The sequence below is a fragment of the Podarcis gaigeae genome (genome assembly GCF_964106915.1).
Source record: "Podarcis gaigeae genome assembly, chromosome: 5".
NCBI lineage: Eukaryota > Metazoa > Chordata > Lepidosauria > Squamata > Lacertidae > Podarcis > Podarcis gaigeae.
The window spans coordinates 95,037,948-95,182,126 of NC_139681.1; the positions used below are offsets into that span (position 1 = coordinate 95,037,948).

Below are 144,179 nucleotides of genomic sequence, written 5' to 3' on the forward strand. Positions count from 1 at the left end.
AATTCAGAAATAAACATATGAAAAACTTACTGACAGTAAGAGCTGTTTGACAGTGGAATGGTCTCCCTTGGAAGATTGTGGACTCTCCTTCCTTGGAGGATTTTAAGCAGAAGTTGGATGGCCATCTGTCATGGATGCTTTAGCTGAGATTTCTGCATTGCATGGAGCGGGACGTGGTGGTCCCTCAGGGTCCCTTCCAATTCTACAATTCACTGGGACCCAGGTGAATGCCATGACCTAGAACCAAAAGTAGAGACCCACTGGGGTCAGCACAGCATGTAGGCAGTTCGGATCATACATTGCTTTCACAGAGTGATTACAGTACGAATATTTCTGCTCTAAGTCAGTATCTAAGAAGCACAGAAATGTGTCTCTGTTAATTCTCTTTGGCCACTCCTTGACTTTCTAGGTCATCAAGACTGCTTCTTCCACCCTTCCCCTCCACTGCATGAGGAGGAAGAGCCTCAACGCACCCAACTGTTGTCATCATGGGTGGAGAAGGGGGATCGAATATAAGTTGGCACTTATGCTCTTACCCATTGTTTCTCTAGGCTTCTATCTCTCAGCATTTTCTTCCCTGTTTAGAGATAGAAACCTTCACAAATAAAGAAGATTCAGAATCTTTGTGTAAATCAGGATAAAGGGAGAACAAAGATTTATAAGGAGTGAAATTATTCAGGGGTGTTACTCTTCCACTTCAAGCAGTGAATCACCAACTTTTTAAAGCCAATGAGCACATTTGGAATTTTGAATGAGGAGGGAATATATGAATTAGTTAATTTAGTGTGGTGGGAACCATGCATTTGAGTTGGTCCCCACTCTCTCAGATGAGCCACTCTCCCACTCTCCCAGATGAGCCCCCTCCAAGAGAGAGAGAGAGAGAGAGAGAGAGAACCAAAAAGGAATCAGAAATAGAGAATGTACACATGCACACTTTGCTTTTCCTAAGGGTCTGGGTTTCATATTCATTTTTTATTTAATGAACATTTGGTACAAAATTCTTTCCCAAATATTTGTGTCACAAAATTCGTCTTAAGATAGCTTGGATTCTAATTACAATTTATATAGATCAAGCACCCTCTCATTTACGTAACACATAAAAGACTGATTATAGTGTTCAATTTTATTACATGACTTGCAGTCACGTTCCAAGGCTACTTGCAAATGGTGTCACACCCCTTTTTGCTTATTTGTTTTCAATAACTGAGCATATAAAAACAGAGAGTACTGCTGATATCTCTGAGGAAAGCAAAAACTCCTTAGAGAAAAAGAGTTGAACCTGACCAGGCAACCTAGAAAGAATTAAGGAGAAAGAGACAACAAGAGAAGGATGGAGATACGGGGACTTTTGATTGCTCTGCTGGTGGCTCTTCTGATTCTGCACTACCTGAAACTGCTCTGGTCAAACAGGCATTATCCTCCAGGTCCTCTCCAGCTTCCTCTCATTGGAACCATATGGAGGTTTGGATTGAAGATTCATGAAAATACTCTCATTCAGGTACTTATTGCTTAATAATAACTCAGTCTGATGCCAGCAATTGTCTATTTCCCCCAACAATTATGATATTTAAACTTAAATAATAGCATGGGTTAAAATGGTAAATGCCATAAGCCTCTGTTGTCAGAAACTGTAAGCAATACAAATAATAGTAATAATATAAAGGATATTATTATTAATACTGAAAAGCACAAAACCATAAAAAAATTAAAATGTGCATTAAAAACTACTGATCGAAAATATTTATGTATACTGTTAAACTAAGGAAGGAGGAGAGAACACCTTCAAAGGAAGAATGGCTTGTGAAAATCTTGGAATATGCAGAGATGGCAAAAATTGATAAAAGATACAAATGTAGAATCTTTTAAAGAAGATTGGAAAACATTAACGGTCTATATAAAAAGTTATTTCCCATATGCAAAGACCACAGCAGAGTTCGAAGTGTAAGAAAACAGCAGAATATATTAAGAAACATGTTAGAGAGGATGAAATTAGATAAGATTGAACTTTAAAATGCAATTGTATGTAATTCAAGTTATAAACATTGATATTGAGTGAGTGGGAAATCACTTGTTTTGTTGAATTGGAATAAAATTGTTGAGTAACAAATGTAACTTTCTATATGGAAAAAAAGAATAAAATATTATTACAAAAAAAAAGACTGACCACATAGGTCCTCAGCATTCATTCATGACAGCCTCTCAACAGGTACTAACCTGCATTTGCTATTCAATTTCTGAAGCTTGGGGACATTTTCAACTTGTTTACTCCAACTAGAAGCACTTATAAAAAAACAGTTTAAATACCACATTCTTAATGGTTCTATGCAGTAAACTAGGGTTTCCATATTTTAGGAAACCACAAAAATTGTGGAACTTTTTCCATTGTGTTGCTATACATCCGGGTGCTACCTGACATTTTGCCTGAAACCTGACCCAGTGCTCTAGCCCAGCCTATGGCAACCTGTTACCCACCAGATGTTTTCTACTATGATGCCCATCTGCCCCAATGACCATGGCCAACAGTCAACAATGATGGGAGTTGCAGTTCAAAAGCATCTGGTGTGCTACAGTTTCCACATCCCTGCACACAAAATAATTGTGACAAGGTCCTATTCTGGTACAGGAGGACTAATCACTATGAAGTGCCTCTGCTGCTCTGATCCTAGGCCGAGGCAACATAGACGGCAGAGAGTAAAATAAATAAATAAATAAATAAATAAATAAATAAATAAATAAATAAATAGAATTGTATTTATATCCCGCCCTACCCAGCTGAAGCCGGGCTCAGAGCGGCTAACAACAATAAAAGTAACACAGCATTCTAAACTCAATTCATTCTAAAATCAATTCAAAATCTAATAAATGGCAACCATTGGGCTAGAGTTCTGTGAGGGTTGAAATGGAGGGAGGGAGGGGGGAGAGATGAGAGGAAGAGAACTGCACATAGTGAGAAGCTGCAGAGGTGAGGGAGACTGAAGCTCTCGTTTTAAGTTGAAATATCCAACGGTGTTTTTTGAATCCATCATTCCTCTCCTTTCTTTTGACCCAAATGGTAGCTGGGAAAGCAATATGGAAATATTTTCACCCTATGGATAGGACATCTACCCATTGTAGTACTGTCTGGATTCGAAGTAGTGAAAGAAGCGCTCATTGACCACTCTGAAGAATTAGACGAGCGACCACAGACTCCTTTCCTTAGGACCATGGCAAAAGGAAAGGGTAAGTAGTGAAGAATAAGAATTTCTACTGGTATTTTCCCAAGAGAAAACATTTAAAGGGCTGTCCAGAACAAAAGTTCTCTATTATTGTTGCACTGCAGGAAATAGGTTACCTAGGAGTGAACAGCTAGGGGCTGAGGTCTCTTCAGTGCCCCTCTAAAATATGTGAAGGGGCCTGGCTCCGCCAAAGTTCATGGCAATTGACATTCTAATGGTGGGCGTGAGCCACATCATGTAACTGATCATGCAAGGTGGGACTCACTTGCCCCCTTTGAGGCGTTCTCAAAGTAAAGGAAGGATTCAACTCTGATTAATAAGAATACACACAGAGGCTTGAACCAGCAAGATTCTGGGAAGGGTGCGCATAATAATCTCTCCATGCCTCCACTCATCAGACCAGGTCATTTTATTCACAAAGAACTTTTACAGGGTGTTCATATTTCTTCTGAACATGTCAACAAACCCCATGTGGTGAAAAGTTAAAGTACCAAAACTAATTAAGCACACAGAACTACAAAGGAGTACAGTTGGCAACTCCTGGAGGTGATAAACAAGCAATATACATGATAAGAAGGATGGCCAGGAGGACAGCGATCATTATCACCTTTATGTGAAACCTGTTTCCTGGCCCTAAGATTAACATCCTAAGATTAAGATATCAGAAAAGCTACATCAAAGAAGTTTGCCCACTGTCTTTGATGACCCAGGAGCCTGCCTGTCTAAGCAACTGGGCTGTGTATGTGACTTGTGAAGAGAGAGAAATGGGCAGTAGAGGAACAGTAGAGGAAATGGCCAGAGATGCAGGCGGTTGTGGGATTTGATCAGAAATTATTGTCAATGTATCAAACCCAGTCAACACAATGCATTCATTGTGGACACAATGGCTTGATGCATATTTTATAATTCCTCATAGTAATCCCACCTGACCCCACACTCTGGATATTTGCACTCCTACACCCTTCCTGATATTTTATTCAAGTTGGCACCCTGATGGATTGCAACTAGCAGGATAAAACTGCAGGTAGAAGTTAGTTGCCTGTTGTAATGCATTTCCTATCCTGGCCCTCAGTGCTGCATGAAGAACTTGAACACTGAGTTCTTTCTGCTGAAGGTCTTGACGCCTACATCAGATTGGTACCTTGCCAAGACACAGGTTAAAAGAAGTGGCAATTCCATAAGAGGGAAAGATACCCATATTAAATACCAGATGACTTTTGGAGACTGGTGCCTGCATTGGCTGGATGAGGTGGTGGGCTGGATGAGGGCCAATAAAGTGAGTCTGTATCCTGGTAAAATGGAGGTATGGTGGGTGGAGTCTAGATAATTGTTCAGTTTATTGCTATGAAAGGGGTTCAACTCCCCCTGAGAGAACAGGTTCATAGACTAGAGGTGTTCCTGGATCCATCTTAGCTGCTAGAGGCCCAGGTGACCTTAGTGCCTTCTGCCAGCTTCAGCTAGCAAGGCAGCTTTGGCTAATAAGACAGCTAAAGTAGTTTCTGGATCAGGATAGCTTAACTACTGTCATCCATGTGCTGGTTACCTCCAGGCTGATTATAGCAATGTGCTGCATTTGGGGCTGCCCTTGAAACAGTGTCTGGCAAAAAATGCAGTGGCTTGACTGCTCATGGGGGCAGGACATAGCCAGCATGTTATGCCACTGGCTGACAATTAGCTAAATTCAAGGTGCTGGTTGAACAAAGAGCCTATAAAACTTGAGATCAATATGTCCCTTCTAATAAGCTTTTCTGTTGAAATCTTTCTCAGTTTTGCTTCTTTTCAGCCCTCGGTTCCTCTGGGAGGATGAGTGGGATATAATTGTAATAATAAATACAGTCAAACCTCAGATCTCGGATGCCTCAATTTTGGAACTTTTTGGCTCTCAAACGTCAAAAACCTTGGAAGTAAATGCTCATTTCTTTTTAATGTTTTTTGGTAGCCGAATTCGGTAAGCCGAATTTGGTAGTCTAACACAGCCTCCACTTGAGTGCAGGAAGCTCCTGCAACCAATCGGAAGCCATCACTCGGTTGAACAGATTACGTTCAACAACACAGGTTTGACAATTACAATAATAATAATATGGTATTGGCCCGAATATAAACCGCACCCACCATTGATGCACTACAGACTTGTCAAGAATATGGTGCAGAATGCACCCTCAATAAAAGCCCCGTCTGGCGGGACCAGTAGAAGTAGTAACTGGTTGACATCACAGATTACATCCTTAAAAACAGTGTGGCAAAATTGGCTGAATTGAGTTTGTTTGTTTGTTTGTTGAAGCTTTTCAGCATACTAACTAATCTAAATAAATAACAAAAACAAAAAAGAGAGAGAGACAGAGGAATGCCAAGCCCTCTCTCAAAGGTATGTCTTAACTCTTGTCTCACACAGAAGGGAGTGGACCCTCCCAGCTCTCACCTGGGTGCTTCCCTTTCTTGCCCCAGTCTCCCACCCTGGGAGATCTTTCCTTCTCTGCCTCTCACACAGGCCAGCTATCACCTTCATGTGTGTACCCTCATTAACCCAGAGCAGAGGACATCGCAAAACAAAACAAAACATGAGCAAAAGCAAAATAGCTAAAAGAAGATGAAAATAATGATTAAAACGTGAAGAGTGAAAGAGAAAAATAAATAAAGATAACTTCTGATTCTTCGTCTGTAAATTATATTTATTCATAATATTTTAGGTGTTCATTTCAGTGTGATATCCAACTGTTTCCCAGGATAATATCCAGCTGTTCCTTGTTCTGCTAGGTGAACATCATCAGCCCCAGACATCGCTAAGTGTCAAGAATAGTTCTCTTCCAATCTTGTATGATGACTTTATCTCTCTCCCCCCCCCCCAATTCCAACCATTACTCCATGTTTGAAAACAATGAATAATTCATTTTCATTTAAACACGAAACTTTCGGCTATAATCATATATTTAAAAAATAATCTGTTATGTACTGAGTTGAATAGGATCCAAAATGCAGCAGTCTGATTGGTCCTAGAACACTAGGATCCAAAATGCAGCAGTCTGATTGGTCCTAGAACAATAGGATCCAAAATGCAGCAGTCTGATTGGTCCTAGAAAAATAGGATACAGAATGCAGCAGTCTGATTGGTCCTAGAACAATGCAGCAGTATGATTGGTCCACAGGAGCCACCCAATCCAGCTCCAGGTGGAAGTGAATCCACAACCTGATTGGCCTACAGGAGAATCCCGGAATTAGCCAATCACGTGCAGCCCATTGTGTAAATAATGTATATAAAGCACATATTTTGGGGGAACTTTCATTCCTCCTCACCACTATGAGCTGATTAAGGGCATGAAATCCACTCTCGATTCCGAGTATATTTCATAATTCATAGTTATTTACTTGTTGCATATTCATTATTTTACACCCATTTTGATTTTTTGCGATCCCATTTCCTGTAGGAAAATTTAGAAAGGGGGGGGGGGTAGAGAACTTCCGTTTCCACCACTTCCAATTTTCCCAATAGTGTCACTAGAAGCTTGATGGAATTTCCCTCTAAATTCCATCCACTTTGTACCCAGAATCCTTTCTGCATCATCTTGTAATTCTTTGCTGTAGAGAGACTAAGCAGCTCTTACATGCAAAGGCATGAATCATTGTTTGTTCTGAGATGGCAACTTTTTACATTGATATCTGTAAATAATAATTTCTCATTGCTTTGCCAAGGTATTGCATTATCAAATGGTCACACCTGGAGGCAACAGAGACGCTTTGGTGTAATTACTATGCGGAAGCTGGGGCTGGGGAAGAAAGGCATGGAGCAGCAAGTAGCAGAGGAGGCTCATCAGCTCGTGGAGGTTTTTGCACGTTCAAAGGGTATGTGATGCTAAGTGATGGTGCGGAGGTGGCATATGGAGATATATTTGTGTACTACCTCTGTCCATTTTAGAAAGGAATGTGATATGTTTTTCTTGGTTCCTAATGGATATCCCAGCAGTTTCTCTTGGCCACCATGAAATCCCACTCTCAGTATGAACAGGAGCAGCTGAACTAACATAATTTTATTTTGCAGGACAGCCACTTGATCCCTCCATGCCCATCACTAATTCAGTCTCCAATGTGATATGTGCTGTGTCTTTTGGGCACCGGTTTGCTCTTGAGGATGAACAGTTCCAGAAGCTGATAGAAGCCATTGATTTCTCTCTAAAATTTATAGGAAGCTTCTTTCATGCTGTGAGTAGTCATTTTCACACACACACACACACACACACACACACACACACACACACTTTTATTGATTTTTTTAACATATTAGTTTCAACAGTCATACAACATATCTTCTCACCTTATACAATCTTGTAGACTTCTGTCAATACCTCTAATGATTTTACATTCTTTATCACTTATTCTGCATTTCTTAATTTCTATATTTCTTACATTTAATTGTCCTTAACTATATTTCACTTCATAAGGTTTCCTGCAGTATTTCAAATAATCTACTTTACAAAACTTCTTGCAGTCCTACTAGCGTAATCTGTTCATCACAATTACATTTACTCCAGTCTTCTAAGAATCTCTGATCCTGCACGTTTCGAAACCTTCCTGTAAATTTATCTAATTCTGTGTAGTCCATCAACTTCATCTTCTATTCTTCTTTCGTCGGTAGTTCTTCTTGCTTCCATTTTTGTGCCAATAATATTCTTGCTGCTGTCATTGAATATAAAAACAATTTACAATCCTGTCTATTTATATCATCTCCTACAATGCCAAGTAAAAATGCTTCTGGTTTCCTAATAAATGTATATTTCAACATCTTTTTCATCTCATTATATATCATTTCCTGGAAGTTTTTCACTTTTTTACATTCCCACCACATGTGATAAAAAGTTCCTTCCTTTTCTTTACATTTCCAACATGTATTACGTACTTCATACATTTTACCTAATTTTACAGGGGTAATATACCACCTAAACATCATTTTCATCACATTTTCTTTTAAAGCATTGCATGAAGTAAATTTTAACCCTTCTTTCCATAGTTTTTCCCAATCTTTCAATTATATATTATATTCAAAGCCTTTGGCCCAATGTATCATAACCGACTTTACGTCCTCATCTTTCAAGTGCCATTCAAGCAGCAATTTATGTGTTTTAGACAAAATTTTAATACTTATTTTTCAATACTTCTATTTCAAATTTTGATTTATTATCATCAAATACTTTCCCCCTAAAATCCTGTTTAAACATTTCATTAATTTGGCAGTAGTGCAGCCAATCATTCACATATCCTTTAACCTCTTCATAAAGTTTCATTTTCCATTTACTTCCTTTTGTATTAATTTTTCATATGTAACCCGATTTTTACTCATATTTATCTTTTTCACACTCATTGCTTCTAATGGAGACAACCACTGTGGTGTTTTATGTTCTAATAGGTTTTTATACCTATCCCATATTTCGAATAAAGATTTTCGGAATATATGGTTTCCAAATCCTTTATGGACTTTGTCTTATTATACCATAAATATGCATGCTAACCAAATCTATTATCATAACCTTCCACATCCAACAAATCTGTATTTTCTAACAACATCCATTCCTTTAACCAACAGAGGCAAGATGCTTCATAGTACAGTTTCAAGTCTGGCAGGGCGAAACCCCCTCTTTCTTTAACATCTGTTAACAACTTATATTGAATTATTGGTTTCTTCCCCTGCCAGATATATCTTGAAACCGCCTTTTGCCACTCTTAAAAAATTGCTGCCCCCTTGATTACTGGAATTGATTGAAACGAAAATAACATCTTTGGTAGCACATTCATTTTAATAGCAGAAATCCTTCCCCAAAATGATAATTTCATCCTTCCCCATACTTCCAGATCTTTTTTATTCCATTCTGAAAAAGGTCTATATTCTTTGATGTTAACCAAATTCCTAAATATTTAACTTTTTTAACAGCTTCTATATCAGTTTGTTGCTGCAACATATCCACCAAGTCCTGTTTCATATTTTTAACTATCATTTTAGTTTTCTTTTTGTTCAGTTTAAAACCTGCTACATGCCTGAATTGTTCTATCTCTTCTAATACTTCCTTGGCACTAGTTATTGGTTCTTCTATTGTTAGTACCAAGTCATTTGCAAAGGCTTTCACTTTATGCTCCTTCCGACTGACTGAAATTCCTTTTATTTTTTCATTTCTCCTTATTGTCCTTAGAAAGACTTCCAGTACCAATATGAATAATACTGGTAGAAAGCCTGCTTGATCCTTACGTATTATTTCATTCAATACTTTTTTCAATCTTTTTGCCAGTATACTAGCAAACGATTTATATTCATTGTTTAACAATGAAATTGGCCTATATTTCTTTACTTGTGTTAAGTCCAAATCCTGTTTTGGTATTACTGTAATATATGCACCTTTCCATGTTTCTGGAAGTTCTCCTTTTTTAATATATTATTCATCACTTCTTTTAATGGTACAAGTAGGTTGCACTTCATTTCTTTATCATATTTTGCTGTAAATCCATCCGGTCCTGGTGTCTTTCCACTTTTCAATTCTTTTATTGTGTCTTTTATTTCTTCTATTTCAATTAGTTCATTCAGTTGGTCTTTCTTTTCTGTCGGAATTTGTTGCACCCCTTTTTGTTTTAAGAATTCTTCTATCCTCTTTACATCTTCCTTCTCAGCTGTTTTATACAACTGTCTATAAAAGTTCACAAATCCTTTCCTAATTTCTTTTGGATTTTCTATTTCTTTTCCTTCTATAGTAATTTTATTTATTGTATTCTGTTCTTTTCTTTTTTTGATCTGCCAAGCCAACCATTTTCCTGATGTGTTAGCATGTTCAAAGTTTTTTGTCTCATTCTTTTTATATTCCATTCTACTTCTTGATTTATTATCATTGCAAACTGTCTTTGTAACATTTTAATATTTTGATTTATTTTAGCATCATTTGGTTTTTTGATTAATTTCTTCCCATTTTCCATAATCTGATTTAATATTTCTTTCTTTCCTTTTTCTCTAAATTTATTTCTGATGCTGTTTTGTTGTATAAAGAAACCTTGCATCACTGCTTTGCTGGCATCCCACACTACATTCATTTTGGTTTCTTTATTACAGTTATTCAGAAAATATTCTGTTAACATCTTCTTTGCTTTCTCATTTATTTTTTGATCATCCAATACATTTTCATTTAGTCTCCACTGAAAAGGTCTTTTCTTCTTTTTCTTTTATCTTACACTTTATTGCATTATGATCCAAAAGTGTCTTTGGTTGTATTTTAATTTTTGTAACTCTTGGTGTTAGTTCGATGGTTATCCATACAGAATCGATTCTTGACATTGATTGGTTTCTGAAAAATAAGTAAATTGTTTTTCTAATGGGTGTCTCGTCTCCAAACATCTACCAAATTACAATTCTCGATCATAGAGAAGAATGTCTTAGGTAGTTTCCCTTCTTTCAATTTTTCTCTTCTCCTTGATCTATCCATTTCCACTAAGACCACTCCATTCATGTATCCCATTATTTAATCTTTTGGGCCACAAATTCAAATAGATTTCTTCCAAATCTTTGTAAAATTAAGTCTTGCTACTATTTAGTGTGTACACTCTGACAATTATCAGTTTCTCGCCTTGCCACCTGACTTGTACTGCTATTATCCTGCCTTCTTCATCTTTGAAGATTTGCTGAGCTTCAAATTTACTTTTTATATACAAAACCACTCCCCTCTTCTTGCTCTTGTCTAAATTCATTTTCCAGTTTTATATTAATCAGTACTCTTCTATGTTTCCTAGCCACATGTTTCTCTTGTAAACAAATAATATCCAAATTTTTTTCTTTAGGGAATGTTCAATTTTGTTCCTTTTCTTTTTGTCATTTATGCCATTAACAATCCAAGTCCATAATTGCCATTTTAAGTTCTCTTTAAAAGTGAAAGAATAAAAGTCTTTAAACGTCCTCCTCCTTCTTCTTCTTCCTTCAATACAATACTCCTTCAATACTATCTTTATCTTCCTCTTCCGAACCTGCTGGTCCTGCTGCTGCTGCTTCATCTCCTTTTCCCAATTCTTTGTATATCCTCAGGAATTTGTGCGTTTCACCTACATATTTTAATTTAAATTTATTTTCTTTGTAATAAAACGAAATTCCTTCCAGAAATTTCCATTTAAATTCAATTCCATTTTTCCTTAGCATCTGTGTCAGTGGTTTATATTGGTCACATCTTTTCAACAACTGAAGTGGGACGTCTTTAAAAATGATCGTAAATACTCCATCAATGCATAATCTTTTTTCTCTATTTTTCTGCAGAATCAAATTTCTCATCTCTCTATCTTTGAATATAATCAATCAATCTCCTGGAAATTTATTTGCTTTAGTAGTCTTTGTTCTAATCCTAAATGCATTCTGTATCATCTTCTTAACCTCCTCCACTTCCATACTTAACCGTTATGCAATTTCCATTGTTAATTTCTCCAAGATGTTTTCTCCTTGTACTTCTGGGACTGATCTAAACCTCAAGTTCCTTTCTCTTTGCCTCAGTTTATTCATAGCAATCACATCCCACAGATCTTCCTGAGTATTATTAATTTCTGAAACTTCTCCTTTGACTTCTCTTCCTCCTTTTTCATATCTCTTACTTCCTGTTTCGTTCGCTTCCTTCCTTCTTCTAAACTCTGTGTTCTTTAGTTATCTCCCTCATCTGACCTTTCAATTCATTGACAGTCATATCAAAAATTTTATCCATTGATTCCAATCTAGTCTCCATTTTTTCACTTTGTTTGATGTATTTTTTAATTTCTGCAAACATTTTAAAAATATCTCCTGTATATTCACTTTCTTGTTTCGATCCCCTCCTCTCCAGTGGTGTTCCCCCTTCTCCAACTTATTTCTGTGTCTTCTCCATTACACTTCTATTATTTTAGATGTTATTTTATTCCTCACCACTAATCCAATTTTGATCCAAATAATAAAATGATGAAACAGGAAAAACAATAAATATTTCTTCTGCCACTTGCTTAGCCAATCCACCGTAAAGTTTTATGACTGAAATACAGCAACAGGGTTGCCAAACATAAATAAAGGAAGGAAAGAGTACCAAAACAAAAATAACTTAGTCCAGTTCGCAGAACCACCAGTCCATAAAAAATAAAAATAATCAGGAGAGAAGAAGAGTATCAATAATATATATTAAAAAGAAAACCCAAGTCCATTGCCACAAAAAAGAAAAAAGGAGTTAAAACCCTCTCAGTCCCACAATCCAATCTCAGACTGTCACAAAAAGTAAAAAAAAAATAGAAGACATGAAACTAGGTGTGGGGTGTGGGGTGGGTAAAGTAATCCTCTTTCTCCTCTCTGCTCTTCTCCAACAAAATAAGATAAAATAAAAATTACCATTAAAAATATATCCCTCTTTTGTTCAGGCTTAGCAGTTCCCCATTAATGCTACTGTCTGGCACACAAATAGAAACTAAAAAGTAAAAAAAGAGGCTTCTTAATTACAACTACGCAGTTTCCCAAAAGCAAAAGTTTTTCAGAAGTTTCTCCTCCTGCCGTTTCAGAGATCCTCAGACAGACAAACCACCCATGGTAAGGGTTTTCTACCCCATTTTTTGTATTATTATTATATAGTTTTAAGTTAAGCAAAGTGTTTATATAAATTTTAAAAGCTCCACTGTAGGAAGACTCACTGCTTTGTTGCTCCATAGGAACTTTCTGCATATAAGTTGAATCCCAGTCTGGGCTGACCTCCTTTTTTCTATCCCGCTGCTTCTGAATCGCTGTAATTCTTTTAATTTTTATCTTATTTTCACCAATTAAATCTGGATTTTTAATTTTTTAAGAATCGATCGCTGTGCCAGGTAAGCTTGAGGCTGCGCTTCTCGAGAGTAGAAAATGGCATCCCGCACCAGTGTCTTGATCTTGCCAATCTTTCTGCTCCCAAAGGGAGCATTTCAGGCAGCGAGAGACTGCTTCTCAGCTTGCTGGGAAACTGCCTTCTGAGGTTTTGGGGAGCTTGCGGGGCCCTTGCAATACCCCCTTTCCCCCCTCTGAAAAGCTGGATTCTCCCCTAAGGGCTGAATCCCGCTTGCTCCCGGCTTCACGACCAACTGGAAGTCCCATGAGTAGTCATTTTCATTCCAACTAAGCCAAACAGGGGTCCCTTAATACCACAAATCAGGGCCTTAATAACACACATCAGTATTTTGGAATCCATTATGATGAAGGATAGAAGGTTGGAGAAGTGAGATCAGGTTTAAATTGATCTGAGATAAAGGCCACTTACAATCTCACAGCCTGAGCAATTTCTCATGATTATCATTGAGATAAAAAACATGAGTAAGAAGACTTTGTCCACCACAGGAGACTCTTTGGAAGAAAGATGTGTTAAAAATGGAACAATGACCTTCAGAATAGGTCATCGAGAGCCCACCAAGGGGAAGAGAGGGGAACCAAATAATCTTCTCAAGAAGGGAATTACTTAGTTTTGTTGCCATCATGGAAAACTAAATGTGTCTACTCTCTGCAGTGGCAATGATGATGGTGTCCATGGTGAGGCCCTTCCAGCCTTGGCTGGAAATTTTTTAATGAAAGAGAGACCAGCAACTCAAGCACTATCCCTACTGCTAAGGAAAGCAGCTTTCTTCTGTATTTTGGTACACACCACTTGACTGGGAAACTACAGGCAACTTTATATCAGCATACTAGGTGCATTTGGAACAAGGAATTTCATTAGTGTGAGCAGTTTCTGGGCTCTGGGTACAGTACTAAGCCTAAGATTTTAGATTAAAACTGCAGAATGGAAGGAAAGGAGGACTTTATCCTGGCTCCTCACTTCCAACCTCTCTCTGAAGACTGGAAAGGAGACTCTCTTAAGAATATTAGGGGGTCAGGTAGGGGAAGCATGGCTTTGTTTTCTGCAGTCTTCAGATGAGGACTAGACCATGTGAAAAATGAATATAAGATTGTAGCTGTGGTTCATTCATTTTCAGCTTTGTATTCTTTTTATTAAATAGGCACACCTAAACATTCCATTGCTGCACCCATAATCTAGTTTTAAGGTACAATTTAGCTTGGAGCTTTCATATCTCAGTTTCTAACACTGTTTTATATTAGTCCAAGTTTTATTTTCTAGCCCCTTATATATTCAGAAAATGTAAGTAATTGATCATGAAAAAACAAGGTAGGAGACAAACAAGGAAGGAAGAAAAACATATTTCTTCAAGGTTTATTTTTTTGAGATGAAAGATCAGAAATACTTGACTGGTGAACTGGGGGATTTAATAAATAAAATAAAAAATTAAAAAATTGGAGAAATGCACATTTTGAATGATGACTTTCTTTCCATTTCTGTATTAGGCAAATTTCCTTTTAAATGTGAACTTACTTGAATTCCCCCCACACCCTATTCTCCTCCCACCCCCACCTACCTCAAAAGGCCACTAACTTGTTCCAGGAGACTTCCTCTGATTGTGCCCAATTTTGGAATGATGCCTGGGAGCTGGGAAAATATTTTGAAAGATAGTTTTCCCTCACATTTTCAGCTAGGGATAATTCACAGAATCCAATCATTGTGGGATTCCAGAGAAGCTATAGACACCTTCCTTCTTCTTAGTGAGAAACTAATATGCTAGCCCTGAAGAATAATGCAGATCATGTTTTTTAAAGTGCTAATCCAAAGCACAAAAGGTGTGACCAAGCTTCCTCATGGTAATGGCAGCATTTCTGCTATCTTTCCTTTAGCTTTATGAGATGCTCCCATGGCTCATGAAACATCTCCCAGGGCCCCACAAGAAGGCCTTGTCCTGCATGGAGATGGTGCTTTCATATGCAAAAGAGGAGCTAGAGAAGCATAAGGAGAATCAGTCTCTGCATGACCCACAAGATCTCATTGATTTCTATCTGCTTCAGATGGAGAAAGTAAGTATCAGCTTTGAAGCTGAATACTGCTCATCCAAGGAATGTTTATATTCCCTGTTATAAGTGAATACTAATCTCTTGCCTCAAAACCAGTATCTTTTCCCCTGAATCTCAGTCGAAAATGGCATTGAGTCTGCCCCAAATATTTCTCATAGTCAATTTAGTTGCTAAAGTGGGTTGACATCCATCCATTAGCATCTATAGAAACGGCTAGGAAATGTGAACTTAAAGGACTGGAAACTGAAGTGTGTTAAGGGGTCTTGCTTTGGAGCATTCCTTCTGTACATAAATTATTTTGGATTGATGTTCATCTGACGTTCAAATGTGGACTGAAAAAACAGAAAATCCTAAAGAAAATGCTCATAAACTAGAGTATAACTTCAAATCCCTATCTCATATTATCTTCATATACTAGAAAGGACAATATATATATTCATCTTTCACTCTGTGAACAATGTTTATCATAATGACAAACGAATGGTTAAATATGTTTAGTGGTAAGTACCATATTTCAACAAAATTGTCATCTTTTTATGCCAATAATGTGACGATTATTTGGTGAAAAACAAAGGTACGACCCTTATGAGAGGAAACTGTTTTTATTAACAAACATAATTATGTTTCTATTGCTTATTATTCTATTGCTTGAACAATGTTTATCATAATGACAAATGAATGGTTAAATATGTTTAGCGGTAAGTACCATATTTCACCACATAATTGTCACATTTTTATGCCAATTATTCTTTTTTAAAAAGGGGGGTGCAATGATTATTTGGTGAAAAACCAAGGAACGACCCTTAATTGAGGAAACAGTCTTTATGAAGAAACATAACTATGTTTATAATGCTTATTACTTGTTACTAACTGTTTTTGGTGTGATTGGGATGCTCAGAATATGTGTGAACAGGTACAGGAAGGATAATAGGTAGTCCGAATTGGGGCAAGGCAAATTCATGCACGCTTCGAATGCCCGGTGACTATTATGTGGTGAATTCTTTGGAACTGATTTTAGGGCTTGAAAAAAAGGAGCTTGACTATTATATGGTGGTGACCATTAGGCAGTGAAATATGTAGCACACATTTTGAATATCTGCTGCCAGAGTTTCCGTTGGATCCCTCTCTTCATGCCAGTATTGGGTTATTATGCCAACCCACAGATCCTGAAATCTAGCACCAGCAGCTACCACTGTAAATACAGGAAAGTGTGTGTGGGTTTCTTATCATAACCAGCTATGAAGCAGAGGGCCGGCCCATCCATGAGGCAGGCTGTGAGAGCTGCCTTGGGCAGTGGAATGCCAACAGGAGGCATCTCTGGGGATGTGCTGCCTAGCCAGCTGCTAGTGGAGAAGCAAAGGGGGCAGCTTCTGGCAAGATTTCACCAAAATCTGTCAATATCTTACCAAGCTCCCTTTTGTTGTTGCCACTTTGTGGGCACTGCTGTGCAACCCAGGTAAGGCAGGTGGCAGCAACAGTACGGCGATGGTGGCCACACCTTCCCATTATACCTCAGGCAGTGTAAGAGGACACCCCACCCCTCATGGGGCATCTGGGGGTGGTATGCTAATAAGTGGGGGAAATAAAATAAAGTAAGTGCTGAAGGACAAACTGTAATGTGTGTAAATGACTTGTCACTTCCCCCATTTTCAACACCAGAGCAAGAATGACCCGGAGTCCACCTATGATGAAGAAAACTTGGCTCGGTGTATTTCTGAGCTCTTCATAGCAGGGTCAGACACAACCACGGCTTCTCTGAAATGGGCACTTCTCCTCCTGACAAGTCATCCAGATGTCCAAGGTGAGAGAGGAGAGCCAGGGCTTCTCTTGATCACTAGGGTAGACCATAATTCTTTAAAGGTTTCATAATGGAAAGAGTTAAATGTGAGTTTATGATGGAAATTATGGAAGGCAAATTTTATTGACTTTCATGTCTGGAAAGATCAGTTTCCCCCACCAATATTTTCCAACATAGTTTCTGTAACATATAAATTGCAGAAATAAAAATGTAAAATGCCCACAATGCCCTCTTCCCACAGGACATTTCCAGTCTATGATTACTGGGACAGGTAGAGATGGAGGGTCTGAATGTGTAATGGAATTGGGATAGGAGAGGGTTGGTGCAGTGGATGGGCCTCCATTGTGAAACTAAGGTTGGCATTTCGAATCTGCATGACAGGTGAGCTCCCGTTGCTCTGTCCCAGCTTCTGCCAAAGTAATAGTTTGAAAGCATGCCAGTGTAAGTAAACAGGTAGTGCTGCGGTGGGAAGGTAATCAGCATTTCTGTGTGCTCTGGCACTCATCATGCTGTCCAGTTGTGCCAAAAGTGGTTTAGTCATGCTGGCCACATGACCCCGAATGCTGTCTGTGGATAAACACCAGCTCCCTAGGCCTGAAAGTGTAATGAGCACCACACTGCATAGTTTCCTTTGATTGGACTTAACTGTCCAGGGGTCCTTTACCTTTACCTTTATATGAGTGATGCTAGCCAAAGAGGAAATGAGGAAATGAGGATTAATGAAACTAAGTAGGAAATATTGAGGGCAGGGGATTTAGAACCCCCCCACACACACAAACACACACACACACACACACACACACACACAGCCTTTGATCCCAGCCCTTCAGCAAATCCAGCCAGCTTTGGTAACCAGAAACAACTGCGATGAGCTTCACTTTCAGCCTTTTCACACCTGGGATCTAGAGTGGGGAAGAATCATGTACACAGACGAGCTCTTTGGAGGACTAGGTGACCTAAAAATGCAAGAAACCTGGACTCATTCACAGAGGATTATGGAATATGTTCAAGGGAAATAAATGTCCATCTGAAATAAAATGCACTATTCACAATAAAACTTCTGTTTCCATCATTCTCTTCAGATAAAATGCACAAGGAAATAGAAGATGTCATAGGTTCTGCTCACTCAATCTGCTATCAAGATAAGAAGAAACTGCCCTACACCAATGCTGTGATTCATGAAATGCAGCGCTTTAAATACGTCAGTTTTTTGGGGTTCCCTAGGCAATGTACAAAGGATTTGAAGCTGCGTGGTTTTCTCATTCCCAAGGTATAACAGTGTGATAAAGCTGCACTCCTGTAGCCCAAGAGCAAAGAGCAGCAGAAGGTTGCATATCGAGAGATGCAGCCAGCCATACAGGAACTTCATGTCTAGTCAAAAATCTGAAGGGCAAGAGCAGGAGCTCCATCTGCAGACATGTTTCACCATCAGCAAGTGCCATTCCATGGGGCAATTGTGCCAGGGGAGAAGCATGTAGTGGCCAGAGGTCTCAGCCTGGTTGTGAGCTTTCATTTTAAAAGAGGTGGGGGTAGTCCTCTTGTGTTCCTGCCTGTAAAGAAATTTTGTTAGGGTGAAGAATACAAAACCAACCCCCCCCCCCCAAATAATAATAATAATAATAATAAATCACACAGGTCTCTGCAATGATTAGTCTTGGGATAGTGTGGGACAATCCAGAAATGTGTTGATCTGAATGCATTCCAAATCACTTGTTTCAAATCACTTGCAGGGGACTATTATTGTTCCCGATCTGCGCTCTGTTCTTCTTGATCCCACACGATGGGAGACACCTGCAGAGTTCAACCCAAATCATTTCTTGGACAAGGATGGACAATTTGTGAACAGAGAAGAATATCTCCCATTTGGTGCAGGTAAATGCAGAAGACCAAGCTATGTTGTGATCTGTAGATGTGCTTACTGGTCTGCTTCCAGGAAATGACATCAGCAGCAGCACATGAGGGAGTGGGCCAGAGCAGTAGCAGCGTCTTTCTGGCTGGAGTGGCAGCGCTGGTCAGCAGAATGGGGCAAGGCAGTGGCAAGTTAAGGGGATCTCTGGGTTGGTGGCTTGGGGCCACAGCCATAGCTAGGTGATCTTGCGCCCCTGACAGAACTGTCCAGATTATGCACCCTAGCCACAGACAAATTAGCTCTTCTTTCTCCTCTACTCCATGCCCGCCCCCCCGTTCAATTCCTCACACACTTCACCTTGTATTGAATTCTTTCACAGAAAATACAATATGTAATTTATTATTTCTTAATGAAAGGTTTCATCAAAGAAAAAGACATTATGATGGAAGTTGACTGTTTTTTTTATGTACCGTATTTTTCGCTCTATAACACGCACCCGACCATAACACGCACGTAGTTTTTAGAGGATGAAAATCCATAGGCATGCCACCCGTAGGCATTTCCTCCATAACATGCACAGACATTTCCCTTTACTTTCTAGGAGGAAAAAAGTGAGTGTTATGGTGCAAAAAATACGGTAATTAATGTTAAAACAAAGCGTGTTCTCCTTCATGGAGAGCATGTGTTGTGGTGGGGTCTGCTGAGCCACCCCTCTGTTACCAGGCAGGGACTCTAAAGATGGCCTGGGGCAGTGATTGGTTCACTGGGTTCCTGGGTAAAAGTTATGTTGCAGTTTTGGTGGGAGGGGTAAAATGTTTAAATACTCTGCATGCAGCCTGGAGCTTTCTCTTTGCTGTGTGCAACGGATCACCCGCCCACCCGCCCTAAAGTAAGGGGTTGTTGCTTTGACCTTGCTATGCCTGTCATGGGGTCGTCTGCTTTGGAGCAGGGGCCTGGTAGGAATTTTGTCCATCTGGCTGATTGGCTGGGCCATTTGGTTTTTGCCTACTGCGTAGCAAATCGTCACAACTTGTAAGGTTGCGGTTAGGCATTGGTTATAAATTGGTGGAGGAGGGGTTAGGATAGGCTGGGCCTGCGTCAGGTGCGCAGATTAGGAGGGTGAAATGCCTACCAGGTATGCTCAGGAGTTTGCTAACACAGCTGTTGCAGATTTAGCTGTGGTTAGTGGCTCGACGCAGGTCTAGGAATCTGAAGTCTTGAAAGGGGCACAGGGTTTGTCCTCAACGGACGGGAAACCATGCCCAAAGGCTGTAAGGGTAGACACTATTTCCTTGGAGAAGGAAGCTGGACCACGTCCAGAGGCCGTGTGTGCCAACACTGATTCCTCAGAGAGGAACATGGCTAGGGTTCTAGTCCCAACAAAGCCAGGTGTGAGACTTCCTGATAGTCAGAAGGGCTATGACGCCAAGACTAGTCAGAAGTGCAAGATGGTAAGGGCCAAGGCCAATCCAGTTGCAGGTAGTTCCAAGGGTGGAATAGGTGATACAGGGGTATACTGTGTGTATGACATCTGTATGGTTGCTGCAGTTACACTGATGACTGCAATACAGTGCATGAATTGGGGGAGGATGTTAGAATTCCTGATCCATGATTACAGTCATGGGATTGTTGTCTTTCACATGACGGTGTATGTTTTGACTCCAGAGTGGGAAGTGACAGAGACAGGATGTTTGTGTTACTGTGTTCTGTGAAGTGGGACTATTGTCCTTTGTTCATTCTCTTTGCTGTCTGATGCTAGTGAGAGAGGGAGCCATGTTGCAGTGCTCCGTGTGTGTTTATATGTGAATAAACATAGATTAGCCAAATGCTGAGTTGCTGAGGCCTGTTATGCAAGCTGCGAAGACTCTGCAGATCCCTAAGTGTGCCAGTGTCTGCTATGATGTTCGGGCTGAAGAAAGCTTTTGAAGCTCCCAAACGAACGACCAAGAAGGAGAGAACATGCCAGTTGGGCATGTGTCTCTGCCAGGGTCCTACTCGAGCTCCTGACAGGCCCTTCATCTGTATTCTATTCCCTTCCTCATTGTATCTTCCTTGATGTGAGATAGGGAACTTCAAATTACAGAACAAAACATAAGTATAATAAGAAGAAAGAAAGGTTAGCACTGACCAGGCTAGGAAATTGACAGCAGCTTTGATGTTTTCCCTATCCTAACTATTTCTAGTTTCCCAAAGTGTTATGTGGAATGTTTACAGCAACAAAGCAATGAACACTGGAAAGTAAATTATTGCTCACTTACTGCCTTCTTCATATCTCCTCTTCAGGGGCTCGCATTTGTTTGGGATTGCAGCTGGTAAAGATCGAAATATTCATCTTCCTGACCAGCCTGCTGAGGGCATTCAGTTTTCAGCTGCCAGAAGGAGTCAAAGAACTCAATCAAGAGGCTATAATAGGGGTTACAGCACATCCCCATTCTTATAAACTCTGTGCAGTTCCCCGCTTCAACACATAAGAAAATAGGAAAATATTAGGGGCTGCACCCCTGCTTCCTCCACTTAGTGACCCCTTGGCCACTCCTGACACATGAACCCCCTAGCATTTCCCCTTCCCTTCCCATCTCATCCCATGCAACTACTGAGGTCTCTTTTCACCTTCGCAGCTCCATTTCTGAAGCCAATTCTCTCTTATTTTCTGCAGCTCTGCTTTGCATCCATTTTCCCCTTCACCCCATCTCATCCATTTCTTCAGGCCCTTTCATGCCCCTGCTTTCATCTTCATCCCTCTCCCAATGCCTCCTTACTCCCTCCTTTTTGACAACTTCCTTTGTATCCCCATTCTTACTCTTGCTCCCTTTTCTCCTCCCCCTCCCCCTTACTTTTATCAAATCTCCCTAACATACACATTCCCACACTTCCTCCTCTCTCCCTCTTCTGCAGCCTCCTTACAACACCACTCCCCATGCTGAGAAATGTTATTGTATCTTTAAGATGAGTAGACTCCTAAGAGCAAGACTGTCAGCTTCTCCAGTTGAAGAAGACTAAGTTTCTTTGATGGATACTGTACATGTGTGCTTGTTAATAAAATATCTCTTCTAAATCAGTAAGTTGAACCCGGAACTTCATGTTGAGGACCACACAAGGTGTCAGGAGTGAAATACATTGTGTGAAGGCACTATGGAATATTTGAAGGCTTCACATCCTTTATCACAGTTAAAGAACGGGAGAAGTTTAAAACAGATGTTCCCCTGACTTCCACTCTCCTTTCCTTCAATGGCAGAAGTTTGAGTAAAATGGAGATGGAAGTAAGCTGAGATAACTGTGGCTTTAAAATGTAGCAGACCCTAGAATAATGGAGGGATGGAAGAACACTGAGCAAAATAGTAAAGGGTAAAGGGGCCCCTGACCATTAGGTCCAGTCTTGACCGACTCTGGGGTTGTGGCGCTCATCTCATTTTATTGGCCGAGGAAGCCGGCGTACAGCTTCCGGGTTATGTGGCCATCAGGACTAAGCCACTTCTGGCGAACCAGAGCAGCGCACGGAAATGCTATTTACCTTCCTGAGCAGTAGCTACTTATCTACTTGCACTTTGATGTGCTTTGAACTGCTAGGCTGGCAGGAGCTGGGACCAAGCAACGGGAGCTCACCCCGTCACGGGGATTCGAACCGCCGACCTTCTGATGGGCAAGTCCTAGGCTCTGTGGTTTAACCCACAGCACCACCCACGTCCCATACTGAGCAAAATAAGCAGTGCTTATTTTCTTTAAAAAAAATTGTTTAGGGGTACTCTAATTTTGACTCAAGAAAATTGGGAAAAATCAATACAGTAAATGGGCAAAAGTACAAAGATTCAGAAAATGATTAGGAGTATGCATACCCTGAGGGAAAAAATAATAATTTAATATTTCTACCCCGCCCATCTGGCTGTGTTTCCCCAGCCAATCTGGGTGGCTTTCAACAGAACCTTAAAAACATAAAGCTTCAAACATTAAAAACTTGCCTAAACAGGACTGCCTTCAAATTTCTTCTAAAAGTTGGATAGTTGTTTATTTCCTTGACATCTGATGGGAGGGTATTCCACAGGGCGGGCACCACTACCGAGAAGGCCCTCTGCCTGGTTCCCTGTAACCTCACTTCTCGCAGCGTTTTGTGTGTGTGTGTGTAATAACATAGAGAAACAGCAGAGATGGGTTTAAAAGCAACCACTCAAAAGCTAACAAAACAGAAGAAGTGGAAAGTGGAATTAAAGAGGACAAAGATACTTTGGAGAACAATATGGATGAAGGATTGCCAGAACAGAAGGATGAAATGGTGGAGTTGGATGCAACAGATGGTGTAATGAGGAATTCCTTCAGAAATGGTGTCTGGAGGATTGAAACAGTCAAATGGTGGAGTTGTGATGTTGGAGGAGTGGAATAAGTCATGGATCAGGGGTCGGCAATCTTTTTCAGCAGAGGGGCAGTCCACTGTCCCTCAGACCTTGTGGGGGGCAGGACTATATTTTTTTTTGGGGGGGGGGGAATTATGAATGAATTCCTATGCCCCATAAATAACCCAGAGATGCATGTTAAGTAAAAGGACACATTCTACTCATGTAAAAACACGCTGATTCCAGGACCATCCGTGGGCCGGATTAGAACGTGATTGGGCTGGCTCCGGCTCCCGGGCCTTAGTTTGCCTACACATGCCATGGATGAAGAGAAAAAGGAGTCTGCGCACAACTTGGAGTGAATTCAGAGAGGAAAGCTATCAAACCTCTGGAACTTTCCTTGGAAAAAGAATGGAAGAAGTGTAATTGGAAGGGCTATTTCCCCAAAAAAATCATTATGGAAAATCACAGCAAACACAACAGGTTCAGGTTGTACCCCACAGAGCAGGAGAACAACAAGCTTGCTCCCTCTTCCATGGGATATTTCAAGGTGGCTCTCATATCTCCTCTCAGTCTCCTCTTCTCCAGGCTAAGGATGGGCAGATATTTCTATCTTGGCCTGTGACCCTTTAAGCACAAATGCTAGAAAAGGGCCCTGAATTTTTAAGCATGCAAAGACTCTATGCCTCTTTCCTTATGTCCCGCTCCCAATCAGTGTATCATTTCGAACATATGCAGTTGGGTGGGTGGGAGGGAAGAGTGAATTTAGAGTATAAGTTGTCATGCCAGAACCCTCTCTTGGGCTCAGGGGAGAGGAACATTTTGCATTCATGGATTTATATGTAAATAATGCTTGTTGTTTAACTGTTGCCATCCTGAGAAGTAAAGATTTATCTTCAACTATTTGAGTAAGAGGGACGCGGGTGGCGCTGTGGGTAAAAGCCTCAGCGCCTAGGGCTTGCCGATCGAAAGGTTGGCGGTTCGAATCCCCGTGGCGGGGTGCGCTCCCGCTGCTCGGTCTCAGCGCCTGCCAACCTAGCAGTTCGAAAGCACCTCCGGGTGCAAGTAGATAAATAGGGACCGCTTACTGGCGGGAAGGTAAACGGCGTTCTGTGTGCTGCGCTGGCTCGCCAGATGCAGCTTGTCACGCTGGCCACGTGACCCGGAAGTGTCTGCGGACAGCGCTGGCCCCTGGCCTCTTGAGTGAGATGGGCGCACCAACCCCAGAGTCTGTCAAGACTGGCCCGCACGGGCAGGGGTACCTTTACCTTTACCTATTTGAGTAAGGCTTTTTTATTATCACAAATAGCTAACAAAGGTTATGGGCTCAGTCATGCCCCACAAGTGGTGCTAGAAAATGGCAAGGAAATTTTGAAGTCAATTCCAAAACCAGCAACTTAAACTCTGCACAGTACAGGATCCTTATACAGATTTACCCCTTGATCCATGTCTGTTGAACTTCCTGGCACAACTATGTTTCAAAGTTCAGTTCATTAAATTTTACTTTCTTTTTTGTTGTTGTTGTTGTTTAGTCGTTTAGTCGTGTCCGACTCTTCGTGACCCCATGGACCAGAGCATGCCAGGCACTCCTGTCTTCCACTGCCTCCCGCAGTTTGGTCAGACTCATGTTTGTAGATTCAAGAACACTGTCCAACCATCTCATTTTTTTTTTACATTTCATTAAATGTTTACTTTTTCCCAAAAAGGACTTTCATTGGTGAAATTTTCCAAGTCAAAATTCTGAATATGTGGCTTGTAAATGAATTTTTACTTGCAACGCCTTCACTTGATAAGCCTTTTGTTAGTAAGCCAAACGTTTGCTGCTCTTGGAAGTGTTATGAGAATTATAAGGTCTAAGATATAAAATAAATGTACCAAGCAAACACATACATAAATATATAAACCACATGTCTGAAACAGTACAGGAAAAAAGTCCTGGAACCATTTTGTCTCTCCCAAATTGACCTCAAATATTTCTCTGCAAGGAGGGAGGAAATGGGAAAAAACCTCCCTATTGTCTCTTTGCTCCCAAATCCTGCCTCAAGGGCTCATTTAAGATATCGATAGGGTTAGCCTGTTGTGGTTGTGAGCACCCTGTTGCAACAGTTAATAAAGATCAGGCTTACTAGCTGCTTTGTTTCTCAATATTCTCTGGTTTGCCTCTGTTATTTTTCTCTCACTGACAGAGACCCTACAAAAGGACTCTATATATTAGCTCTTAGATACCCCATAAGGGAAAAGGAGCAGTTTTGTTCTTCTAACAGAAGACAGGGAAGTGGAAAAACTGTTGGCTAACAGGCCCCCTCGGGTGAGGCTGGCCCCCCTTGCAGGTTCCTGGAGCTTGTTTACCGGTGATCTTCCTGGCTGGCATCCCCGCTAGTCCAGGGTAGATCTTGATAGGCGACATTTCCCAGCATGGAAAATGTACACCCCCTCCCTTCTTGCATCCCAGCAAGGGAAAAGGAGATAGTCAGAAAGTCTATTTACATCTTGTTTATTTCTGACTTTACAGCACTACAGAAAACATGTCCGATCAGTTCAGACTTCTTCAAGCAAGAGACTCAAACTTCCTTTACATACGCAACAGGAAGGTTTCATATTACGCTCTTCACAAAGCTCTGAGAAGCCTGTGAACTTCCAGGAATATTCTTTCCCACAACTAGTCACATCATTTGATGTAAACAAGCTACTGATTTGCAGCTGCGTTGCTCTCATATACACTGACAAAAACTTCATGCCAAAACACACTAAGTGGTGTCTCAGTGCTTTTCACAAGGAGAACAGTAACTGCTGCTCTTTTAATCCTTTAGTCACAGGAGTCAGTCTTTCAAGAGGTAGGTTGTTGGCCTCCTCTAACTATTCAGTTTCTGGATCAGTACTCCAGAACTCTGGCTTTTCCCCTCCTGTATGCACATGCAGTGATATCTTGGGTTACAGACGCTTCAGGTTACAGATGCTTCAGGTTACAGCCTCCGCTAACCCAGAAATAGTACGGTTAAGAACCTTGCTTCAGGATGAGAACAGAGATCATGCTCTGGCAGCATGGCGGCAGCAGAAGACCCCATTAGCTAAAGTGGTTCTTCAGGTTAAGAACAGTTTCAAGTTAAGAGTGGCCCTCCAGAATAGAGGCGGCGAAGAAAGTCTTCTTTGCTGTCGCTATCGCCCCTTGGTAGGCTCAACGTTGAGCTCTAACCTGTGTCCGGTCAGATTCGGAATGAGTTATCTGCCACCGGCGCTGTAGCCGTCTCAACAATTGTTTCATTGCCCTCTGCCCTCAGATCCATGGAAAACGACGGGGCTGCCCAGGCTCCATGCAATCGGAGAGGGCGCTTCGGACCCAAACAGTCAATAGCCCTGGTTAACTCCACATTCCAGCAGGCCACCAGGGAATCGGCTGAAAGGCCATCAGCATGGGATAAAGCATCCCCTACCACTGTCTGGAAACCATTTGGATCCATTAAGTGGCGGGGGCGGACCATCCGAATCGGTCACACCTCCCTGCAGAGAGGATGGGTCACAGAGAAGTCCAGTTGCACCAGGAAGTGATCTGACCATGGCACTTCTTTCGTTTCGCTTTTACTTAGTGTCAGATCACCAACATCCATAGAGGTAAACACCAGGTCCAAGGCATGTCCGCAGCTATGGGTTGGGCCAGACTTATTCAGGGACAGCCCCATGGAGGCCATGCTTTCCACGAAGTCCCGAGCAGCCCCTTGTAAGGTCGTGTCGGCATGGATGTTAAAATCCCCTAGGACAACCAAGCTAGGTGTCTCCAGGAGAACATCCGCCACAACCTGAAGCAGCTCGGGCAGGGAATTCTTGGTGCAGCAGGGAGGTCGGTACACCAAAAGGAATCCTGTACTGCCCCTATTGCCCAACTTCCAGAACATGCACTCGGAAAACTGGGTCTTCCCAATAGGACGCCTGGTGCAAACTAATGACTTCCTAAAAACCACTGCAACCCCCTCTCCCTGCCCACATGACCTGGGTTGCTGTGCGTAAGAGAAACCTGGTGGACAAGCAGCGGCAAGGACAGGCCCATCTGCTTCATCCAACCAAGTCTCTGTTACACATGCCAGGTCAAGTCCTCCATCCATGATCAAGTCATGGATGGCAGTGGTCTTATGAATCATTAACCTGGCATTGCACAGCAGCACCTTCAGGTCATGTGGGTATCCCTTGCTGATTCTAGTATCCATCCGGTCAGGACCAGACCCGGAGGCAGGGATAGTCCTCAGACAATGACTAAACCTGCCTCCTCTGTAATGACATGGTCTGGTCTTAGCGTAACTCCTCCTCCTACCCGTGATCACTGAGATCGGTTGTCCCGGTGTACCCCCCCCCCCCCCGTGGAACATGCCCCAGCCATTTTGTTGGCTGGGACCTACTCCACGGCAGCCCTGACCCCTCCCCTTAAGAACAAAATAACACCTTAAAAAAACCCCAAGAAAAACAAAACAAAACCAATAAAAAACCAAAAACAAAAAAACAAAAAAAGCAGTAAAAATTACAAAAACATAAAATCAAACAAATTCCCAGGCCCAATAAACATCCATCCCCCCACATACAAAAGATACATTCAGTATCCATCAAAAGAACTTAACCTTTTTCAACTGGACAAACTGACAGTCCTGCTCTTAGTAGTCTACTCATCTTAAAGATACAATAACATAGCATGGAGTGTGTGTTGAAAGGGGGCTACAGAAGCAGGAGAGAGAAGGAGGTGTGGAAATGTGTGTGTAAGGGAGATCTGAGGAAAGCAGAGGGGAGGGGGAAAGGGTGTGAGAGTAAGAATGGGAATGCAAAGGAAGTTGTCAAAAAGGAGGGAGTAAGGAGGCATTGGGAGAGGGATGAAAATAGGGGCATGAAAGGCCTGAAGAAAAGGAGGAAATGGGGTGAAGGGGAAAACGGATGCAAAGCAGAGCTGCAGAAGATAAGAGAGAATTGACTTCAGAAATGGAGCTGCAAAGGTGAAAAGAGACCTCAGTAGTTGCATGGGATGAGATGGGAAGGGAAGGGGAAATGCTAGGGGGTTCATGTGTCAGGAGTGGCTAAGGGGTCGCTAAGTGAAGGAAGCAGGGGTGCAGCCCCATATATTTTCCTATTTTCTTATGTGTTGCAGCGTGGAAGAGCACAGAGTTTATAAGGATAGGGATGTGCTACAGCCCCTACTGTAGCCTCTTTACTGAGTTCTTTGACTCCTTCTGGTAGCTGGAAGCTGAATGCCCTCAGCAGGCTGGTGAGGAAGATGAAGATTTCGATCTTTGCCAGCTGCATTCCCAAACATATGCGAGACCCTGAGAATGGGACAAGTGAAAGACAGCAAGTGAAGCAAGAATTTACTTTCCCGTGTTCATTTCTTTGTAGTTATAAACATTCTCCTTAATACTTTGGAAAACTAGACATAGATAGGATAGCAAAATCATCAAAAAGGTAAAGGTAAAGGTACCCCTGCCCGTACGGGCCAGTCTTGACAGACTCTGGGGTTGTGCGCCCATTTCACTTAAGAGGCCAGGGGCCAGCGCTGTCCGGAGACACTTCCGGGTCACGTGGCCAGCGTGACATCGCTGCTCTGGCGAGCCAGAGCCGCACACGGAAACGCCGTTTACCTTCCCGCTGGTAAGTGGTCCCTATTTATCTACTTGCACCCGGAGGTGCTTTCGAACTGCTAGGTTGGCAGGCGCTGGGACCGAGCAGCGGGAGCGCACCCCGCCGCAGGGATTCGAACCGCCGACCTTTCGATCGGCAAGTCCTAGGCGCTGAGGCTTTAACCCACAGCGCCACCTGCGTCCTGTCAATTTCCCAGCCTGGTCAGTGCTAACCTTTCTTTCTTCTTATTATACTTATGTTTTGTTTGAAGTTCCCTATCTCATATCAAGGAAGATACACTGAGGAAGGGGATGGACTGAAAGTGAAGGGCTAGAAACCGAGGGAAGAGGGTCTAGGTCCCAAGTGGGAGCTAGGAGGGCTCACTTTTCTGTGTGTAGAATAAGGGTGAATATTTAATTTTGATAGAGGTAATTTCCTTTTCTTCTTTTCTTTCTTTTCTTCCTTTCCTCATCTTTTTTCTATTTTCCTTTTTAGATTGGTATGATGTTTATTGTGTCTTATATATAAAACTTGACTTAAAAAAATGAAAGGAAAACTTTTCTCAACTGTCCAAATCAGCAATGCAGAAAGGGGTAAAGAGCATAAAGTAATTTTGCTGTCAGACTTACCTCACATTGGTAGGAACTAGATTTCTGAATGCTGTATGGAAAAGCGCATGAATCTGAACTTTGGAGAATTTGTAAGTTAGTAGTGATGATGTTTGCTGAATTTCTGCAGGAACAATATTCTTTTGAGTAGGAGTAGGAGAAGTAACCCCTTCATGGATCACTGCCTTACCGTGGCGAAGGGGCTTGAATAACTCAAACAAGCTATGAACTATGCCGAGCAGGGCACCCAAGATGGACAGGTCATAGTGGAGAGTTTTGACCAAACGTAATCCACCTGGATGGGACGCAGGTGGCGCTGTGGGTTAAACCACAGAGCCTAGGACCTGCCGATCGAAAGGATGACGGTTCAAATCCCCACGGTGGTGTGAGCTCCTGTTGTTCGGTCCCAGCTCCTGCCTACTTAGCAGTTCAAAAGCACCCCTAAGTGCAAGTAGATAAATAGGGACCGCTTTCAAGCAGGAAGGTAAACGGCGTTTCCGTGTGCGGTGCTGGTGCTGGCTCGCCAGATGCAGCTTAGCCACGCTGGCCACGTGACCCAGAAGTGTCTTCGGACGGCGCCAGCTCCCGGCCTCTTGAGCAAGATGAGCGTGCAACCCTAGAGTTGGGCACGACTGGCCCTGATGGGCAGGGGTACCTTTACCTTTACCTTTAATCCACCTGGAGGAGGAACCAGCAAGCCACTCCAGTATCCCTGCCAAGAAAACTCCATGGACAAAGGCAACAGGCATATAAAAGTTATGACGCTGGAAGATGAGCCCCTCAGTTCGGAAGGCATCCAACATGCTACTGAGGAAGAGCAGAGGACAAGTACAGATAGATTGAGAGCTGATGAAGCACCTGGGCCAAAGGCGAAAGGACTCTCAGTTGCAGATATGCCTGGAAGCGAAAGGAAAGTCCAATGCTTTTTTTTAAAGCATTGCATAGGAATTGCATAGGAACCTGGAATGTAAGAACCATGAACCTGGGTAAGTTGGATGTGGTCAAAAATGAGATGGCAAGAATAAATATTGACATCCTGGGCATCAGTGAACTAAAATGGGCGAGAATGGGCGAATTCAGTTTGGATGACCATCATATCTACTACTGTGGGAAAGAATCCCGTAAAAGAAATGGAGTGGCCCTCATAGTCAACAAAAGAGTGGCGAGAGCTGTACTGGGATGCAATCTCAAAAATGATAGAATGATCTTGATACGAATCCAAGGCAGACCTTTTAACATCACAGTAATCCAAGTTTATGCACCAACCACTGGTGCTGAAGAAACTGAAATTGACCAATTCTATGAAGACTTACAACACATTATAGAAGTGACACCAAACAAGGATGTTCTTCTCATTATAGGGGATTGGAATGCTAAAGTAGGGAATCAAGAGATAAAAGAAACGACTGGCAAGTTTGGCCTTGGAGAACAACACGAAGCAGGGCAAAGGCTAATAGAGTTCTTTGAAGAGAACAAGCTGGTCATCACAAACACGCTTTTCCAACAATACAAGAAACGACTCTACACATGGACATCACCAGATGGGCAGCATGGAAATCAGATAGATTATATTCTCTGCAGCCAAAGATGGAGAAGCTCTATACAATCAGCAAAAACAAGACCTGCAGCTGACTGTGGCTCAGATCATCAGCTTCTTATAGCAAAATTCAAGCTTAAACTGAAGAAAGTAGGAAAAACCACTGGGCCGGTAAGATACAATCTAAATCAAATCTCTTCCACACAGTGGAAGTGAGGAACAGGTTTAAGGACTTAGATTTGGTGGACAGAGTGCCTGAAGAAACTATGGATGGAGGCTCCCAACATTATACACGAGGCAGCAACGAAAACCATCCCAATGAAAAGGAAATACAAGAATGCAAAGTGGCTGTCCAACAAGGCCTTACAAATAGCGGGGCAGAGAAGGCATGCAAAATGCAAGGGAGATAGTGAAAGATACAGGAAATTGAATGCAGATTTCCAAAAAATAGCAAGGAGAGACAAGAAGGACTTCCGGGTTGGTGCCTCCGGCAATGGCGGAGCCCCTCAGATCGGGAGGAACTTGCACCATGAAAACCAGGGTCTGACTGCCACGTCGAAGGCGGGGACCCACTGAAATCACAGGCGGGAGAAGCTTGTGAACTTGGGGTTCGGCTGGCAACTTTTGCGCCTCCCCTACTCGCGGGGAAACCCTGTTTTGGGGATCCGGAGCGACGTGGGGTGAGTGGCGCGGTGCTTCGAATCGACTACTTCTTTCACGGAGTGAAGCCGCATTGCTGTTGCCGGAGAGCGCTGACTTTTTCCTGTGGACAATTGGACTTTAAACAACTACCCGTGAGTAGAACGGAAAATTGGAACTTTAAATATTTCAATTTGGCACCGAAACGGGAAGGTTTTAAACAGGAAGTCCGCCTTCCTCTTTTGTAAATAGATTGAAGCAAAGACGTTACAAGCTAAAGTCTTGGAAAACCTTTGGCAAAGGATTAAATTTCCATCGGTCAAAATCACCAAACACCCCTTGGAAGCAGGAGAAGAGGGGGGAAATTTTTGAACCTAGCGAGCCTGCAGGAGAGAGTGAAAAATCAAATTACCACCGCTCCGAACCTGGAAACGGGCTGCTAGAAAGAGTGATGTTTTGGGAGAGTTCATTGACTGTGAACAGAACGTATTTGACAGTTAACTAAATAAGAGAAGTATACTGTTTCCACTGTCCTCTTCTGCGTTTAAAAAGGAGGAAAAGTAACTGAAAATTGAAACTATTTTTATTGCCTGAGTTGTGTTTGAAAGGATTGATACAAGTGGAGACTGTTTCCCTCTAGAGGGAGCTTTTGAAACTGTTACAGGAGTGGAACTGGGGAATCTCCAGCTGTAAGATAAGAAATTGTGAGAACCAGGATTGACCTTGGACCATTTAAGAATGTTGACAGGAGAAGCCATAGTGACTGTATTATGTAAGATAAGCTATTCGCTGGAACAGCTTCATAACAAGACGGATGACATGACCACTAAAATTGTTAACTTGGGACAAAAACTGATTAATTTGAGGCAAAAAGTGAGCACCAACACAGAAATAATTCAGGACCTGGTACAGAAATCTACTTTGGCAGGACAAATTGTGGAGGAGAAGGAGAAAGCTGTTGTTGTCGAACTTAAAGTAATACAAGCCGGTTCCTCAGTCTTACAGAAGCAAATTGAGGACTATAAGTTGAGGCCTTTCATGATTGAATCTAGAAAAAGTCAGATTCTGAGGATCGGATCCTGGCTTGGACTGAAGAAGGAAAGTTGGAAAGATCCCTCTATGCAGGGATTAATTGACTTTTGGGACATGGACTTGGGTCTGGAGGAGATTGAAGTTCTGGGGGCCTTTGGATTTGGAGGAATCTTGAAACATGTCCTGAAATATTTTATGGATCTTAGCTTCAACTATGGTAATTTGGCTGACCTGTCGAGAAGGAATAAAAGCACTGTTAGGTCGGAGTCTTCCCGAGATCTGCTCTTTAGCATTAAAGAATATGAAGAAGACCTGCAGAAGGGACCTGGAAAAGAGTTAAGAGCCTCGGATATAAGATCTCCAGGTTGATGGACTATATGGAATTGACGGAAAGGACTGGGAGAATCTGAAACCAGGGAGAGGAGATGGTGGAAGAAGATTGGAAAATTTAAAGTTTATATATTGAAATATTGTTAAATTAATGAGTGATAGAAAAATGGTGGAATGAAATTTTATGGCCTTAGTAGAAATGTTATAAGGAGTTAAGCATATATAAATACTTTAGTTTTAATGGAAAATAAGGTTAAATATGTTAAGATATTTATAATATGATAGAAAATAGAGAAAGATGGAAAGGATTTGCTGAAACAATTAATAGAAGTGGAATACAAAAAGGGAGGTGAGAGGAGGTCGAGGAAACAAGGGAATGAAAGATAGAGTATGGAAAAGGTGTGATATATGTTTTTAAATTGTTTTTGTTTAGTTTTGTTTAGGGTTAGGGTTAGGGTTAGGGTTAGGGTTAGGGTTAGGGTTAGGGTTTTGTTTAGTTTAGTTTAATGTGTTTAGTTTAATATGTTAAGGTTGTGTTTTGTATTGTTTATTGTATTGTTTTTTTCTTTTGTTTTTTCCCTTTGTCTTTTTCTCTCTTCTTTTCCTTTTTGTAAGCTTTAAAAGTAATAATTTTTTTTTTAAAAAAAGAAGGACTTCTTTAATGAGCAATGCAAAAAATAGAGGAAAACAACAGTAAGGAAAGAAACAGAGATCTGTTCAAGAAGATAAGGAAAACATCTGAGATACAAGGAATTAGAATTGGGGTGAAAGAATTCAAACTGAAAGCATACGCTGATGACCTGGTAATATCAGTCGAGGACCCGATACAGAGTATTGACAACGTTCTGGTACTTCTAGAGGAATTTGGGAAAGTAGCGGGCTTCAAGTTAAATAAAACTAAAACTAAAATGATGGTTAAGAATATGGGAGAAGATCTAAGGAGGCAGCTAGAACTCCAATCGGGAATCAAAGAAGCAAAAAAGGTAAAATATCTAGGAGTGTGGCCAATGATGAAAAATATAAACTTAGTGGCTGATAACTATACAAACACCTGGAAGGAAATCCAAAAGGAACTAGATACTTGGAATAGGATAAAACTCTCCTGGTCAGGCAGAATGGCTGCAATCAAGATGTGTATACTACCAAAACTTTTATTTTTATTCCAAAATGTCCCAGTGATTAGAGGAAGTGCAATATTTAAACATTGCCAAAAAAATTCTCTCTAAATTTATATGGCAAGGTAAAAGACCGAGAATTAGATTTAAACTGTTAATGGACAGAAAAGACAGAGGAGGATTCTCGGTCCCAAATCTGAGATTGTATTATGAAGCCTCGTGCCTTTGTTGGCTTAGAGAATGGGTCACTTTAAAAAACACAGATCTGCTAGACTTAGAAGGCTTCGATCTAAGATTTGGTTGGCATGCTTATCTCTGGCAGAATAAGGAAAAGGTGCATAAAGGCTTCTCAAACCACATCATCAGAGGAACACTGTTAGAAGCGTGGGAAAAGAATAAAAAACTACTGGAAAAAATACCCCCTGGTGGCTATCCCCTATTGACATATTAACTACTAAAAAAACAAACATGGAAGGTGAGAGATTGACCTATGAAGACCTCCTGGAAAGATCGGAAAGAGGGTGGAAAATTAGATCTTACAAAGAGTTAAAAAGCAAATTAACAGGTTGGCTGCAGTATCATCAAATTAATGCCTTATGGAAGGAAGATAAAAAGATTGGAATGAATGAGAAAAAATCTAAGTTCCAGGTAGAGATAATAGAAAGTAAAACTAAACTGCTATCTAAAATGTATAATCAGCTATTAGATTGGGACACCAAGGACGAAGCAGTTAAAGAGGTTATGGTAAAATGGGCAATAGACATTGGATATAGTTTGGATTTTGAAAAATGGACAAAGTTGTGAACTAAAGGAATGAAATTTACAGCCTATACTGCCCTCAGCGAAAATATGGAAAAGATGATGTATCGTTGGGACATCACCCCTGTGAAATTGCAAAAAATGTATAAGACTGGCGACGAAAGGTGTTGGAAGTGTAAATCTAAAGAGGGAAGCTTGTACCACATGTGGTGGAAATGTGAAGAAGTTAAAAAAAATTGGGATTCCATCTACAATGAACTAAAGAAAATACTTAAATACACCTGTTAAATACATTCTGTTAGCACAAAATTGGAAAACCCCAAATACCCCGCCCGTTAAAGATTGGCAAATTAAATTATTTGAGTATATGGATTTGGCAAAAATGACGCAGAATATTAGAAAGCAAAAAGGTACAAAGTTTATTGACGATTGGTCTAAATTCATGACATATATGGAAACAAATTCTAGAGATATAAAAATCACAGTAGGTTTAATATAACCCTTGTGATGTGTTTACGTTAAAAAATGAAAAACTGCAGAATGGATTTAATATTCACATAACCCAAAACCGAGATGGAGGGAAGTCATTTGTTATTTGTTAATTAATGTTTGTTTTTTGGTTGGTTTAGGTGTTTTGTTTTGGTTGATGTTTTCTTTTTTCTTTGGTATATGTTGGCTATTTTTCTTTTTCTCTTTTTGTTGTTGTTTGGTTATAGAAAATGAATAAAAAGAAGTTAAAAAAAAGAGATCTGTTCAAGAAAATTGGAGATAATGAAGGAACATTTTGTATAATGATTACCATAATAAAGGACAAAAGTGGTAAGCGCCTAACAGAAGCAGAAGAAATCAAGAAGAGGTAGCAAGAATACCCAGAGGAAATATACCAGAAAGATATGGGCAGCTCGTAAACTTGTACTTGTCCTCCGCTCTTCCTCAGTAGCATGTTGGACGCCTTCCGACCTGAGGGGCTCATCTTCCAGTGTCATAACTTTTATATGCCTGTTGCGTTTGTCCATGTAGTTTTCTTGGCAGGGATACTGGAGTGGCTTGCCGGTTCCTGCTGCAGGTGGATCACGTTTGGTCAAAACTCTCCACTATGACCTGTCCATCTTGGGTGGCCCTGCATGGCATAGCTCATAGCTTCTCTGAGTTATTTAAGCCCCTTTGCCATGGCAAGGCAGTGATCCATGAAGGGGGTGGCAAATGTAGGGAGGTCCAGATGGAGGCCACATAACTATGTGCATGTGTGGATCCCCTTAACTTGCTACTCCCTGCCCCATTCTGCTGAGCAGCGCTGCCACTCCAGCCAGAAAGACACTCCTTCTGCTCCGGCCCACTCCCTCCTGTGCTGCTACTGATGTCATTTCCTGGAAGCAGACCAGTAAGCACATCTACAGATCACAACATAGCTTGGTCTTCTGCATTTACCTGCACCAAATGGCAGATATTCTTCTCTGTTCACAAATTGTCCATCCTTGTCCAAAAAATGATTTGGGTTGAACTCTGCAGGTGTCTCCCATCGTGTGGGATCAAGAAGAACAGAGCGCAGATCGGGAACAATAATAGTCCCCTGCAAATAAGAAACAAGTGTTTTGGAATGCATTCAGATCAAAACATTTCTGGATTGTCCCACACTATTCCAAGACTAATCATTGCGGAGATATGTGCAGGAACACAAGAGGACTTTCCCCCACCTCTTTTAAAATGAAAGCTCACAACCAGGCTAAGACCTCTGGCCACTACATGCTTCTCCCCTGCCACAATTGCCCCATGGAATGGCACTTGCCAATGGTGAAACATGTCTGCAGATGGAGCTCCTGCTCTTGCCCTTCAGATTTTTGACTAGACAGGAAGTTCCTGTATGCCTGGCAGCATCTCTCAATATGCAACCTTCTGCTGCTCTTTGCTCTTGGGCTACAGGAATGCAGTTGTATCACACATACCTTGGGAATGAGAAAACCATGCAGCTTCAAATCCTTTGTACATTGCCTAGGTAACCCAAAAAAAAGGACATATTTAAAGCGCTGCATTTCATGAATCACAGCATTTGTGTAGGGCAATTTCTTCTTGTCTTGATAGCAGATTGAGTGAGCAGAACCTATGACATCTTCTATTTCCTTGTGCATTTTATCTGAAGAGAATGATGGAAACAGAATATTTATTGTGAATACTGCATTTTATTTCACATGGACATTTAATTCCCTTGACCATATTCCATAAATCTCTGTGAATGAGTCCCAGTTTCTTGCATTTTTAGGTCACCTGGTCCTCCAAAGAGCTCGTCTGTGTACATGGTTCTTCCCCACTCTAGATCCCAGGTGTGAAATCTTTGGAAGTGAAGCTTATCTCAGATGTTTGTGCTGGCTGGATTTGCTGAAGGGCTGGGATCAAAGGCTGTCTGTAATTTGTGTGTGTGTGTGTGTGTGTGTGTGTGTGTGTGTGTGTGTATTCTCCATCCCTGGCTCTCAATATTTCCTACTTAGTTTCATTAATCCTCATTTCCTCACCTGATCTCTGGCTAATGTTACACATGTAAAGGTAAAAGTAAAGGACCTCTGGACGGTTAAGTCCAGTCAAAGGAAGGAGATGAAGGAGACAGTGTTTGTCCACAGATAGTTTTCTGGGTCATGTTTCCAGTAGCACCTTAGAGACCAACTAAGTTTGTTCTTGGTATTAGCTTCTGTGTATCTGAAGAAGTGTGCATGCACACGAAAGCTCATACCAAGAACAAACTTAATTGGCCTATAAGGTGCTACTGGACACATGACCCAGAAAACAATGCTTTTCCAGCTGCATTGGCTCCCAGAGGAGTACAGGGTCAGATTTAAGGTGCTGGTTTTGACTTTTAAAGCCCTTCACGGCATAGGACCCTTGTACCTACGGGACCGCCTCTCCTGGTATGCCCCATGGAGGACCTTAAGGTCCATATATAGCAACACCCTAGAGGTCCCGGGCCCTAAGGAAGTTAGATTAGCCTCAACCAGAGCCAGGGCCTTCTCAACACTGGCTCCGGTCTGGTGGATTGCTCTGTCTCTTGAGACCAGGGCCATGCAGGATCTGATTTCTTCCTGCAGGGCCTGTAAGACAGAGTTGTTCCACCTGGCCTTTGGCTCAGAATCAGTTTGATTCCCTCCTCCTCTTTCTTTTTCCTTTCTCCTCCTATGAAGAGATTGCTCCCTAATTGTTTTAATGTTGTATCTTAATCTTTCAAATTGTATTTTAATCAACTTGTTTTTATTATTGGTTGTTAGCCGCCCTGAGCCCGGTCTCGGCTGCGGAGGGCAAGGTACAAATAGAAATTATACACACACACACACAGAGAGAGAGAGAGAGAGAGAGAGAGAGAGAGAGATTTCATCTGGTGCAACTGGACACCATGATGAGTGCCAGAGTGCATGGAAATGGTGTTTACCTTCCCGCCGCAGCAGTACTTATTTATCTACTTGCACTGGCATGCATTCAAACTGCTAGGTTGGCAGAAGCTGGGACAGAGCAACGGGAGCTCATCCTGTCACACGGATTTGAACTGCCAACCTTGTAATCAGCAAGCACAAGGGGCTCACTGGTTTAGACCACAGCGCCACCCATGTCCCTCATGTAGTGGAGCACGGAGAGGCAGGAGACCCTTGGGGTCCTTTCCAACCCTACAATTATAGGTTCCATAAAAGTGGGGGGGGGGGGAGAGAATGATCTTTCCAGACATGTAAGTCAAAAACTTTTAGCTTATTTCAATAACATTTGGCTTCCAAAACTTACATCATAAACTCATTTTTAACTCTTTCCAATATGACAGCTTTAAAGAATTATGCTCCACCCTAGTGATCAAGAGAAGTCCTGGCTCTCCTCTCTCACCTTGGATATCTGGATGACTTGCCAGGAGGAGAAGTGCCCATTTCAGAGAACTGGTGGTTGTCTCTGTCCCTGCTACAAAGAGGTCAAAAATGCACTGAGCCAAGTTTTCTTCATCATAGGTGGACTCTGGGTCATTCTTGCTCTGGTGTTGAAAATGGGGAAAGTGACATATCATTTACATGCAATACAATTTGTCCTTCAGCACTTACTTTATCCCCCCCCCCACATTTATTACCATACCACCCCCACATGCCTCATGAGGGGTGGGGTGTCCTCTTACACCGCCTGGGGTGAAATGGGAAGGTGTTGCCACCATTGCCGTACTGTTGCTGCTGCCTGCTTACCTGGGTTGCACAGTAGTACCCACAAAGTGGCAACAGCAACTGGGGGCTGGGGGAGATCTTGAAAGATTTTGTTGAAATCTTGCCAGAAGCTGCCCACTTTGCTTCTCCACTAGCAGCTGGCTAGGCAGCACATCCCCAGAGATGCCTCCTGTTGGCATTCCACTGCCCAAGGCAGCTGCCACATCCTGCCTCGTGGGTGGGCTGGCCCTCTGCTTCATAGCTGGTTTTGATAAGAAACCCACACACACTCTCCTCTGTATATCGCAGTAGCTGCTGGTGCTAGATTTCAGGATCTGTGGGTGGGCAAAATAACCCATTGCTGGCATGAAGAGAAGGGTCCAATGGACACTCTGGCAGCAGATGTTCAAAATGTGTGCTACCGTATTTCACTGCCTAATGGTCACCACTGTTAGGATATTTCCGTTCCACCTTAAGAGAGAGCAGGCTTGTGAGTCACAGAGTCTGTGTGTTTCCTGTTTCTCAGGATGTTTAAGTTTGCTATTGCTTTCGTTTTTTCTCTCTCTGTGCCAGAACACGCTAGCAGTCAGTCATGTTTTTCTTTGTTCTGACCAACGCTGAATAAACATTCTAAATGATACTCTCCTGAGTGCAACTTTTGCTGTGTGAATTCTGCTGACAGAGTGTGCATCAGCCCAGGAATGTGGCAATCTGTTTCTGAGGCTTGGTGCCGCTAATTGCTGATACTGCGTGACTACGGGACATCAACAGATCGTCCGGAGATGACGTGGAGGCAGTGATGGCCTTTGTCTCGCTGGCAGTATCCCAACAACCACCACATAATAGTCAAGCTCCTTTTTTGAAGCCCTAAAATCAGTCCCAAAGCATTCACCACATAACAGTCACCGGGCATTCTAAGCGTGCATGAATTTGCCTTACCCCAATTTGAATTACCTTTTACCTTTACCTGTTCATGCGTATTCCATGAATCCTAATTACACCAAAAACAGTTAGTAACGAGTAATAAGCAATATGAACTTAATTATGTTTGTTAATAAAAACAGTTTCCTCACATAAGGGTCGTGCCTTGGTTTTTCACCAAATAATCGTCGCACACCCCCCGTTTTTGAAAGGAATAATTGGCATAAAAATGTGACAATTATGGTGAAATATGGTATTTAACACTAAACATATTTCACTATTCGTTTGTCATCATGATAAGCATTGTTCAGAGAGTGAAAGATGAATTTCCATTTGTCCTTTCTAGTACATGAAGATAGATGAGACAGGAATTTGAAGTCATACTCTGGTTTAAAAGCATTTTTAAAGGATTTTCTGTTTTCTCAGTCCACATTTGAATGTCAGATGAACATCAATCCAAAGAAATTTATGTACAGAGGGAATGCTCTATAGGCAAGACCCCTTAACACACTTAGGTTTCCACTTCTTTCCACTCACATTTTTAACAATGCTAATGGATGGATGTCAACCCACTTTAGCAACTAAATTGAATATGAGAAATATTTGGTGGGAATTCAATGCCATTTTCAACTGAGATTCAGGAAAAAAGATGCTGGTTTCCAGGCAAGAGATTAGTATTCACTTATAACAGGGAATATAAAGATTCATTGGATGAGCAGTATTCAGCTTCAAAGCAGATACTTACTTTCTCCATCTGAAGCAGATAGAAATCAATGAGATCCTGTGGCTCATGCAGAGACTGATTTTCCTTATGCTTCTCTATCTCCTCCTTTGCAAATGAAAGCACCACCTCCATGCAGGACAAGGCCTTCTTGTGGGGCCCTGGGAGATGTTTCATGAGCCATGGGAGCATTTCACAAAGCTAAAGGAAAGATAGCAGAAAAGCTGCCATTACCATGAAGAAGCTTGGTCACACCGTTTGTGCTTTGGAATTGCACTTTAAAAACATGATCTGCATTCTTCTTCAGGGCTAGCATATTAGTTTCTCACTAAGAAGAAGGAAGGGTGTCTATTGCTTTTCTGGAATCTCCCAATGATTGGATTCTGTGAATTATCCCTAGCTGAAAATGTGAAAGAAAACTATGGCTCAAAATATTTTCCCAGATTCCGGGCATCATTCCAAAATTGGGCACAATCAGGGGACCCCTCCTGGAACACGTTAGTGGCCTTTTATGGTGGTGCGGGTGGGGAGAATTCAAGTAAGTTCACATTTAAAAGCAAATTTGCCTAATACACAAATGGAAAGACAGCCATCGTTCAAAATGTACACTTCTCCATTTATTAAATCTTCCAGTTTGCCAGTCAAGTAATTCTGATCTTTCATTGCAAAAACTAAACCTTGACGAAGGATTTTTTTTTCTCGTTCCTTGTTTTCTCATTAAAGATCAATTTCTTACATTTTCTGAATACATAAGGAGCCAGAAAATAAAAACTGAACTAATATAAAGCAATGTTAAAAACTGAGATATGAAAGCTGGAAGTGAGGAGGCAGAAAAAAGTCTTCCTTTCCTTCCATTCTGCAGTTTTAATCTGAAATTTTAGGGTTAGTACTGTGCCCAGAGTGCAGAAACTGCTCGCAGTAATAAAATTCCTTCTTGCAAAATGTGCCTTGAATGCTGATATAAATTTGCCTGTAGTTTCCCAGTCAAATGATGCTTACAAAAATAGAAATGCAAATGATATACAGTCCTACAATATACTGCTTTGCAGAAATGTGTATATCAGGCAAAGTTGCAAATAAATGTGTGCATTAGGATAAATTAGCAGAAAAATGCTGATGAAGTTTCATGAGTCCTTTTTTTTTTAAAGATCAGGAATGTTTGTAGAAATGTGGAGAACCAAACTTAAGTTTGGAAAAAGGGTTTAGTTGGGTCATACAGAAGGGAGCTGCTTTCCTTAGCAGTAGGGACAGTGCTTGAGTTGCAGGTCTCTCTTACTTTTAAAAAATTCCAGCCAAGGCTGGCTGCAGGGGCCTCACCATGGACGCCATCATCATTGTCATTGCTAAGTGGCTAGAGGGCAGATACATTTGGTTTTCAATGATGGCAGCAAAACTATGTAATTCCCTTCTTGAGAAGATTATTTTGTTCACCTCTGTCCCCTTTAATGGGCTCTTGATGACCTGTTCTGAAGGCCATTGTCCCATTTTTATCCCATCTTTCCTCCAAAGAGTCTTCTGTAGTGGACAAATTCTTCCTACTCCTTTTTTAAAAAAATCTCAATGGTAATCGTGAGAAATTGATCAGGCTGTGAGACAGTAAGTTGCCCTTATCTCAGATCAATTTCAAAATACTGCTTTGTGGTATTTAAGGAGACCTCTTTGGCATAGCAGAAATGAAAATGACTACTCACACAATGAAAAATGCTACATTCAAATGTTAGGACAAAATCCATTGCTTCCATCAGCTTCTGGAACTGTTCATCTTCAAGAGGAAACCGGTGCCCAAAAGCCACAGCACATATCATGTTGGAGACTGAATTAGCGATGGGCAAGGAGGGGTCAAGTGGCTGTCCTGCAAAATAAAATTAAACTAATGTTAGTTCAGCTGCTCCTGTTCATACTGAGAGTGGGATTTTATGGTGGCCAAGAGAAACTGCTGGGATCTCCTTTAGGAACCAAGAAAAACATATCACATTCCTTTCTAAAATGGACAGAAGTAGTACACAAATAAATCTTCATACGCCAGCTCAGCACCATCACCCCTCATCACATACCCTTTGAACGTGCAAAAACCTCCACGAGCTGATGAGCCTCCTCTGCTATTTGGTGCTCCATGCCTTTCTTCCCCAACCCCAACTTCCGCATAGTAACTACACCAAACTGTCTCTGTTGCCTCCAGGTGTGACCATTTGATAATACAATACCTATGGAAAATCAATGAGAAATTATTACTTGCAGAAATCAATGTAAAAAGTTACCATCTCAGAACAATGTTTACTGAAGTTCATATCCTTGCATGTAAGAGCTGCTTAGTCTCTCTAAAGAAAAGAATTACAAGATGATGCAGAAAGGATTCTGGGTACAAATTGGAGGGAATTTAGAGGGAAAATCTATTAAGCTTCTGGTAATGCTATTGGGAAAAGAATGGAAGTGGTAGAAATGGAAGTTCTTTTCTTTTTCTCTTGCTAAATTTCCCTACAGGAAATGCCATCGCAAGATATACAACTGGGTGTAAAATAATGAATATACAAATAAATAACTATGGATTATTTTAAAATAAAAGACTACAGAGGAGAGTTTCTTGTGAAAATAAAAATGATGGATTTATTGTTTTTAAACATGGAAGAATGGTTGGAATTGGGGGGGGGGATAAACTCATCATACAGGATTGGAAGAGTACTATTCGATCCACTTCCATCTGTCTCTTGAAGTCTGCGGTTTCAACTATGGGTGCTGCCACCATCTGTAACTGTTCCGGTTTCAGAATATGTCTCCAGATACTCCAGCTTCCGGGACAGGACGTCCACCCTCTGGTTCTGGTGCCCCGGCTTGTATCAGATTCGGAAGTCGAAAAGAGCAAAAAAACTGTGCCAATCTAATTTGCCTCTGGTTCAGATGCCTCACCATTAGCTAGTGTTCTAAGTTCTTGTGGTCCATGTACCTCCACTTGGTGTTGTGCTCCTTTGAGGAAATGTCTCCACACCCCCAGCGCTTCTTTTATGGTGAGCAATTCTCTCTCCTAAATGGTGTAATTCCATTCTGAAGCATTCAACTTTTGGGAGTGGAAGGCACACAGCCTCAAATCTCTGTTACAGTCTTCTTGTAGCAACACAGCTCCTATGGCATTTTCTGACGCACTCGTCTCCACCACCATTTGCCGATGTGGATCTGTGTGGTACAGGTACTCCTCCGCTGCTTCTCAAACACATCTTGAGCTTCTCAAACGCATCTTGTGCCTCCTCTGTCCAGAAGAATGGCTTCTTGCTCCTCAAGCAGTCTGTAAGGAAAGCCATGAGCCAAGAATAATTGGGCACGAACTTGTGGTAATAATTAGCAAAGCTTAAGAATCTCTGTGTGTCTTTCTTTGTCTTTGGCTTGTGCCAATCTAACACCACCTGCACCTTAGCTAGGTCCATGTACACCCCTTCAGGAGAGATGTGATAACCCCAAATTCCACCCCCTTGACATGAAACTGGCACTTTTCCAATTTCGCATAGAGGTGGTGTGTCCTTAGTCTATGCAGCACCTCTATTACATGTCGCACGTGCTCTTCTGGGTTCTCAGAGTAGATCAGCACGCCATCTAGGTAACACAAAACTGTATTGTCCAATCAATCTGCCAGTACATGATTGATGAACACCTGGAATGTGGCCGTGCCCGATTGTAGCCCAAAAGGCATAACTAAGTATTCAAAGCTTCCAAATCTGGTATTACGAGCCATTTTCCATTTGTCCCCTTGTCTCACATGTATCAAATTGTATGCCCCCCTCAGATCCAGCTTGGTAAAAAATTTCACCGACTGTAACCTCTCCAGCAGGTCACCAATATGTGCCAAGGGGTATTGACTAGGAATCATGAGGCAGTTGAAATTCAAATACCTGGCAGTTGAAATTCAAATTCAAGGAGAAAAAGTTCTGATAGTAGGAGTATATGCACCAAACGAAAGGAAGGCCGAATTCTTTAAGAAGCTGCATGAGACATTAATGGACTTCTTGGATTATAAAATCTTAATGATGGGAGATATGAACGGAGTTGTCTCCACAAACATGGATAAAGCACAGAGACAAGTGATTTCTAAGGAAGGGAGACTACCAAAGACTTTTTTTGAAATGACTGAGACTATGGATTTGATTGATATCTGGAGAACAAGGAACCCTCTGGAGAGGGAGGGAACCTTCTTCTCTGAAGCAAAGATGACATGGACAAGAATTGACCAAATATGGGTTACTAGTAGCCTGGCGCCAAGAATAAAAAAAGTAGGAATCTGCCCAAAAACCTGCTCCGACCATAATGCTGTAAAGATGGAGATGAAACTAACAACAACTGGATCCTTTAGATGGAGAATGAATGACACTCTATTCAAAGATGAAGAGATTTACAAGAAGGCCCAAAAAGCAGTGAAAGATTATTTTGAGGTAAACTTGAGAACAGATGTGGAGAAAAGAATAATTTGGGACGCTAGCAAAGCCGTGATGCGAGGTTTCCTAATTCAACAGAATTCTATAAAGAGGAAAAAACAAAACGAGAGGAAAGAAAGAATCTTAGGAAAAATGAAAGAAGGAGAAAAGAAATTGAGGTCCAGACCAAAGTCTCAGGAGATTTTGAGAGAAATAAAGTATTATCAGACGCAATACATGGAACTGATGAACCAAGAAATAGAATGGAAAATAAAGCAGATGAGACAAAAGACATTTGAATCAGCAGACAAATGTGGGAAACTTCTGTCATGGCAACTGAAAAAAAGGCAGAAACTGAACACTGTGACAAGTTTAGAAATGGATGGAAAGATTATCCACAAACCCAACGAGATAAGTAATTGCTTTCAAAGTTTTTTTAGGAAACTGTATGCACAAGGGCCAGTAAATGAACAAGAAATAGAAGAATTTATTAGAAAATATGGTTTACCAAAAATTTCAGAACAAAGCAAAATGATTCTGAATGAAAAGATAACAGATCAGGAAATAGAGGGTGCCATTCAGAACATGCAATTGGGAAAATCTCCAGGACCAGACGGTTTGACTGCTAGATATTACAAAGCGTTGAAGGAATGGTTAATACAACCATTGAAGGAAGTTTGTAATGAAATTATGGAGGGGGAAAAGGCACCTGAATCGTGGAAAGAGGCTTTCATCTCACTTATACCGAAAACAGAGACTGAAAAGAACCAGGTTAAAAACTACCGCCCTATATCCTTACTTAATGTGGATTATAAAATTTTTGCAGACATTTTGGCAAAAAGACTAAAAAAAGTACTGATAGGGGAGATTCATAAAGATCAAGCTGGCTTTCTCCCAGGGAGACATATGTCAGACAATGTGAGGAACATTATAGACATTTTGGAGTTATTAGAAGTTGACATTAACCGAAAGGCGGTTTTGATTTTTGTGGATGCGGAGAAAGCCTTTGACAACATTTGCTGGAGTTTTATGATGAAGAATCTCCAAGGGATGGGGGTAGGCCAAGGTTTTGAAAACGGTATAGGTACAATATATTCTAAACAAAAAGCAAAGCTAATAGTGAACAATGTGGTAACGGAAGAAATACCTATAGAAAAAGGTACACGACAGGGGTGCCCAATATCCCCTTTGCTTTTTATATCTGTCCTGGAGGTTTTGTTAAACATGATTAGAAAGGATCAGTTGGTTAAAGGAATACAGGTCGGAGCTAAACATTATAAATTAAGGGCATTTGCAGATGACTTAGTGTTAACGTTGCAACAGCCAGATACTAGTACCAAAAGAGCATTAGAATTAATTGAGACATTTGGTCAAGTAGCAGGATTTAAACTGAATAAACAGAAAACGAAAGTGTTGGAAAAAAATTTAACAATGGAAGAAAAAGAGAGATTTCAGAGTGAAACTGGTTTGGAAATAATGGAAAAAGTGAAATACCTAGGGGTGAATTTAACATCTAAGAATGTGAACTTATTTAAAGACAATTATGAAAAATGTTGGACAGAAGTTAAGAAAGATCTAGAAATATGGTCTAGGCTGAGACTTTCCTTGTTAGGCCGAATTGCTGTTATCAAGATGAACGTATTGCCTAGAATGTTATTTTTATTTCAGACCTTACAGATTCTAGACAAGATGGATTGCTTCAAGGGGTGGCAGAAAGATATATCTAAATTTGTCTGGCAGGGCAAAAAGCCCAGAATAAAATTTAAGATCTTAACTGATGCAAAAGATAGAGGGGGTTTTGCCCTGCCGGACTTAAGACTCTATTATGAATCAGCGGCTTTTTGCTGGTTGAAACACTGGCTACTCCTTGAAGACACAGACATTTTGGACTTAGAAGGGTATGATAATAACTTTGGTTGGCATGCATATCTATGGTATGACAAGGTAAAGGTGCATAAAGGCTTTAAAAACCATATTACTAGGAAAGCTTTGTATAATGTCTGGATTCGATATAAAGATTTGTTGGAAAGTAAAACCCCTAGGTGGCTGTCACCAATGGAAGCCAAGGCGGTGAAAAAATTAAACATGGAACCTAACTGGCCAAAATATTGTGAAATCCTAGAACAAGATGCCGAAAAGTTTAAACTCCAGAGTCATGAGAAGCTAAAGTTTAAAGTTCGAGATTGGTTACATTACTATCAGATAAATGAGACATTTAAGCAGGACAGGAAATTAGGATTTCAGAAGGAGAGGTCAAAGTTAGAAACAGAACTGCTAGAACCCAATACTAAGAATCTATCTAGAATGTATAACTTGCTGTTGAAATGGAATACACAGGAGGAAACGGTTAAATCAGCTATGATTAAATGGGCACAGGATATCGGTCATGACATTATGTTTGCTGACTGGGAACAGTTATGGACCACTGGCATTAAGTTTACGGCATGTAGTGCCTTAAAAGAGAACATAATGAAAATGATCTATAGGTGGTACATGACCCCAGTCAAGCTTGCAAAAATCTACCATTTGCCCAATAATAAATGTTGGAAATGTAATGAGTCTGAAGGTACCTTCTATCATCTTTGGTGGACCTGCCCAAAGATTAAAGCCTTTTGGGAAATGATCTATAATGAAATTAAAAAAGTCCTTAAGTGGACATTTATAAAGAAACCGGAGGCTTTTCTCTTGGGCATGGTCGGCCAGCTGGTGCCAAGGAAGGATAGGACTTTTTTTATGTATGCGACCACAGCAGCAAGGATCCTGTTGGCAAAGTATTGGAAGATGCAAGAACTACCTACTCTGGAAGAATGGCAGACAAAGGTGATTGACTTTATGGGACTGGCAGAGATGACCGGCAGAATCCGTGACCAGGGGAAAGAGACAGTGGAAGAGGACTGGAAGAAATTTAAAATATATCTTAAAAATTGTTGTAAAATTGAGGACTGATAAGATGTCTGGGGGTAAGAAATAGAGAATTACAGCTGTAAACATTAACATTAAGGAAATTTAAAGAAAACTACTAGAGAAATTGACTGAAGGGTTGCTAAAGAGTTGTAAAACAAGGGTGCAGTGAAAGGGAGGTATGGGGAAGTCATGTTTTAAATGTTTTTAATATGTTTTTGTTTTGTGTTTTGTTTGTCTTTTTGTTAAAAAACCAATAAAAATTATTATAAAAAAAAAAGGAATCATGAGGCTGTTGGTTTTTCTGTAGTCCACCATGAGACGTCTTTCTGGGATGTCTTTCTTGTTCACAAAGAACACTGGTGACCCACCAGGTGCTCGTGACAGCCTAATAAGCTCACGTTCCAAGTTCTTCTTCAGAAACTCCCGCAAGTTGGCTAATTCTCCTTCTGACATGGAATATAGATGACTGGTTGGCACCAGGCACCAAGCCTATTTTGCAATCATAAGGTCTGTGGGGTGTGTAACCTACCTGCCTCCTTTTCACAGAACACATCCCTATAGGCCTTATACTGTGGGGGTATGGAGCTCTCCTCCCCCATGAGTTTTCCCCCTACCTCTGCCCCTTGGCTCCTACCTCTATTGGCGCTTCGAACCCTAGGCAGTGTACTTGGCAGTAAGCTGAATCAAAAGTTAAAGAACGCTGCCCCCATGCTATTACTTGATCATGCTTTGTGAGCTAACTTGGTGATGTGAAACATCATTGTCTCCTTGTGGCCTGACAACTCCACCCCATGGGCCATGTGGCATAGGCAACTTGCCTCCCCACCATTGGCCTGCCATCAATTAGTTGCACTTCCAATGGGGCTTCTTGTCACTGCGTGCCCAGCTTCTGTTGCTCCACAAACTCTGAGTCTAAAAAGTCCAGGGAAGCCCCTGAGTCTATGAGTCCCTGGACCTGCACCCTGCAGCTGTCTGGGAGTTATAGTGTCGTAGCACCACGATCCCAGGAACCGTTGTTTCAATCTGAGGGCTCTTTACTGACTTCCTTCCCAGCTGCCAGCCTCCTTCATGGACTGGGGCTTCCCGTTTCCCGCCTTAGATTTTGGACCTCCCTCGACACAAGCCCCAGACAGAAAACCCCCATTCTTCTTGCTTGGATGCTGTCTTGCCTAATGTCCAGATTGCCCACATGCAAAGCAACGTTTGTGACGTTGGCCCCCCGCCATTCAAGCTGTTCCAGAGTTCCCCCTCCCTGCTGAGCCCAGTTGCATCTGCTCTGGAAGGTCTCCCTGTCTGGGCATGCTGCCAGCTCTCTGCTCAGGCATGTTAGGAATGTGGCTTTTCACAACCATGGGCCGTCCTTGCCGCCTCTTCTCCAACTTCCACTGCTGCTGCCTCAGTCCAAGCTTCAGTGAAGCTCGGACCACATCATCCAAAGAGTCCATGGGCAGCATTCTCGCCAGTTCATCTAATATCAATTCATTCCACCCCACCCAGAACATGGCTGCCAAAAGCTGACTGTTTGCTTGCCACCCAAGCTTTTGAACTAACAAGTTGAATGCAGTCCATAATGTGGAGACAGAATCACTCCCCTGGTGGAGGTTTAACGGTTGTTGTGCAGAGGTAACATTCTGCAGGGGATCATTAAAGATTCCATCCATAGTTTCCAAAAACTCCCCCAGGTTTGAGAGGGTGCTGTGCTTGGCTGCCATTAGAGGAATTGTCCATCCTTTAGCATTGCCTTCTAACATGCCAATTAAATATGCCACTCTCTCCTTATCAGACTTAAAATCCACTGCTCCCACGTCCAGAAAATATAGAGCTTCATTTTAAAGACAAGATAGTCCGCCAGGTAAGCTATGTATTTAGAGGGGTTTTACTGGCTCTGAGAGTCCTTTCTGCCTCTAAATGCAGTCTTTGTTCTGGCAGGGCCCGGTGAGGGTATCCAGCTGTGATTTCAGCTGCAAGCTGTACTGCTGCAGTTCATTTATGGCATCCCTGGGCTCTCCTGCCCCCACTCCCGCTGCTCCAGCCCCCATTGTGTCCACACCCTCAGGTACTCCCCTTGTATTCTGCTCTCTATTGTCCCTCGGTGTGTGAGAGAAGAGAGATTTGGCAAGCTGTCAGGTTGGTAGGCTCTCTCACACAAGAAGCAGTCTCTGACAGTTTTATTGTTGTTGTTGTTTAGTCGTTTAGTTGTGTCCGACTCTTCGTGACCCCATGGACCGGAGCATGCCAGCCACTCCTGTCTTCCACTGTCTCCCGCAGTTTGGTCAGACTCATGTTTGTAGCTTCGAGAACACTGTCCCACCATCTTGTCCTCTGTCGTCCCCTTCTCCTTGTGCCCTCCAACTTTCCCAACATCAGGGTATTTTCCAGGGAGTCTTCTCTTCTCATGAGGTGGCCAAAGTATTGGAGCCTCAGCTTCACGATCTGTCCTTCCAGTGAGCACTCAGGGCTAATTTCCTTAAGAATGGATGTGTTTGATCTTCTTGCAGTCCATGGAACTCTCAAGAGTCTCCTCCAGCACCTCATTCAAAAGCATCAATTCTTCGGCGATCAGCTTTCTTTATGGTCCAGCTCTCACTTCCATACATCACTACTGGGAAAACCATAGCTTTTACTATACGGATCTTTGTTGGCAAGGTGATGTCTCTGCTTTTTAGGATGCTGTCTAGGTTTGTCATTGCTTTTCTCCTAAAAAGCAGGAGTCTTTTAATTTCGTGGCTGCTGTCACCATCTGCAGTGATCATGGAGCCCAAGAAAGTAAAATCTCTCACTGCACCCCATTTCTTCCCCTTCAATTTGCCAGGAGGTGATGGGCCCAGTGGCCATGATCTTCGTTTTTTTGATGTTGAGCTTCAGAACGTATTTTGCGCTCTCCTCTTTTTAACCCTCTTTAAAAGGTTAATTCCTCCTCACTTTCTGCCATCAATGTTGTGTCATCTGCATATCTGGGGTTGTTGATATTTCTTCCGGCAATCTTAATTCCGGCTTGGGATTCATCCAGCCCAGCCTTTCGCATGATGAATTCTGCATATAAGTTAAATAAGTCAATATACAGCCTTGTCGTACTGCTTTCCCAATTTTGAACCAATCAGTTGTTCCATATCCAGTTCTAACTGTAGCTTCTTGTCCCACATAGAGATTTCTCAGGAGACAGATGAGGTGATCAGGCACTCCCATTTCTTTAAGAACTTGCCATAGTTTGCTGTGGTCGACACAGTCAAAGGCTTTTGCCTAGTCAATGAAGCAGAAGTAGATGTCTTTCTGGGATTCTTTAGCTTTCTCCATAATCCAGCGCATGTTTGCAATTTGGTCTCTGGTTCCTCTGCCCCTTCGAAATCAAGCTTGCACTTCTGGGAGTTCTCGGTCCACATTCTGCTTGAGCCTTCCTTGTAGAATTTTAAGCATAACCTTGCTAGCATGTGAAATGAGTGCAATTGTGCAGTAGTTGGAGCATTCTTTGGCACTGCCCTTCTTTGGGATTTGGATGTAGACTGATCTTCTCCAATCCTCTGGCCACTGCTGAGTTTTCCAAACTTGCTAGCATATTGAGTGTAGCACCTTAACAGCATCATCTTTTAAAATTCTAACAGTTCAGCTGGAATACCATCACTTCCACTGGCCTTGTAGTTAGCAGTGCTTTCTAAGGCCCATTTGACTTCACTCTCCAGGATGTCTGGCTCAAGGTCAGCAACCACACTACGAACCATCCTGATCTTTCTGGTATAATTCCTCTGTGTATTCTTGCCACCTCTTCTTGATGTCTTCCGCTTCTGTTAGGTCCTTACCACTTTTGTCCTTTTTTATGGTAATCTTTGTACGAAATATTCCTTTCATATCTCCAATTTTCTTGAACAGATCAATTTCCTGTATATTTCACTATCTCCCTCGCATTTTGCTTGCCTTCTCTCCCCCGCTATTTGTAAGGCCTCGTTGGACAGCCACTTTGCTTTCTTGCATTTCCTTTTCATTGGGATGGTTTTCGTTGCTGCCTCATGTATAATGTTGGGAGCCTCCATCCATAGTTTCTTCAGGCACTCTGTCCACCAAATCTAAGTCCTTAAACCTGTTCCTCACTTCCACTGTGGGGAAGGGATTTGATTTAGATTGTATCTTACCAGGCCAGTGGTTTTTCCTACTTTCTTCAGTTTAAGCTTGAATTTTGCTATAAGAAGCTGATGATCTGAGCCACAGTCAGCTGCAGGTCTTGTTTTTGCTGACTGTATAGAGTTTCTCCATCTTTGGCTGCCGAGAATATAATCAATCTGATTTCGATGCTGCCCATCTGGTGATGTCCATGTGTAGAGTCATCTTTTGTGTTATTGGAAAAGCGTGTTTGTGATGACCAGCTTGTTCTCTTCAAAGAACTCTATTAGCCTTTGCCCTGCTTCGTGTTGTTCTCCAAGTCCAAACTTGCCACTTGTTCCTTTTTTCTCCTGATTCCCTACTTTAGCATTCCAATCCCTTATAATGAGAATAACATTCTTCTTTGGTGTCACTTCTAAAAGGTGTTGTAAGTCTTCACAGAATTGGTCAATTTCAGTTTCTTCAGCACCAGTAGTTGGTGCATAAACTTGGATCACTGTGATGTTAAAAGGTCTGCCTTGGATTCGTATCAAGATCATTCTATCATTTTTGAGATTGCATCCCAGTACAGCTCTTGCCACTCTTTTGTTGACTATGAGGGCCACTCCATTTCTTTTACGGGATTCTTTCCCACAGTATTAGATATGATGGTCATCCAAACTGAATTCGCCCATTCCCGTCCATTTTAGTTCACTGATGCCCAGGATGTCAATATTTATTCTTGCCATCTCATTTTTTACCACATCCAACTTACCCAGGTTCATGGTTCTTACATTCCAGATCCCTTGTACTTGTCCTCCACTCTTCCTCAGTAGCATGTTGTGCGCCTTCTGACCTGAGGGGCTCATCTTCCAGCATTATAACTTTTATGTACCTATTGTCTTTGTCCATGGAGTTTTCTTGGCGGGGATACTGGAGTGGCTTGCTGGTTCTTGCTCCAGGTGGATTACGTTTGGTCAAAACTCTCCACTATAATCTGTCCATCTTGGGTGGCCCTGCACGGCGTAGCTCATAGCTTCTCTGAGTTATTCAAGCCCCTTCGCCATGGCAAGGCAGTGATCCATGAAGGGGGGTGGTATTATTATTATTATTATTATTATTATTATTATTATTATTTCATATCTTGGTTGTCGAACATAATCTGTTCAACTGAGGCACGGCTTCTGTTTGGTTGCAGCTGCTTCCTGCACTAAATTGGAGGCTGCGTTGGACATTCGCTTCCAGAAAACATTAAAAAAACAGAGCATTTACTTCTGGGTTTTTTAGCATTTGGGAGCCAAAACATTCCAAAATGGAGGCATTTGAGATCTGAGGTTTGACTGTATTTATTATTACATTTACATTTCACTCATCCTCCCAGAGGAACCGAGGGCTGAAAAGAAGCAAAACTAAGAAAGATCTAAACTGAAAAGCTTATTGGAAGGGGATATATTGATCTCAAGTTGTATAGGCTGTTTGTTCAACCAGCACCTTGAACTTAGCTAATTGTCAGCCAGTGGCATAACATGCTGGCTATGTCCTTCCCCCATGAGCAGTCAAGCCACTGCATCAGCCTGGAGGTAACCAGCACATGGATGACAATAGTTAAGCTATCCTGATCCAGAAACTACTTTAGCTGTCTTATTAGCCAAAGCTGCCTTGCTAGCTGAAGCTGGCAGAAGGCACTAAGGTCACCTGGGCCTCTAGCAGCTAAGATGGATCCAGGAACACCTCTAGTCTATGAACCTGTTCTCTCAGGGGGAGTTGAACCCCTTTCATAGCAATAAACTGAACAATTGACTAGACTCCAACCACCATGCCCCCATCTTACCAGGATTCAGACTGATGTAGGCATCAAAGCCTTCAGCAGAAAGAACTTTGAGTTCAAGCTCTTCATCCAGCACTGAGGGCCAGGATAGTAAATGCATTACAATTGCAACAGGCAACAAACTTCTACCTGCAGTTGAATCGAACCACAGTGCAGTACAATTGCTAATTCCACAAAGCACTTGCTAGTTGCAATCCATCAGGGGTGCCACTTGAATAAAATATGAGGAAGGGGGCAAGTGAGCCCCACCTCACATAATCAGTGATGAGGATTGCTCTTTCAGAGCTCTGCCAGCACTGGCGATCTCTGGCATTGAATGTGTTGGTCTCGTGTGGGGCACCAAGGAGAGCTTGGCTGTCTGGCTGGTGTACTGACCACCCAGCACACCGGCAGCCACCCTGTCAGACCTGCTGGAGGTGGTGGCAGGCTAGGCCTTGGAATTCCCAAGCCTATTGGTTATGGGAGACTTCAACGTCCATGCCAATGCTGCCCCCTCCTCATAGGCTCAGGACCTAATGACTTCCATGGCAACACTAGGGCTCTCCCAGTTTGTTTTGGGCCCCACTCATCAAGCAGGCCACACGCTGGATTTGATCTTTGGTGCTGGCATAGATGTGATCATACTCCCCCCTGTGGAAGTGACATGGTCTGATCACTGCACTCTGAAAGCCAAGATTGACTTCCCACTCCTCCCCTGCTCAGGTGACGAGCCTATTTGGGCTCACCCACGAAGGCTGATGGATCCTGATAGATTCCGTCAGGTCTTGCAGGACTCTGCTCCTCCTGATTACTCATTACATGACCTTGTCGAGGACTGGAATAACCGGTTCTTGGCGGCCATCAATTAAGATCGCGCCCAAGCGCCCTCTGCAACCCCGCTGAAACCGGGCCCCTTGGTTTACCTAGGAGCTCCGGAAAATGGAGCGGGATCTCAAACGGCTAGAGCGAGTATGGAGATGGACTCATGATGGAGCTTCAAGAACATCTTATAGGATGCTTATGAAAGCCTATGAGATGGCTATGAAAGCTGCTAAGAAATCTTACTTTGCAGCTTCCATTGCATCCGCTAGCTCTCGCCCCGCAAAACTTTTTAGAATAATTAGGTCAATAACGTCCTTAGAAGGACAACCAAATTTAAGCATAAATTCGACTCACAGCTGTGAGGCGTTTGCGAACTTTTTTGCAGAGAAAGTCCTGTTGCTCCGCCATGACCTCCCTGCCAATTTAGATACAGTGACAGAACTGGAGGCCCCTCAACTGTCTTCAGGTCCAGTGTTGGATCATTTCGATCACATACTCCCTGCTGATGTGGATAGATTCCTCTGAGCTGGTAGGCCCACCACTTGCCTCCTTGATCCACGTGGGGATACAGAGCATAGCCCGTAAATGGCTGTGCTCTTTTATCTCTGGTCAGGGACAGAGGGTGGCGCCAGGGAGGGAGATGTTCTCATGCCACTCCTTGGTGTGTGGAGTGCCACAGGGCGCAATCCTCTCCCCAATGCTTTTTAACATCTTTATGCGGGCCCTTGCCCAGATTGTCTGGAGCTTTGAGCTGGGTTGTCACCTATATGCTGATGACACTCAGCACTATCTGCTGATGGATGGCCACACTGACTCGGTCCCGGACACACTGACGAGATGCTTGGACCTTCATACCTACGAAACCACCTCTCCCGGTATGCCCCACAGAGAACCTTAAGGTCCATAAATAGCAACATCCTAGTGGTCCTGGGCTCCAAGGAAGTCAGATTAGCCTCAACCAGAGCCAGGGGCTTCTCAACACTGGCCCCGGCCTGGTGGAACGCTCTGCCTCATGAGACCAGGGCCCTGCAGGATCTGATTTCTTTCTGCAGGGCCTGTAAGACAGAGTTGTTCCGCCTGGCTTTTGGCTTGGAATTAACTTGATTCCCTCCCCCTCTTTCTTTCCCCCTTTTTCCTTCTGTGATGGAACTCCTACTTGGGGACTTCCCTAGCTTTTTTCTGGCCCACATAGGACCAGTCTGGATTTTTTCCCCCAACCAGACTTGACATTTTCATCCCCCAAAGGTTTTTGAATTTCTGCTGAAACGAGGCTGCATTTTAATGTTGTGTTTTAATCTTGTTTTTAAAGTTGTATTTCAATCAATTATTTTATATCTGGTGTTGGCTGGGGAGGGTGGGGTATAAATAAAATTTATTATTATTATTATGCTGCTCATGCCCACCATTAGAATGACAATTGTCATGAACTTAGGGGGAGCCTGGTGGTACCCTCAAATATTTTAGGGGGGCACTGAAAGGACCTCAGCCCCTAGTTGTTCACTCCAAGGTAACCCATTTCCTGTTGAGTGCAACAATAATAGAGAACCTTTGCTCTGGACAGCCCTTTAAACGTTTTCTCTTGGGAAAATATCAGGAGAAACTCTGATTCTTCACTACTTACCTTTTCCTTTTATCATAGTCCTAAGGAAAGGAGTCTCTGGCCGCTCGTCTAATTCTTCAGAGTGGTCAGTGAGCGCTTCTTTCACTGCTTGGAATCCAGACAGTACTACAACGGGTAGATGTATTGTCCATAGGGTGAAAATATTTCCATGTTGCTTTGCCAGCTACCATTAGGGTCAAAAGAGAGGAGAGGAATGATGTGTTTAAAAACTGCAGTTGGATATTTCAACTTAATACAAGAGCTTCAGTCTCCCTCCCCTCTGCAGCTTCTTCCGTATGTTCAGAGCTCAAGTTATGGCTGCTCCCTGCTGCTTCTCCCTTCCCTCTGCATACCACTCTTATATGTTTGCTCTCTATGCCTGCATTCTCATTCCCTGTCAGTGAAGCAACATCGCTGACACCAGGCTTAAGAAATTGAATAGCACCTGCAGGTTAATTCCATGTTGAGAGGCTATCATGAATGAATGCTGAGGAGTTATGTGGTCAGTCTATTTTTTATATAACAATATTTTATTTTATTTTCCATTTAGAAACTTATATTTGTTATACAACAATTATATTCCAATTCAACAAAACAAGTGACTTCCCACTCACCCTGAATCATTGTTTATAACTTGAATTACATACAATTGCATTTTAAAGTTCCACCGTATCTAATTTCATCCTCTCCAACATGTTTCTTAATATATTCTGCTGTTTTCTTACACTTCAAACCACGCTGTGGTCTTTACATATAGGAAATAACTTTTTATATAGGCTGCAAATGTTTTCCAATCTTCTTTAAAAGATGCTAGATCAGTATCTTTTATCAGTTTTTGCCTTCTCTGCATATTCCAAGATTTTCATAAACCATTCTTTCTTTGAGGGTGTTCTCTCCTCCTTCCTCAGTTTAACAGTATACATTAAATATTTTTGATCAGTAGTTTTTAATGCATATTTTCAACTTTTATATGATTTTGTGCTTTTCAGTATTAATAATAATATTCTTTGTATTATCCCTATTATTTGTATATCTTACTGTTTGTTACAAAGGAGGCTTATGACATTTACCATTTACCATTTGATGCTATTGTTTAAGCTGAAATATCACAATTGTTGAGGGAAATAGATAAAGCAATTGCTGAAATCAGACTGAATTATAACTAAGATGTAAGTACCTTAATGAGAGTATCTTCATGAATCTTCAATCCAAATTTTCACAAGGCTACAATGAGAGGAACCTTAGGAGGGCCTGGAGGGTCATGCCTGTTTGACCAGAGCAGTTTCTTGAAGTTCAGAATCAGAAGAACCACCAGCAGAGCAATCAAAAGTGCCCATATCTCCATCCTTCTCTTGCTGTCTCTTTCTCCTTAATTCTTTCTAGGTTGCCTGGTCAGGTTCAACTCTCTTTCTCTAAGGGCTTTTTGCTTTCCTCAGAGATATCAGCAGTACTCTCTGCTTATATATGCTCAGTTATTAAAAACAAATAAGCAACAAGGGGTGTGATACCATGTGCTAATAGCCTTGGAATGTGATTGCAAGTCATGTAATACAATTGAACACTATAATCAGTCTTATATGGGTCACGCAAATGAGAGGGTGTTTGATGAATTGTAATTAGAATCCAAGCTATCTTAAGACCGATTTTGTGACACAAATATTTGAGAAAGAATTTTGTACCACATATTCATAAAATAAAAAATGAATAGGGGGCCGCCAGGGGCACATTGGAAGATGGCCGACAATACCATCTCTCCAGCTCACATGGGACAATTAAGAGGCTGATATGGGAGTATGCTGCCTCCCTTGTTTACCCCAGGGAATGGGGAAACACTGCCTTGCCTGCTGTTGCCATAAATCATCCCTGAGTTCATAAGAAGGGGGTGAAGGCACTAGGCACATAGCCTCCGCATGGATTATCTTTCCCGGACACTGTCTCTGATTGCGCGAACTGGTTGCAGGAGTTCAATATAAACAATTAGCAGAAGCAAATGCACATATTTCAAGTGAAGAATGGGAGTTAAGACTGCTAATTGAAGTGACCTCTGTGAAGTAGAGCGACGGGTTGGATTTAACAGGAATATATCAAGAAGAAAACATCAAAGGGTCGGTATGTCAGAACGGGACTGGATGGGGGGGACTTTTCTTTTGCTCTTTTATGTGATTACCTAATAACCCCTCCCCAAGAAAGAACTGTTGCATAATTGACATTAGCGGGATGAGTAAAAACTGTGTGAAAATGAATTAATATTCAAAGGCTTGGCTCATGGAGACCAGAAGAGTGGCAGCTTTTGGAGTGACGCAGCAATAAAAAGAGAGTCACCATGTTGACAGGTTATGTCGAAAGACTGATGGCTGAGGAGGAAGTTAAGGATTTGTTATTATACTGGATTCCTGGCAGAACCTCCTCAGAAGTTTGAGAAAGGGAGTGACAGACCTGCAAAGATTAACAACGGTAAGAGTGTTTTTTTATGGAGGTGATGAGAAGAGGCAGCCGTCTGGGTATGACTCTTGGATGAATGGAAAAACTCACACAGGATTATAAAATATTTGTTTCAACTCGCTGGCGGAGACTATCAGAGGTCACAAAGAGAAAGGAAAAATATATGAAAACAACAAAAAGAGATGTGGAAAACAAGAAGAAAGGATTGTATAGAATTGTGAACATCATTTGGACAGAATTGTGGACATTAAAGCAGTAGCAACAAGATGATTGGATCCCTTTTGGAACTTGAAATATGGGTACCCCCAACAAAAATTTAAAATTTGGCTTCGTAATTCGGAATTAATGTGATGTGATTTGATTGGTCTTTAATAAAAAATATTTTCAAAAAAATAAAAAATGAATATGAGAAAAGCCCCGCTGGATCACACCAAAATCCTCTCTTGTGCAAAAAGAGGGATTACCTCTTTTCTCCCTTGAAGAGTGCGTAGAGCTGGAGGAGGAATTTGAAAGAGTGATAGTCTTTCCTGCTTCCTCTTTATGATCTATATGTACTGGATCCAACTTTTACCCAGACTCTTAGGAAAAGCCAAGTGTGCATGTGTACATTCTCTCTCTCTCTCCCTCCCTCCCCCCTCTCTCAGGGGGCTCATCTGGGAGAGTGAGGACTCACGCAAATGTATGGTGCCTGCTTGTAAGTGAAAGAGTAACACCCCTGAATAATTTAACCCCTTATAAAAATTCATGATTTACACCAAGATTCTGAATATTCTTTATTTGTCAAGGCTTCTGTCTCAAAATAGAAGAAAATGTTTGCTGATATTGAAGGAATGGGTTTCTGTGCAGTCAGTTTGAAACGGGACCTAAAATCCACTTATTTCCTTTTCCAAGGGAGCATTTCTAATATGCTTTAACTTGAGCTCTTGAGCCAAAACCCAGCTGTATAAACTAGTGCTCAAAGCTCTCTCCCTTATCAGTTCATGAAGGCTGGTAATGACGGATGGCCCTGACCACTCCAAAGTGGAACAGGGATGACACTCTGGGCCTTATCTTACATCCTGATCACAAAGACCACAAAGACGCACAGACCTAGTCTGGGAACAGTGCCAGAGTGTGTTCTTGAAGTTGGTGACCTCTTGCTCCAAGATTAGAGTATAAGAACAGGAATACCCTTTTATGGTCAGAAGTACAAGAAGGAATACTCTTTTATGGTCAGATGTACTCTTTTATGGTTAAGAGTGCTGGAGGAGGAACATCTGTGATGTCAACCTGTGTGTACAAGCTGACGTGCTTGGATTCCTGGGGAAGGGGGAGAGGGTGCCTGGAGGATATATATACTGCATGAAATCTCTCATTTCTTTGGACTTGCTGTGGACTGACCACGCAAGTGCCTTCTGCTATCTGGAGAGCAAAATAAAAGAACTCTTTCTCTGAACCAACCCTCGGTGTCATTTGACTTCCTTCCTCCTGTCTGGGAGCAACGCAGAGCCCACCAATCGGTAAAGTCTAATAAGGCTACAATATTAAAATAGTTTAGGGAAACAATAGGTAAGAAGTGTAGGTGCCAACTTCTTTTGGACCCCCTAATAAAATATTTTGGGGGACCTTCCCCACCCATGTTCAGTATACACCTTTAGGCGCCAGGCAAAAATGTTCCTTTTCAACCTGGCCTTTGCCTGACTTGATCTACATCTTATACCCTTTTGAAAAATGCTGGATCTTTTTTTTGGGGGGGGGGGTTATTGGGTTGTTGGTTTTGTTTTCATTTAATGTATTTGATATTTTATGTGAACTGCCCTGAGACCTTTGGGTATAGGGCCCAGCGCCCAGTGATCATACATAGTATAAGAACAGCATCAGATAAGACCATAAAAAAGGAATGAAACTCCACTGAATTGCCCTTCTCTGCTCCTCCCTCTTCATCCCTCTTCTGGTCCTTGGAGACACCGGGAGAGGGGAGCTTGTCGCAGCAGGAGGGAGGACACCCTGGCTCCTTCACTAGCCTGACTCATCTCTGCCTCTTGGCCTCTCCTATCTCCTACTTCCGTCTCTGCTTCTGCTTCTGGACTTCTTTCTGCCACACACTGTCCCTGTCTGATCATCAATTCCCGGGCTCTCAGTCTTCATCCCTTGGAAATTCCCCAGATTGTACCTCCCACCATTCCTTGGTGTTCAGCCAGTGCATGCCATCATGCCTCAAAACCCTCAATGATCCCTGGCATATGGACTTGTGGCCATAACATATGTGCTTGACTCATGGTTCATTAGGTTCCAATGAGAAACAGAGATTGTAGTAATGACGACTATGGTTACTACTTCATTGTGGGGCAGGAAATCCGCGTTTGAAAGATATTTTGATTATTATTATTGCACCTCCTCCATTTTGGCCTTGCATATTATAGATCAGATGCTACTGTGATTTGCCATGTTGATTTGGTAGTGTGGGCCAGCTACAGGCCTTCTTGAATGGCACAGGTCTTCCTAATCCTTGTAAATCTGGTTCTTGGGATGGGTTGTGGGTGGAAAGTGCTTCTGACTCCACGTTAGAGTTCCATCAGTGGAGAAGGACAAGGACAGTGCTTCTTAGAAACCGACTTAGAGCAGAAATATTAGTACTGTAATCACTCTCTGAAAGCAATGTATGATCCGAATTGCCTACATGCTGTGCTTACCCCAGTGGGTGTCTACATTTGGTTCTAGGTCATGGCATTCCCCCGGGTCCCAGTGAATTGTAGAGTTGGAAGGGACCCTGAGGGCCATCTAGTCCAACTCCCTCCGATGCTGGAATCTCAGCTAAAGACATCCATGACACATGGCCATCCAACTTCTGCTTAAATACCTCCAAGGAGGAGAGTCCACAATCTCCCAAGGGAGACCATTCCACCGTCAAAAAGCTCTTACTGTCAGTAAGTTTTTCATATGTTTATTTCTGAATCTTCTTTTTTGTAACATGAAGCCATTGATTTGAGTCCTACCCTCCAGAGCAGGGCTGGATCAATACATATCACAGAAGCGATTCAGCTAAACACATTGTATTTTAAAAATTATTGTTCAATTTTACAATTAACATTTACTTTTTTAAAATAATAATAATTTTTTATTCAATTTTTTAAACACATACAAAAAAGACAAGCACAACACATAATAAAGACAAACTAAAACAAAAACAAACATGTATAATTTCACAATCTTATTTTCGTATACCTTCTTTCATCCGACTTCCCCATACCTCCCTTTCACTGCATCCTTATTTTACAATTTTTTAGCAACCCGTCAATCCATTTATCCATTTAATTCCCTTTCATTAAGTTTTCCTTAATTTATTAGTTACAGCTGTAATTCTCTACTTCTTACCCCTTGACATCTAACCCTCCTCAATTTTACAACAATTTTTAAGATACATTTTAAATTTCTTCCAGTCTTCTTCCACTGTCTTTTTCCCCTGGTCGCGGATTCTGCCGGTCATCTCTGCCAGTCCCATAAAGTCAATCACCTTTGTCTGCCATTCTTCCAGAGTAGGTAGTTCTTGCATCTTCCAATACTTTGCCAGAAGAATTCTTGCTGCTGTGGTAGCATACATAAAAAAAGTCCTGTCCTTCTTTGGCACCAATTGGCCAACCATGCCCAGGAGAAAAGCCTCAGGTTTCTTAGGAAAGGTCCACTTAAGGACTTTCTTAATTTCATTATAGATCATTTCCCAAAAGGCTTTGATCCTCGGGCAGGTCCACCAAAGGTGATAAAAGGTACCTTCCGTCTCATTACATTTCCAACATTTGTTATTGGGCAAATGATAGATTTTTGCAAGTTTGACTGGGGTCATGTACCACCTGTAGATCATTTTCATTATGTTTTCTTTTAAGGCATTACATGCCGTAAATTTAACACCAGTGGTCCATAACTGTTCCCAGTCGGCAAACATAATGTCATGACCAATGTCTTGTGTCCATTTAATCATAGCTGATTTCACCGTTTCATCCTGTGTATTCCATTTTAACAGCAGATTATACATTCTTGACAGATTCTTAGTATTGGGTTCTAACAGTTCTGTTTCTAACTTTGACCTCTCCTTCTGAAATCCTATTTTCCTGTCTTGTTTGAATGTCTCGTTTATCTGATGGTAATGTAACCAATCTCTAACTTTGGACTTTAATTTCTCATAACTCTGAAGTTTAACCCTTTCGCCTTCATATTCTAGGATTTCACAATATCTTGGCCATTTAGATTCCATATTAAGTTTTTTAACCCCCTTAGCTTCCATTGGTGACAACCACCTGGGAGTTTTACTTTCCAACAGATCCTTATATCTAATCCAGACATTGTGTAATGCTTTTCTGACAATATGTTTTTTGAAACCCTTATATACCTTTACCTTGTCATACCATAGATATGCATGCCAACCAAAGCTATTGTCATACCCTTCCAAATCCAAAATGTCTGTATTTTCAAGAAGTAGCCAGTCTTTCAACCAGCAAAAAGCTGCCGATTCATAATAGAGTCTTAAGTCCGGCGGGGCAAACCCCCCTCTGTCTTTTGCGTCAGTTAGAATCTTAAATTTTATTCTGGGCTTTTTGCCCTGCCAGACAAATTTTGATATATCTTTCTGCCACTTCTTGAAACAGTCCATCTTGTCCAATATTTGTAAGGTTTGAAATAAAAACAACATTCTAGGCAATACATTCATCTTGATAGTAGCAATTCGGCCTAACAAGGAGAGTTTCAACCTTGACCATATTTCTAGATCTTTCTTTACTTCTGACCAGCATTTTTCATAATTGTCTTTAAATAAATTCACATTCTTAGATGTTAAGTTTACCCCCAGGTATTTCACTTTTTTCATTATTTCCAAACCTGTTTCACTCTGAAATCTCTCTCTTTCCTCTGTAGTTTTTTTCTAACACTTTCGTTTTCTGTTTATTAAGTTTGAATCCTGCTACTTGACCAAAAGTCTCGATTAGCTCTAATACTCTTTTAGTACTAGTGTCTGGCTGTTGCAAAGTCAATACTAGGTCATCTGCAAATGCTCTTAGTTTGTAGTGTCTAACTCCGACCTGAACTCCTTTAACCAACTGGTCCCCTCTAATCATGTTTAACAAAACCTCCAGGACCGATATAAAAAGCAAAGGGGATATTGGGCACCCCTGTCGTGTGCCTTTTTCAATAGGAATTTCTTCCGTTACCACATTGTTTACAATTAACTTTGCTTTTTGTTTAGAATATATTGCACCTATACCGTTTTCGAAACCTTGGCCTACCCCCATCCCTTGGAGATTCTTCTTCATAAAACTCCAACAAATATTGTCAAAGGCTTTCTCCGCATCCACAAAAATCAAAACCGCCTTTCTGTTAATGTCAACTTCTAATAACTCCAAAATGTCTATAATGTTCCTCACATTATCTGACATATGTCTCCCTGGGAGAAAGCCAGTTTGGTCTTTATGAATCTCCCCTATCAACACTCTCTTCAGTCTTTTTGCCAAAATGTCTGCAAAAATTTTGTAATCCACATTAAGTAAAGATATTGGGCGGTAGTTTTTAACCTGGTTCTTTTCAGTCTCTGTTTTCGGTATAAGTGAGATGAAAGCTTCTTTCCACGATTCAGGTGCCTTTTCCCCCTCCATAATTTCATTACAAACTTCCTTCAATGGTTGCATCAACCATTCCTTCAACGCTTTGTAATATCTAGCGGTCAAACCATCTGGTCCTGGTGATTTTCCCAATTGCATGTTCTGAATGGCACCCTCTATTTCTTGATCTGTTATTTTTTCATTCAAAATCATTTTACTTTGTTCTGAAATTTTTGGTAGACCATATTTTCTAATAAATTCTTCTATTTCTTGCTCGTTGACTGGCCCTTGTACATACAATTTCCTAAAAAAAACTTTGAAAGCAATTACTTATCTCGTTAGGTTTGTGGATAATCTTTCCGTCCATTTCTAGACTTGTCACGGTGTTCAATTTCTGTCTCTTTTTCAATTGCCATGACAGAAGTTTCCCACATTTATCCGCTGATTCAAATGTCTTTTGTCTCATCTGCTTTATTTTCCATTCTATTTCTTGATTCATCAATTCCATATATTGCATCTGGTGATACTTTATTTCTCTCAGAATCTCATGAGACTTTGGTTTGGACCTCAATTTCTTTTCTCCTTCTTTCATTTTTTCTAAGATTTTTTCTTTCCTCTCATTTTGTTTTTTCCTCTTTATAGAGTTCTGTTGAATTAGGAAACCTCGCATCACGGCTTTGCTTGTGTCCCAAATTGTTCTTTTCTCCACATCTGTTCTCAAGTTTATCTCGAAATAATCTTTCAATGCCTTTTGGGCCTTCTTGTAAATCTCTTCATCTTTAAGTAGGGTGTCATTCATTCTCCATCTAAAGGATCCAGTTGTTGTTAGTTTCATCTCCATCTTTACAGCATTATGGTCGGAGCAGGTTTTTGGGCAGATTTCTACTTTTTTTACTCTTGGCGCCAGGCTACTATTAACCCATATTTGGTCAATTCTTGTCCATGTCATTTTTGCTTCAGAGAAAAAGGTTCCCTCTCTCTCAAGAGGGTTCCTTGTTCTCCAGATGTCAATCAGATCCATAGTTTCAGTCATTTCGAAGAAAGTCTTTGGTAGTCTCCCTTCCTTAGATATCACTTGTCTCTGTGCTTTGTCCATGTTTGTGGAGACAACTCCGTTCATATCTCCCATCATTACAATTTTATAGTCCAGGAAGTCCATTAAAGTCTCGTGCAACTTCTTAAAGAATTCGGCCTTCCCTTCATTTGGTGCATAAATTCCAACTATCAATTTTTTTTCTCCTTGAACTTGTATTTCAATTGCCAGATATCTCCCTTGTTCATTTTTAAATATCATTTTTGGGACCAATTTTTCTTTCGCATAAATCACTATGCCTCTTTTCTTCACTTTATCTGATGAAATGAATTCTGTCCAAGTTTCTTATTTATTAATAATTTCCTGTGTATTCTGGCAATGTGGGTTTCTTGCAAACATATTAGGTCTAATTGTTCTCTCTTCAAAATATGAAAAACTTGCCGTCTTTTTCGGGGAAGGTTCAAACCGTTACAATTCCAGCTAAGAAGTTGCAGAGACATTTTGTTACTTAATATCTGTTCCTCCAACTGCTCCCAGTTTTTGTTCTTCCTCTGATGGTGGTAAAAGCCCGAATGACAGGTTAGCAATGTCAGTTGGTTCTTTCTCTTCTACCGTCCCTTTCTGTAGATCTTCCAGGTATCTCCCCAGAAACTGTTCTTTATCTTGAATTGTTCTTATTTTTATCTTCCTTCCTTTGAAATTAAAAGATAGTCCTTGTGGGAATTCCCACCTGAAAGGAATGATATTTTTCTTCAGCAGGTCGACCAAGTCTTTAAATAAGGTTCTCACCTCCAAAATATATTTAGGGATATCTTTAAAAATCTGTACTTGACAATTCTGGATCACCAGCGCCTTTTGATAGTGCAGGTTCAATATTTTATCTCTTTCTTCCTTGGATCTCAGTGTAATCAGGCAGTCCCTTGGTTTCTTCCCCTGTCTCCTGCCAAGCCGAAAGGCCGTTGTTATTTCAAGCTCATCTTTTTCCTCCCATTCTTCATGCCAAAATTCTGCAAAGTTGTTTCTAAGGAATTCCGCAAGGTCATCCCCCTCGCTCTCAGGTACCAGTCTTAATTTCAGGTTTTTCTCCTTTCTCTGTAGTTCCAGTAAGGACAGGGCTGCATCATGTTCATTTACTTTTTTTCTAATCGGTTCAAACTTTTCCCTTGTCTCTTCTGCATTATTTTTTGCACTTTCCGCGATCTTTCGTGTCTCAGAACTTTCTTGAATTAGTCTATTTATAGAGTCTGTGTTAGATGATACGCTTGCAGTGTTCAAATCCAATCTTGCTGTCAGTTCTGTCAATTTTTTGGAATTCTCTGTGGATTGCTTTGTTAGTGCCTCCAAAGATTGATTGATTTTTAACAATGCCTGTGTCATAGGATCCATAGATGCTGTTATTGTCTTTTCCTGTGCAGCTGGTGTTGTTCCTGATGTTGAGCCCCTTCTCTTCTGCTGTGCTTGCTTTGTTTTGAGTCTGGTTACTATCTCATCTGAACCACTCATGTCCTCAAGGTCGTTCTCACAGGAAAAAGTTGCAAGTGGAAAATCCCACTGTTTCTTTCTCAATGTAACAGTTTCTCTTTAGGCCCTCTAGAGGGAGCATTCAATTGTATCCAAATGAAAAAGGTAACAAAGGAAGCAGGGAGAACATAGAGCAATGAATAAAAAGTTCAAGAGTTCACTCTGTAAATCCACAATTGTTTCAATATAACCAAAAAGTCCGCAGCTTTCTTCCCTTAAAGTCCAGTAACTTTGTTTCAGACAGAGACCCCACTTTGTATCCAGTTTAATCTGACAGTTCACGTTTCACGGTGCCTTGCTCTGGCAGCCCGACTCAGGGGGGGTTTGACAGTGAAAGATCTTTTTTCCCAATTATTTTCACGCAGGTTAACAATGTCCAATTATCCTCCCCCCTTCTCCTGCCTGTTGGGGGGAAATCTAGATCCGATGTCAGGTTTGACAAATTGCAAAAGGTTTTTCCTTTCAAATGCAGCTTACTCTTTTCGTTGCTTTGTTAGTCATGCAGTTCGGGGAGGCAGACTTCCTTATTTTATGCCTTTCCCGTTTTCAGTCAAATTTCCAAATTTAGTGTCCCATTCAGTCCCTCAATCTTACTCACGGGTGTTGCAGTCAATTCTCAGTTTCAGGAAGGAATCGGCGCTCTCCATTCATGGCAACGCGGCTTCACTCCACGGGCTGGGTAGCGACTCTCAGCACCGCGCTCACTCCCGATGCCGCTCCGGAGCCTTTAAAAAGGCTCCTTCACAGTACCGGGGGGCGGAAAAGGTGCCCACCGAGTCTCCTTGCTCACAGGCTTCTGCGCCTGTGATTTTAGGGGTCCCCCGCTCGCCGTAGCGGGTCAGACCCGAACACGCGGAGCAGTCCTGCCTCGGAGCTCGAGGCAAGGGCAGCCATTAAACGCTGGCACCGACCGGAAGTTCCTACAATTAACATTTACATTCAAATAATAGTTGTAATCATAAACATATAGAATTCTCTGAATCCTTGGACTTCCCCCCACCTCTCCATGGGTTCCATTGTTAATCATTTTCAACTGCATCATATAATATTAAATATATTAAATATATAATATTAAATCCATTTCTTTTATCCATTTTGAATATATCATTTAATTGGTGATGCTGTAAACAATCAGTTACTAAATGTCTTATATCCTCATTTTTTTTTCATTTTATTATTGATATCCTTCCCCAGTTAAATGCATTGTAAACTTCATACAGGGAAGTTCCTTTGGAGAAAAATGGGACTCCATTCCGCCATCTGGTGTCTTAGTGTTATAATGCATATAAGGAGCTTTATCTTTACAAATGTAGCCGAGTCCCATGAGAAAACTATTACCTCCCTTGATCTGGACACTATATTTCTGTTGATGCAGCCTTGAACAGCATTAGCATTTTTGCTGTTGCATCACACTGCTGACTCACGTGAAGCTTGTTGTCCACCAAGACCCCAAGTGAAGGTGTAATAACAGAACCCATAGAGGGGAAGGTGGAAAGTTCAGAGATTTGGAGGAATCTTAATTGTGGATGTGTGTTGTGGTATTACTATAATTTTATATTGGTAAACCAAATAAAAATTATTTGAAAAAGAAAAAGAAAAAAGGATAGTGAAAGTCAGGGGAACGTCTGTTTTAAGCTTCTCCCTCTTTCATTTCTTAGCTGTGATAAAGCCTTCAAATATTCCATAGTGCCTCCACACAATGTATTTCACTCCTGATACCATGTCAACATGAAGTTCTGGATTCAATGTACTGATTTAGAAGAGATATTTTATTAACAAGCATACATGTACAGGAACTTAACCTTCTTCAACTGGACAAACAGACAGTCCTGCTCTTAGTAGTCTGCTCATCTTAAAGATACAATAACATAGCATGGAGTGTGGGTTGAAAGGGGGCTACAGAAGCAGGAGAGAGAAGGAGGTGTGGGAATGTGTGTGTAAGGGAGATCTGAGGAAAGCAGAGGGGAGGGGGAAAGGGTGTGAGAGTAAGAATGGGGATGCAAAGAAAAGTTGTCAAAAAGGAGGGAGTAAGGAGGCATTGGGAGAGGGATGAAGATGAAAACAGGGGCATGAAAGGGCCTGAAGAAAAGGAGGAGATGGGCTGAAGGGGAAAATGGATGCAAAGCAGAGCTGCAGAAGATAAGAGAGAATTGGCTTCAGAAAAGAGACCTCAGTAGTTGCATGGGATGAGATGGGAAGGGGAAATGCTAGGGGGTTCATGTCTCAGGAGTGGCCAAGGGGTCACCGAGTGGAGGAAGCAGGGGTGCAGCCCCATATATTTTCCTATTTTCTTATGTGTTGCAACGGGGAACAGCACAGAGTTTATAAGAATGGGGATGTGCTGTAGTCCCTATTGTAGCCTCTTTACTGAGTTCTTTGACTCCTTCTGGCAGCTGAAAACTGAATGCCCTCAGCAGGCTGGTGAGGAAGATGAAGATTTCGATCTTTGCCAGCTGCATTCCCAAACATATGCGAGACCCTGAGGATGGGACAAGTGAAAGACAGCAAGTGAGCAAGAATTTACTTTCCCGTGTTCATTGCTTTGTAGTTATAAACATTCTCCTTAATACTTTGGAAAACTAGACATAGATAGGATAGCAAAATCATCAAAGCTCCTGTCAATTTCCCAGCCTGGTCAGTGCTAACCTTTCTTTCCTCTTGTTATACTTATGTTTTGTTCTTTAATTTGAAGTTCCCTATCTCATGTCAAGGAAGATAGACTGAGGAAGGGGATGGATTGAAAATGAAGGGCTAGAAACTGAGGGAAGAGGGTCTAGGTCCCAAGTGGGAGCTAGGAGGGCTGACTTTTCTGTGTGTAGAATAAGGGTGAATATTTAATTTAGACAGAGGTAATTTGCTTTTCTTCTTTTCTTCCTTTCCTCATCTTTTTTCTATTTTCCTTTTTAGATTGTCATGATGTATATTGTGTCTTATGTATAAAACTTTCACTAAAACTTGACTTAAAAATATAAAAGGAAAACTTTTGTCAACTGTCCAAATCTGCAATGAAGAAAGGGGTTAAGAGCATAAAGTAATCTTCCTGTCAGACGTATCTCACATTGGTAGGAACTAGATTTCTGAATGCTGTATGGAAAAGCACATGAATCTGACCTTTGGAGAATTTGTAAGTTACCAGTGATGATGTCTGCTGAATTTCTGCAGGAATAATATTCTTTTGATGTCAGAGTAGGAGAGGTAAGGAAGTGGCATGGTTTCATCAGTTCTGAGTGTGCTTTCAAACCAGGCTAAATAGTACCCCATGAAAAGATAGCCTTAGCCTTGCTGCCTGAAAAGAAGTTGGATGGCTTGCAGTGTGATGTGAGATGGGGAACAGCAGTGTCCTGGTGCTGGCAGTGCTGCCTCTCTCAGGGACAGGGCAGGGGTGGCAAATGTAGGGAGGTCCAGATGGAGGCCACATAAGTGTATGTGCATGTGTGGATCCCAAGCCACCAACCCAGAGATCCCCTTAACTTGCCAGTGCCCTGCCCCATTCTGCTGAGCAGCGCTGCCACTCCAGCCAGAAAGACGCTGCTTCTGCTCCGGCCCACTCCCTCCTGTGCTGCTGCTGATGTCATTTCCTGGAAGCAGACCAGTAAGCACATCTACAGATCGCAACGTAGCTTGGTCTTCTGCATTTACCTGCACCAAATGGCAGATATTCTTCTCGTGCCACATATTGTCCATCCTTGTCCAAGAAATGATTTGGGTTGAACTCTGCAGGTGTCTCCCATCGTGTGGGATCAAGAAGAACAGAGCGCAGATCGGGAACAATAATAGTCCCCTGCAAATAAGAAACAAGTGATTTGGAATGCATTCAGATCAAAACATTTCTGGATTGTCCCACACTATTCCAAGACTAATCATTGCGGAGATATGTGTGATTTTATATATATATATGGGGGGGTTGTATTCTTCACCTTAAAATACTTTCTGTACAGGCAGGAACACAAGAGGACTACCCCCACCTCTTTTAAAATGAAAGCTCACAACCAGGCTAAGACCTCTGGCCACTACATGCTTCTCCCCCACCACAATTGCCCCATGGAATGGCACTTGCCAATGGTGAAACATGTCTGCAGATGGAGCTCCTGCTCTTGCCCTTCAAATTTTTGACTAGACAGGAAGTTCCCGTATGCCTGGCAGCATCTCTCAATATGCAACCTTCTGCTGCTCTTTGCTCTTGGGCTACAGAAGTACAGTTGTATCACACTGTTATACCTTGGGAATGAGAAAACCACGCAGCTTCAAATCCTTTGTACATTGCCTAGGTAACCCAAAAAAAAGGACATATTTAAAGCGCTGCATTTCATGAATCACAGCATTTGTGTAGGGCAGTTTCTTCTTGTCTTGATAGCAGATTGAGTGAGCAGAACCTATGACATCTTCTATTTCCTTGTGCATTTTATCTGAAGAGAATGATGGAAACAGAATATTTATTGTGAATACTGCATTTTATTTCACATGGACATTTAATTCCCTTAACCATATTCCATAAATCTCTGTGAATGAGTCCCAGTTTCTTGCATTTTTAGCTCACCTGGTCCTCCAAAGAGCTCAAGTCTGTGTCGATGGTCCTTCCCCACTCTAGTTCCCAGGTGTGAAATTTTTGAAAGTGAAGCTTATCTCAGATGTTTCTTTTGGCTGGATTTGCTGAAGGGCTGGGATCAAAGGCTGTCTGTAGTTTGTTTGTGTGTGTGTGTATTCTCCATCCCTGGCTCTCAATATTTCCTACTTACCATATTTTTCGCTCTATAGGACGCACTTTCCCCGCTCCAAAAATGAAGGGGAAATGCGTTTGCGTCCTATGGGGCGAATGCAGGTTTCAGGAAGCTATCCGCAAGCCTTCGGAGCCTGGCGGGAGTTATATATGCTTTTCCAGCTGCATTATATATATACTTTTCCACCTGCATTGGCTCCCAGTGGAGTACAGGGTCAGATTTAAGGTGCTGGTTTTGACTTTTAAAGCCCTTCACTGCCTACAGTTCTTGAACCTACGGGACCGCCTCTCCAGGTATGCCCCATGGGTGCATATATAGCAACACCCTGGAGGTCCCGGGCCCTAAGGAAGTTAGATGAGCCTCACCCAGAGCCAGGGGCTTCTCAACACTTCTCAACACTGGCTCCGGCCTGGTGGAACGCTCTGTCTCATGAGACCAGGGCCCTGCAGGATCTGATTTCTTTCTGCAGGGCCTGTAAGACAGAGTTGTTCCACCTGGCCTTTGGCTCAGAATCAGTTTGATTCCCTCCCCCTCTTTCTTTTTCCTTTCAACTCCTATGAAGGAGGATTTTGCGCCCTAATTTTTTTAATGTTGTATCTTAATCTTTCAAATTGTATTTTAATCAACTTGTTTTTATTATTGGTTGTTAGCCGCCCTGAGCCTGGTCTTGGCTGGAGAGGGCGGGGTGTGTGTATATTTGTTGTTTAGTCGTTTAGTCGTGTCCGACTCTTCGTGACCCCATGGACCAGAGCACGCCAGGCACTTCTGTCTTCCACTGCCTCCCGCAGTTTGGTCAGACTCATGTTTGTAGCTTTGAAGACACTATCCAACCATCTCATCCTCTGTCGCCCCCTTCTCCTTGTGCCCTCCATCTTTCCCAACATCAGGGTCTTTTCCAGGGAGTCTTCTCTTCTCATGAGGTGGCCAAAGTATTGGAGCCTCAGCTTCACGATCTGTCCTTCCAGTGAGCACTCAGGGCTGATTTCCTTAAGAATGGATCGGTTTGTTCTTCTTGCAGTACATGGGACTCTCAAGAGTCTCCTCCAGCACCATAATTCAAAAGCATCAATTCTTCGGCGATCAGCCTTCTTTATGGTCCAGCTCTCACTTCCATACATCACTACTGGGAAAACCATAGCTTTTACTATACGGACCTTTGTTGGCAAGGTGATGTCTCTACTTTTTAAGATGCTGTCTAGGTTTGTCATTGCTTTCCTCCCAAGAAGCAGGCGTCTCTTAATTTCGTGGCTGCTGTCACCATCTGCAGTAATCATGGAGCCCAAGAAAGTAAAATCTCTCACAGCCTCCATTTCTTCTCCTTCTATTTGCCAGGAGGTGATGGGACCAGTGGCCATGATCTTCGTTTTTTTGATGTTGAGCTTCAGACCATATTTTGCGCTTTCCTCTTTCACCCTCAATAAAAGTTTCTTTAATTCCTCCTCACTTTCTGCCATCAAGGTTGTGTCATCTGCATATCTGAGGTTGTTGATATTTCTTCCGGCAATCTTAATTCCGACTTCGGATTCATCCAGCCCAGCCTTTCGCATGATGAATAAGTTAAATATGCAGGGAGACAATATACAGCCTTGTCGTACTCCTTTCCCAATTTTGAACCAATCAGTTGTTCCATATCCAGTTCTAACTGTAGCTTCTTGTCCCACATAGAGATTTCTCAGGAGACAGATGAGGTGATCAGGCACTCCCATTTCTTTAAGAGCTTGCCATAGTTTCCTGTGGTCGACACAGTCAAAGGCTTTTGCATAGTCAATGAAGCAGAAGTAGATGTCTTTCTGGAACTCTCTAGCTTTCTCCATAATCCAGCGCATGTTTGCAATTTGGTCTCTAGTTCCTCTGCCTCTTCTAAATCCAGCTTGCACTTCTGGGAGTTCTCGGTCCACATACTGCTTGAGCCTTCCTTGTAGAATTTTAAGCATAACCTTGCTAGCGTGTGAAATGAGTGCAATTGTGCGGTAGTTGGAGCATTCTTTGGCACTGCCCTTCTTTGGGATTGGGATGTAGACTGATCTTCTCCAATCCTCTGGCCACTGCTGAGTTTTCCAAACTTGCTGGCATATTGAGTGTAGCACCTTAACAGCATCATCTTTTAAAATTTTAAATAGTTCAACTGGAATACCATCACTTCCACTGGCCTTGTTATTTGCAGTGCTTTCTAAGGCCCATTTGACTTCACTCTCCAGGATGTCTGCCTCCTGTATAATGTTGCGAGCCTCCATCCATAGTTCTTCAGGCACTCTGTCCAGCAAATCTAAATCCTTAAACCTGTTCCTCACTTCCACTGTGTATTCATAAGGGATTTGATTCAGATTGTATCTTACCGGCCCAGTGGTTTTTCCTACTTTCTTCAGTTTAAGCTTGAATTTTGCTATAAGAAGCTGATGATCTGAGCCAGTCAGCTCCAGGTCTTGTTTTTGCTGACTGTATCGAGCTTCTCCATCTTTGGCTGCAGAGAATATAATCAATCTGATTTCGATGCTGCCCATCTGGTGATGTCCACGTGTAGAGTCGTCTCTTGTGTTGTTGGAAAAGTGTGTTTGTGATGACCAGCTTGTTCTCTTGACAGAACTCTATTAGCCTTTGCCCTGCTTCATTTTGCTCTCCAAGGCCAAACTTGCCAGTTGTTCCTTTTATCTCTTGGTTCCCTACTTTAGCATTCCAATCTCCTATAATGAGAAGAACATCCTTCTTTGGTGTCACTTCTATAAGGTGTTGTAAGTCTTCATAGAATTGGTCAATTTCAGTTTCTTCTGCACCAGTAGTTGGTGCATAAACTTGGATTACTGTGATGTTAAAAGGTCTGCCTTGGATTCGTATCGAGATCATTCTATCATTTTTGAGATTGCATCCCAGTACTGCTTTCGCAACTCTTTTGTTGACTATGAGGGCCACTCCATTTCTTTTGCGGGTTTCTTGCCCACAGTAGTAGATATGATGGTCATCCGAACTGAATTCGCCCATTCCCGCCCATTTTAGCTCACTGATGCCCAGGATGTCAATATTTATTCTTGCCATCTCATTTTTGACCACATCCAACTTACCCAGGTTCATGGTTCTTACATTCCAGGTTCCTATGCAATATTTTTCTTTACAGCATTGGACTTTCCTTTCGCTTCCTGGCATATCCGCAACTGAACGTCCTTTCGGCTTTAGCCCAGCTGCTTCATCAGCTCTGGATCTACTTGTACTTGTCCTCCGCTCTTCCCCAGTAGCATGTTGTGTGTATATCATCATGGTGTCCAGTTGCACCAGATGTAATATATCTGGTGCAACTGGACACCATTATGAGTGCCAGAGTGCATGGAAACGGTGTTTACCTTCCCGCAGCAGCAGTACCTATTTATCTAATTGCACTGGCATGCTTTCAAACTGCTAGGTTGGCAGAAGCTGGGACAGAGCAACGGGAGCCCATCCTGTCACACGGATTTGAACTGCCAACCTTGTAATCAGCAAGCACAAGGGGCTCACTGCTTTAGACCACAGCGCCACCCGTGTCCCTCATGTAGTGGAGCATGGAGAGGCAGGAGACCCTTGGGGTCCTTTCCAACCCTACAATTATAGGTTCCATAAAAGGGGGGGGGGAATGATATTTCCAGACATGTAAGTCAAAAACTTTTAGCTTATTTCAATAACATTTGGCTTCCAAAACTTACATCATAAACTCACTTTTAACTCTTTCCAATATGAAACCTTTAAAGAACTATGCTCCGCTCTAGTGATCAAGAGAAGTCCTGGCTCTCCTCTCTCACCTTGGATATCTGGATGACTTGCCAGGAGGAGAAGTGCCCATTTCAGAGAACCTGTGGTTGTCTCTGTCCCTGCTACAAAGAGGTCAAAAATGCACTGAGCCAAGTTTTCTTCATCATAGGTGGACTCTGGGTCATTCTTGCTCTGGTGTTGAAAATGGGGAACGTGACATGTCATTTACATGCGTTACAATTTGTCCTTCAGCACTTACTTTATTCCCCCCCCACACACACACACTTATTACCATACCACCCACACATGCTTCATGAGGGGTGGGGTGTCCTCTTACACCGCCTGAGGTGAAATGAGAAGATGTTGTCACCACCGCTGTACTGTTGCTGCTGCCTGCTTACCTGGGTTGCACAGCAGTGCCCACAAAGTGGTAACAGCAACTGGGGACTAGGTGAGATCTTGAAAGATATTGGTGAAATCTTGCCAGAAGCTGCCCCCTTTGCTTCTCTACTAGCAGCTGGCTAGGCAGCACATTCCCAGAGATGCCTCCTGTTGGCATTCCACTGCCCAAGGCAGCTCTCACAGCCTGCCTCATGGATGGGCCGGCCCTCTGCTTCATAGCTGGTTATGATAAGATACCCACACACACTCTCCTCTGTATATAGCAGTAGCTGCTGGTGCTAGATTTCAGGATCTGTGGGTGGGATAGTAATCCAATACTGACATGAAGAGAGGGATCAAATGGAAACTCTGGCAGCAGATATTCAAAATGTGTGCTACATATTTCACTGCCTAATGGTCACCACCACATAATAGTCAAGCTCCTTTTTTTCAAGCCCTAAAATCAGTTCCAAAGAATTCACCACATAATATTCACGGGCATTCGAAGCGTGCATGAATTTTCCTTGCCCCAATTTGAATTACCTTTTACCTTTACCTGTTCATGCGTATTCCATGAATCCTAATCACACCAAAAAGAGTTAGTAACAAGTAATAAGCAATATAAACATAATTATGTTTGTTAATAAAAACAGTTTCCTCACATAAGGGTCGTGCCTTGGTTTTTCACCAAATAATCGTCGCACCCCCCCTTTTTTTGAAAGGAATAATTGGCATAAAAATGTGACAATTATGGTGAAATGTGGTATTTAACACTCAACATATTTCACCATTCATTTGTCATCATGATAAGCATTGTTCAGAGAGTGAAAGATGAATTTACATTTGTCCTTTCTAGTATGTGAAGACGGATGAGACAGGGATTTGAAGTCATACTCTAGTTTAAGAGCATTTTGTTTAGGATTTTCTGTTTTCTCAGTTCATATCTGAATGTCAGATGAACATCAATCCAAATAAATTTATGTACCGAGGGAATGCTCCATAGGCAAGACCCCTTAACACACTTAGGTTTCCACCTCACATTTTTAACAATGCTTATGGATGGATGTTGTAATGGTTGTTAGGGGTTACTTGTGCGTAACCTTACTTCAGTTCAGTTAGCTTGCTTGCCCCAACCATGCCCAGGGTCGGAGCTCGCCCTCCGTTTCCTGTTAGTCACTTGCAGGATCCGAGAGTGGGCGTCTCTTGAACCTCTTCCAGCATAAAAGCTGTTTGACCCCGAGTCTCCTCCTATGTTCTCTGTGCGGAACGCGTCTGCGCAAGTAAGGGGAAGGCAGGGGCGTCCCAGCGCTCTCTCCACTATCGTCGGGGGAAGGGTCTTGGAGCCCTGTCACCAATTCCTCCATCTCCCTCTCTTCTCTATGGGTGTTACGTTGAAATCCTTCCCCCCTGCTCGTCCCCTCTCCGGCATCGCTGGGTGGCCCTGCCTCCGTCTCTCATTCTGATGGCAGTTCCCTGACATCCACCTCCTCCCCAGGACCCCCTTCACCCCCGGCCTGACCCTGTGACGGGACCTTGTCCCCTTCTTCAGCCGACGATGCCGGGAACCCCCGAAAGGAGCTGGTGTAGTCGTCCGTGGACTCAAACACCTCTTCCCACCTGCTCCAATTTCTCACTGTCGGGACTTCCCCATCTGACTCCTCCTCTCCTGACGATTCTCCTCCTTCCTCCTGGGAAGCCGGAAAACCCACGAAATCCTCCTCCTCCTCGTCAGTGGTGGCAAATTGCTCCTCCCAGAATCTCCTGAGGGGTTTGGGCTTCCTCGGATACCTGTTGTGGAACTCTTCCACCAGATATCCATCATCTATTTCCCCTGCAGGCACCCACGTGTTTTCTGACTCGGGTTCCCCCTCCCAAACCACTAGGTACTCCACCTGCCGCCCTCGCCAGCGCGATTCCAGGATCTCCATTACCTCGTGGTGGCGTTCCCTCTCTTCCATTAGTGGGTGGGTGAGCCCTTCCCCTCCTGCCTCCCGGACCCTCCGCTCCCCTCTGTACGGTGAGAGCAGTGACCTATGAAATACCGGGTGGATCTTCATGCTGTCTGGCAACTTGAGCCGGAACGCCACCGGGTTAACTTGGTGGGTCACCTCAAATGGTCCCAGCCATCTTGGCCTCAGTTTCTTACACCCGCCCTTGAAAAGTAAGCCTTGTGTGGATAACCACACCCGGTCCCCCACCCTAATGGTCTCCCCTTCCCGGCGGCGTTTGTCTGCTTGTCTTTTGTACACTTCCTTGGCCCTATCCAGGTTCATCTTGAGCTGCTGGTGCAGAGCTTCCATTTCTTCCACAAACTGCTCTGCGGTGGGCACGCTCCACCCTTCCTCCCCTCTCCCAGGAAAATCCCTGGGGTGCAACCCATAATTAGCCGTGAACGGGCTCATCCCCGTGGACACATGCTCAACGTTGTTATACACAAACTCCGCTAGTGCTAGCTTCTCTACCCAATCGTTTTGTCTCTCGTTGACGTAGCAGCGTAGATATTGCTGTAAAATGCTATTCGCCCTCTCTGCTTGCCCGTTGGTCTCCGGGTGTCTCACCGTCGAGAATCCCACTTCCACCTGCAATAAGCTCATGAGTTTCCTCCAGAACCTCAAGGTAAATTGTTTCCTCCGGTCGGAGATAACCCTCGTCGGAGTCCCATGCAACCTGAAAATGTGATCCACAAACAACCGGGCAGTTTCCTCTGCCGTTACTGCATGTGAGCACGCTATAAAATGGCACATTTTGGTTAGCAGATCTACTACTACCATGACTGCTGTCTTCCCTCTAGATTTGTGTAAATTGGTCATGAAATTGATCGACACCTCCCCCCATGGTCTCCCCGGTGTGGGTAAGGGCTCCAGTAACCCCGCCGGGGCCGCCTTCTCTCCCTTGGCCCGTTGGCAGTGGTCACACCCCCGTACATACTCTCGTACATCTTCCCTCACCCTTGGCCACCAGAATTGCCTTGTAACCAGTAACATGGATTTGTGTTGCCCAAAGTGCCCCGCTGTTGGGTTGTCATGAAGCTGTCTGAGAACCCTTTCTCGCAGGGTTTCCCCGGGCACATACATTGCTCCCCTGTAATACAGCAGTCCTTCCCTCTCCTCAAAGCCTCCCTGATCTCCCCCCGTTCCCCTGAATTCCCTGATTCTGGTTTGGGCGAATTCGTCCTGGCGAATCAGCTTGGTTAGTTCTCGTTTCCCAACCAACGCTCCCCCGCAAACCCATCGTTCCTCAGGAAACACGTGTCGAGCTTCCGGCGGTCCTTCTCCTTCCGTATACTCGGGCTTCCATGAAAGCGCGTCTGTCCTCACGTTCTCTTCCCCCAGCACGTACTTGATCTCAAAGTTGAACTTGGAGAACTCCTGTGCCCATCGAATCTGTCTCTGGTTGAGCACTCGAGCTGTTCTCCAATATTCCAGGTTCTTATGATCCGTGCAAACCTGAATCTTGTGCTGTGCCCCTATTAGGAGATGTCTCCACTGCCGAAACGCTGCATAAATTGCTAACAGTTCGCGATCATACACCGTGTAGTTATGCTCCGATTTGTTCAGTTTCCGTGAGAAGAAGGCGCACGGCCTCCAGGTGTGTTGGCTCCGTCCCGGCTGTAGCAACACTGCTCCAATAGCTCTGTCTGATGCGTCGGTCTCCAGCCTCATCGGCTTCTGCAGATCCAAGTGCAGGAGCTGTTCCTCTGAGGCGAACGCCTTCTTTAGTTTTTCAAAGGACCTTTGGGCACTTTCCGTCCAGACGAACTTCTTCTTGCTACTGAGACAATCCGTGATGGGTGCGGTCAAGTGGGCGAAGTTCTTGATGAACTTCCGGTAGAAGTTGCTGAACCCGAGGAACCTCTGCACATCCTTCTGGGTCTTAGGGGCCTTCCATTCCAGCACTGCCTGCACCTTGCCAGGTTCCATGGCAAGTCCTTTGTCCAACAACTTGTATCCCAGGAATTCCACCTCACGGGCGTGAAATTGGCACTTTTCCAGCTTGACCCACAATTGGTGCTCTAGTAGCCTCTTCAGCACTTCCCTGACGTCCTGGATATGCTGCTTTTCATTGTCCGAATAGATCAGTACGTCGTCCAGAAATGCTACACAGTTTTTGTACAGCAGGGGTCCCAGCAAATGGTGCATGAAGCTTTGAAAACAGGCTGAGCCCGATTGTAGTCCAAATGGCATGACTAGGTACTCAAAGGCCCCTAGGGGGGTGAACATGGCAGTTTTCCATTCGTCCCCCTTCCTTATTCTAATCAGATTGTATGCTCCCCGGAGGTCCAGCTTGGTGAAGATCTTGCCCTTCCTCACCCTAGTCAGAATATCATCAATTCTGGGCATTGGGAAGGTCACGGGTTCCGATACAAGGTTCAGGCTTCGAAAGTCAACTACAAGCCTCAGCTGATCCGTGTTTTTCTTGTCCACAAAAAACACAGGGCTGCCCCCCACTGCCTTAGATTCTGTTGCTATCAAAGGGTTAAAGGGTAGCAGAAACGCTCTAATCACTGAGCAGCTGGAGGTCATTAGGCTTCCAGGAACATGAGTTTGTATAAATAGTCTCCTGTGTGTTTGTTCTCCCTTTTCTCCTCCTTTTTGGGCGTGTTTGCTGAGATGTGTGGTTCTTCGCCAGGGTTGTTTTTGTTTTTGTAAATAAACCTTATCTTTGAGTTACAAACCGCATGCTCCAAGACTCCTCTTTGAAAAGATACTGCCTCTCCTGCCCTTCTTCAACTGCTGTGCGAAATACTCTGCTGTAGTGGGACTTGTGACGATGGAAGCGCACTGGGCATTTACATTAAACTAATTAAAGTTTAATGGGACAGATTCCCTTATGAACCCCCTCTTAAGGTTTTTGTCAATAAAGTCTCGCAACTCCTGCATCTCTCTGTCCGACATGGCATACAGCTTACCCACCATTAGCTGCGCCCCAGGGAGCAGGTTGATCTGGCAGTCGAAGGGCCTATGTGGCGGCAGCTTGTCCGCTTCCCTCTCACTGAAGACTTCCTGTAAATCCGCGTACTGTGGCGGCACGTCCGCTCTCTGCTTCAGTGTAGTTGCTGCCACTCTGGCCAACCTCACCCAGGGTTTCACCCCTCCTAGACAGTGTTCCAAACAGTGTGCCGACCCGAAGGTGACTGTCCGTTGGTGCCAGGCTACCACTGGATCATGTAGCACTAGCCAGCTCATGCCCAGTATTATCGGAGGTCCCGCCAGTGTGGCCACGTGAAAGGCAATGGTCTCTGTGTGCCTGGAAGCACTCATTCTCATAGGTGGGGTTTGATGTGTCACTTCCCCTCCCAGCAGCTCCCTCCCATCTATCGTGGTCACTTGGAGCGGGAAATCAAGTGGCAGCAGGTGGATCTGGTGCTCCAATGCAAACTCCTTACTAAAAAAATTACAGGAGCTGCCTGAGTCCAGCATTGCTTTCACCTTGACTGGGTGTCCATTTGGGAGTTCTAGCACCACCTCTATCACTATAGAAACCTTGGGTGGGTCCGGTTGGGGCACTTCTGTTATCTGTTCGCTTGGCTGCTGCGCCCCCCTGTGGGCAGTCAAGCGCTGTCGTTTCCCTGCACCTTTTCCTCTGCCCCCTCCTCCTCGCTTCCAGCGGCTCCCACCATCCCATGCCAAGCCTTTCTTTGAGGACAGACCCTGGCAAAGTGTCCTGGCCGTTGGCAGAGGAAACACTTCTTGGTGCTTTTCCCAGCCTTTCCCTCCCTTTTGCCTCCTTGGTTGGCGCCAGAAACCTCGCGTGCCCACGCTCCATCGATTTCCATGGGCACTACGTCATCGGCGGGCAGCTTAGGCATCTCCGGAATGCGGTAGTCAGAGTGGCGCTCTCCCCTCCCTTCCCGCCTTTCCAAAGCGCGCACTTCTTGGCGAGCACCTATCGCCAGCGCTGCCTTCGTCAGCTGATCCAGAGTCTCCGGGCAGGGCACGCGGGAGAGCTCATCTTTAACGGTTGGGGACAACCCCTCCTCAAACAGCATCCGTATGGGAGGGCTATCTAGATCCCATTCGAGCCGGTGTATTAGCATCGCAAAGCGGGGCCAGTAGTCTCTCACGGAAAGTTCCCCCTGCTTGCATCTCAGCAGCTCCCTTTGGGTAACGCTCTCCCCCAATTGGCTAGAATACATCGCGTCCATTGCCTGAAGAAACTTCCGAACGTCCTTCATGGCGGGGTTCTGCGAGGCCATTAGGGGTCTAACCCATTCCCTCGCGCTGCCCTCAAGGTGCCCCACGATATACGCCACTTGCGCTGCCTCGTCAGCAAAGTCATCATGCTGCAGTTGCAAGGCGTACTCTATTTCTGTTCGGAATCCATTATATCTCTCGGGCTCCCCCCCAAATTTGTGGCACCTTCTTTGCCACTGGGGTAGGTCTAACCTGCGCGTCCTGGGTGCGCCTCTCGTCCAGCCACGCCATCAGCAGTGCCACATGCCGTTCCAGCTCCTGGTTCCTCTTTAGTAGGTCCTGCGCCCCCGCAGCTGGCTCCGCTGCCCCGGCGCCTCCAGTCTGGCTCATGTTTCCACTGCTTGCGCACAAGTAACAGCAGAGACTCTCGGATTGCTGTAATGGTTGTTAGGGGTTACTTGTGCGTAACCTTACTTCAGTTCAGTTAGCTTGCTTGCCCCAACCATGCCCAGGGTCGGAGCTCGCCCTCCGTGACCTGTTAGTCACTTGCAGGATCCGAGAGTGGGCGTCTCTTGAACCTCTTCCAGCATAAAAGCTGTTTGACCCCGAGTCTCCTCCTATGTTCTCTGCGCGGAACGCGTCTGTGCAAGTAAGGGGAAGGCAGGGGCGTCCCAGCGCTATCTCCACTATCGTCGGGGGAAGGGTCTTGGAGCCCTGTCACCAATTCCTCCATCTCCCTCTCTTCTCTATGGGTGTTACGTTGAAATCCTTCCCCCCTGCTCGTCCCCTCTCCGGCATCGCTGGGTGGCCCTGCCTCCGTCTCTCGTTCTGATGGCAGTTCCCTGACAGATGTCAACCCACTTTAGCAACTAAATTGACTATGAGAAATATTTGGGGGGAACTCAATGCCATTTTCAACTGAGATTCAGGAAAAAAGATGCTGGTTTCCAGGCAAGAGATTAGTATTCACTTATAACAGGGAATGTAATGATTCCTTGGATGAGCAGTATTCAGCTTCAAAGCAGATACTTACTTTCTCCATCTGAAGCAGATAGAAATCAATGAGATCTTGTGGATCATGCAGAGACTGATTCTCCTTATGCTTCTCTATCTCCTCCTTTGCAAATGAAAGCACCATCTCCATGCAGGACAAGGCCTTCTTGTGGGGCCCTGGGAGATGTTTCATGAGCCATGGGAGCATCTCATAAAGCTAAAGGAAAGATAGCAGAAATGCTGCCATTACCATGAGGAAGCTTGGTCACACCGTTTGTGCTTTGGATTAGCACTTTAAAAAACATGATCTGCATTATTCTTCAGGGCTAGCATATTAGTTTCTCACTAAGAAGAAGGAAGGTGTCTATAGCTTCTCCCAAACCCCACAATGATTGGATTCTGTGAATTATCTCTAGCTGAAAATCTGAAAGAAAACTATGGCTCAAAATATTTTCCAGGCATCATTCCAAAACTGGGCACAATCAGGGGACCCCTCCTGGAACAAGTTAGTGGCCTTTTATGGTAGGTGGGGGTGGGTGGAGAACAGGGTGTGGGGAGAATTCAGGTAAGTTCACATTTAAAAGCAAATTTACCTAATGCTTAAAACAACTATGTAATATATGTATGATTCATGGACTGGATATGACACATGTAATTTATGTATTATATTTTGTATTTGTTTATATGTATATATAATGATAAACCAATAAAAAGTCATTTTGGGGAAGAAAAAAAAACCCAAAATGTACACTTTTCCATTTTTTTAATTTTTTAGTTGTATTTATTAAATCTTCCAGTTTGCCAGTCAAGTAATTCTGATCTTTCATTACAAAAAACTAAACCTTGAAGAAGGATGTTTTTTCTCGTTCTTTGTTTTCTCATTAAAGATCAATTACTTACATTTTCTGAATACATAAGGAGGTAGAAAATTAAAGTTGGACTAATATAAAGCAATGTTAAAAACTGAGATATGAAAGCTGGAAGTGAGGAGGCAGAAAAAGGTCCTCCTTTCCTTCCATTCTGCAGTTTTAATCTGAAAATTTAGGCTTAGTACTGTGCCCAGAGCTCAGAAACTGCTCATAGTAATAAAATTCCTTTTTGCAAAATGCGCCTTGAATGCTGATATAAATTTGCCTGCAGTTTCCCAGTCAAGTGATGCTTACAAAAATGGAAATGCAATGATATGGTTTTGTGTGCCTTAAAATACATATAATAGTGAAAATAACATACAATCCTACAATATACTGCTTTGCAGAAATGTGTATATCGGGCAAAATTGCAAACAAATGTGTGCATTAGGATAAATTAGCAGAAAAATGCTGATGAAGTTTCATGAGTCCTTTTTTTAAAAAAAGATCAGGAATGTATGTAGAAATGTGGAGAACCGAGCTTAAGTTTGGAAAAAGGGTTTAGTTGGGTCATACAGAAGGGAGCTGCTTTCCTTAGCAGTAGGGACAGTGCTTGAGTTGCAGGTCTCTCTTACGTTTAAAAAATTCCAGCCAAGGCTGGCTGCAGGGGCCTCACCATGGACGCCATCATCATTGTCATTGCTAAGTGGCTAGAGAGTAGATACATTTAGTTTTCAATGATGGCAACAAAACTATGAAATTCCCTTCTTGAGAAGATTATTTTGTTCACCTCTGTCCCCTTTGGTGGGCCCTTGATGACCTGTTCTGAAGGTCATTGTTCCATTTTTATCCCATCTTTCCTCCAAAGAGTCTTCTGTAGTGGACAAATTCTTCCTACTCCTTTTTTAAAAAATCTCAATGGTAATCATGAGAAATTGATCAGGCTGTGAGATAATAAGTGGCCCTTATCTCAGATCAATTTCAAAATACTGATTTGTGGTATTTAGGGAGACCTCTTTGGCATAGTAGAAATGAAAATGACTACTCACACCATGAACAAAGCTACATACAAATGTTAGGACAAAATCCATTGCTTCCATCAGCTTCTGGAACTGTTCATCTTCAAGAGCAAACCGGTGCCCAAAAGCCACAGCACATATCACGTTGGAGACTGAATTAGAGATGGGCATGGAGGGGTCAAGTGGCTGTCCTGCAAAATAAAATTAAAATAATGTTAGTTCAGCTGCTCCTGTTCATACTGAGAGTGGGATTTTATGGTGGTCAAGAGAAGCTGCTGGGATCTCCTTTAGGAACCAAGAAAAACAAATCACATTCCTTTCTAAAATGGACAGATGTAGTACACAAATAAATCTTCATACGCCAGCTCAGCACCATCACCCCTCATCACATACCCTTTGAACGTGCAAAAACCTCCACGAGCTGATGAGCCTCCTCTGCTATTTGGTGCTCCATGCCTTTCTTCCCCAACCCCAACTTCCGCATAGTAACTACACCAAACTGTCTTTGTTGCCTCCAGGTGTGACCATTTGATAATACAATACCTATGGAAAATCAATGAGAAATTATTACTTGCAGAAATCAATGTAAAAAGTTACCATCTCAGAACAATGTTTACTGAAGTTCATATCCTTGCATGTAAGAGCCGCTTAGTCTCTCTAAAGCAAAGAATTACAAGATGATGCAGAAAGGATTCTGGGTACAAATTGGAGGGAATTTACAGGGAAAATCTATCAAGCTTCTGGTAATGCTATTGGGCAAAGAATGGAAGTGGTTGAAATGGAAGTTCTTTTCTTTTTCTCTTGCTAAATTTCCCTACAGTAAATGTGATCGCAAGATATACAAGTGGGTGTAAAATAATGAATATACAAGTAAATAACTATGGATTATTTTAAAATAAAAGACTACAGAGGAGAGTTTCCTGTTAAAATAAAAATGAAGGATTTATTGTTTTTAAACATGGAAGAATGGTTGGAATTTTTTTGGGGGGGAGAGATAAGGTCATCATACAGGATTGGAAGAGTACTATTCGATCCACTTACATCTGTCTCTTGAAGTCTGCGGTTTCAACTATGGGAGCTGCCACCAGCTGTAACTGTTCCGGTATCAGAATATGCCTCAGCCCGGTGGCTGACTCCCCCTCCAGATACTCCAGCTTCCGGGACAGGACGTCCGCCCTCTGGTTCTGGTGCCCCAGCAGGTATCAGATTCGGAAGTCGAAAAGAGCAAAAAAACTGTGCCAATCTAATTTGCCTCTGGTTCAGATGCCTCACCATTAGCCAGTGTTCTAAGTTCTTGTGGTCCATGTACCACCACTTGGTGTTGTGCTCCTTTGAGGAAATGTCTCCACACCCCCAGCGCTTCTTTTATGGTGAGCAATTCTCTCTCCCAAATGGTGTAATTCCGTTCTGAAGCGTCCAACTTTTGGGAGTAGAAGGCAAACAGCCTCAAATCTCCATTACGGTCTTCTTGTAGCAACACAGCTCCTATGGCACTTTCTGACGCACCCCTCTCCACCACCATCGGCCGATGTGGATCTGCGTGGTGCAGGTACTCGTCCGCTGCTTCTCAAACACATCTCGTGCCTCCTCTGTCCAGAACAACGGCTTCTTGCTCCTCAAGCAGTCTGTAAGGAAAGCCATGAGCCAAGAATAATTGGGCACGAACTTGTGGTAATAATTAGCAAAGCCTAAGAATCTCTGTGAGTCTTTCTTAGTCTTTGGCTTCTACCAATCTAACACCGCCTGCACCTTGGCTATGTCCATGTACACCCCTTCAGGAGAGATGTGATAACCCCAAATTCCACCCCCTTGACATGAAACAGGCACTTTCCCAATTTCGCCTAGAGGCGGTGTGTCCTTAGTCTATGCAGCACCTCCGTCACGTGTCACACGTGCTCTTCTGGGTTCTCAGAGTAGATCAGCACGTCATCTAGGTAACACAAAACTGTATTGTCCAATCAATCTGCCAGTACATGATTGATGAACACCTGGAATGTGGCCGTGCCCGATTGTAGCCCAAAAGGCATAACTAAGTATTCAAAGCTTCCAAATCTGGTATTATAAGCCATTTTCCACTTGTCCCCTTGTCTCACATGTATCAAATTGTATGCCCCCCTCAGGTCCAGCTTGGAAAAAAATTCACCGACCTTAACTTCTCCAGCAGGTCACCAATATGTGGCAAAGGGTATTGACTAGGAATCATGAGGCTGTTGGTTTTTCTGTAGATCACCATGAGACATCTTTCTGGGGTGTCTTTCTTGTTCACAAAGAACACTGGTGACCCACCAGGTGCTCATGACAGCCTAATAAACTCACTGTCAGGGATCTGCCATCGGAGCCAGAGGCGGAGGGAAGGCTCCAGATGGATGCCGGAGAGGGTCCCAGTAGAGAGAGAGGCAGCCCATCTGCTGGGGAAGGAAATCAGCGTAGCACCAGTGGAGAAGGGGGGCAGAAGGGGGAATCAGTGAGGGGGCTCCAGGACTCCTCGCCAGAGACCAGTGGGGAGAGCACGGGTCCTCTGCTGCCCACACCCTCCCTGCGCAGAGGACTTCCGCGCAGGGAGAGTAGGAGGAGACTAGGCATCAAAGAACTTCTTTGCTGGAAGAACTTCAAGAAATGCCCACTGACGGATTCTGCCAGCGATTGAGACAGCCACGGGTGAGAGGCTGTCCAGACAGAAAGGGTTCACCCAGGTAACCTAGCCAGGAGTGGCGACAACTTACGCACAAGCAACCCCTAGAACCATTAAATTCACGTTCCAAGTTCTTCTTCAGAAACTCCCGCAAGTTGGATAATTCTGCTTCTGACATGGAATATAGATGACTGGTTGGCACCAGGCACCAAGTCTATTTTGCAGTCATGAGGTCTGTGGGTTGGGTAATTTATCTGCCTCCTTTTTCACAGAACACATCCCTATAGGCCTTATACTGTGGGGGTATGGAGCTCTCCTCCCCCATGATTCCCCCCCCCCCCGTACCTATGCCCCCTTGGCTCCTACATCTATTGGCGCTTCGAACCCTAGGCAGTGTGCTTGGCAGTAAGCTGAATCAAACGTTAAATAACGCTGCCCCCATGCTATTACTGGATCATAACGTGTCCAGAGGAGGGCAACCAAAATGGTCAAAGGCCTGGAAACGATGCCTTATGAGGAACGGCTAAGGGAGCTGGGCATGTTCAGCCTGGAGAAGAGGAGGTTAAGGGGTGATATGATAGCCATGTTCAAATATATAAAAGGATGTCACATAGAGGAGGGAGAAAGGTTGTTTTCTGCTGCTCCAGAGAAGTGGACACGGAGCAATGGATCCAAACTACAAGAAAGAAGATTCCACCTAAACATTAGGAAGAACTTCCTGACAGTAAGAGCTGTTTGACAGTGGAATTTGCTGCCAAGGAGTGTGGTGGAGTCTCCTTCTTTGGAGGTCTTTAAGCAGAGGCTTGACAACCATATGTCAGGAGTGCTCTGATGGTGTTTCCTGCTTGGCAGGGGGTTGGACTCGATGGCCCTTGTGGTCTCTTCCAACTCTATGATTCTATGATTCTATGCTTTGTGAGCTAACTTGGTGATGTGAAACATCATTGTCTCCTTGTGGCCTGACGACTCCACCCGCATGGGCCATGTGGCATAGGCAACTTGCCTCCCCACCAACGGCCTGCCATCAATTGGTTGCACTTCCAATGGGGCTTCTTGTCACTGCGTGCCCAGCTTCTGTTGCTCCACAAACTCTGAGTCTAAAAAGTCCAGGGAAGCCCCTGAGTCTATGAGTCCCTGGACCTGCACCCTGCAGCTGTCTGGGAGTTGTAGTGTCGTAGCACCACAATCCCAGGAACCGTTGTTTCAATCTGAGGGCTCTTTACTGACTTCCTTCCCAGCTGCCAGCCTCCTTCATGGACTGGGGCTTCCCGTTTCCCGCCTTAGATTTTGGACCTCCCTCGACACAAGCCCCAGACAGAAAACCCCCATTCTTCTTGCTTGGATGCTGTCTTGCCTAATGTCCAGATTGCCCACATGCAAAGCAACGTTTGTGACGTTGGCCCCCCTCCATCCAAGCTGTTCCAGGGTTCCCCCTCCCTGCTGAGCCCAGTTGCATCTGCTCTGGAAAGTCTCTCTGTCTGGGCATGCTGCCAACTCTCTGCTCAGGCATGTTAGGAATGTGGCTTTTCACAACCATGGGCCATCCTTGCCGCCTCTTCTCCAACTTCCACTGCTGCTGCCTCAGTCCAAGCTTCAGTGAAGCTCAGACCACATCAGTGAAGCTCGGAGTCTCCTTCTTTGGAGGTCTTTAAGCAGAGGCTTGACAACCATATGTCAGGAGTGCTCTAATGGTGTTTCCTGCTTGGCAGGGGGTTGGACTCGATGGCCCTTGTGGTCTCTTCCAACTCTATGATTCTATGATTCTATGATCATCCAAAGAGTCCGTGGGCAGCATTCCCACCAGTTCACCTGATATCAATTCGTTCCACCCCACCCAGAACATGGCTGCCCAAAGCTGACTGTTTGCTTGCCACCCAAGCTTTTGAACTAACAAGTTGAATGCAGTCCATAATGTGGAGACAGAATCACTCCCCTGGTGGAGGTTTAACTGTTGTTGTGCAGAGGTAACATTCTGCAGGGGATCATTAAAGATTCCATCCATAGTTTCCAAAAACTCCCCCAGGTTTGAGAGGGTGCTGTGCTTGGCTGCCATTAGAGGAATTGTCCATCCTTTAGCATTGCCTTCTAACATGCCAATTAAATATGCCACTCTCTGTTGGGATACTGCCAGGGAGACAAAGGCCATCATGCCCCCACACCGTCTCCAGATGATCCATCGATCTCCCGTAGATACAGTATCAGTCAATTAGTGACACGAGCCTCAGAAATAACATGCCACATTCCAAGGCTGGTGCACGCTCTTTCAGCAGAGTTCGCACAACGAAGGATGCACTCAGGAGAGCATTATTTACAACTTTATTCAGCGTTGGTCAGAAGAAAGAAAAAACATGACTGCCTGCTTCAATGTCTCAGGAACAGAGAGAGAGAACAAAAGAGAAAACATACTGTGAACAGGAAATACGCAGGCTGTGACACAACAACCTGCTCCCTTTTTAAGGTGGAACGGAAATATCCTAACACTCTCTCCTTATCAGACTTAAAATCCACTGCTCTCACGTCGAGAAAATAGAGAGCTTCGTGATAAAGGCAAGATAGTCCGCCAGGTAACCTGCGTATTTAGAGGGGTTGGAAACAGGCATTTTACAGGCTCTGAGAGTCCTTTCTGCCTGTAAATGCAGTCTTTGTTCGCCGAGGGCCCGGTGAGGGAAGTTAGCTGTGATTTCAGCTGTCAGCTGTACTGCTGCAGTTCATTTATAGCATCCCTGGGCTCTCCTGCCCCCACTCCCACTGCTCCAGCCCCCATTGTGTCCACACCCTCAGGTACTTCCCCTTGTATTCTGCTCTCTATCGTCCCTCAGTGTGTGAGAGAAGAGAGATTTGGCAAGCTGTCAGGTTGGTAGGCTCTCCCACACAAGAAGCAGTCTCTGACAGTTTTGTTGTTGTTGTTGTTTAGTCATTAAGTCGTGTCAGACTCTTCGTCACCCCATGGACCGGAGCACGCCAGGCACTCCTGTCTTCCACTGCCTCCCACAGTTTGATCAAACTCATGCTGGCAGCTTCAAGAACACTATCCAACCATCTCGTCCTCTGTCGTCCCCTTCTCCTTGTGCCCTCCATCTTTCCCAACATCAGGGTCTTTCCAGGGAGTCTTCTTTTCTCTTGACGTGGCCAAAGTATTGGAGCCTCAGCTTCACAATCTGTCCTTCCAGTGAGCACTCAGGGCTAATTTCCGTAAGAATGGATGCGCTTGATCTTCTTGCAGTCCATGGGACTCTCAAGAGTTTCCTCCAGCACCAGAATTCAAAAGCATCAATTCTTCAGCGATCAGCCTTCTTTATGGTCCAGCTCTCACTTCCGTACATCACTACTGGGAAAACCATAGCTTTTACTGTACAGACCTTTGTTGGCTAGGTGATGTCTCTGCTTTTTAAGATGCTGTCTAGGTTTGTCATTGCTTTTCTCCCAAGAAGCAAGAGTCTTTTAATTCCGTGGCTGCTGTCACCATCTGAAGTGATCATGAAGCCCAAGAAAGTAAAATCTCTCACTGCCTCAATTTCTTCCCCTTCTATTTGCCAGGAGGTGATGGGACCAGTGGCCATGATCTTCATTTTTCTGATGTTGAGCTTCAGACCATATTTTGCGCTCTCCTCTTTCACCCTCATTAAAAGGTTATTTAATTCCTTCTCACATTCTGCCATCAATATTGTGTCATCTGCCTATCTGAGGTTGTTGATATTCCTTCCGGCAATCTTAATTCCGACTTCGGATTCATCCAGCCCAGCCTTTCGCATGATGAATTCTGCATATAAGTTAAATATGCAGGGAGACAATATACAGCCTTGCTGTACTCCTTTCCCAATTTTGAACCAATCAGTTGTTCCATATCCAGTTCTAATTGTAGCTTTTTGTCCCACATAGAGATTTCTCAGGAGACAGATGAGGTGATCAGGCACTCCCATTTCTTTAAGAGCTTGCCATAGTTTGCTGTGGTCGACACAGTCAAAGGCTTTTGCATAGTCAATGAAGCAGAAGTAGATGTCTTTCTGGAACTCTCTAGCTTTCTCCATAATCCAGCGCATGTTTGCAATTTGGTCTCTGGTTCCTCTGCCCCTTCGAAATCAAGCTTGCACTTCATTGAGTTCTCGGTCCACATACTGCTTGAGCCTTCCTTGTAGAATTTTAAGCATAACCTTGCTATCATGTGAAATGAGTGCAATTGTGCAGTAGCTGGAGCATTCTTTGGCACTGCCTTTCTTTGGGATTGGGATGTAGACTGATCTTCTCCAATACTCTGGCCACTGCTGAGTTTTCCAAACTTGTTGGCGTATTGAGTATAGCACCTTAACAGCATCATCTTTTAAAATTTTGAATAGTTCAGCTGGAATACCATCACTTCCACTGGCCTTGTTATTAGCAGTGATTTCTAAGGCCCATTTGACTTCACTCTCCAGGATGTCTGGCTCAAGCTCAGCAACCACACTACGAGCCATCCATACCTTTCTGGTATAATTTCTCTGTGTATTCTTGCCACCTCTTCTTGATGTCTTCTGCTTCTGTTAGGTCCTATCCACTTTTGTCTTTTATTATGGTAATCTTTGTATGAAATGTTCCTTTCATATCTCCAATTTTCTTGAACAGATCTCTGGTTCTTCCCTTACTGTTGTTTTCCTCTATTTCTTTGCATTGCTCATTTAAGAAGTGCTTCTTGTCTCTCCTTGCTGTTTTTTTTGAAATCTGCATTCAATTTCTGTATGTTTCACTAACTCTCTTGCATTTTGCTTGCCTTCTCTCTCCCGCTATTTGTAAGGCCTCGTTGGACAGCCACTTTGCTTTCTTGCATTTCCTTTTCATTGGGATGGTTTTCGTTGCTGCCTCCTGTATAATGTTGCGAGCCTCCATCCATAGTTCTTCAGGCACTCTGTCCACCAAATCTAAGTCCTTAAACCTGTTCCTCACTTCCACTGTGTATACCTAAGGGATTTGATTTGGATTGTATCTTACCGGCCCAGTGGTTTTTCCTACTTTCTTCAGTTTAAGCTAGAATTTTGCTATAAGAAGCTGATGATCTGAGCCACAGTCAGCTCCGGGTCTTGTTTTTGCTGACTGTATAGAGCTTCCCCATCTTTGGCTGCTGAAAATATAATCAATCTGATTTCGATGCTGCCCATCTGGTGATGTCCATGTGTAGATTCTTCTTTTGTGTTGTTGGAAAAGTGTGTTTGTGATGACCAGCTTGTTCTCTTAACAGAATTCTATTAGCCTTTGCCCTGCTTCGTTTTGATCTCCAAGTCCAAACTTGCCACTTGTTCCTCTTGATTCCCTACTTTAGCATTCCAATCCCCTATAATGAGAAGAACATCCTTCTTTTGTGTCATTTCTAGAAGGTGTTGTAAGTCTTCATAGAATTGGTCAATTTTAGTTTCTTCAGCACCAGTAGTTGGTGCATAAACTTGGATCACTGTGATGTTAAAAGGTCTGCCTTGGATTCGTATAGAGATCATTCTATCATTTTTGAGATTGCATCCCAATACAGCTTTCGCCACTCTTTTGTTGACTATGAGGGCCACTCCATTTTTTTACGGGATTCTTTCCCACAATAGTAGATATTATGGTCATCCAAACTGAATTTGCCGATTCCCATCCATTTTAGTTCACTGATGCTCATGGTGTCAATATTTATTCTTGCCACCTCATTTTTGACCACATCCAACTTACCCAGGTTCATGGTTCTTACATTCCAGGTTCCTATGCAATATTTTTCTTTACAGCATTGGACTTTCCTTTTGCTTCCAGGCATATCCGCAACTGAGCGACCTTTTGGTTTGTACTTGTCCTCCGCTCTTCTTCAGTAGCATGTTGTGCGCCTTCTGACCTGAGGGGCTCATCTCCCAGCATCATAACTTTTATGTGCCTGTTGTCTTTGTCCATGGAGTTTTCTTGGCGGTGTACTGGAGTGGCTTGCTGATTCCTGCTCCAGGTGGATCACGTTTGGTCAAAACTCTCCACTATGACTCTCCACTTCAAACCCCTTCCCCACGGCAAGGCTGTGATCCATGAAGGGGGATGGTATTATTATTATTATTATTATTATTTCAAATCTTGGTTGTCGAACATAATCTATTCAACTGAGGCACGGCTTCCAATTGGTTGCAGGCGCTTCCTGCACTAAATTGGAGGCTGCATTGGACGTTTGCTTCCAGAAAACATAAAAAACCCCAGAGAATTTACTTCTGGGTTTTTTAGCATTTGGGAGCCAAAACATTCCAAAATGGAGGCATTCGAGATCTGATGTTTGACTGTATTTATTATTACATTTATATTCCACTCATCCTCCCAGAGGAACCGAGGGCTGAAAAGAAGCAAAACTAAGAAAGATCTAAACTGAAAATATCTGAATGCCAGGAATGATAAACAAGCTATGCTAATATTTGTAGACGCAGAAAAGGCCTTTGATAATATATCTTGGGAATTTATGTTAAAAAATTTAGAAATGATGGAGGTGGGTCAAGGGTTTTTTAATGGAATTAAAGCAATTTATACAGAACAAACAGCAAAATTGATAGTAAATAATGTGTTAAAATAAAATATTAAAATAGCTAAAGGCACAAGACATGGATGTCCACTTTCACCTTTACTTTTCATCATGGTACTGGAAATACTCCTGAGTTCAGTAAGGAAAAATGAGTTAATTAAGGGGGTAACAGTTGGTCGAAATGAATATAAGGTTAAAGCCTTTGCCGATGATCTGGTATTAACAGTAGAAGAACCGGTAAAAAGTGTCAAGGAGGTACTAGAGGAAATAGAACAATTTGGACAAATGGCAGGATTTATTTTGAATAGGAAGAAAACTAAAATGGTTGCTAAAAATATGGACCAAGGTATGATAAATGGAATGCAACAACAGACAGAGATAGAGGTGGTGAGAAGAGTTAAATACTTGGGAATTTGGGTGACCCCCCAAAATATTGATTTATTTCAAAATAATTATATACCAATGTGGAATGGAATAAAAAGAGATCTAGAGGTGTGGGGAAGGATGAAATTATCTTTTGGGGGAAGAATTTCGATGATAAAAATGAGTGTTTTGCCGAAAATGTTATTTTTATTTCAGACAATTCCGGTAGTCAAAGGGGCAATGATATTTAAGGAATGGCAAAAAACAATTTCAAGGTATATATGGCAGGGAAAGAAGCCAAGAATATAATTTAAATTGTTAACTGATGCGAAAGAAAGAGGAGGCTTCGCCCTGCCGCACCTGAAACTATACTATGAAGCATCTTGCCTCTGTTGGTTGAAGGAGTGGATGAAATTGGAGGAGGAGGAGGAGAAGAGGGGAAGAAGAGTTTGGATTTGATATCCCGCTTTATCACCACCCTAAGGAGTCTCAAAGCGGCTAACATTCTCCTTTCCCTTCCTCCCCCACAACAAACACTCTGTGAAGTGAGTGGGGCTGAGAGACTTCAGAAAAGTGTGACTAACCCAAGGTCACCCAGCAGCTGCATGTGGAGGAGCAGAGATGCGAACCCGGTTCACCAGATTACGAGTTCACCGCTCATAACCACTACACCACACTGGAATAAGGAATTGTTTGTCACGGCTAAAATGGCCGCTGTTTCTTTAATGTGAATAAAGCTGGGTCAGCATGACTCAGCGGTCTACACCAAGTTGTATATATAAAGTGAGAAATGTTAGTTTGTGCTGAGGCTGGTGTTTGGGTTGGTTGGTTGGTTGGTTGGTTGGTTGGTTAGTTAGTGCTGGTGTGTATAATTATTCAGTCGTGTTTTGCACAAAAACTTTTAAGAATAAAACTCTGCAAGGATATTCTCGTGGATTCTTTTTGTGCCGACAAGGGTCCGAGGACCAGGCTGAGGAGACAAAGGGAGGTCAGAACCTTTTCCTCCTTTTTTTGCTTTTTACAAACACTGACAGGTTATGGGCTCAGTGTTTCTGAGCATGTGCAGAGTGCAAAATGACTGACAGCATCTGAGCAGGGAGCTGGTGAGTCCTGGTGGTGTATGAAGCCAGTGGCTATGCGTTGGAGCAGTTGGTGACAAGCTGGAGCAGCTAGGATCTGAAGATCAGCAAAACACTCAGTGTCAGCTACTGGAACAGTTTGAACTGCTAGAGGACCACAGCAGGCGACTCACAGAGCAGCTACACCAGTTGCAGGGCCAGGTGGGACCTGAGGGTCAACAGAGGCAGCAGCTAGAAGCCGGTGAGTGCCAGCTGGGACCATCCAGTCAGACTCTAAAGAGAGAGTCAAGAGAGATTGCTGGAGGCCCCACAGAAGGGGCTCAGCAAGCACCAGCAGAGATGGCAGATTTCCAGTCTTCCCAAGTTCTAAATATTGGGGGAGGCATCCGTTTTGAACTTCTCTCAGAGAGCAACTGGCTGAGTTGGTCAATTAAAATGCAGCAGTTGTTAAGGAGAGATGGACTATGGGACTGTGTTGAAACTGAGGTTTTGAGACAGGACTCTGCTGAGAAAAAACGGCTGGATGAAAGGGCCCGGGCCCAAATTATGCTTTCTTTGAGCAACTCTGTTATTGCATGTAGCAAATGCCAGCACAGCGTTTGACTGCTGGAATTTATTAAGGGCAATGCATGTCAGAGAAACTGCTGAAACTATAATTTCTCTGACCAGAAGGCTGTTCAGGACTGTTATGAAAGAAGGTGAGAGTTTGGCAACTCATCTTCAAACGCTGAAATCTCTGTTTCTTCAACTACAGCAGAGAGGTAAGCGTTATGATGAGACTGACCAAACCTACATTATCCTTTCAAGTTTGCCTGAAAGCTGGTTGCCTGTGATTAGCAGCATGGAGAGTATGCGTCCCCAAGATCTGACCCTTGAGTATGTGGTTGGAAGATTGACTGAAGAAGCAGAAAGAAGGTCAGATAGACAGGCTGAACTCCAAGAGTGGAGGAGTTACAGTCGAGGGGGGCAGCAGCAGAATCTGCCAATGGAGCAACGCCAAGGTTTGGACTTGGCCATGGCGGTGAGAAGGTGCTATAGATGCAACCAACCCGGGCATCTCCAATGTCAATGCAGGGTAAGACGTCCAGGAGACGACGTGGAGCAGAGACAGCAATAGACGAAGAAACGTAAGCAGAAGGGGTTCTCTTCAGGGAAGAAGAACACGCGTTCTGCTCAATTTGTGTCTGCATTTTCTCGAGAGGAGAGGAAAATACCTCGAGGAACATGGTTGCTGGACTCTCGCAGTAGCAGGATTATCTGCAACAGTCGGGAGGACTTTAAGACCCTGGGGAAGCCAGCCGATGGAAAATACTCAATCTATCTTGCTGATGGTCGTAGAAGCAAGATTCATAGAATCATAGAATCACAGAGTTGGAAGAGACCACAAGGGCCATCGAGTCCAACCCCCTGCCAAGCAGGAAACACCATCAGAGCACTCCTGACATGGTTGTCAAGCCTCTGCTTAAAGACCTCCAAAGAAGGACACTCCACCACACTCCTTGGCAGCAAATTCCACTGTCAAACAGCTCTTACTGTCAGGAGGTTCTTCCTAATGTTTAGGTGGAATTTTCTTCCCTGTAGTTTGGAAGCATTGCTCCGTGTCCGCTTCTCTGGAGCAGCAGAAAACAACCTTTCTCCCTCCTCTATGTGACATCCTTTTATATATTTGAACATGGCTATCATATCACCCCTTAACCTCCTCTTCTCCAGGCTAAACATGCCCAGCTCCCTTAGCCGTTCCTCATAAGGCATCATTTCCAGGCCTTTGACCATTTTGGTTGCCCTCCTCTTCTGGACATGTTCCAGTTTGTCAGTGTCGTTCTTGAACTGTGGTGCCCAGAACTGGACACAGTACTCCAGGTGAGGTCTGACCAGAGCAGAATACAGTGGCACTATTACTTCCCTTGATCTAGATGCTATACTCCTATTGATGCAGCCCAGAATTGCATTGGCTTTTTTAGCTGCCGCGTCACACTGTTGGCTCATGTCAAGTTTGTGGTCAACCAAGACTCCTAGATCCTTTTCACATGTACTGCTCTCAAGCCAGGTGTCACCCATCTTGTATTTGTGCCTCTCATTTTTTTTTTGCCCAAGTGCAATACTTTACATTTCTCCCTGTTAAAATTCATCTTGTTTGTTTTGGCCCAGTTCTCTAATCTGTCAAGGTCGTTTTAAAGTGTGATCCATAATATAGTGATAATATATCACTTACAATGCAATCATGTCATACAAAACTGCTAAGACAGGTTGAGGGAGTTCACTTAGAATGTTGGTGCTAATTAGTGTAGCATGAATATTGTGAAATGTATTTGGCTACCCACACCACCAGGTTTAGCCCTGTTCATTTTGTTTCATACAAGTGTAACAAATCACTCTGTAGGTAAGAGCTACATATGGTGTAACCCCCATCCATACGACACATTCTGTCTATAATGCCACAAGGTACAACATATACAATGATGTAGCAGGGATAAAATATTCTCCCCACTCACCTTTTTCTCATACCAGCAACAATGAAGCATCTACTTGTCTTTTGCAAAATGCTTGCACTACTGGAACCATCATAATAGCACAGTGTTGAATTTCACCCAGTGCTTTTTATCTTAAAAAATGTTTAGGGGTACGCTCATTTTCCTACTCATATTGAAATACTGCCCCTCCATGAGGCCAAACCTAGATACACAAAATGTTTAGAGGTATGTGTATCCCTGCATCCCCCCCAAAAAAAAACCCACTGATTTCCACCCACATGAGAACACATGAGAACATTTATTCGTTTTTCCAGAATTGATTGCTTTTAAGTACATCATTATTACAAAAGTCTGGACTCAAGAATGCTCAAGATGAATGACAGTCAATATTCTTTGCTACTTCAGCTGCAGAAATATATTGGGAGAATTTATTTTGATTGATGGCCAGGGAACATGTTTCCTGCAGTGCTTGAACACTACTCTACCAGAGACTCTGTTTGTCAGCAGTTTGGACTATTGTTTGCTGTCTGTAAGCTGTTTAATTAATGCAGGGTATAGTGTTAGGTTCACGCAGGATGGCTGTCTGATAAAGAATGGAACTCAGGTATGTGGCCATGCAAAGTTAGAAAATGGGTTATATGTAATGCAGGACAAGCCTGTTAAAGCAGCCCAGGTGGTTCAGGATAATTTGCCAGTTCATAAGGGGTGTGTACATGAACTGCACAGAAAACTGGGTCACGCCAATTTCCGTGTGCTTTCAGAGATGCGAAAAGGTGTGCAAGAACCTAAAAGTAAATAGCTGTAACTGTTTCCTAGATTGCAATGTATGTAAAATGGCCAAATCTAAGAGGAAGCCTGTGGCTTCTAAAAGTGACAGAGTATCTAAAGAGGTTTTAGAACTTGTCCACTGTGATGTGATAGGCCCTTTCCCACAGAAGACTGAAGGGGGCACCAGATATGCTTTTCTGGTAATAGATGATAAATCACGTTTTAGTTGGCTGTTTTTGTTAAAGCAGAAATCTGAGTGTTTCCCCACATTCAGACAATTGTGCAGTTGCAAACAGATAGGGGCAGAGAATTTCTGAACAAACAATTTGGGGCATGGTTGCGACGTAAAGGGATCACTCATTGTTTGACAAACCCTTATAGCCCTGCTGAAAATGAAATGGTCTGTGTGAAAGATGTGGGGCTGTAATACAGTCAGTAAAGGACTACTTGCTAGTGGATGCAGGATTGGGTCACAACCATAGGCTGTGGGGCGAGGCTTTTCTGACAGCGAACTTTTTGATTAATAGAACCTGGTCTAGCTCTATAAAAGATATTCCTTATCATGTATTGTTTGGGAAAGAACCAGAGTGGACAATCCTCCATAACTGGGGTGCTTGGGCACATGTAAATATCCCCAAAGCTCAGCGCCCGAAAGGGGGCACTAGAGCACAGAAACTGCGGTTTGTGGGATATCAGTCCTATGGCAAAGGGTGGCGTTTCAATTTACGCCCAGGACGAGTGGTTCTGTCACGAAGTGCAGACTTCGCTGACCAGGACAGATGGACTGCGATCCATGCTAACCCAGATTGCCTACTGCCCCTGCAAGTAAGAGAAGAGGCTTCTTCTCAGCCACTGGCAACACAGGAGCAGGATGAGGAGGAGGCACAGATTTCCCCAAAAGATGAGGCAATAGATAATAATACTTCTCTAGAGGAAGAGGAAGAAGAGCCAGAGATAAGGGGGGAAGAAGTAGTAGTTGTGCCTAGGCGCTCCCAGCTTTCAAACAAGGGTGTACCTCCTCAGCGTTTGACCCTAGGAGCAGTGAGAGTATGCAATGTGAGTTGTGTGGAACCACAAAGTTATAATGAAGTCTTAGACTTACCCCCTGGGGAACGTGCTTTGTTGGAACAAACTATGAAAGAAGAAATGAACTCTTTTAAACGTAACAAAGTGTTTGAGGTCATAATGCTGCCACCTGGTGGCAGAGTGGTGTCATGCAAGTGGGTTTACAAAAGGAAAACCCTTGCATCTGGAGAACCACGTTTTCGAGCCAGATTAGTAATCAGAGGGTTCACTCAGATTAAAGGGGAGAGTTATGATGAAGTGTTTTCTCCCACTGTAAAGAGTGAAACTTTTCGTTTAATGCTTTCCATTGCTGCTGTAAGACAACTAGCAGTGCACCATTTTGATGTTGATGCTGCATATCTGCATGCAAATTTAGACCATGAAGTGTTAATGAGACAACCCCCTGGGTTTGAAGAGGAGAATGGTGCAGTCTGGCATTTGAGAAAGGCTGTTTATGGTCTCAAACAAAGTGGAAAGTGTTGGAACCAGTGTTTAAATGAAGCCCTTGTAAAACTTGGTTTTAAAAGGAGTGTGGCTGATCCATGCCTGTACACCAAGCGGACAGGCAACAAATATCTAATGCTCTTAGTCTTTGTTGATGATTTGCTTGTGGCAGGGAGTTCCACAGATGAGATCCAGAAGCTCACAAGTCAACTGGAAAAGAGGTTTAAGCTTAAAGCCTTAGGGCCTGTAAGCAATTACTTGGGAGTAGAAGTAAGGCAGGAAGCTGATGGAAGCTTCCTATTGAGCCAGAAAGAGAAAATTCTTCATTTGATAGAGCAGTTTGGCATGGAAAACTGCAAGCCAGTTCAGACTCCCATGACACCAGATTTCCCAAAGACAGTGTGTGATGATGAATTTGATCAGCCTGAGTTGTATCACTCAAAAATAGGATCACTGCTGTATTTAAGCCAGTGGTCAAGGCCAGACATTGCATGTGCTACAAATGTTCTGAGCCAACGTGTATCTAAACCCAGTACTGCCGATTGGTGTGCTTTGAAAAGGCTTATCAGATATCTAAAGGGGACATTAAATGTATGTTTAAAGATATCTAGTACACAAGATGAAAAACTAGAAGTATTTGTTGATGCGGACTGGGGAAGCTGTGTAACTACCAGAAAATCTACGAGTGGAATGGTTATGATGTTTGCCAATTCCATAGTTGGATGGAGGTCAAAGAAACAAGGATTTGTTGCGACCTCATCCTGTGAAGCAGAATATGGAAGCCTGTCGCTAGTATGCAATGAAATCCTGTGGTTTATACAGATACTAAAAGATCTAGATTGTAAAGTTGATTTGCCTATCCAAGTGTATGAAGATAGTCAATCGTGCATTGCATTAGCGGGCTCAGAAATAATGAAATCTGCATCAAAACATATTGCTATCCGTCATGCAAATGTGAGAGATTGTGTACAGAATGGGGTGATCAAACTGGAGTATTGTCAATCACAAGATAATATTGCTGATTTGTTTACCAAGCCTTTGCCAGCAACATGCCATAATGAATTAATGGCAAAACTGGGTTTATGTATATAATGTATGTATGTATGTATGTATTGTTTCTGTTGGGGTTTTTCGCATTTAAGAAACAGAAGGGGTGTCACGGCTAAAATGGCCGCTGTTTCTTTAATGCGAATAAAGCTGGGTCAGCATGACTCAGCGGTCTGCACCAAGTTGTATATATAAAGTGAGAAATGTTAGTTTGTGCTGAGGCTGGTGTTTGGGTTGGTTGGTTGGTTAGTGCTGGTGTGTATAGTTATTCAGTCGTGTTTTGCACAAAAACTTTTAAGAACAAAACTCTGCAAGGATATTCTCGTGGACTCTTTTTGTGCCGACAAGGGTCCGAGGACCAGGCTGAGGAGACAAAGGGAGGTCAGAACCCTTTCCCTCCTTTTTTGCTTTTTACAAACACTGACATTGTTGGATTTGGAAGGATTTGATAATAGATTCGGTTGGCATGCTTATTTATGGTATGATAAGAAAAAAGTACATAAAAGTTTTGAAAACCACATCATTTGAAGATCTCTTTTGGAAGTCTGGGATCAGTATAAAAACTTATTAGAACCAAAAATACCGATTGGTTATCTCCATTAGAAATGATGAGTGTGAAGAAAATCAATATGAGAAGTTTAAAGCCATATGAGGAAGTTAAAGAACATGTAAACCATTGGTTGCATTACTATCAGATTAATGAAATGTTTAACATTGAGATAAAGGAGAGAGGTTTTTCAGAAAAAGAATCAAAGTTTCAAAGTGAGATATTGAGTAATGAATTTAAAAATTTGTTTAAAATGTATAAACTGCTGCTAGAATGGTATACGAAAGACGAAGAGGTAAAATCGGTTATGATCCATTGGGCCAGAGACTTTGGGTATAAAATACAATTAGATGAGTGGATTAAATTGTGGAATGAAAGGATAAAATTCACAGCCTGTACTGCATTAAAAGAAAATATGATGAAGATGTTTTATAGATGGTATATCACTCCAGTGAAATTAGCAAAAATGTATAAAGTATGTAATAAGTGTTGGAAATGTAAAGAAAAAGAGGGAACATTTTATCATATGTGGTGGGAGTGTAAAAAGGTGAGAGTCTTCTGGGAACTGATATATAATGAATTTTAAAAAAATGTTGAAATATACATTTGTTTAAAAACCAGAAGCTTTTTTGTTAGGAATGGTTGGAAATGAAATAAATAGAAAGGACCATAAATTATTTTTATATGCAGTATCAGCAGCAAGAATACTACTGGCCCAAAAATGGAATCAGGAAGAATTACCATCAATAGAAGAATGGAGAATGAAATTAATGGACTACGCAGAATTAGATAAACTAACAGGAAGGATCCAAAACCGACGAGATCAAAAAGTTTACCAAGGACTGGAGCAAATTTGTGGACTATATGAAAAGCATTTGTGATACGCAAATAACGTTTGTGGGTTTACAGGAAGCTTTGTGAAGAAATAATATTAGAAACACTGTAAAAAAGGGAATAAAGGAATAGGTTTATTTAAAATAAAAGGCAATGTTAAATTTAGAATTGCGGATAGAAGATTAGAAAACGGAAGATTTGCGGATGAGCTGAAGGAAGTCAAAGTTATGTATTTGTTATAATATTGAAAATGGAGGTTTAAATCTTGTAATGGAAATTGAATAAAAAATATTTTTTTAAAAAAGATCTTAACTGGAAAGCTTATTGGAAGGGGATATATTGATCTCAAGTTGTATAGGCTGTTTGTTCAACCAGCACCTTGAACTTAGCTGATTGTCAGCCAGTGGCATAACATGCTGGCTATATCCTGCCCCCATGAGCAGTCAAGCCACTGCATTTTTTTTTGCCAGACACCGTTTCAAGGGCAGCCCGAAATGCAGCACATTGCTATAATCAGCCTGGAGGTAACCAGTACATGGATGACAGTAGTTAAGCTATCCTGATCCAGAAACTACTTTAGCTGTCTTATTAGCCAAAGCTGCCTTGCTAGCTGAAGCTGGCAGAAGGCACTAAGGTCACCTGGGCCTCTAGCAGCTAAGATGGATCCAGGAACACCTCTAGTCTATGAACCTGTTCTCTCAGGGGGAGTTGAACCCCTTTCATAGCAATAAACTGAACAATTGACTAGACTCCAACCACCATGCCCCCATCTTACCAGGATTCAGACTGATGTAGGCATCAAAGCCTTCAGCAGAAAGAACTTTGAGTTCAAGCTCTTCATCCAGCACTGAGGGCCAGGATAGTAAATGCATTACAATTGCAACAGGCAACAAACTTCTACCTGCAGTTGAATCGAACCACAGTGCAGTACAATTGCTAATTCCACAAAGCACTTGCTAGTTGCAATCCATCAGGGGTGCCACTTGAATAAAATATGAGGAAGAGGGCAAGTGAGCCCCACCTCACATAATCAGTGATGAGGATTGCTCTTTCAGAGCTCTGCCAGCACTGGCGATCTCTGGCATTGAATGTGTTGGTCTCGTGTGGGGCACCAAGGAGAGCTTGGCTGTCTGGCTGGTGTACTGACCACCCAGCACACCGGCAGCCACCCTGTCAGACCTGCTGGAGGTGGTGGCAGGCTAGGCCTTAGAATTCCCAAGCCTATTGGTTTTGGGAGACTTCAACGTCCATGCCAATGCTGCCCCCTCCTCACAGGCTCAGGACCTAATGACTTCCATGGCAACACTAGGGCTCTCCCAGTTTGTTTTGGGCCCCACTCATCAAGCAGGCCACATGCTGGATTTGACCTTTGGTGCTGGCATAGATGTGATCATACTCCCCCCTGTGGAAGTGACGTGATCTGATCACTGCACTCTGAAAGCCAAGATTGACTTCCCGCTCATCCTTTGCTCGGGTGGCGAGCCTATTTGGGCTCGCCGCGAAGGCTGATGGATCCTGATAGATTCCGTCAGGCCTTGCGGGACTCTGCTTCTCCTGATGACTCATTACACGACCTTGTCGAGGACTGGAATAACCGGTTCTTGGCGACCATCAATAAGATCGCGCATAAGTGCCCTCTGAAACCCCGCCGAAACCTTGGTTTACCTAGGAGCTCCGGAAAATGAAGCGGGACCTCAAACGGCTAGAGCGAGTATGGCGACGGACTCGTGATGGAGCCTCAAGAACATCTTATAGGACGCTTATGAAAGCTTATGAGATGGCTATGAAAGCTGCTAAGAAATCTTACTTCGCACCTTCCATTGCATCCGCTAGCTCTCGCCCGGCAAAACTTTTTAGAATAATTAAGTCAATAACATCCTTAGGAGGACAACCAAATTTAAGCATAAATTCGACTCACAGCTGTGAGGCGTTCGCGAACTTTTTTGCAGAGAAAGTCCTGTTGCTCCGCCATGACCTCCCTGCCAATTTAGATACAGTGACAGAACTGGAGGCCCCTCAACTGTCTTCAGGTCCAGTGTTGGATCATTTCGATCAGATACTCCCTGCTGATGTGGATAGATTCCTCTGAGCTGGTAGGCCCACCACTTGCCTCCTTGATCCATACCCGTCTTGGCTGATTAGGGTGTGCCCAGATGTTGCATGGATCCCCCTGGTTGAAAGTATCAATTTGCCCCTTGACACAGGGACATTCCCAGGGGAGCTGAAGGAAGCAGTGATGTGTCCGCTCTTAAAGAATACTTCACTAGATCCTTTAGATTTATCAAATTACTGCCCAGTTTCAAATCTTCCATATCTAATTGAGAGAGCGGTTGCTGAACAGCTTGGTAGGTTTCTGGAGGAAACATCGGCTTTACATCCATTTCAGTCCGGGTTCCGTCCTGGTTTCAGGACCGAGACGGCTATGGTTGCCCTAACAGATGATCTCTGTAGAAAACTGGATTGAGGCGGGTTGGGACCGCTGATTCTCTTAGATTTGTCAGCAGCCTTCAACAAGGTTGATCATGATCTTCTGGACCACCGCCTCACCGACGTGGGGATACAGGGCATAGCTGTGCTCTTTTATCTCTGGTCAGGGACAGAGGGTGGCGCCAGGGAGGGAGATGTTGTCATGCCACTCCTTGGTGTGGAGTGCCACAGGGCGCAATTCTCTCCCCGATGCTTTTTAACATCTTTATGCGCCCCCTTGCCCAGATTGTCCGGAGCTTGGGCTGGGTTGTCACCAATATGCTGATGACACTCGGCGCTATCTGCTGATGGATGGCCACACCGACTCGGCCCCAGACACACTGACCAGATGCTTGGAAGCTGTGGCTGGATGGTTTCATGGGAGCCGTTTCGAGACTAAATCCTTCGAAGACAGAGGTCCTATGGCTGGGTCAGGATGGCATGGGGATGAGGGACCAACTGCCTTCTCTTGTGGGGGACCAATTAGTGCCATTGCCTTCCGTTAAGAGTTTGGGTGTAATCCTTGACGCCTCCCTTTCCATGGAGGTGCAGGTTACAGCAACAGCCAAGGTGACATTTTTCTACCTTCACCACATCAAGCAGTCCCTTACTTTTCCCGCCCCGACCTGGCCACAGTGATGCATGCAACGGTCACTTCCAGGCTTTACTACTGTAATTCGCTCTATGTGGGGCTGGCCTTGAAGCTGTCCCAGAAACTCCAGCAGGCGCAGAATGCTGCAGCAAGGCTCCTCACGGGGTCGCTGCCGTGGGAGCATATTCACCCAGTGCTTTTCCACTGCACTGGCTCCCGATGGAGTACAGTGTTAGATTTAAAGTTAGATTGGCTTCAACCAGAGCCAGGGTCTTTTCAACACTGGCTCTGGCCTGGTGGAACACTCTGTCTCATGAGACCAGGGCACTGCAGGATCTGATTTCTTTCTGCAGGGCCTGTAAGACAGAGTTGTTCCACCTGGCTTTTAGCTTGGAATTAACTTGATCCCCTCCCCCTCTTTCTTTTCTCCTTCTGTGATGGAACTCCTACTTGGGGACTTCCCTGGCTTTTTTCTGGCCCACATAGGACCAGTCTGGGGTTTTTTTCCCCCAATCAGACTTGACATTTTCATCCCCAAAATAGTTTTTGAGTTTCTGCTGAAATGAGGTTGGATTTTAATGTTGTATTTTAATCTTGTTTTTTAAGTTGTATTTCAATCAATTATTTTATATCTGGAGTTGGCTGGGGAGGGTGGGGTATAAATAAAATTTATTATTATTTTTATGCGGCTGGCACCCACCACTAGAATGGCAAGTATGCAATGAAATTCAACTAAGGGGAAACGAGGAAGTCGTCCTACAAAGTAAATAACTGTTACTTTCAATAAGGTTATGATTTATGTTTGTTATGTTTTGTTTGTCTCATGTTTTTGTTTGTTGTTGATATTGTAAAAACCAATAAAAAAATTTGGGGAAAAAATAGAATGGCAATTGTCATGAACTTAGGGGGAGCCTGGTGGTCCCCTCAAATATTTTAGGGGGACACTGAAAGGACCTCAGCCCCTAGTTGTTCACTTCTAGGTAACCCATTTCCTCTTAAGTGCAACAATAATAGAGAACCTTTGTTCTGGACAGCCCTTTAAACATTTTCTCTTGGGAAAATACCAGGAGAAATTCTTATTCTTCACTACTTACCCTTTCCTTTTGCCATAGTCCGAAGGAAAGGAGTCTGTGGTCGCTCGTCTAATTCTTCAGAGTGGTCAGTGAGCACTTCTTTCACTGCTTGGAATCCAGACAGTACTACCATGGGTTGAGGTCCCATCCATAGGGTGAAAATATTTCCATATTGCTTTCCCAGCTACCATTTGGGTCAAAAGAGAGGAGAGAAAAGATGTGTTCAATAACTGCAGTTGTATATTTCAACTTAATACAAGAGCTTCAGTCTCCCTCACCTCTGCAGCTTCTTCCGTATGTTCAGAGCTCAAGTTATGGCTGCTCTCTGCTGCTTCTCCCTTCCCTCTGCATACCACTCTTATATGTTTGCTCTCTATGCCTGCATTCTCATTCCCTGTCAGTGAAGCAACATCGCTGACACCAGGCTTAAGAAATTGAATAGCACCTGCAGGTTAATTCCATGTTGAGAGGCTGTCATGAATGAATGCTGAGGACCTATGTGGTCAGTCTTTTTTTTAATATAATAATATTTTATTCTTTTTTCCATTTAGAAAGTTATATTTGTTATACAACAATTATATTCCAATTCAACAAAACAAGTGACTTCCCACTCAACCAACATCAATGTTTATAACTTGAATTACATACAATTGCATTTTAAAGTTCCATCTTATCTAATTTCCTCCTCTCCAACATGTTTCTTAATATATTCTGCTGTTTTCTTACACTTCAAACCACGCTGTGGTCTTTACATATAGGAAATAACTTTTTATATAGGCTGCAAATGTTTTCCAATCTTCTTTAAAATATTCTAAATTAGTATCTTTTATCAATTTTTGCCATCTCTGCATATTCCAATATTTTCATAAACCATTCTTTCTTTGAGGGTGTTCTCTCCTCCTTCCTCAGTTTAACAGTATACATTAAATATTTTTGATCAGTAGTTTTTAATGCATATTTTCAACTTTTATATGATTTTGTGCTTTTCAGTATTAATAATAATATTCTTTGTATTATCCCTATTATTTGTATATCTTACTGTTTGTTACAAAGGAGGCTTATGACATTTACCATTTACCATTTGATGCTATTGTTTAAGCTTAAATATCACAATTGTTGAGGGAAATAGATAAAGCAATTGCTGAAATCAGACTGAATTATCACCAAGATGTAAGTACCTTAATGAGAGTATCTTCATGAATCTTCAATCCAAGGGTCCACAAGGTTCCAATGAGAGGAAGCTTAAGAGGGCCTGGAGGGTAATGCCTGTTTGACCACAGCAGTTTCTTGAAGTTCAGAATCAGAAGAACCACCAGCAGAGCAATCAAAAGTGCCCATATCTCCATCCTTCTCTTGCTGTCTCTTTCTCCTTAATTCTTTCTAGGTTGCCTGGTCAGGTTCAGCTCTCTTTCTCTAAGGGCTTTTGCTTTCCTCAGAGACATCAGCAGTACTCTGCTTATATATGCTCAGTTATTAAAAACAAATAAGCAACAAGGGGTGTGATACCATGTGCTAATAGTCTTGGAATGTGATTGCAAGTCATGTAATACAACTGAACACTATAATCATTCTTATGTGGGTCATGCAAATGAGAGGGTGTTTGATGAATTGTAATTAGAATCCGAGCTATCTTAAGACTGATTTTATGACACAAATGTTTGGGAAAGAATTTTGTACCAAATATTCATAAAATAAAAAATGAATATGAGAAAAGCCCCGCTGGATCACACCAAAATCCTCTCTTGTGCAAAAAGAGGGATTACCTCTTTTCTCCCTTGAATAGTGCATAGAGCTGGAGGAGGAATTTGAAAGAGTGATAGTCTTTCCTGCTTCCTCTTTATGATCTATATGTACTGGATCCAACTTTTACCCAGACTCTTAGGAAAAGCCAAGTGTGCATGTGTACATTCTCTCTCTCCCCCTCCCTCCCCCCTCTCTCAGGGGGCTCATCTGGGAGAGTGAGGACTCACGCAAATGTATGGTGCCTGCTTGTAAGTGAAAGAGTAACACCCCTGAATAATTTAACTCCTTATAGAATTTTATGATTTACACCAAGATTCTGAATATTCTTTATTCGTCAAGGCTTCTGTCTCAAAATAGAAGAAAATGTTTGCTGATATTAAAATAGTTTAGGGAAACAATAGGTAAGAAGTGTAGGTGCCAACTTCTATTGGACCACCAAATAAAATATTTTGGGGGACCTTCCCCACCCATGTTCAGTATACACCTTTAGGCACCAGGCAAAAACATTCCTTTTCAACCAGGCCTTTGCCTGACTTGATCTACATCTTAAACCCTTTTGAAAAATGCTGGATCTTTTTTTTGGGTGGGGGGGGGGGTTTATTGGGTTGTTGGTTTTGTTTTCATTTAATGTATTTGATATTTTATGTGAACTGCCCTGAGACCTTTGGGTGTAGGGTGGTATAGAAATTTAATAATAATAATCATTATGATGATGATGTTGACAACAATTGTGGGTGCAGAAGACCGAGAGACTCTTCCTCCTCCTGCAGTGGAGGGGAAGGGTGGAGGAAGCAGTCTTGATGACCTAGAAAGTCAAGGAGTGGTCAAGGAAAATTAACAGAGACACATTTCCACTGTCTGTCTCCTGACAGAGATCATCATACAGGGCGACCCAAGCAGTTGGTGTGCCAAAACTGGGCCTAAATTTGGATTAGAAATGGATCTAGAAAATCTGTTTCCTCCAAGAGCGCCAAGTGAACTAACATAATAGCAGAACAGCATCAGATAAGAACATAAAAAAGGAATGAAATTCCAATGAATCGCCCTTCTTTGCTCCTCCCTCTTCATCCCTCTTCTGGTCCTTGGAGACACCAGGAGAGGGGAGCTTGTTGCAGCAGGAGAGGGAGACACCCTGGCTCCTTCACTAGCCTGACTCATCTCTGCCTCTCTTTTTTCCCCCAAAATTTTATTAGTTTTCACAATATTATAAACAAACAAACAAACATACAAGACAAACAAACATAAATCATAGCCTTATTGAAAATTACCGTTATTAACTTTGTTAAGTGATTTCCTCGCTTCCCCTTGGTTGAATTTCATTGCATGTCCTTTTAACGGTTTTCCAAAGCCCAATTTTTATGAAATTTAACTTAAACATTAACATCCTTAGATCTTCACCTTATAGAATTAAATATATTAATTCATCACTCAACATAAATAAATTCCTAAGCCCATTAAGTATCTGCAAGCTATTTTCAGTTAGTTTAACTTAACAAATTTAACTAAATAATCATTACATTTATTCCATTCTTCCTGACACTCCTCCTGCTTCTGGTCGCGGACTGTTCCGGTTAGGTTGGCTAGCTCCAAAAAATCCATTCTTCTATTGTTGGTAATTCTTGGGTTTCCCACTTTTTAGCCAACAAAATACGAGCAGCAGTTGTGGCATACAAAAATAATTTAACATCTTTCCTGGGCAATTCCAAACCGGTTATTCCCAGAAGGCCTCTGGTTTCTTTATAAATGTATATTTCAACATTTTTTTCAATTCATTATAAATCTTTTCCCAGAAGTCTTTCACCTTGGGACAGGTACACCACATATGATAAAAGGTTCCTTCCTTTTCTTTACATTTCCAACATATATTGTCACAATGATGTTATATATTTGTTAATTTTACATGAGTCAAATACCATCTATACATCATTTTCATTATATTTTTATTTAACAAAGTACATGTGGTGAACTTGACCTCTTTCTCCACAATCTTTCCCAATCCTCAAACATTATATTATGTCCTACATTTCTTGCCCAATCTATCATCACAGATTTAACTTGTTCATCTTTTGTATGCCACTCCAACAATAGCTTGTACATTTTAGATAAAAAATTTACCTTTAGTATCCAACAACTCTGTCTCCAACTTCTTTCTTTAGAATCCACCTCTTTCTTTAGAATCCCTTCCAGTAGCACCTTAAAAACCAACTAAGTTAGTTCTTGGTATGAGCTTTCGTGTGCATGCACACTTCGTCACACGAAAGCTCATACCAAGAACTAACTTAGTTGGTCTTTAAGGTGCTACTGGAAGGAATTTTTTTGTTTTGACTATGGCAGACCAACACGGCTACCTATCTGTAACTGGATCTTTAGAATCCGTTAGTAATTTATATTTAATTCTGGGTTTCCTCCCCTGCCAGATAAATCTAGAGAGTACTTTCTGCCATTCTTTAAAGCATTTTGCATTATCTATAATTGGGAGGGCTTGAAACAGGAAAAGCATCTTCATCTTAATCACAGAAATCCGGCCCATTAATGACAATTTTAGGTTTGACCATACCTCTAAATCTCTTTTAATTTCATTCCATAATTTCTCATAATTATCTTTATATAAGTTCAATTTTTTTCCAGACAGGTTCACCCCCAAATATTTAACTTTTTTCACAAAGTCTAGGCCCGTTTTTTCTTGTAATAGTTTCCTTTCTTCATTATCCAGATTTTTCTCAATTACTTTGGTATTGTTCTTGTTTAATTTAAATCCTGCTACCTGACCAAACTCTTGTATCAGCTCCAGTGCTTTGACTGCACTGGAGTCTGGATCTTGTAATGTCAGAACTAGATCATCAGCAAAGACTTTTAATTTATATTGTTTCGAACCTACTGTAATACCTTTAACTTGTTCATCTTTTCTAATCATACTTAGCAAGACCTCCAGTACTGAAATAAACAGCAGAGGGGAAAGTGGGGCACCCTTACCTGGTTCCCTTCTCAATTCTAATTTCCCCTGAAACCACATTATTTACAATAATTTTAGCTTTTTGTTCTAGATAGATCACTTTAATACCATTTAAGAAACCCATACTCTCTAAATTATGTAACATAAAACTCCAAGAAACATTGTCAAAGGCTTTCTCTCGCATCAATAAACATTAACATTGCTTTACAGCTCTTTCTTGCGTCTAACTTTTCTAAAAATATCCACAGCATTTCTAATATTGTCTTTCATATGTCTTCCCGGCAGAAATCCTACTCAGATAAAACCTCCTTTAGCCTGTTGGCCAGTATATTTGCAAATTTTTTATAATCCACATTGAGTAGGGAGATTGGTCTGTAGTTTTTAATGTTGGATCTATCCTGACCCTGTTTAGGAATCAGAGTAATATAACCTTGCTTCCAGGTTTCACATGCTTTGCCCCCTCGCAAAATTGAATTAGATACTTCTACCAGAGGTTGAATGAGCCATTCTTTCAATGTCTTATAATATTTCGCTGATAGACCATAGGGTCCTGGTGCCTTGCCAAGTTGCATTGAATTTATTGCCTGTTCCACTTCCTAGTTTGTAATTAAACCTTTTAGTAGATTCTTTTTGTCCTTCGGAATCTGTTGCATCCCATTAATCTTTATAAATTGCTAGATTTTCCCTATATCTTCTTTATCCTTTTTATACAGTTGTTTATAATATTTATAAAAGCATTTTCTAATGTCTGCAGGGTTCTCTACAGATTTTCCTTCTGTAACAATGTTTGCAATAGTACTTTGTTTTTGTCTCTTCTTTAGTTGCCAGGCTAATAATTTCCCACATTTATTTTCAGATTCAAAATTTCTTTGTCTCATCCTTCTTATCTTCTATTCAATTTCTTGATTTACTAACTGTGAATATTGAACCTGTAGGGCTTTAATTTCTTTTTGGATCTGCAAATTCTTTGGGTTTCCTCTAAGCTTCTTCTCTTTATCTTTCAGTTGTTCCATAATTTTATCTTTTGTCTCATTCTGTGACTTTCTCCTAATTGCATTTTGTTGTATCAGAAACCCTCTCATTACTGCTTTGCTGGCCTCCCAAATCACCCTTATTTCCGTTCCTTGATTCATGTTAAATTCAAAATAATCCTTTAGGGGTTTGGGGCTTTATTGACAATTAATGAACTTCTCAACAGATCATCATTCATTCACCATCTGAAGGAGCCTTGAACAAACATTTTCAAGTCCATAGAAACTGAATTATGGTCCAAGCAAGTTTTAGGGCCAATTTCTGTTTTTATTACTTTAGGAACCAAGTCTCTGGATACCCATAGTCTATTCACGAAAATACTTGGTTTGCATCTGAGAAAAAAGTGAAGTCTTTTTCCATTGGATTTCTAATTCTCCATATATCTGACAAATCAAATTTTTCAGTTAAATCAAAGAAAGTCTTCGGTAGTCTGCCAGAGTTCGTAACCTTTGATCTCTGAGTTCTATCCATCAAACTAGATGTGACTCCATTCAAGTCCCCCATCAGTATAATTTTATAATCCATATATTCCAACAGACTTGCTTCCAAGTTCTTGAAAAAATTCCGCTTTGCCATCATTAGGTGCGTAGATACCTAGTAACAAATATTTCTCACCTTGTGCTGAAATTTCAACTGCTATGTATCTTCCTTCCTCATCTTTGAAAGCAAATTTTGGATTCCATTTCTCTTTGGTGTAGAAAACCACTCCTCTTTTTTTAACTTTGTTAGAAGAAATAAATTCTTGGCCCAATCTTTTATTTATTAATTTTTTTCTGTGTAGTCTTGTAATGTGAGTTTCCTGTAAACAAGTTATATCCAAGTTTTGTTTTTCCAAAATGTGATAAATTTTTCTCCTTTTTTGCAGTAAATTCAAGCCATGTTTGTTCCATGAATAAATTCTCAATGCCATATTGTCTACTTACGAGGACGCTGCCTCCGTTCCCAGCAACTGTGGGGTTTGTAATCCAAGTTCTACTGAGTGCTTTTGCATAAATCTACCCTTCTCCTCAAGGTTCTTAATCTTTTGCTTTCTTCCTTCAAATTTGAAAGATAGGCCCTCTGGAAATTCCCACCTAAAAAAGATGTTCTTTCTCCTCAGAATATCTGTCAGGTCCCTATACTGGGATCTCAGGTTCAAAAAATGCCTAGGAACCTCTTTGAAGAGCACAACAGATTTATCGAGAACTTTGAGGCCTTTTTTATAGTGATGTCCCAGAATGATATCTCTTTGTTCCCTAGTCTTAAAGACCACAATACAATCGTAGGTTATTTTAGTCTCTTTTTTAGGACCAAATCTGTAAGCTTTCTCCACCCAATCTTCTACTTCCTCTTTTTTCAGATCCCAGAATTCCACAAAATATCCTATCAAAGATTCTCTGAGTTTATCCTGATCCTGATCCAGATAAGGGAGCCCTCTCAATCTCGGATAAGATTCATTCATACTCAATTGCAGATAAGCTATTGCATTTCATTTTCATACTGCAAACATTCCAAATCCTGCACCCTGACATTCTCCAGTTGCGTCAATCTTGCATCATGTGAATTAATTTCCTCTTTTACATCTTTAAGATCGGTACTTAAATGATCGATCCTTTTTTTCCAATTTATTTATAGCGACTGTCTTGCGATCTAATCCTTCTTTAATATCATTTAACGCTGACTCCTCAAATTGTGTTGGTGCTTTAGAGCCACGTCTGGGCTTTTCTTTTTCTGAATTCATAGCTAAAGAATGTCAAGGTCAGTCACACAGTCTGCCACAATAATGGAGAAAAACAGTTTCTCTCCTTTCCACCAGCCAGATCGGAAGCAGCTTCCTTAGTCTTTAAAACTGCTTACCTAGAATGCATCTGTACAGTGTGGTGTCGGAAAATGCTTCAGCAGTACTATCTACCTGGTAACCTGTCACCATCGGTGTGTCTGCTGGGTTTGCATCAGCCAAATTCAGCTTGGTTAATACATCTGCAATTTTCTGTGTTTTGTGTATCAGAAAATTACCTGCTTGATCCTTCTGAACCTACAGAGAAAGATAGTTGGATACCTCACCAAGATCCTTCATGTCAAAGTGCTCTTTCAGCTGAGCTAGGGTGCTTTGGTACAAAGCCTGATTCTTCCAAAACAAAAGCAAATCATCAACAAAATGTAAACAATACAGTTTGTTCTGCCCCTCCTCTTTGACAAACACACATGGATCAGCTTTTCCTTGGTGAAAACCTAGAGAAAGCAATGTCTCAGTGAGTTTTGTGTTCCAACACCTGACACTCTGCTTGAGACCATATAGGGATTTCCGTAGTTTACAGACCATTCCCTTCTGTACCTGCACTCCATCAGGTGGAAGCATGTACAGTTCCTCCCCAAAAATCCCATACAAAAAAAAGCTGTGTTCACATCTGTCAGCTAGCCAGCTGCACGCGTTGTTGCACTTAGCAGAGAAAATGCTCCCGGCAGCCAGCCATAAATTCCTTCTTTATTTCCTTCTGACAAGATTACATGCAGAATAAACAAAGCGATCCGTCTCTCATGACGCATTGCTCTGACTAGTTTCTCTTTTCCCTCTCCCTTGAGACCAACACAACCAACGGCTCAGCCCCTTCCATTTTTCCCTGTGACATGGATGCCCCTCTCTCTGAAGCACCCCTTCCTCCCCAGACTCACTATCGTCTTCTCTGTCTTCTGAGGAGGGCTCAGTACTGAGCAGTGGAGATCATTCCCTGTATCCTCTAATCCTTTCCTCCCTCACTGCCTGCAGTTCCACCCCCTCCTCAAAGGCCCCCCTCACCTCCCTTTCCTGAGAAGGAGCCTCACCTGATGCATCCTCCTCATGCTTCTTGGGGGTAAATCCTAGGAAAATCTCCTCCTCCTCTTCGGTATCATCAGAAACGTTACCCCAACCTCTAACACCTGATGGACCTGGACACTCTTCACTCACTCCTTTCCCCCACTGTGTTTCCTATTGGTCCGAGGTTCAGAACCCTTCAAAATCCTCTTCATCGTCCGTTGGCCCAAACGCCCTCTCCGCGAACCTCCCTGCGGGTTGTGGTTTATGGGGAAATAGCTCGTGGAAGTCCTCCACTAAACCCTCCTCCGTGACCCAATCTGACGGCACCCATGTGTTATCCGAACTGGGAGCCCCCTCCCAAGCTACATACTCCAGCTGATTACTCTTCCAACGTGAGTCCAATATTTCCTCTATCTGGTGTCCCCGCTCCCTTTCCTCAACTTCTGTCGGTGGCACCTCCCCTTCTCTTCTGCCCGGCCGGTAAGCCGACAATAGCGACCAGTGGAACACGGGATGAATTTTCATGCTCTCTGGCAGCCTCAACCTAAAGGCCACCGAGTTGACTTGCTGTATGATTTCAAAGGGACCCACCCTCCTGGGTTTGAGTTTCTTACAACCCCCTTTCCAAGGCAAACCTTGCATCAATAACCACACCTTATCCCCCACCTGAAGGGTTTCCCCTTCCCTCCGATGCTTGTCTGCTTGCCTCTTGTATACCTCCTTGGCCCTTTCCAAGTTCAATTTCAGTTGTTGTTGAATTGCCTCCATTTCCTCCGCAAACTATTCAACGGCTGGCACACTCCACAACTCCTCCCCCCCCTCCCAGGGAAAGCCCTAGGATGGCACCCGTGATTAGCAAAAAACGGAGTCATCCCTGTGGACACATTCTCGGAGTTGTTGTATGCAAACTCCGCCAGCGCTAATTTGTCCACCCAATCGTTCTGCCTCTCGCCCACATAACAACGCAGGTACTGCTGTAATACTGCATTGACCCTTTCCGCCTGCCCATTGCTTTCGGGATGTCTGGCGGTGGTGAAACTCACCTCAACTTGCAACAAACTCATGGGTTTGTGCCAGAACCTTGAGGTAAATTGTGTTCCCCTATCCGAAATGACTCTCGAAGGGACCCCATGCAACTTAAACACATGCTCCACAAACAATTTGGCTGTCTCCTCCGCAGTTACCGTATGAGAACACGCCACAAAATGGCACATTTTGGTGAGTAGATCCACCACCACCAACACCGCCGTTTTCCCCCTGGACCGGGGCAGGTCAGTGATGAAGTCTACTGATACCACCTCCCATGGCCTCCCTGGTGTTGGCAGAGGCTCTAATAACCCTGCCGGAGCTGCCCTCTCCCCTTTGGCTCTCTGACAGGTCTCACACCCTCACACATATTCCTTCACATCTTCCCACACCTTGGGCCACCAAAATTCCCTGGTGACCAACAACATGGTTTTGTGTTGCCCAAAGTGTCCTGCCGTTGAGCTGTCATGAAGTTGTCGGAAGATTCGGGCCTGGAGAGCTTCCCCTGGTACATACAAAGCCCCCGATAAAACAGTAGCCCCCCCCCTTTTCCTCGAAACCTCCCTCAGCCCCTCTCCCTTGCCCAAGTTCATCCAACTTTCCTCTGGCAAAAGCATCGTCCCGCAATAAACCCAGATGCCAACTTTGCTGCCACATACACCCGGACAACACCATTACTGGCCCCAACAACATCACACATACCATCTCAGGACTATTTAATTGCTCATCGTCTAACATTGTATATGCCATCAAATGCCAACAGTGTCCTTCAGCTCTCTATATTGGACAAACAGGCCAGACCTTACGCCAAAGAATAAACAGACATAAATCGGACATCAGGAATCACAAGACAGAGAAACCAGTAGGAGAACACTTCAATCTCCCAGGACATTCTATACAAGATCTCAAAGTAGCTGTTTTACTACAAAGGAATTTCAGAAATAGACTGGAAAGAGAAGCTGCTGAATTGCAACTTATCACCAAACTTAAAACCATGGAGAGACCTGGTCTGAACAAGGACATTGGATTCTTATCTCATTATATATGACAAAGCCACTTTTCACCTTCTCACCCCTTGCTTTTTCCTGTAAGACCTATTGCAGTCGTTAAGAGTCGTCAACAGGCTCATCACAGCTATCTGCCAATCACCCATTCCCACCACCCTTCTGAGTAATACCCCTCCCCACCTTCTCACTATATAGAAGGGTCTGGAAACTTCTGTTTCAGTGTATCTGAAGAAGTGTGCATGCACACGAAAGCTCATACCTGTTGGAATTCTAGCCCAGTCAGAGGTATGTGCCTATCAGTCCAGGCACCGGCTGAATTCCTTTGACCTCCCTCCGGTGACTCCCGGCAGGAAAAACACGAGGTCCGTTCCGGCGATTTTCCTCAGGCTGTGAGAAAAACACACCAACTGCTTCTCCTCCTCCCTGCTCCCTGCATATCCCCAGGGAGGGGAAACAGACACAGACAGAAATGTAACTACATGCTTTTATTCCTGTCTTTAGCAGTCATACAGTAAAAGATGTCTGCTCTCTTCAACAAACAGAGAGAAACTCCAAACTCCACCTACGTACATCCTGTACAGGTCATATGACACACACTGAGCTCACATCCTGTGCTCAATAAGGAGAATGGACTGCCCCTTCGTTTTCATGGCAACAGTCACATACCGCATTTTTCGCTCTATAACACGCACCTGACCATAACACGCACATTGTTTTTAGAGGAGGAAAACAAGGGAAAAAACATTCTGAATGAAACAGTGGATGTATCATTTTTGGGCTTCATGCTGTGGCCACAGACATGTGATCTGATGGTGAATTTGGGATGACCCAATGCAAAGATCCTGAGAATCCCTGTGGATCCATGCTCTGTAACCACGTTTTTGCACCATTGCAGCCCCAGGCAACAGTGGGTGCGTGATTTTTTTGGTGCAGGCTGTAGCCATGGACATGCTATGTGATCTGATGTTGAATTTGGGGTGACCCAATGCAAAGATCCTGAGAATCCCTGTGGATCTATGCTTTTTAACCACGTTTTTGCACCATTGCAGCCCCATGCAACAGTGGGTGCATGATTTTGGGGGGGCAGGCTGTAGCCATGGACATGCTATGTGATCTGATGGTGAATTTGGGGTGACCCAATGCAAGGATCCTGAGAATCCCTGTGGATCCATGCTTTTTAACCACATTTTTGCACCATTGCAGCTCCAGGCAACAGTGGGTGCGTGATTTTTTGGTGCAGGCTGTAGCCATGGACATGCTATGTGATCTGATGGTGAATTTGGGGTGACCCAATGCAAAGATCCTGAGAATCCCTGTGGATCTATGCTTTTTAACCACGTTTTTGCACCATTGCAGCCCCATGCAACAGTGGGTGCGTGATTTTGGGGGGGCAGGCTGTAGCCATGGACATGCTATGTGATCTGATGGTGAATTTGGGGTGACCCAATGCAAGGATCCTGAGAATCCCTGTGGATCCATGCTTTTTAACCACGTTTTTGCACCATTGCAGCCCCATGCAACAGTGGGTGCGTGATTTTGGGGGGGCAGGCTGTAGCCATGGACATGCTATGTGATCTGATGGTGAATTTGGGGTGACCCAATGCAAAGATCCTGAGGATCCATGTGGATCCATGGTTTTTAACCACGTTTTTGCACCATTGCAGCCCCAGGCAACAGTGGGTGCGTGATTTTGGGGGGGGCAGGCTGTAGCCATGGACATGCTATGTGATCTGATGGTGAATTTGGGGTGACCCAATGCAAAGATCCTGAGGATCTATGCTTTGTAACCACATTTTAAGTGGGGAGGGAAGGAAAAACACAGAAGGGACAAGGAGCAGGAGAGGGGTGTGCAGAGAAGCAGCTGGCTAAGAATGCAGGAGAGGGGTAGGGAGGAAAGGAAGGCAAAAGTTTTCCCCCACCCAAGCCAGCCAGCCAGCCATCTCTCTCTCTCTCTCTCTCTCTCTCTCTCTCTCTCTCTCTCTCCCTCCCTCCCTCCCTCCCCCCCTCTCTCTCCCTCCCCCCCTCTCTCTCCCTCCCCCCTCTCTCTCTCCCTCCCCCTCCCCCTCTCTCTCTCTCCCTTCCCCCCTCTCTCTCCCTCTCCCCCAGCAGCACCGGAGCTTGCCTGGAGGGGAGGGGCTTTCCCTGCTCTTTGTTCCGTTTCAGCAAACACAGCAAGGAAACAGAGAAGGGTGGGCAGTAAGACCCTGAGGCAGAATGCAGGAAAGCAGCCGCTTCCTCTTTTCAAGTTTCGCTTCTCTGTGCAGCGTGCAGCCCCGCGATTTGATTTTTGCTTGATTTTTCGGCTCCAGGGACCACACATTCGCTCTATAACACGCACAGACATTTCCCCTTCCTTTTTAGGAGAAAAAATCTGCGTGTTATAGAGCGAAATTTACGGTACTTCCTGTTTGGCTTTCCAGCCACAAGCAGCAGACTGAGCTGCTAGAGCCTTTGCTTGCTGCAGCATTGCTGCTTTAGAATAACAATACCAAGAACTAACTTAGTTGGTCTTTAAGGTGCTACTGGAAGGAAATTTTTTTGTTTTAACAAAATTTGGGATCTTTGGGGCTTATTTAAATAAGACCATGCTCACAGTACATTCATTGGAATTAATGAACCTAAATTAGTCATGTCAGACAATTTCATCATGTCTCCTCTTAAGCAGGATTATGCTCTCTATAATCCTCCCACATGTACTTAAAAACTTGCACATGGTGCAATATCAGTTAGCTGTTACTATGCTGTACACAAATACCTACGTGCCTCTTTTCTACTCCCCTCAGTTTCCCTGCTCTGGCCTCCCATTAGTTTCCAAATCCTGCACCTGTCTTCTGCCCCCTGTTGATTTCAAGCCAATAAGAGTTACCCTTGAAACCCATCATCATAATAAATGTAATTACCAATTACCGCATTGGCCTGAATATAAACCACACTTTCCCTCCCCCCCAAAAAAAAAAATTCTGCCCATGAAAAGTTAAAGTGCAGCTTAAATTCACAACCTTACAAAAATTAGCTTTTATGATATTGTTGCTGAAACAGACATGTGGCAAAACGGAACAAAAAATGTTTTCTTGCCGAATTTGAGAGTTTGAGACTGTTCTTTTGTCATTTACAGGTGTGAGTGCTTGTGGAATTGTAGCAATTGAATAGCGATTAGTGATTTTTGCTATTGTACGGTAACTTTTTCAGGCTTGCAAGATCAAAGGCTTAAATTGGCTCAGAGTTACAATTCTACCAATCACAGCGATTTTCAGCCTGTAACCTAATTTTAAAGGAGCGGCTTATATTCAAGTATTGTCTTTCTCCCCCCCCCCTTGAATTTTAAAGGTGCAGCTTATTTGTGGGTGCAGTCTATATTCGGGCTGAGGACTGAAAAGAAGCAAAACTGAGAAAGGTTTCAACTGAAAAGCTTATTGGAAGAGGATATATTGATCTCAAGTTGTTTAGGCTCTTTGTTCAACCAGCACCTTGAACTTAGCTAATTGCCAGCCAGTGGTATAACATGCTGGCTATGTCCTGCCCCCATGTGCAGTCAAGCCACTGCATTTTTTGCCAGATGCTGCTTCAAGGGCAGCCTCAAATGCAGCACATTGTGTAATCCAGCCTAGAGATAACCAGCACATGGATGACAGTAGTTAGGCTATCCTGATCCAGAAACTACTTTCACTGTCTTACTAGCCAAAGCTGCCTTGCTGGCTGAAGCTGGTAGAAGGCATTAAGGTCACTGGGCCTCTAGCAGCCAAGATTTATCCAGGAGTACCCCTAGCCTATGAACCTGTTCTCTCAGGGGGAGTTCAACCCATCCATAGCAGTAAACTGAACAATTGTCTAGAGTCCACGCAACATGCCTCCATCTTACCAGGATTCAGACTCACCTTATTGGCCCTCATCCAGCCCACCACCTCATGCAGCCCATGCAGGTACCAGTCCAGGGCTTGCATGGGCTCTTCAGATTCAAATGCAATAGAGCAACAGAATAATAGAATCATAGAACTGCGGAGTTACAAGGGACCCCGAGAGTCATCTGGTATTTAGGTGTGTATCTTTGCCTCTTATGGAATTGCTACTCCTTGTAACCTGTGCCTTGACAAAGTACCAATTTGATGTAGGTGTCAAAGCCTTCAACAGAAAGAACTCTGAGTTCAAGCTCTTCATTCAGCACTAAGGGCCAGGATAGTATATGCAACAGGCAACAAACTTCTACCTGCAGTTGAATCTCACCACAGTGCAGTACAATTGCTATTTCCACAGAGTTGCAATCCATCAGGGGTACCAACTTGAATAAAATATGGGGAAGGGGGCAAGTGAGCCCCACCTCACATAATCAATCACATGATGTGGCTCATGCCCAACCATTAGAGTGGCAACTGCCATGAACTTAGGGGGAGCCTGGTGGTCCCCTCAAATATTTTAGGGGGAAGCTCTGAAGGGACCTCACCCCTAGTTGTTTGCTCCAAGGTAACCCATTCCCTGTTGAGTGCAACAATAATAGAGAACCTTTGTTCTGGACAGCCCTTTAAATGTTTTCTCTTGGGAAAATACCAGGAGAAATTCTGATTCTTCACTACTTACCCTTTCCGTCTGCCATAGCCCTAAGGAAAGGAGACTCTGGTCGCTTGTCTAACTCTACAGAGTGGTCAGTGAGCATTTCTTTCACTGCTTGGAATCCAGACAGTACTACAGTGGGTAGATGTCCTATCCATAGGGTGAAAATATTTCCATGTTGCTTTGCCAGCTACCATTTGGGTCAAAGGAGAGGAGAGGAGTGATGTGTTCAAAAAACACAGTTGCATATTTCAACTGAAGCGAGCTTCAGTATCCCTCACCTCTGTAGCTTCTCACTATGTGCAGTTCTCTTGCTACCATCTTCCCCCCTCCTCCTCCTCCCCTCCCTCCCTCCCTCCCTCCCTTCCTGCCTCCCTCCCATAATTGCAACCCATTTGTTTAACTTCCTCCTAGCCATGTTGCCTCTGCCTAGGATCAGAGCAGCAGAGACACTTCATAGTAACCAGCCCTCCTGCGACAGACAAGAAGATGCACAAGTCACTGCCAGAAAATGATCTTGCAACAATCTTTGTGTGTTCAGGGATGTGGAACCTGTAGCCCACCAGATGCTTTTGAACTGCAACTCCCACCATCCCTGACTATTGGCCATGGTGGTTAGAGCAGATGGGCATCATAGTCCAAAACATCTGGAGGGTCCCAGGTTGGCATAAGCTGGGCTAGAGCCCTGGGTCAGTGTTCAGACCCACGGTGGGTCACAGCAGGAGCATCACCACCATAAAAATATATGGGAAGGAATTAAGATGATACATGTCTGGGCTAGAGATTATTACCAATTCCAATGTTTTAAAAGTTAATATGTTCATATCTGATGGTTGAGTAATTTTGTATGTTTTGAAGAGTTTTTGCTGAAAAAAGGCTCATAATTGTATTTAAGAAACAAATAAAATAAACTATGGCCTGACAAAAAGTAAATGCTTGCAGAGGAGGCAATGGAAAGGTGCCTGTTCTGTTTGTCTCTTGTCTTCTCTAGTTACACGTGAGCTGCTGTTGAGAAAGGCTGATGTGCTGCTGCTTCATTGCCAATTGAACTTGTTCCCCTTCCATCTGTTGGAAGGGGAGAAGTACACAGCATTCTAGGCCAGGGATGTCCAACAGGTAGATCGTGATCTACTGGTAGATCGCGGTATGTCTGTGGTAGATCTTGGGGTCCCCAAACCCCCATGAAATCTCAAGAACTTTGGCTCCCTAAAAAAAGCTCGATAAATTTGGTAGATCACCGCCAGTTGTTTTTTTATAGTGGAAGTAGATCTCAGTCTCTTGAAAGTTGGATATGCCTGTTCTAGGCCATGTGGCAATATGCAATAGAACAGAAGGAAGGAAAGATCAAGAGCATATTGTAATAAGCTGTTTTATTCATTTAGCTTCTTGTGTTACACAATGTGTTTTGGAAATAAATTCCCTTCAGCTAGCAGCTATAAACAACACACATAATGACATTAAAGCTGGTATAAAAAGGCAAGATTCTGATTAAATGATTTTTATTTATACCCCGCCCTCCCCAGCCAAGGCTGGGCTCAGAGTGGCTTACAAGCAATAATAAAAACAAGTTGAATGATTACAACTTAAAAACAAAATTAAAATACAACATTAAAATATTGAAACATTAAAATATTAAAATGTAGCCTCCTCACAGGAGGAGAAGGAAAAGAAAAAAGAGAGGGAGGGAGGGAATCAAATTGACTCCATGCCAAAGGCCAGGCGGAACAACTCTGTCTTACAGGCCCTGCAGAAAGAAATCAGATCCTGCAGGGCCCTGGTCTCATGAGGCAGAGCGTTCCACCAGGTCGGAGCCAGTGTTGAAAAGGCCCTGGCTCTGGTTGAAGCCAATCTAACTTCCTTAGGGCCCAGGACCACTAGGATGTTGCTATTTATGGACCTTGAGGCTCTCCGTGGGGCATAACGGGAGAGGCGGTCTCGTAGATACGAGGGTCCTAGGCCGTGAAGGGCTTTAAAGGTCAAACGCAGCACCTTAAATCTGACCCTATACTCCACCGGGAGCCAGTGCAGCCTGAAAAGCACTGGATGAATATGCTCCCATGGCAGAGACCCCGTGAGGAGCCTCACTGCAGCATTCTGCACCCGCTGGAGTTTCTGGGACAGCTTCAAGGGCAGCCCTGCGTAGTGCGAATTACAGTAGTCAAGCCTGGAGATGACAGTCGCATGGATCACTGTGGTCAGGTCGGGGCGGGAAAGGTAAGGGACCAACTGCTTGATCCGGTGAAGGTGGAAAAATGTCGCATTGGCGGTTGCTGTAACTTGCACCTCCATGGAAAGGGAGGCATCAAGGATTACACCCAAACTCTTAACGGAAGGTAATGGCACTAATTGGGCCCCTGCAAGAAAAGGGAGTTGGTCCCTCATCCCCATGCAATCCCGACCCAGCCATAGGACCTCTGTCTTTGAAGGATTTAGTTTCAAACGGCTCCCACAAAACCATCCAGCCACACTTTCCAAGCATGTGGTCAGTGTGTTCGGGGCCGAGTCGGTGTGGCCATCCATCAGCAGATAGCACTGAGTGTCATCAGCATATTGGTGACAGCCTAGCCCAAAGCTCCGGATAATCTGGGCAAGGGGGCGCATAAAGATGTTAAAAAGCATCGGGGAGAGAATTGCGCCCTGCGGCACTCCACACACCAAGGGGTGGCACGACGACATTTCCCTCCCTAGTGCCACCCTCTGTCCCCGACCAGAGAGAAAAGAGCACAGCCAGTTACAGGCTATGCCCTGTATCCCCACATCTGCGAGGCGGTGGTCCAGAAGATCATGATCGACCATGTCAAAGGCTGCTGACAAATCTAAAAGGATCACCAGTCCTGACCCGCCTTGATCCAGCTGTCTACGGAGATCATCTGTTAGGGCAACCAGAGCTGTCTCGGTCCCAAAACCAGAACGGAAACCAGACTGAAATGGATCTAAAGCCGATGTTTCCTCCAGAAACCTACCAAGCTGTTCGGCAATCGCTCTCTCAGTTACCTTACCCAGATATGGAAGATTTGTAACTGGGCGGTAATTGGATAGGTATAAGGGATCTAATGAAGTTTTCTTTAAGAGTGGACACACCACTGCTTCCTTCAGTTCCCCTGGGAATGTCCCTGTGTCAAGGGACAAATTCATAATTTCAACCAGGGGGGTCCGCGTGACATCTGGACACTCCCTAATCAGCCAAGACAGGCACGGATCAGGGAGGCAGGTGGTGGGCCTACCAACTTGAAGGAATCTATCCACATCAGCAGGGCGTATCCGTTTGAAATGATCCAACACTGGACCTGAAGTCAGTGGAGGGGCCTCCAGTTCAGTCACTGTATCTAAATTGGCAAGGAGGTCACGGCGGAGCAACAGGACTTTCTCTGCAAAAAAGCTCGCGAATGCCTCACAGCTATGGGTCAAATTTGTGCTTAAATTTGGTTGTCCTCCTAAGGATGTTATTGACCTAATTATTCTAAAAAGTTGTGCCGGGCGAGAGCTAGCGGATGCAATGGAAGCTGCGAAGTATGATTTCTTAGCAGCTTTCATAGCCATCTCATAGGCTTTCATAAGCGTCCTATAAGATGTTCTTGAGGCTCCGTCACTAAAGTAGAATGACAGCATCGGTAGCTATATGAAATCAGGGACATACACAAGGCAACATAAAATGTATTTTCTATAGGCCAACTTGTAAGTGGTAGCAGGACTTCCTTTCTCAGTGCCATTAGTTTCACAGCTGCAGTTGGTGCTTTCTAAATGACTCTCTGAAGCTGATTTCACAGCCCTGGCCTTGTAATCTTGGTGGGAGTATTACCTGGAGATTAGCTCTTAGCTTGCTATACATCAGGAAAATTCCTGACATGTCCTGACAGGAATCAGAAAAATGTCAGGAAACACCCAGATGTATGGCAACCCAATGGAAAAAGCTCAACAATTTCCTAAAAAATGGAACCCTAGTTTCCTTATGGGAACCCTGCACAGATCCATTAAGAAGAATTTGGTATATTAGTCTTTGAATTGTTCTTTAGAAGTGCTTCTAGTTGGAGTAAACAAGATGAAAACTTCCCCTGGCTTCAGAAATTGAACAGCACATGCAGGTTAGTACCTGTTGAGAGGCTGCCATGAATGAATGCTGAGGGTCTTGGCCACCATGTCCCCGTTGGAATTCTGCCTGGGTCAGAGGAATGTGCCACGGCGTAAGCACCGGCAGATATTCCTTGGCGACCTCCCCGCTGCTACTCCCGGCAGATAAGCAGGTGAGGTCTCAGCGATTCTTCCCAGATGTGAGAAAAGAACACACCGTTCCTCCTCTCTCCCCTTTGGTGTCCCCCAGGGAGGAGAAAGAAGCAGACAGAAATCTATTTACATTCTTTATTTCTGTCTCATACATCAGTACAGAGAAACATGTCTGCACTCAACAGCAGTGAGAATAAACTCCACCCATGTACTTCCAGTACGGGTCATGTGACACACACTCTGAGCTAACATCCGGTGCTCAGTACAGAATGGACTGCCCCTTTGTTTCCATGGCAACAGTCACAAACATCCTGTTTGGCTTTGCAGCCACCTGCAGCTGACTGAGCTGCTACAGCCTTTGCTCGCTGCTGCATTGATGCTTTATAGTAACAATCCCACCCCCTGCAATGCAGGAATCTCAGCTAAAGCATCCATGACACATGGCCATCCAACTTTTGCTTAAATGCCTCCAAGGAGGAGATTCCACAACCTCCCGAGGGAGACCATTCCACTGTCAAAAAGCTCTTACTTTTTCCATATGTTTATTTCTGAATCTTCTTTCTTGTAACATGAAGCCATTGGTTTGAGTCCTACCCTCCAGAGCAGGGCTGGATCAATACATATCAAAGAAGTGTTTCAGTTAAACACATTGTAAACTTCATACAGGGAAGTTGCATTGGTGAAGCAGCTGTGTAAGTTTTTTGGTAGCCAGCATTTTGCCACACCCTTAGCTTTCTCTCCATCAGAGCCATCTTTCCCATAGGGCTTAGTGGTGCGTCGTGCCAGGGCATTGGCCTCTCAGTGGCGCCCCATGAGTGTGGGAGCTGCGCGGCTTCCCTCCCAAGCCTCTGCGGGGATCGCTCTCCTCCCACGTAGGCTTGGGAGGGAAGCTGCATACCTGCTTCCGTGCCTGGCTGGATCTCCCTGCGCTCCCCACCGATATATATGTGTGTGTGTGTGTTGTGTATACTCCTTGCCTGAACAGATATGGTGAACAGCGTGGTGTCAGCTCTCTTAAAAAAGGTCGACAACTCTGGGCAAACAGGGGGGGGGCGGATCTTTGAACCCTGGCGGCTCATATTTGTAAGACGGCCCTGCTCTCCATGAGAAGCATCAAAGGGATGGGGGGAGGGGGATAGGTTTCAGAGCCCAGAACTTTGTTTAGAAAAGCTGATAAGATGCCCCCTAGCAAGCACTCATAATTCCCCTTCTCCTTGAAGACATTCTCTGAAGATATTTGAACTGTAACTGTGTATGTGCATATAGAAGGGGGAAAGCCAGAGTTCTGGAGTACTGATCCAGAAACTGAATAGTTAGAGGAGGCCAACAACCTACCTCTTGAAAGACTGACTCCTGTGACTAAAGAATTAAAAGAGCAGCAGTTACTGCTCTCCTTGCAAAAAGCACTGAGACACCACTTAGTGTGTTTTGCCATGCAGTTTTTCGACTTTCCTGCCTTCCAAGAGTTGGGCACTTCTTCTTTTGCAATTCACCTTCATTGCTTTTGTTTTTTTTACAACAGAAATGTTTTCTTAACATAAAATCACAATGTAGAGTTTCAATTTCTTGTTGATGTACATATATTCAAAATCATAATAAAAAACAAGAATATATTCTTAATCATTCGACTCATTTATTTTCTAATTACCTCTGACTTTCCCTCCCCTTCTTACTTGGGTCTTTTAGAGTTCTTGGTTGAATGCATAGCATAATAAATCTAGATTGTTGGTAACCAACTGTTGCTATTTTTTTAATTTTCTCATTACAAGAGCTATTCTAAACCAGTCAAAAATTTTAATTCTCCACAGTCATCTTCTAGGTATTGTTTAAATATATTCCAATCTTTACTAAGTTTTTGTTTCGCTTGATTTCTTATCTGTCCTGTCAGTTTATCCATCTCAGTTTATCCAGCCAATCTTTCTTTGATGCTATCGTCTCGCTTTTCCAATGTTGTGCAGTCAAAACTCTTGTTGCTGTGGTGGTGTACATAAAACTTTCTTTAAATTTCTTGGGATCTTCCCCCCCCCCACCGGTAATCCCTAAAAGAAATGCCTCAGGGTTTTGGGGAAATGAATTTTTAAGGAAAAAAGTAAACATTTAATGAACTGTAAAAAGAAAAAAAGAAAAATTTAATGAACTGAACTTTGAGACAAAGTTGCGCCAGGAAGTTCAACAGGCATGGATCAAGGGGGAAATCTGCAAAAATATCCTTTACTGTGCTGAGTTTAAGTTGCTGATTTCTGGGATTGACTTCAAAATCTTCTTGTTGCTACTCTAGAGCCACCTGCTGGCCACGACTGGGCCCATAACATTTGTTAGCTATTTGTGATCTTAATAATTAAACAGTCTTACACAAATAGTTGAAGATAAATCTTTACTTGTGAGGCTGGCAGCAGTTAAACAACAAGCATTATTTACATATAAATTAATGAATGCAATATGTTTCTCTCCCTTGATCCATAGTTGATTGTTCTCACAGCACCTCTGGACAGTGCTGGCATGTTCACAGACAACGAGAGATGTAACAGAAGAAACAACCAACACCCAGCTGCAATTCCCACCTCCTTTCCCTGATACCATTTATTCTTTGTGAAATACATGTGTAATGCAATTACAATACAAATACTAACAAATGCATCAGGAGTGGAAAGGGGTTGGTGAGTGGAGGAAGCAGAGATGAAGCCCCCTAGCACTGTCATATTTTATTATGCTCTGCAGTGGGGAATAGCACAGGGTTTATAAGGATGGGGGTGTGTTGTAGCCCCTGGTAAAGGCTCTTTATTGAGTTCTTTCACTCCTTCTGTCAGCTGGAAGCTGAATGCCCTCAGCAGGCTGGTCAGGAAGATGAATATTTCAATCTTTCCCAGCTGCATTCCCAAATACATGCGAGACCCTGAGGAGGAGACAAGGCAAAGGCATTGTTAAGATAGCGAAATAATCAAGGTTGATGACCATTTCCTAACCAGAATAGTGCCAACATCTAATAGCTGAAAAGCAGAAAACAGGACACATTTGCCGACTTTTAACTATGGATCTCTATGATGACTCCCATTTTACATATCCATGAAAATGAGGAGGTGCCCTGGAAAAAGAGGACAAAAGGGATGGGAAGGCAGGAAGCAGAGGCTGGAGCAGCTGATTACCTCAGATTCCCCTCACCCCTGGTTCCTGTGTGAATGTTTCTGGGTTTACTTGTTTATTTGGTGTTTGACTGAAACTGAGCGCTGTGGGATTTCTTTTAATTTTCAGCTGCTCTGCAAGATTCTCAAGGGTGGTGGTGGAATGAGCCATAGAATCTGCCTTTGAGGGGGAATGTAGTTTCTAGCACCAGCATAGGGCAAGGGTGTTCAGGTTGGGCTGCTCATCAAATATACATTTTGGTGGGGTGGGAATAATAAGGAAAGAGCTATATAATTTTTGCAAACTTAATATTCCAAGGGCAGCTCCTAGAACCTCCAGCTGCAGGGTCTCCCAGAGACTTTGCAGAGATGCTGTCGGTCGCAGTACAATAAGTCTCTGTTCTCTTATGGAAAAAAATATGAAAACTCATAATCTCTAAATTGTAATTTGAGAATAAAGACTCTCCAAAGACCAGAACTAACAATGCAACTGAGTGTACATTATATATCCCCACAGAAGTAAGCCCTCTTGATTTCAAGGAGGGAGTTCTCAGATAAGGAATGCAGTCTGAACTTTCTAACAATTTATTAACAAAGACATTTCTATACCACCCACTCACAAAATAAAGGTGTTGTACAATACTATAGAAAGGTAAAGGGACCCCTGACCATTAGGTCCAGTAGCAGATGACTCTAGGGTTGTGGTGCTCATCTTGCTTTATTGACTGAGGGAGCCAGGGTACAGCTTCTGGGTCATCTGGCCAGCATGACTAAGCCGCTTCTGGTAAACTAGAGCAGAGCACGGAAACGCCGTTTACCTTCCCGCCAGAGCAGTACCTATTTATCTACTTGCATTTTGTGCTTTCAAACTGCTAGGTTGGCAGGAGTAGGGACCAAGCAATGGGAGCTCGCCCCTTCGCAGGGATTTGAACTGCTGACCTTCTGATTGGCAAGCCCTAGGCTCTGTGGTTTAACCAACGGTGCCACCTGCTGTAGACAACACAATATACAAATGCAATAAAACACGTGTGGGATAACAAGCCTCATATAACCAACAAGCTTAAGTCTAATTAATGCATGAAGCGGTTAAGACCATAGAGTAAGCTGTCCTGCCAAGCTTCCCTCACCTTGGAAGGAACTGGATAATCAGGCCTATTGTTCTCCGCCAGCCCACCCAAGAATCTCAATGTGTATAGAGGTCTAAACTAGTTGCTCCAAGCTCAGACCACATGGCTCTTACAAGACACTATTCTGTTCCTATACCAATTATTTAGGAACTTTTCCCACTGTCTGTAACTAAGCCAAGTTCTACTGCCTGTGCATTGTCTTCTGAATGCTGTATGCAAAAGTACATGAATCTGACCTTTGGAAAATTTGTAAGCAAGCCGTGATAATTTCTGCTGACTTTCTGCCGGCGTAATTTTCTACAGCAGGAGGCAAACAACACTAAATGCCTGATTCCTCGCACGTAGGGGACATAAATAGAGTAAATATTCATTTGTTCTTTAAAACTAAAACCTGGCACATACTCCAGTCTCCTTTACAGGTCAGAAATGGGAAAATAAGTAAGGAAGTGGAATGGTTTCATTCAGTTCTGAGTGTGGTTTCAGACCCAAAATTTAAATCCCATGAAAAAGATGTGGGGTAGCTTTAGCCCTGCTGCCTGAAAAGAAGTGGGATGACATCCATCAGGTATGAGTGACAGGGAGCAGCAGCATTCTAGTGCTGGCAGTGTTGTCTCTCTTCGGGAAAATGAAATGGGTGGCAAATATGGAGAGGTCCAGGATGTCAGTGATGGTGGCCCCGTAAGTGTTTGTGCACCTGTGGGTCCAAACAGCCAACCCAGATATCCCCAAAACTTGCCAGTGCCATGACCTGCTGACCAGAGGTGCCCAGAGGCAAAGGAAGGCGGTGTGACCCCCGGAGCGGGCGTCACTACATAGGGTGCATGTGTGGCGTTGCTACTTACGTTGCATGCGCCATACATAGTGAAGCCACACATGCGCTGTATAGCAGTTTGCCGGTGCTGCTGCTCCAGTGCCGTACGGACGGTGCTGGGATCCTCCGTTCATGGCTATAGCAGCGACGGAGGGATCCCTGCACCATCTGTACAGCGCTGGAGCGGCAGCGCCGGCAAACCGCTAAGTACAGCGCATGTGCGGCGTTGCTAAATACCATGCATGCATGTGACACCGCACATGTGCTGTACATAGTGGTTTGCAGCCGGTGCCGGGATCCTCTGCTTGCAGCTGCAGCCGTGAACGGCGGATCCTCCACATCCAGCTGCAGTGCCACAATGGCTGCTTGCACTGCTGTGAGCCCCCACGGGGTGACTTCTTCTCACCCCCACAGACATGGAACCCGGGGCTCACCTCCCCCCCTCGTTGCGACACCACTGCCAGTGCCACTGCTGCTATGAGAACGCTACTTCTGCTATGTCCTCTTGCTGCTGATGATGTCATTTCCTGGAAGCAGCTGAACAAGCATTATCTGCAGATCACAACACAGCTTGGACTTATGCATTTACCTGCACCAAATGGTAGATATTCTTCTCTGGCCACAAATTGTCTATCCTTGTCCAAAAAATGATTTGGGTTGAACTCTGCAGCTGTCTCCTAACACGTGGGATCAATAAGAATAGAGCGCAAATCAGGAAAAATCCTGGTCCCCTGCACAAAAGAAGCAAAAGACTTGGAATGCACTCAGATTAAAACATTTCTGGATTGTCCCTCACTGTTCCAAAACTAAACTTTGCAGAATTCAGACTGAATTCAAAAATAATTTCTTTGGTTTTTTGACAGGTGTGGCTATATTCATCCCCAACATTATCCCCTGTAAATGCTGCCTGTACAGGCAGGAAGACAGGAAGGCAGACTTCTCTCCATCCCTCTCTTAAGAAGAAGGCCCAAAAGCCAGAGCAAGAATTCTGGCCACCACATTTTCCTCCTCTCCTTTTTAGAATCATAGAACTGTAGAGCTGGAAGGGACACCAAGGGTCATGTAGTCCAACCCCCTGCAATGCAGAAATATCAGCTAAAGCATCCATGACAGGTGGACATCCAACCTCTGCTTTAAAATCTCCAGTGAAGGGGGTCCACAACAAACCAAGAGAGTCCTTTCCACTGTTGAATAGCTCTTATTGTCAAAAAGTTCTTCCTGGTGTTTAGTCAGAATTGCCTTTCTTGTAACTTGAAGCCATTGGCTTGGGTCTACCCTCTGGGGCAGGAGAAAACAAGATTGTTCCATCTTCCATGCCACAGCCCTTTAAATATTTAAAGATGGCTATCATAGCTCCTGTCAGTCCTCTCTTCTCCAGGCTAAACATACCCAACTCTCTCAACCGTTCCTCATAAGCCTTGGTTTCCAGGCCCTTGATCATCTTGGTTGCCCTCCTCTGCACACCTTCCAGCTTGTCAATATCCTTCTTTAATTGTGGTGCCCAGAATTGAACACAAGACTTCTGATAGTGTCTGACCAGGGCAAAATAGAGTGGTACTATTACTTGTAGTGCTCTGATGCAGTCTAGAGTAACATTAGCTTCTTTTGCTGCTACATCACATTGTTAACAATATAACCCTTGTGTGGTTTTGTTGCCCTTTGGGTTTTAGACAACAGAAGCTCCTGAATGCTACCTTGGGATGCTCTTAGCTCATCTTTACCTTGGGAATGAGAAAACCACGCATCTTCACATCCTTTGAAGATTGCCTGATGACCCCAAAAAGAAAGACATATTTAAAGCGCTGCATTTCATGAATCACAGCATTGGTGTAGGGCACTTTCTTCTTATCTTTATAGCAGATTGAGTGAGCAGAACCTATGACATCTTCTATTTCCTTGTGCATTTTATCTGAAGAAAATGATGGAAACAGAAGGTTTATTTTGAACACTGCATTTTAATTCAGATGGACATTTATTTCCCTTGAACATATTCCATAAATCTCTGTGAATGAGTCCCAGTTTCTTGCATTTTTAGCTCACCTGGCCCTCCAATGAGCTCAAGTCAGTGTACATGGTTCTTCCCCACTCTAGATCCCATGTGTGAAAAGGCTGAAAGTGAACCTCATCTCAGATGTTTCTGTTTTACTATGTTTTTATATGTGCTGTAAGCCGCCCAGAGTATAACAACAACAGAGTATAACAACAACATATGGCTTGACAACCATATGTCAGGAGTGCTCTGATGGTGTTTCCTGCTTGGCAGGGGGTTGTACTCGATGGCCCTTGTGGTCTCTTCCAACTCTATGATTCTATGATTCTATAACAGTAACAATAACAATAACCAGAGCTGACTGGATTTGCTGAAGGTCTGTGAGCCAAGGCTGTTTGTTTTACACACTTTTTATTTTTAATATCCTCCACCCCTCAGCCCTCAGCATTTTTTATTCTGTTTCACAAGTCCTTATTTTCTCACCTAATCTTTGGCTAACATCGGTCATGTAGTGGAGCAAGGAGAGAGGCAGGATGCAACTCAGCTACTTATTCCACAGCAGTGGCAATGATGGTGCTCCCTGGGGAGAACTTGACCAGTCCTCTGCATGCTGAATAAATAATAATTTCTCAAAGAGAAAATCACCCACTAATCTAAGCAGGGGAAAGGGTGGCTTACATTGGCTATGTGTTGAACTGCCATTTATATTCTGAAAGATTCCAAAGTCCCTTTATTATGGCCAACTAAAATATGAGGAGGGAGGGACACCTCCAGAATTTTTCCAGTCTAAATGCTGAGCAAAGGAGGGTGATGGGAAGAAAGAGAGAGTAAGAAAAAAGGTGGGTTGTTAATGAAGTCATAATCTGTGCATTGGTCAACATTTCATATTTGTTGCAGAGTTTTAGAAGGGGCATGGCTTGAGGGTTGTCATGAAGGGCACCTGGATTTCTGGATTCACCACTACACCTCTGGCAAAACATTGACCTCTCTTTGCATCTTTTTCTTCCTTCTTTTGACCATGCTGCTTCCTAATCTTCAAACTGACTTCACTCTATTTACAAAGCCACTCCTCTTTACCTCTCCTCTCTCCTTCATAGAGGCACATCCACTACCCCCAACCTTCTCCAATCCCAATTTCATTACATATTCAGATCTTCCATCTGTTCCAGTATCTATAGTTTGGAAGCTTCCTGTGTGGACAAGGTATTCTGGGCATTTTCCATTTTTACATCTGTCGATCTTGAATATAGGTTCCAGAAAATATGTAAGAAAATGTTGGTGGGGAAAAGTGATCTTTCTAGACATGGAAGTCAAAAACATTTAGCTTATTTTAATAACTCTGAATCTTCCAAAACGTCTATCATAAACTCACTTATCTTTAACGCTTTCTGATGCTTTAAGTCAATTGTTTTATCATCTCATTAGCTGTGTATGAAACCAAGTGATGCCCTCGCTCCCATTGAACAGGTCTCTCTCTCACACCTTGAATATCTGGGTGACTTGCCAGGAGGAGAAGTGCCGATTTCAGAGAACAGCTGGTTGTGTCTATCCCAGCAATAAGGAGGTCAAAAATAAACCAGACCATGTTTTCTTCATCATAGGTGGACTCTGGGTCATTCCTGCTCTGATGTTGAAAATGAGGAAGGTGGTATGTCATTTACATGCATTGCAATCTGTCCTTCCTCATTTATTTTATCTTCCTTCCCTCATTTATTACCATACCACCAACACATGCTTGATGAGGGGCATCCTCTTACTATCACCACCACTTTTTCATCAGTGGTGGGCTAGATGGTGCACCCACAAGGATGCCTCCTGTTGGCATTCTACTGCCCAAGGCAGCTGCCTCATGGGTGGGCCGGCCCTGTGCTTCATAGCTGGTTGTGACAAGAGATCCATGCACACATTCCTGTGTACACAGCAGTAGCTGTTGGTGCTGCATTTGAGGATTTGTGTGTTAGGGTAATAATCCAACACTGGCAAGGAGGAGAAGGATCCAATGGAATCTCACTGGCAGCAGATATTCAAAATTTGCATTACTTATCCCTAAACATATTTAAGCATTCTTTTGTCACCATAGAGTGTCCAAGGATTGTTCAAAGAAGGCAAGATGAAAATATATTTTAAACTTTATAGTGTAGGAATGTGGTTGAGGCAGGGGTTTGAAGTCTTAGTCTAGTTTAGGGGCATTTTGTTTAGGATTTGTTGGTTCCCTGTTGATGGTAGGAATGATTTTTTTCCTGTCATGCATTGTAACATGTAATAAAACATCTGCCACTATCCACTTGGTGAGTTGGCCATTATAGCAGTGTTTTTCAAACTTTTTTGGACACAGCCCCATTAACTCCATTAACTCACCCCCCATGCCTGCCACCCTAATAAAAGTTTTAGTTAGTGTAGTGGTTTGCACAACTCACTAAGGAAGATAATAACTCAATAAAATTGGAAAAAAATAACAATTATTTCCACATTTCTTGAAAATCCAATTAAGATTATTTGTTTAATTAAGTCAACAAAACTGACAACCTTGATCCAGTGACTTTTCAAAGTCTGATAGTCATTTACACCTTCAGTGCTCCTAGGTAATCCCACCCATCCCTAGGGAACAACTGAGATATAGAATCTCATAGCCAGCATTGTCTACAAGGGAACAGTTTGCCTTCTCAGTTTTTTCTCTATGGTTTTCGGATTCTAACATTTCAGATTTCTAATCTCTGTTGTTTGTATTTTTGAAATATTTAAATATTCACAATTTGAGTGAGATAGATTTTAAAAAAATATTCAATAAAATTTGGTGTGTTTTGATAGGAAAATATTTAATACATGAATAAAACATACTCTTGCATGCCACCCCAATCTTTGAGCAACATGAGATTCAAGGGGTTCCAGGTGTTTACCCAGAGTATGGTTTCCATGGACTGAGGGACAGCAGAGACTGTGCTGTCTTGGTTTATTTACACATATATACAGCCTGAGCCTACCATGGGGGGGGGCGGGGACTCCTAGCATTAACACCCCAGTAGGTTCTTGCTTCTCCCATAGCCCCAGCCACGGATCCCTGCAAAAATCAGGCATAACACTGTCTCTCAGCTGCCCAGCCAGCTTTCTTATTCTGACTCTCCCGCTGCAACTCTTGCTTTTGTCTGGTTGATTGTTCTTTTTCTTTCCTCTCTGCATGTTTTTCTTTTGGTTACAAATATGTATAGTTCACAGTTTGCCCTTTTATTTGGCAGAAACATTGTGACAGCCTTAGGCTTAGGCAACAGAGATGCCATCCCTGACTGAGCCTTGGACTTCACTGGAGACTCTCTCTGACTGATGACCAAGTTACATAGTTGTTGTAAGAATTAGAGCTGTGAACCAGATTCTGCTGAGGCCTGACCCTGAACCAAGCCTCTCCTTCCTACCCCCTGAAGCCGTATGGCACAGGATCAAATCCCCTGCTTAACAGGTGTTAAATTGGAAGCTTTGGTAATCTGCAGTGCTAGCACAACCCCTCCCAGCCTTATTTCTAAGCCTTACTGCAAAAAGTTTGTTAAAATAATGTTGTTGTTTTTTAAAAAAATTAAAAGCCCCACTGAGCAAAATGGATCTGGAACAGGTGGCTCCCCTTGCAGAAAACTGGCCTGATCTGAGAGCCACAGATTGGGACCATGGGGCAGATTGGGGTCATTGTATTCAGTCCTGGGAAGGATAGTGTGAGTTAGAACTATGTACCAACATATCCTCCACTGAGGAAAAATGAGATAAAAATGAAACCATGGAACCAGTAGAGCTTTTCTATTGTCTCAGTCCATGTTTGAATGTGAGATGAACACCAATCCAAAATAATTTATGTGCATAAGCAATGCCTCATAGGGAAGACCCCTTAACTGTTACGATAATGAAGCAATGCAGCTGCAAAGTCCTAGCTTGAAGTGTAAACATGATGGGAATGTTGGAACTGCTGTGGGAACAGAGGGGCAGTCATTTCACAGTGCGCAGCACCGGAATTACCTCAGAGTGTAATATGAACTGTACAGGATGTACAGGAAGTTTTAGCCACAACACTGCTGGAGTATGGAGAGAGCAGTCATGTTTTTTGTAACGCTGCAAATACAGAAATAAAAGCATGTAAATACGTTTCTGTCTATCTCTTTCCCCTGCCTGGGGGGGAGGCAGGAAAGAGGGGTGTGTTCTTCTCACGTTTGAGAAGAATCGCCGATCGAGACCTTGCCTGCGTCTGCTGGGGAATGCAGCCAGGGAGGTCAACAGGAAATCAAGCCGGGTGCCTGGACTGCTGCCAGCTTCTCGTGAGAAGGGCTTGAATTTCCAACATTAACATATGAAAGTTTCCACTTATTGACCATTCACTCATGAAAATACCTACCTTTTTCTACCTATCTCAATGGTTGTCAACACACTTTAGCAACGAAATTACTGAAATGAATATGAGGGAAATTTGGGAGGGAACTCATCATCATATTCAACTTAGATTCAGAAAAAAAGATATTGGTGTTCTGGCAAGAGATTAGCATTCACTCATAAGAGGGAATGCAATGATTCCTTTAATGAGCAGTATCAAAAAAACGAAGATCATGGCCACTGGTCCCATCACCTCCTGGCAAATAGAAGGGAAGAAATGGAGGTAGTGAGAGATTTTACTTTCTTGGGCTCCATGATCACTGCAGATAGTGACAGCAGCCACGAAATTAAAAGATGTCTGCTTCTTGGGAGAAAAGCAATGACAAACCTAGTCAGCATCTTAAAAAGCAGAGACATCACCTTGCCAACAAAGGTCCGTATAGTTAAAGCTATGGTTTTCCCAGTAGTGATGTATGAAAGTGAGAGCTGGACCATAAAGAAGGCTGATCGCTGAAGAATTGATGCTTTTGAATTGTGGTGCTGGAGGAGAATCTTGAGAGTCCCATGGAAGATCAAACCGATCCATTCTTAAGGAAATCAGCCCTGAGTGCTCACTGGAAGGACAGATCGTGAAGCTGAGACTCCAATACTTTGGCCACCTCATGAGAAGAGAAGACTCCCTGGAAAAGACCCTGATGTTGGGAAAGATGGAGGGCACAAGGAGAAGGGGACGACAGAGGACGAGATGGTTGGACAGTGTTCTCGAAGCTACAAACATGACTCTGACCAAACTGTGGGAGGCAGTGGAAGACAGGAGTGCCTGGCGTGGTCTGGTCCATAGGGTCACAAAGAGTCAGACACGACTAAATGACTAAACAACAACAACAAATATAAAGTACACGTAGAGCAGAAAGAATCAAGCAACAAGTGACTCAGCAACAATCAAGCAACAAGTGTTGTGACATCCTATACAATTAGCCATGTGATGAGTCCATCACTGTAAACTTTTTAAATAGGTCATTCAAATGAGAGGAATTGTGTAATATGAATTAGAATTATGCTAGTATGAAACTGATTTTGTGCCACAAATGTTTATTGTACATTCATGAAATAAACATGTATGAGAGAACAGTCTTGCTAGATCAGACCAAAATCCTATCTACTGCAAATGCCCATTGGAAACTCTCAGGCAGGACTAAAGACCTCATCCACTATTCCTCCCCAGTATTTAGTGCTGAAAAACATTAAGCCTCTTATCCTGGAAGTGCAGCGTTGTCCATGGGTGCAATGAGAAGCCTGAGCCCTTTCACCCCTCTTGCAGCCTCCTTGGTCGTGAGGCGGTGAGGTGGTTAACTCTGTTCTCCCTTGAAAAGTACATAGAACTGAAGGAGAAAGTTTGAAGAGTGACAGTCTTTCCCACTTTTTTCTGCTCTACGTGTACTGGATCCAACTTTTACCCAGACCCTTTGGGAAAGCAAGGTGCACATTCTCACTTTCTGATTCTTTTGGGGGGGTCATCTGGGAGAGTGGGGAGTGATCCAAGCACATGGAATCATAGAATCAAGGAAGGGACCCCAAAGGCCATCTAGTTTATTATTATTATTGGAAGTTTGAATGTTTAACAGACCACTGTATTTTAATATTTTGTTGGAAGCTGCCCAGAGTGGGTGGGGTATAAATAATAATAATAATAATAATAATAATAATAATAATAATAATAATAATAATAATAATTATTATTATTATTATTATTATTATTATTATTATTATTATTATTATTCTCAGCTAAAGCATCCATGGCAGATGGCCTTCCAACCTCTGTTTATAAACCTCCAAGGAAGGAGAGTCCACCACCTCTCGTGGGAGTCTGTTCCACTTGCTGAATAGCTTTTACTGTCAGAAAGGTTTTCCAAATGTTTAGTCAGAATCTCCTGTCTTGCAACTTGAAGCCATTGGTTTGAGTCCTACCCTCCAAAGCAGGAGAAAACAAACATGCTCCCTCCTCCATGTGACAGCACTTAAGATATTTGAAAATGGCTAACATATCTTTTCTCTGTTTTCTCTTTTCCAGGCTAAACATACCCAGCTCCTTCAAGGGTTCCTCATAAGGCTTGGTTTCCAAACCCTTGATCATATTGGTCACTCTCCTCTGCACACCTTCCAGCTTGTCAACATCCTTCTTAAATTGTGGTGCCCAGAATTGGACACAGCACTCCAGGTGTGGTCTGACTAAGGCAGAATAGAGTGATACTATCAGTTCCCTTGATTAGTACTATTAGTTCCCTTGATCTGGACACTAGACTTCTGTTGATGCAGCCTATAATAGCATTAGCTTTTTTTGCTGCTGCATCACACTGTTGACTCATGCTAGGTTTGTGATCCACCAATGGCCCTAGGTCCCTTTCACACGTACTGCTAGTAAGCCAGGTGTCCCCCATCCTATATTTGTGTATCTGGTTCTTTCTTCCTAAATGCAGAACCTTACAGCCTTGTGCGAATTAATTGAAACAAACAATGAATTTAGTAGCTTATTGTACAAAATTCACATGTACATGTACAAAACTCACATATACATACATTAGAAATGGATATGACCTCTGCTATTTTTAAGCAGCATTTGAACATGGTTTGGCATGGAGTCTTCTAGCTTTGAACATTCACTGTTGATTTTCAGATCCCTGTGCCACACTTGAATCAGCGCCTGAACGAGCTTCTCCATAGTCATACAGTCTACAGCATGGAGGCGACTTTTGCATATAGCCCACAAATTCTTTTCTCTACTGGTCTTTCGTCCATTCCTTGTACTTTTTTGCCCATTTATACTGCTTTTCTTTCATTTTTTTTTTGTTAAAAGCTGTTTATTGACAGGTCTTCTGCCTTTCTGTCCAACCGCAATAAGGCACCTGCGAACTGTAGAGGAATTTGGATTCCTTTCTCCTTCAAATCCGTATTCAATGCGTCACTCATCTTGCGGGGATCCTTTTTGCTTTGTGGAAGCATCATCTCCCGGAGTTGTTTTCTTCTTATGACCACACTTTCCTTCACATTTAGGAGAAACCAATCCGGTTTCCTGCTTCAACTTGATGACATGGCTGAGAGTTGCTAAACCACACCAACCACTGAAGCAGTCTCTTGATGCGCCTTAGCTGTGTGTTCATGCAGACTTACGATCTTCATACGTTTCCTAGGTCACAACCATCTTGAATGGCGGTTGAATTAAAAGCTGATGAAATGCTGTAGCTGCTGATATGATTGCATCATACACTACGGCACGCAGACAGGATTCTACAATCTGGTGCAATACAGTAGCTGCTGACATAATGATTGTATCATTAAAACATAAAAAATGATCAAAGTGACTTTTGCTTTGAGTACAGGATTATGAGTAAGATATAAAATATGCTTTGTTTCAATTAATTCACACAAGGATGTACATTTGTCCCTATTGAAATTCATTTTGTTAGATTGCGCCCAATCTAACAAATTCATTTTGAATTCTGATTCTGTCTTCTGTGGCATTAGCTACCCCAGTTTGGTGTCATCTGCAAATTTGATGAGTAGCCACTCAATTCCTACATTCGTTTATAAAGACATTAAACAACAAAGGGCCCAGGACAGAACCTTGCAGCACCCCACTTGTCACTTTTTTCCAGGATGATGAGGAACCATTAATGACTACTCTTTGGGTTCAGTAAAACAACCAGCTACAAATCCACCTAACAGTTACCTTGTTCAACCCACATTTTACCACCTGCCTCATGAGAATATCACATAGGACTTTGTCAAAAGCCTTAGTGAAATCAAGATACACTATGTCCACAGCATTTACCTAATCCATCAAGTTTGTAATTCCATCAAAAAAATAAAACAGGCTGGGCTGGCATGACTTATTTTTTAGAAACCATGTTGGGTCTTAGTAATCACAGCAACTTTTCCCAAATGCTCACAGACCAACTGTTGAATTATCTGTTCTAAGACCTTCCCTGGTATCGATGTCAAGCTCACCATGCACACAGCCCTCTAGTGTATGTGTAGAAAAACACACAACCCCCTCATAAACATCAGCCCCTGGACTCTGCCTTGCGATGGAGTGCAAAGCGCAGGCAGCTGGCCTCTTCTCCTCACTGTGCACAGCAGCTGAGGTTGTGTACGAGCGGCCTCTGAGTTGTTCTTGTTTTTGGAATCTCTCTGCTGGAAATTATGTTTTTTAAAAGGTGGCTTCATCTCCCGTCTGTGGAGTTTCAACCCTGTCAGGTGCTCCTGCTGGAATCAGCTCTGGGGCTGGAATGATTCTGCAGAGAAGGCAGATTTTGAGCAGCAAAGAGCCTTCCCTGCAGAGCGCGTGAGCAAACAAAGCATGCAGGGCTTTGTCCTTTTTCTTTTATTCCTCCCCCCCCCCCCCCGTTTTTATTCCTGTTCAAATGGCTAGCACATGTTGTTTACCCATGTAAGTGCATGCTGCACTTCCAGTACCACCCTGTTTTTGTGGTGTGCTGAGCTGGGAACTCTGCCGGCCTCTGGAGAGCAGGAGGGCTTTCTTTCCCACCCTCCACTCAACCCGTCCCCAAATTCACCGATGCAACCTTCAAAATGTGTCACTTAAGCAGCACCTGTTGAATTTCCTCCTGATCTGAGCACAAAATAAGCTGGGTAGGCGCAGCATTGGGAGTAAGGACCAGCACCCATTCAAACAGCCCACCTGTTTATTTTAATGTATTTTTATTAAAGATTTTCTTGATTTACAAAGGTATGTGCAATGTGTCTCTCTCGTATTTCCCCTCCCCATGTAACATTTTTTAAAAAATCGGTTCCATTTGTTGAGACATTAGGAAGAAAGGGGGGGAAGAGGTGGAGGGGGTGGGGTCAGTTGGCAATGTTTCTATTTTACTTAATATATGTGGGGTTTTGTGTCAGCGTTGCTTGTGCAGGTTCTCTACTGTTCACTTGTGTTCCTTTGGTGGTGAGAGAGGTTGGGGTTGGCCTAGGGTGTGGCTGTTCATTTGGGGTTGGCTGTGGTGATCTTTGTTTTCATGTGTGAGTGGGGTGGGTGGGCATTTTGGATCAGGTTAGCCATATTGATTTGTATGCTGTTGGTGGATTTTTGACATTATCTTGTTGGGCTGTGTATGTGATAAAGGGGAAACAGCCCACCTTTTGATTGATACCCATCATGACTACCATGAGTGACCTTGGGAGTTTGCCAGGAAAAAGAATCCTTTAAAAGCTGGGGGCAGGGCAGGGGTGCTAGAGGCAGTTTCCTTTTTTACGCTATGGAGTGTTATTTGAAGCTGGAGGGAGAAGTCAAAGGCTTTATGTATTGAGATTTTGCCCCCAAGGCCATGCCAGATGCTAGATGTTTTCAAAGAAGTAGAGGCTGATAAAGCAGTTCTGTTGAAAAATAGGACGTGGAAATGCATGGATGTGCTGGAAGATTGCTCCTTACGGCTGGTCAAAGGCCCCTGTGAACTGGTGGAGTTTGATGTCTTACTGGGTGTTAACTTGTTGGTCGTCGTTTGGCCAGCTTCCTCCTTGGATCCTGAGGCAGGTGGCAGAGAGCACTCACCTATCCCCACACTCGGCACAGTTGGTCCACCTCCTCCATGAACTGTGAAAGCAGCATCACCTCCTACTTCTCTTCAGTACTGGGGCTTGGAGGGAGGGAGGGTTTTGTGGAAGTGGCTGCTCTTCTCTTGGGGGGGGGGGTCATGTATTGCCATTGGAGATGGAGGAAATCCAGGGCAAGAGGCAAAATCCCAGGTAGCCTTTCACAGGCATAGAAGAACAGGACCCAAAACAATGGATCCAAGTTACAAGAAAGGAGATCCCGACTAAAGATCAGCAGGACCTTTCTGAAGGCAAGAAATGCTCAAGAGTAGAATGGATCCCCTCAGGAGATTGTGGATGTCCTTCCTTGGAGGTTTCTAAGCAGAGGCTGTCATGTCTGATCTAGTTGAGATTCCTGTGTGGCAGAAGGTCGGACTAGATGACCCCAAGGACCCCTTCCAACTCTACCATTCTATGAGAATGTGCCACGATCAACGATCGCAGGAATCAGCTTTGTACTAGTAATCTCCCACTTGGACTACTGCAATGCGCTCTACATGGGGCTACCTTTGAAGGTGACTCGGAAATGACAACTAATCCAGAATGTGGCTGCCAGACTGGTGACTGGGAGCAGCTGCCGGGACCATATAATACTGGTCTTAAAACATCTACATTGGCTCCCATCAGGGTTAAATGAGGGTAATTAACCCTGCCCCCCCCCGGGAAGGGGGGCCTGTGCTACCCCCAGACAGTCTGTTATCTGTGCTCCGTAGCAAGATGCAAAGGCAGGGACTCTGGGTGATGTCCAAGGCACAAATTTGGCAACTCCCCAAAGTCAGTCTCATCAGCCAGGAGTCCCTGTTTCCTAAAAATTAAAAGATTGGGAGGGGCAGGCATGTTCTGGATGGAGAGAGTTAAAAGAAAAATCTGCTAAACTACAAGTTTCGGACTTCAAAAAGACTTATTTCTTGTCGTTTTGATGAATGAGGTGAACAGCTGCCATACTTTTGTATTGGTTATATTTGCTATTTCATGATTTGGCGAACCCCAATTCCAGTCCTTGGTGTAGAGCCCTGATCAAAATTAGCAGAGCAAGATAAGATATGATCAGAACAGCTCAGGCTGAGGAGGAAGATGGCGACAGTAAAAGCTCTAATGCAGTAAGAAAAAGGATATGACCAGAAAAAGCCTCCTTCAATCGGGGGGGGGGGGGTATTGGAGATATTTTTTTTATTGGAATTGCAAAAGGGGTGTACTTTACAGAGGATGCATTTGCTTCCATGGAATATTACAGTTTGATAAAAGCGTGGTGGTGAACTCTGTATGCCTGCCAGCCGTCCAAGGGCCCCAGAGAGCTGGTGTGGGTTTTTATGAGGAAACAGAAACAATCTTTGTGTGACTTACTGATTGCCAAGTACACCACTACAGAATACAGTGGTACCTCAGGTTACAGACGCTTCAGGTTACAGACTCCGCTAACCCAGAAATAGTACCTCAGGTTAAGAACTTTGCTTCAGAATGAGAACAGAAATCGCGTGGTGGTGCAGTGGCAGTGGGAGGCCCCATTAGCTAAAGTGGTACCTCAGGTTAAGAACAGTTTCAGTTAAGAATGGACCTCCAGAACGAATTAAGTTC

General features: G+C 43.1%; 3 protein-coding genes across 6 annotated transcripts; 1 reads left to right on the forward strand and 2 right to left on the reverse strand.

The window, feature by feature from the left end:
• The first annotated feature begins 1,253 nt into the window (after positions 1-1,253).
• On the forward strand, positions 1,254-21,792 carry LOC310844910 (cytochrome P450 2J5-like). Its single transcript, XM_083739656.1, has 9 exons — positions 1,254-1,498; positions 3,057-3,219; positions 6,903-7,052; positions 7,249-7,409; positions 14,914-15,090; positions 16,747-16,888; positions 17,968-18,155; positions 18,616-18,757; positions 21,018-21,792. Exons 1-9 carry the CDS (start codon positions 1,331-1,333, stop codon positions 21,203-21,205), a joined length of 1,479 nt encoding a protein of 492 aa, XP_083595782.1. The 5' UTR covers positions 1,254-1,330; the 3' UTR covers positions 21,206-21,792.
• Positions 21,793-27,645: 5,853 nt separating this feature from the next.
• On the reverse strand, positions 27,646-57,530 carry LOC310844965 (cytochrome P450 2J2-like). Of its 2 annotated transcripts, XM_083739792.1 has the most exons (9): positions 57,243-57,530; positions 56,087-56,249; positions 42,519-42,668; positions 42,156-42,316; positions 40,489-40,665; positions 38,521-38,662; positions 36,612-36,799; positions 36,097-36,238; positions 27,646-28,356 (listed from the first exon to the last, which is right to left on the reverse strand). In XM_083739792.1, the coding sequence occupies exons 2-9, from the start codon at positions 56,100-56,102 to the stop codon at positions 28,169-28,171; spliced, it is 1,164 nt and encodes a 387-aa protein (XP_083595918.1). In that variant the 5' UTR covers positions 56,103-56,249; positions 57,243-57,530; the 3' UTR covers positions 27,646-28,168. The 2 variants fall into 2 exon arrangements, with proteins under 2 accessions (XP_083595918.1, XP_083595917.1); XM_083739791.1 differs by lacking the exons at positions 56,087-56,249; positions 57,243-57,530 and adding an exon at positions 53,668-53,936.
• Positions 57,531-68,790: 11,260 nt separating this feature from the next.
• LOC310844917 (cytochrome P450 2J2-like) lies at positions 68,791-121,446 on the reverse strand. 3 transcript variants are annotated; one of them, XM_083739666.1, is made up of 9 exons: positions 107,485-107,746; positions 106,328-106,490; positions 84,826-84,975; positions 84,463-84,623; positions 82,606-82,782; positions 75,108-75,249; positions 70,844-71,031; positions 70,265-70,406; positions 68,791-69,104 (listed from the first exon to the last, which is right to left on the reverse strand). In XM_083739666.1, the coding sequence occupies exons 1-9, from the start codon at positions 107,650-107,652 to the stop codon at positions 68,917-68,919; spliced, it is 1,479 nt and encodes a 492-aa protein (XP_083595792.1). In that variant the 5' UTR covers positions 107,653-107,746; the 3' UTR covers positions 68,791-68,916. The 3 variants fall into 3 exon arrangements, with proteins under 3 accessions (XP_083595792.1, XP_083595793.1, XP_083595794.1); XM_083739667.1 differs by lacking the exons at positions 106,328-106,490; positions 107,485-107,746 and adding an exon at positions 121,416-121,446; XM_083739668.1 differs by lacking the exons at positions 106,328-106,490; positions 107,485-107,746 and adding an exon at positions 85,474-85,868.
• Positions 121,447-144,179: the final 22,733 nt, after the last annotated feature.

What these genes read in the sequence shown, in the direction of transcription:
- LOC310844910 (XM_083739656.1), top strand. Translation starts at nt 1,331, where the DNA reads ATGGAGATACGGGGACTTTTGATTGCTCTGCTGGTGGCTCTTCTGATT. An exon ending in AAGTCATCCAGATGTCCAAG is followed by an intron (nt 16,889 to 17,967) that starts GTGAGAGAGGAG and finishes CATTCTCTTCAG; the next exon opens with ATAAAATGCACAAGGAAATA. An exon ending in ATATCTCCCATTTGGTGCAG is followed by an intron (nt 18,758 to 21,017) that starts GTAAATGCAGAA and finishes TCTCCTCTTCAG; the next exon opens with GGGCTCGCATTTGTTTGGGA.
- LOC310844965 (XM_083739791.1), bottom strand. Translation starts at nt 53,764, where the DNA reads ATGCATTTACTATCCTGGCCCTCAGTGCTGGATGAAGAGCTTGAACTC. An exon ending in AAGTCATCCAGATATCCAAG is followed by an intron (nt 36,800 to 38,520) that starts GTGAGAGAGGAG and finishes CATTCTCTTCAG; the next exon opens with ATAAAATGCACAAGGAAATA. An exon ending in ATATCTGCCATTTGGTGCAG is followed by an intron (nt 28,357 to 36,096) that starts GTAAATGCAGAA and finishes TCCCATTCTCAG; the next exon opens with GGTCTCGCATATGTTTGGGA.
- LOC310844917 (XM_083739666.1), bottom strand. Translation starts at nt 107,652, where the DNA reads ATGGAGATATGGGCACTTTTGATTGCTCTGCTGGTGGTTCTTCTGATT. An exon ending in GGTTTTTGCACGTTCAAAGG is followed by an intron (nt 84,624 to 84,825) that starts GTATGTGATGAG and finishes TTTATTTTGCAG; the next exon opens with GACAGCCACTTGACCCCTCC. An exon ending in ATCTGCTTCAGATGGAGAAA is followed by an intron (nt 75,250 to 82,605) that starts GTAAGTATCTGC and finishes TTTCAACACCAG; the next exon opens with AGCAAGAATGACCCAGAGTC.